This window comes from Prionailurus viverrinus, chromosome B1, assembly GCF_022837055.1.
Source record: "Prionailurus viverrinus isolate Anna chromosome B1, UM_Priviv_1.0, whole genome shotgun sequence".
NCBI classification, from domain to species: Eukaryota; Metazoa; Chordata; class Mammalia; order Carnivora; family Felidae; genus Prionailurus; species Prionailurus viverrinus.
In genome coordinates, this window is record NC_062564.1 from 129,678,351 (window position 1) to 129,822,529 (window position 144,179).

The following is a 144,179-nucleotide window of genomic DNA, read 5'->3' on the forward strand; positions in this document are numbered from 1 at the left end:
TTTCAATTTTTTTCTTGGCTATATACCTAGGAGTAGAGTTGTTAGATTCTATGGTAACTTGATATTTTACACTTTGAGTAATTGCCAAGCCATTTTTCAAACTGGCTGCATCATTTTACAATCCCACCAGCAATGTGTGAGAGTTCCAATTATTCCATATCCTCACCAATCCTTGTTATTGCCTTTTTAGTTTAGGCATCCATGTGGAAATGAAGAGATATCTTATTGTAATTTTGAATTGCTTTGCCCTTACAGCTAATGATGCTGAGCATATTTTCATGTGATTTTTGGCTATTGGTACATTTTCTTTGGAGATGTATAGATTCAAATCATTTCTCCGCATTTTAATTGGATTATATGTCTTTTCAATTTTGAGTTGTAAGTGTTCTTTATATATTCTGCATATATGGCCCTTATCCAATACGTGATTTGTATGAACATAACCATATTATGTTTATACATTCATCAGATGATAGACATTTGGGTTATTTAGACTTTGTGGCCATTATGAAAAATGCTGCTATGAATATTCACATACAAGTTTTTGTGTGGAATATATTTTAATTCATCTGGGTACCTGAGAGTAGAATTGCTGGATCAAATGGTCACTGTTTCACAATGAGTAACTTCCTGGCTGTTTTCCTGAGGCATTTTACATTATTCCCAGCACTGAGTGAAGGTTCTGATTTTTCCATATCCTTGTAAAAACTTACTATTTTTGTCTTTTGATTATAAATATCCTTTTGAGTGTGAAGTGATATCTTGTTGTGGTTTTGATTAGCATTTCTCTAATGGTAAATGATGTTGAACATCTTTTCATGTATTATTATATGTATCTTCTTTAGAGAAATCTCTATTCAAATAGCATTCATTTTTATAATAGTCATGCTACATCAAATAATGAAACCCCTCCTAACTGGTTTCATTTTAGACTTACCATCTTAGACCACAGGTGAGCATTCAATATTGATTCATGAATTCAGCCATATCATAATAAACATTGCTTTATGCTTTTGCCATAGAAATTGATAATTCTAAAATTAATGTGGAAATACAAAGGATCCAAATTAGCTGAACCGATTTTGAAAAAGGATAGCAAATGTGGTGAACTGAAATTACCTGATTTAAAACACACAATTATGCCACAGTTATTAAGAAACTATGATATTGGCCAAAATATATACAAATATATCAATGGAATAGAACAGAATGTGTAAACATAGTCCTACACATGTGGACAACTGATTTTTAACAAAAATACAAAGATTACTTAGTGAGGAAAAGGGTAGATTTTTCAACAAATAGTAGAGCAGTTGGGTATCCACTCCTCCCTGAAATCTTTATACTTTGTAATAAACACAAAGGGCGCCTGGGTGGCTCAGTCAGTTAAGCGGCTGACTTTGGCTCAGGTCATGATCTTGTGGTCCGTGAGTTCGAGCCCTGCGTCAGGCTCTGTGCTGACAGCTCAGAGCCTGGAGCCTGTTTCAGATTCTGTGTCTCCCTCTCCCTGACCCTCCCCCGTTCATGCTTTGTCTCTGTCTCAAAAATAAGTAAACGTTAAAAAAAATAAAAAAAAAACACAAAAATTTTCTCAAAATGTATCATTTAAATATAAAATTTCAAACTGTATAAAACATCTAGAATGAAACATAGGAGAAAATATTTGTGATTTGGGGTTAGGCAAAATTTTCTTAGACATGATACGAGAAGCTTGAATAAAGAGAAAAAAATTTTAAAAATTCTGCTTATTGAAAGACCCCATTAAAGAGAAGATAAGCTATAAATGGGGACAAAATATCTGTAAGTCATATCATACAGAAAATATTTGTATTATATATGAATTTTAAGGAAACATAAAAACTAAGGAACCTAATTTCTTAAAATGGTGAAATAATTTGAACAGACTATCCAAGAAGCACATATAGATACTCTATGTCATGAATCATTAGGGAAATGCAAATTCAAATCACACTGATATACTACTACAAACCTATATAGAATTGCTAAATTATAAAAGGCTGTGTCAGATATTGGTGAGAACATAGAACATTTAGAACTTTCATGAACTGTTTATGGAAATGTAAAATGGTACAATGACTTTGGAAAGCAGATGGCAGTTAACTTTTAAAAAGTTAAAAAGCAGTTGACTTTTTCTAAAGTTAAACCGATTCCTATCACATTAGTCAGCTATTGCACTTTTAAGTATTTACTTAAGTAAATTTCCTGTCAGAAAGCATATGATCATACAAAGATATGTGTCTGCATGTTTAGAGCAACTGGGAAAAAACCCACATGTGCATCAATAAGTGAATGTATACACATGTACACAAATTGTGATATATTTATGCAATTGATTTCCATTCAGTAATAAAGACAAACTGTTCATACACAAAAATGGGTGTATAATATCTCAAAATAATTATGTTTATGGATAGAAGACAAATCAGAAAATCATATATATGCATGATTCCATTTATACAAATTCTATTAAATGCAAACTAATCTTTAGAGAAAAAGGATGAGTGTGATATTTGCTCAAAAGTTGATAGCTATTTAATGCTTCCTTTCCCTCCAAAATTTTAAATCTATAACCACATGCACCTGAATAACTATGGATACAATTAAGACTTACAAATTTATTTAGCCAATATCATTAAACTCTAAAAGTCTAAGTCATCAGGCTAAATGTTTCTTTCTTTAATAACTTTTTTCCAACTCCATAGTTCTTGATGGTGTTATCCAAGAACTTTTCAAAACTTTTACAAGTCTTTGACACCTCTCCTGAAGTTTTTTGGCAAATTCTCAGTGATAGATTAACAAAAAGGACAATAAAGGAGACGGTATTGAAGCACTAAAATTATGAAGCAGGAGTTTGAGCTCTTTGAAGATTTAAAACAGGTGGGGAAAATAATGAAAATACACTCATAAATATATTCCCCAGTCAAAAGCAATCTGAAAAGTATTCTTGAAAGCCTGTGTGATTTCTAGTACTCTCAACATCTGCTGATACTACTGGTTGAAACAGACAAGCGTTGTTATTTCCATAATGATGATTATTGAATGTGGGCACGGCCATAAGGCAAGGTATTGGATCAATGAACAGATACACATGGGAGATATATTTTAAAGATTACTTCTCTGTAACATACAACCAAGTTATAGGCTCTAAATTGCAAAGGACTTGTTCAGCGTCCGGCAATACTCAGCATATAAAACATCAAAAACAACATATGGTTGTCAAAAGCATCCATTTAAAGCAACAGGGAGTGAATGAGTGATAGAGGTATTAGCTTTCCATGAGTATATTAATGCTTATATATTTGTCATATTTTTCACTCAACTTAATACTTACCTATTTTGACCTTAGTCTGTGTTTTGTGCCATGAATGTTAGAAGCACATTACCAGTATTGACTCCTGAGAGAAATATGAACATAGAAAGAATAAAAATTGAATAACTAGTGAAGAGAACATGATACATTAAAAGGTTCCTACAATAGGAAAAAACATACAAAAGCAGAAACATACCAATAATTAAGTAATAAACAACAAACATCAAAGAATTTTTAGAATTTTCTGTGATTCAGTCATTGGAATTTTCAATGACTCTTCTAGCTGAGAATTTTATGCAAAGGAAATAAAGAAAAATATCTTTACTGCATTAAAAGTGTTATCAAGAAATTATATGAGCAATTTTTAAGAGCAGAAAAGCTATTTTCATTTAAGCATTATCTGTTCTTGCCACAGATTCACATTGTACTTTTTATGAAGCTGATTATGTAGTAGGCACTCTATTATGTCTACTTCTTTCTCCATTCCCCTAACCCTTTCTCTTCATGATATAATAATGGGAAATTTCCTTCATAATCAAACTGGTTGACTTGCTCTCTATTTTTACTCCAGAGTCTCTGTCTTCTCCTGTTTTCCTCTGAGTTTCTATTTCATTTACCTGTATAAAACATTTTAAAACATATTTTATCATTTGATTCACTCCCCTCCCCCAACTTTACATACTAGTCTTCTCTAAACCCATGAATATCATGAAAACACAGGCTATGGATATAGTAATTCTTGTTTTTCCCAGGAGTAACTTGTTTAACAGTAGAAACTAAGGAGTCATTAGGGTGCAGATACAGGAGAATATATAGAGAAAAGGTATGTATTCTTGGAGGGTAACAAGGTGGAAGAGATATGCAGAGGTTCCAAATTCATCTTTTAACAAATATCTTAAGCATATTTCTAGAACATATCCTTGGGAATATAATCCTTTATTGGAAGAGGGCAAAAACTGGCACCTCAAGCTTGAGATAGCTATTTCCCTATGATTTAGAAATATTTATGGAAAATAATGAAGACAAAAATACAGCGATTTCAAAGCTATGTGCAGGTTTTCTGTGTAATTATCTGTAAAACTAGGATATGTAGTTGAGAGCACATGGTTTCTTTGGTCTAGCCCGACCTACCAAAAATATGAACACTGGGTATTATACCTATGAAGTTGAACCATAACTGACAACAAGTAATGGGGTTTTACATAAACTATCAATCTGTCAGGGCTTTTTGTGTGTGTGTGTCTTTCAAGTTTTTATTTAAATTCCAGCATATAGGGTAACACTAGTTTCAGGTGTAGAATCTTGTGATTCATCACTTGTATACAACACCCAGTGCTCATCACAAGTGCCTTCTTGAATACCCATCACCCATTTAATCCATCTCCCTACTCACCTCCCCTCCAGCAACCCTCAGTTTGTTCTCTATAGTTAAGAGTCTATTTTCTGGCTTGCCTCTTTTCCCTACTATGTTCATCTCTTTTGTTTCTTAAATTCCACATATGAATGGAATAATATTGAATTTGTCTTTCTCTGACAGACCTATCTCACTTGGTATGATACTTTCTAGTTCCATGCATGTAATTACAAATGGCAAGATTTTATTCTTTTTTGTGGTGAGTAGTATTACATTGTATGAGAGCTTTTTTTGTGAAAGAGTGTGAAATATGGCTTCTATTGTAAGTGAGAGTTTACACCTGCAGAATCTTTCTTTAGAATTCTAGGTTTCAATATTGTGTCTGTGTCTATAAACATATATAATATGCCATGTGTATATATACTTTTTACTGAAAACTACAGGAGGATACACATTACATCATGACTCAGGAAACTAACTTACATTTTCATGTGTACATGTCTTTATATGTACAAAACAAAGGCTTTACAAAATAATATTATCTTTAATCATGTGACTTTAACACTGATATTTTCATTCCTTTCTTGATCTCTGCTACTTTTAATGTGGTGACTAAATAATATCCATTTATACTACATGGAGTGGGGTAGAGATGAAGTATCATGCACGACATGTATTCTCTTAAAATAAATCACAAGTAAAAAAATACATTTAATCACTAGTATTTAAAACACCATATTCTTTATTAAAACTAAGAAAAGAGAAAAAAATTGAGAAGGCACATTCCCTCAATGAAAGAAATTGTGTGTTAGAAACCTAGGAATTATATCAATTTAAGAGTAGAAAACTGTGTTTTCAATATGAAATCTTCACAGCATAAATTTCTTAACTAATACACACAAATATATTTAAGATGTTGATAATATGAAATGTCATAACACAGCTTTTGCAAATGAAGCATAATGAAGTCTCTGCCTTTTATATGTTTGTCCACTTTAAATAAGATTTGCTTTTAAAAAAAATTAAAAGAATTTTCAAGTCTTCTTTATTTTGTATTTATAAGTAACAGCTATAAAAGGAGACTGGTATAGTCGTGTTGTATTGGCAACATGAATTCCATGAATTGTGTTGTCTTTGATTATGCAATTTTCTGAAGGAGTGAAAAAAGAAATTCTAAGCAAAATTCAGTGTTATCTTGATTTACTTGAGATTTGAAATCCTGAAAATTACAGTTTTTAAATCCATCAAAAATGTGTCAGAGTTAGTCTTAGATTCAGGCAATTATAAACTAATTTCCAACTAGGTTAATATCTTCTAGGATTTTAAGTTGTTATTCAAGCCAGTACATAATTCTTTGTGGTTAGGGACTGTCTCACACATTGCTTATGTGCTAGCATTTCTGGCCTCTATCAACTAAATGACAGTAGCCTCCCTCATAATTAGGAAATTATAGAAAAAAAATTGGAAATTTCCAACATGTCCCTTGTGACATAGTAATGCTCCAAAAAGAACCACAATTCTTGGCCAACATTCACTCTCTCTACCTCATCCTCCTTAGCTTCTGCTGGTAACGTTAAAAGTCACAAAGATTATAAGACAAGAATATTAATAAGAAGATGTATAGATTAAAAATTCTTCATGGAATTGAGATGTATTACTTGGGTTTAGAGAATACATGGGCCTTAAAGAGTCAAGAAAAATAATTGTAGATATGGCAAAAATAGGAGAAAAGGCACAAATGAATATAGATATGATGTGATCAAAGACAAAACAAATCCTAAAAATATTAAAGTTTAAGATAGGTTAAGATATGATTACCTATGGCCTTAAGTTAATATTAGACAAATGATTTCTTGTCACAAACAGAAGATCAAGTAAATGTGTTTGTTTACTCTTACTGCTAAACCTACAATAAAATGGCAATAAATAATTGTGTGTGTGTGTGTGTGTGTGTGTGTGTGTGTGTGTGCGCGCGCACACACACACACATTCATAAAAGAATAAAAGAGAGAATAATGGACAAAAGAGAATAATGAACAAGTGGTAAGGGATTTCAATGCAGTTTAAAAGGATATCAGGGGCGCCTGGGTGGCTCAGTCGGTTAAGCGGCTGACTTCGGCTCAGGTCATGATCTCGCGGTCCGCGAGTTCGAGCCCCGCGTCGGGCTCTGTGCTGACAGCTCAGAGCCTGGAGCCTGTTTCGGATTCTGTGTCTCTCTCTTTCTCTGACCCTCCCCTGTTCATGCTCTCTCTCTGTCTCAAAAATAAATAAATGTTGAAAAAAATTAAAAAAATTAAATGAAAGGATATCAAATTATTGGGAGTGCTACTACTGATATAATAAAGGCAAAGAAACTGCAATTTGGGTATGTACACAATGTGAAACCAAAAATAGGAACTCAAGTCATAAATGCTATGTTCTCTGTCAGTGAAATCCATTGAGAATAATAACAAAAAAAATCTAGACCCTTCCAAAATAGCTATAAAATTCCCTAAATAAATTTATTGCATAAATCATAGTTTAAGAAAGAAATAAAAATGGAAATTAAAAAGTGTTTTGAACCAAATGAAAATACAATATATCACAATATATCAATATTTGTGACATCCTGCTAAAGTGCCATTTAGAGAGAAATTTTAAAACTAGAAACTTTTACATATCTGAAAAGAAGATTGTGCTCAAAACAATACCTTAAGAAACTAAACCCAAACCTGAAAAAAGTCTCCCCAAAAATGAGAAATAAAAGGCAATTTCCTTAGTGTCATAAAGGGCACCAGTGAAAAAACAACAGCTAACATGAATTTAGTGGAGAAAAACTTTTTTTCCCTATAAGATCAATTCAGAATTTGAGGTTCTACCCAGTAAAATAAGACATGAAAAAAAAAAGTACGAGACATCCAGATTGAAAAAGAAATATATCTGTCGGTATTTGCCAGTGAAATAAATGTTTACATAGAATATTGAATGGAATGTATCCCCCCAAAATATCTACCACAACTATAAAGTGATCTTAGCAAGGTTGCAGGACACCAAATCAAAATAAAATAATCAAGGGTACTACTTTAAATAGCAAAAAAATATTAGAAAAAAAAACATGGAATACTTAGAGATAAATGTTAATTCAGAGACCCACGCAGGGCTCAGTTGCACGACACTGGGCTCATGACCTGAGCCTATATCAAGAGCTGAATACTCAATGACTGAGATACCCAGGCACCCCAAAATTGGAAGCTTCTTAAAAAGTTTACCAAATACCTACTTGATGATCCAGCCATTATATTCCATGATTTTATCCAAGAGAGATAAAAACATATGTCCACACAAAACTTGTACACACACATTCATACAGGGTTTTTGTTTGTTTGTTTTTTTGTTTTTTTGTTTTTTTTGCAATAGCTAAGTCTGAAATCAGGCATAATGATGATTAAGTAAATAGAGAGAAAAATTGTATTATATCCGTGAAGTGAACACTTTCTAGGAATAAAAAGGAAAAAACAGTCAATACACATATCAACAAAAATCTCAAAATAAGTATGCTGAGAAGAAAAATTCAGATTAAGAAAAGAATGCATACTCTATGATTCTGATTTATAAAGTTTCGTAAAATGCAAACAAATCTGTAGTAAAAGAAAGCAGATCAGTGGTTTCCTGGGGATAAGCGAGAGGGAGAGATGTAAATCGTTATGAGGAAATTTATTGAGGGTGTGCTGATGAATCCTATTTTTACCTTCAGTGTGTTTGTTGGGAAATCATTTTTTGAAAGACAATTTGCTGGATATAGAAATCTAGGATGGCAGTTTTCTATTTTTTTTTCTTTCAGAATTGCAAGCATTCTCCAGATGGTTTCTCTATTATTTTTGTTCAGCTATCTATCATCTACATATGTAAAGTTTAAAAGGACCTGAAGGTGTTCCTGTTTCTTAGGCATCAGGGTGGTGGTTTCCATTGAGGCAGGAGGATAATGGTTAGTGACTGCTTTGTGAGGTAGGGTAGAGAGGGGATTCTGTATTGTTAGAGATCCTCTATTTTTTCAGTTTTGTGATGGTTACATAGATGTGTTAAAATTGTGAGTATTGAACTGTATATTCGTGTACTTTTCTTTATGTATATTATACTTTAATTTAGAAATTTCTTCTTTAAAATGACAAAGTAGTTTGAAATAAGATTAATTACTAAAAAAGTTCTTGGAAATGAACATGTAACAGTAAGGAAAATCAATGGAACATTTTATTTTATTTTTTTTCCAGTATATGAAATTTATTGTCAAATTGGTTTCCATACAACACCCAGTGCTCATCCCAAAAGGTGCCCTCCTCAATACCCATCACCCACCCTTCCCTCCCTCCCACCCCCCATTAACCCTCAATTTATTCTCAGTTTTTTTAAGAGTCTCTTATGCTTTGGCTCTCTCCCACTCTAACCTCTTTTTTGTTTTTCCTTCCCCTCCCCCATGGGTTCCTGTTAAGTTTCTCAGGATCCACATAAGAGTGAAAACATATGATATCTGTCTTTCTCTGTATGGCTTATTTCACTTAGCATCACACTCTCCAGTTCCATCCACGTTGCTACAAAGGGCCATATTTCGTTCTTTCTCATTGCCATGTAGTACTCCATTGTGTATATAAACCACAATTTCTTTATCCATTCATCAGTTGATGGACATTTAGGCTCTTTCCATAATTTGGCTATTGTTGCGAGTGCTTCTATAAACATTGGGGTACACGTGCCCCTATGCATCAGTACTCCTATATCCCTTGGGTAAATTCCTAGCAGTGCTATTTCTGGGTCATAGGGTAGGTCTATTTTTAATTTTCTGAGGAACCTCCACACTGCTTTCCAGAGTGGCTGCACCAATTTGTCAATGGAACATTTTAATGATAAACTTTAGAAAATCTCACTGAAATATTACAAAATTAAATGTTATGGAAAATTGAAGATGCATGTTAAGAAAATCACAGTATTAGTGTGGGAACCAATATCTAATACTAAGGATACAAGAAATGAACAAATTGACAGGGAAATTGTCAAATAAATAATGCTAGAAAAAAAATTAGAATTGAGGAACATGTGTCTCTAGATTAAAAGGCCTCTGATTCTCTAGCACTGTTAATAAAGGCTAGCAAGTCACAATATTATAAGATTTCAGGACATCAAAATATAAAAAGAATAAAAGTCATATTCAAATATCAAGATTTAGAATGGCATTGTTAGCAATATTGTAATATAGAAAGCACAAAGCCTTTCAAATCTTATATAAAGATGTTTTTATATGTGTATATGTTCTATGATAATTCCTGTACTCCTTTTTAATTGCCTTGCTCCCTTCTGTTTGCTCACTGAGCTTCAACGGGCCTTGCTGTTTCTGGAATATAAATAAAATGCTCTGAATTCTATGCCAGTTATCCCTTACAGTCCCATCTAAAACATCAATTACTTCTAACATCTTCCTACTTAGTTTTGTTTTTCTTCACAATATTTATCACTTTCACTAAGTTACATTTTGGGGTTTTGTATTTTGTTTATCACTGTCTCTTTAGTCTCAATTCAAAACATAAGATCATTAAGGACAGAGATTTTAGCTTTCCATCGTGTCCCTAATGTTAACAACATAGTGTAGACATTCAGTAAACATTTGCTGAATAAATCATCTTATTTTCTCTCATGTTGATGGAATGTAAATATGACTTACTCCTTTGCTATCTGTGGTTAAAAACTAGTTAGAAGCAAATAGTCTCAAAGTTTTGCTCTATGAAATTGAAATACAATAACTGTAGAATTGTTTCAAAATGCCCATGCTATCATGTTTGGTTGGATTCTTTCATAGTTTCATATAAGAATAAAGAAAAGATTGTTTTATCAGTCACTTACAGAGGGAGATTATGTAGGATGTCACATAGGCAAACCAATAGTCACCTAAACTGCTAACACATTCAACACAAGTAGTTTTTGTTCTTGCTTTGGAGGATATAAAGGCTTTACGGGTTTTCCCTGTACACTCCACAACTCAGTCAAGGACACAAAATGGCCTAAGTATTAGGGAGAATCAGTGAGAACAAATGTTTAAGACAATAACAGAGACTTCCCAACAAATAATATTATTTCTAAAGTATTTAGGGATTGTATCACCACTGAAGCCTTTAGATAGATATTAAGGATGCAAATAACAAACATCAACTGATTTCTATTTAGTGACATACAGCAAATTCTTAGATAAGTTTCACATAGATATCACTTATTCTTAACCTAAGTTTTTAACATATGGAGAATCACTCATCATTTGGAAATATTGCAATATTAAAACAACTAATATGCCAAATATTAGAAAAAAATTTGTTCACATAATTATACTAAAAATATTGTTGGTGATTTTATCTATTGTGAATTAAAACAGAGGGGCAAAGAGAAATAAATATATCTTATTGTTATTTAGGAGTAGTAAGAATAAATTCAATTACACAAATGGACAAGTATCATTTGGTTTAATTGTCCCTCCCTTTGATGTATATGTAAGAGTTGGCAAAGAAAATTGTGCCATTTGCTTCATTGTTCCCGGGTGCTAAAATTGTTTCTTGATCTAATATTTTTGTTATATTATTTACAAATGCGTAGTAAGGTTCTTCAAATATTTTTAAGATGTTAACATGCAAATAGTTTTCTCCTGCAGAAGAAACAGATGTGCCTCATCTTAGTGAAATTCCTACACTTTTGCAAATGTCAAAACTCTGAAGAAACTCATATACGCTATTGCACTGTTAAAGAAACAAAAGTAAATATTTCCCTCCCAGTTTGGCTATTACAATAGAAGTTATTGTTCTGTTTCCTTTTTTAAATTTAAAATGACCACTACAAATTTATGATAGAAAGTTGATTGTTTTCTACAATTATATAAGTGAACAATTACTTTAAATTATGCCATGTTACTTAGAAACATTACACATACTCTTAGCATCTTAAGTATGATGTTGATGGGAATCAACTTGAAAAAGTTGATGAAACCAGACTGATTGATCTGTTAAATTATGATGAAATATATATGAGTGACAGGTATGGAGGATGGGATTTTTTAAAATTTTTATTTTTTCTCTCCTTTTGAGGCAAGAAGAGTAGTCATAATGTATATATTTATTCTTTATTCTACTCCAGTGCTTGGTTATATGAGGAGATACTTACCAAGAACATTTTAATGGACCCACTTACAGATCTCTAAGTTTGTTTTAAATACCGGGTCATGGATTATGGATGCTGTTATATAAGTCTCTCAATGTGGTCATTTTTACCTTCTGAGGTCTTCCCAATAGTGGCCTAGGTAAGTTAGTAAAAGGGACATAATTTAGAGGGCTGGATTTTTCTGGAGAGACAGAAAAAACTTACAGATATATGTGACATCTCAGAAGACAATTTAAAATACAATGAAAGCACACACACTTTTCTTTCTGGGACAGTCCAGTAAATTAGGGGATTGGATTCAATCATGTGGTGTGACTTGTGTCTTGGAACAATGTTGCCTGCCATTTTTGTGTTGTAATAATTTCTGATAATTGGAGGTGTGAAAGAAGCTGCTAATATCATGATTGACACATTATTTGTGTACCTAAATTACTTATTAAATCTATTGATGAATTCAGGTCCTTAACAAGCATATGTTAAGGAAAAAACAAAACAAAACAAAACAAACTTATCTCATCTTCTTCTTATAGAGGATTCAATTTCTTCCAACAACTGTGCAATGCAAAATTTTTACAATTGCTGTCTGGGAATTTTCATCAATTTCATCGAGGAATTTCTTAGTATAACAGAATACTCAAAAGACAAATTAAGATTCTAAATTCAGAGTAGTTATGTCAATAAAAATTATACAATTTAAATGTACTGGTTCATTTCTCCAAGTGAAAGATACAAAACAATGTTCTAAGATTGGGCCTAGGATGAAAGTTATACTGTTTCATGCACTGGAAGAAAGAATAAAAAATAATAGTTAAGGAACAATACCTCCCAACATGTATTTCACAGAGTTAATAACTGAAGTATATCATAAAAACACTCTATGGTCAAATAAATTTGCACAATGTTGAGTTAAATTGAATAGTTGGTTTTGCAATATGACCTCTCAAAGCTGTTAATATGTTAATACATATTTCAGTATAAAAGAGTGTTATAAATAGTAAGCAGAACTTTAGAAATATATCTGGTCAAGAAATTATTGTCTTAGATGCAAATCTATAATACTAGTGAATTAAATAAAAAGGGCCTTTAATTTCCTTCTTCTGAAACTTAAACCTTGATCACTAGTTAGATGTCATTATGCTGTCTAGTTGATGTAGGATAAGTCTCTGCGTCCATATCAGAGATTTAACATGACATTTCAGTCATTTCTGGGACTTTGCACTAGGATTTCCTGACTGTGAACACTATCCTGAGAGTGTCAATGTATAATTCCCTCCATTTATTCATGACTAAGCTGCTCTACAAGTCACACTTTGAAATTAAAAGGTTTTACTGTGCTCACACTAATTATATTAGGAATATATTTTTATTTTTAATTCACATCTGTAAGCTATTGAAAATATTCCATTCATCTTGATAATTTTAGAAAAATACATCTGAAAAATATTTACTGAAAATCTTAAATGGAAAAAAAAGAACTTGTCTCTAAAGAACTTTACCCTATGATATCCACTAGACTTGTGCTAAATAATTTATCTATTTTTGGAACATGTTCAATAGTTCCTATTAGATGGCTACCAATCAGAAGACAAATCATACTGTTTTTCTAGTTTCTTTATGAAGTTGTACCTATATGTGACAGGAGTTTGAAATCTTATTAAAGGCAGGTACATGTGAATCTCAAAAATTATCCTTGTCCAATAAAAAAAAATTCTTCTGACAAAATCCATTCCTATCCTCACTTTTTGATTTCCAGGGTCCTGTTAAGTTTCCATGTAGGAAAGCGAGACAATTAGGAAATGAATATATTTTTCCACTTTATAAAAGATACTATAGGACACCTCCAGTTTCTGGTTCAACATGTTAAAAACTTAGAAGTCATCTCTCCTGTTCTCACAACAAGCAACAACTGAACAAACTGAAAATCAACAACTCTTCCTAGATCCATCAGAAAATTGAAGACACAGGGAAGACCACAACCCTGAATAGTGAAGAGAAAGACAAACACAGAGAATCACAGCTTGTTGGGGGCAGAAGCCACTGCTAGAGCCTCATAGGAACAAATAAAGGGTAATTGACCAATTTCTGGATACTGAGGTGGGACCAGTGTGAGAGATTAAAATTACTGGAGTCCCCTCTCTTTCATGAGTTTCACTTTCGGAAGTCCCATCACATTCTCAGAGGAAAGATAGAAGAAAGATTCCCTCATGCTTCCAACAAAGGATAGGGAAAAATATCCATTTCAAATACATCAAAAGTATTTTGTTTACTTAGCAAATGCTTCCTCTGAAGTGAATCTTTTTTTTTATTGTGTGTGTGTGTGTGTGTGTGTGTGAGAGAGAGAGAGAGAGAGAGAGAGAGAGAGAGAGAGAGAGAGAGAGAATCCCACAGAGGCTCCACTCTGTCGGCACAGAGCCCAATGTGAGGCTTGATACCATGAACTGTGAGATCATGACCTGAGCTAAAATCAAGAGTTGGACACTAAATGGACTGAGTCACCCAGGTGCCCCAGATTAATCTATTTTAAAAGAGCCTACCAAACTGGGGAAAGGAAAATACCCAATTCCAGCCCCCAACTCCCTTGCCCCAGGCTTCCAGTCTCACCTAAAGAAGGGGGAAAAGGAAGCTGACAAGCACTTGTGAAGGCCACAGCACAGGGATAGGACACAGGCTTACAAAAATTTGAGATCATCATTATATAATGTTTCTCCTTTCTTCAAACCTTATCACCAAGATTAATAGAGCTCTTATAGATTAATAGGGGGCACTGGCTGAAAGAACTACAAACCTCAGACCTTATTTGAAAGGGCTCTAGAAAATCTCAAAGACACACAGAGGAGACAAAAACAGGTCACTAGAGGACATTTTAGCTTCTGAGACTACAGATAGAGCACAGAGTAAACAACCTAATACCAACCAGATAAACATAAAACCTCACACTAAAGGCTTATTCAGTTCCTTTTATCCAATACATCATGTCTGGCTTTCAACAAAAAGCAAAGTGTACCAAAAGGCCAAAACACAGTCTGAAAAGGCAAAGTAAGCATCAGAACCAGTCTTATATGATAGGCAATTTGAAAATTTCAGATCAGGTATTTAAAATAGCTATAACTAAAAAAATTAAAAAAAATAACTATTTTGCTGAGGGCCTTAATGGAAAACAGTGGACAGCATGCTAGAACAGATGGGTAATGTAAGCAGAATATGGAAACTCTAAAAAAAGCAAAAGGAAATGCTAGAATAAAAAAACACTGTAACAAACATAAAGAATGTTTTCAATGGGTTCTATAGTAGAGAGGCATGGCGAAGTTAAAAATCAGTGAACTTGAAGATAGGTCAGTAGAGACTTCACAATCTGAAAAGCAAATTGGAAAAATAATGGGGAAAAAAAAGCCCTCAAAAGAGTATTTGAGAACCATGAGTCACTTACAATAGGTATAACATAAGTGTGATAGGAATGCTGTTAAAATAGAGGAAGGAACAGAAGAAATCACTGAAGTATATTTCATTGTTTTCTTGTTCCTTTGTTTGTTTTCTTTGTTTCTGTTTTTGCTTATGTTGTTTTCTTTTTTCTTTCTTTTATTTCTCTTTCTCGGATACAGAAAGAGCAAATTTTATTTATTTTTCTTTTTAAGTTCTATTTTATTTTCTTTATTTTATCTAGTTTATTATTTAAAAATATTTTTTAATGTTTAAATTTTTTTAATTAAAATTTTTCTCCTTTTTTCCCTTTGTCTTTTTCTGTTTTTCTATCAAGCTTCTCTCAACAAGCAGATTGAAACACACGTAGGATCTAGCTTCCTTTATTTGATTTTGTTTTGTTTTAATTTTTATTTTATTACATTTTTTCTTTCTGCAAAATGACAAGATGGAGGAATTAACCCCAAAAGAAAGAATAGGAAGAAATGACAGCCAGGGATTTAATCCCCACAGATATAAGTAAGATGTTGGCTAAGACTTTTAATGATAGACATCAAACCAAAGGTATGGGAAGCAAGATAAATACCAAAAGATCAAAACCTAGGCATATCATATCCAAACTGCAGAAAAACAAAGACTAAGACAAAAATCTTAAAAAATGCTAGAAAATGGAGGAAACCTTACCTTAGGCAAAGATAAGAATTTTATCCAATTTCTCTTTAGAAACTATGCAAGCAAGAAGAGAATAGAATGAAATAATTAAAATGTTAAAAGGAAAAACCACCAGCCTAGAATTCTGTATAAAGTGAAATTATACATCCAAAGTGAGGAAGAAAAAAAATGACTTTCAGAAAATGGAGGGAATTTGTTGCCAGTAAGCATGCCTTCCAAAAAATGTTGAAAGAAGTTCTTCAAACAGAAAGAAAATGACATAGGTCAGAAACTCAAATTGAAGTGAAGAAAGAAAGAATATTAGAGAAGGAACAAATGAAAGTAAAAATGCTTTAAGATACTTCAAGTCTAAAATAGAATTCTACATACATTTATGTCTCCCATATTTCAAGTCCTTACTTAAAATGTAAGAGAAAGACAGAAAAGAAAGCTAGATATAGAGCAAAGGGGAACATGGGCCCTGTCAGAAAAAGATTTTAATAAATATTTGGAGAACAGAGAGCAGATGGAAGGTTTTCTGTTATTGTGTACATTCTGTAGTCAGATGAACAATTTCCTTTCCTGCAGCAAGTTAGAAGAGGCTAGAATCTGGGATGTTCAGGGAAGAAGCTATAGCTGAGAAGTTGCAATTTTCCCTCACTAGACTCTCAGAGAAGCCAGGCTCTAGGAAAATCCAAAGGAGGACAGGATGAGCTGATTGGTTTATTCGAGTCTATATGAGAAGAAATGATTTCTCAAACACTATTTTCACATCAGCATGAGCAGTACAGCTGGGAGATAGCATCTAAACCCCAGGCTAAAAAATGTCTCTAAAGAAATTGGATGAATACCTTGAGAAAATAGGCCACTTTGTGCACTTTTTAACCCCTTAATGCAAAGCCTCCACATTTACACATCAGAGATCTCCCTACAGAGTGATCACCTAGGCTTATCATCCATGACCCACCATAGTTGTGAGGACTACTAATTGATAAAACTCTTTTCAAGTTACAGCTCCTAGAGAGAGAAAAATATCACCTATATACAACATGAATGGGGTGCTGTGAAAATGGATCTTTTGGAGAGCAAGTGCTTTCGGAGAGTATACATACATATGGATATGCATATGAATGTGTGTGTACATATATATACATGAAATACACATACACATACTGTGTATATATGTGTTTGTGTGTGTATACACACAGGAAATAAAGTTAAGGGACTCTGAAAAAGTAAAATAAAAAACAAAAAAAATAAGAAATAGAATGAGAGGAAATCAGTCTAAAAGTGTAGATATCCTATTAATAGTAGTTTAATGAAAAAGTGGCAGAACAGGACTCCTGGATGACTCAGTGGGTTGAATGTCTGACTCTTGATTTTGGCTCAGGTCATGATCCCAGGGTTGTGGGATTGAGCACCACATCAGGCTCTGTGCTGAGTGTGGAGCCTGCCTGAGATTCTCTTTCTCCCTCCCTCAGCTCCTCCCTCTTCCCTGCTTGCATGTGCTCGCTCCTTCTTTCTCTAAAATAAAAAAAAAAACAAATAAATAAATAAAATAAAAAATAACAGAAAAATAATGGGGAGGACATTACAAAACATGTAATAAAAGATTATTTAACAGGAAAGAGTTGCACAAATATTAAAGACAAAATGATTATTGATATACAACTTAGCTAATAAAAATAATACATGTAAGATACAGAACTGTGACAACTTACAATACCAAAAATATAAAGATGACCCTAATCCTTCTCAAGATTTTCAACAAGATCACTTATGAAAGCCTGAGAAACTACCCAGCATCAGAATTTTCATCAGCAAACTAGAGGATAGACATCAGTGGACAAACAAATCCTTATGCAATTCTGAGGAATAATATTGACTTTTTGTCATGAGAAGCAAAAGTCTAAACCCTAGTTGTTTAAGGCTGTGCTCCACAAAAATAAATTACTTAATCAAGAAAGAAATGGTTACAACCAACAGTTATGGTTGGATAGTTGCTGGGACTGGGTTCATTTAAAGGTTTTTACACTCAGGTCAGAGACCTGAGCTGGGTTGTCTAGAACAGCAAGGAAATGGTCAGGAATTTCTATTTCTTCATCTTAACATGACTGGTTTGGGCTTCCTTGAAGTATGGAGTTCTCAGGATAGTACAACATTTTCAGAGGCCCATAGAAAAGCAGCTCAGACTTCTTATGGCTCAGACTTGGAGGTCTTATAAGTCACAGATGCCTGTTTTATTGGTCAAGGAAGTCAGTAAGACCTTCCCAGAAAGGGGGATAAGTCAGACTTTCCTACACAATGACAGAGTGCATGTCATAGCCATATTCAATATAACATAGCGTGCTACCCATATCATCTTTTTGTTCTCATCCTATTCCCTCTGCATAAATAATCCAAGATTAAAATTTTAGTAAGTAAAATTGTTCACCAAGGCCAATATTTAATTGGAATATAGGATTGTTGCTAAAATTTGAAATGTTTCATAGTGATTGGTAAAATAGATGACATCATGAGACCCAATCCTCCTATTGCCCTAGTCACCCAAATCTGACGTCACCCTGAATAGTCCCAGGATCAAGCAACTCAGGTATTAATGTTTGGCTCATTACAGAGTACCTGAACATGTCCAGTTATGGGCAACTTTTGTTATATTTCATGGCCCATACCAATAGTCTCGAAAGGCATATACCAAGGGCATTGTGGTTGTCTTTCTATAGAGACCTCAGAAGTTCGGACCATGCCCCACTTAGATTTTAGTCTGGCTGTAAGTCCCAGGTAAGCACCAAGAATTTGGCCTGGTGAAACTCAGGCCCCAGACTTTCCAACCAGTTCATGTCCATGACAGCTTCCATATCCAGGCCAATAAAACTCAGCCCTTAACAGGATAGTTTAAATCTACTTTTCTTGTCTCAAGTTTTTATTTAAATTAGTTAACATGGAGTGTAATATTGATTTTAGGAAGAGTTTAGTGATTCATCACTTAACAATAACACTCTGCTCATCATAACAAATGTTCTCCTTAAAACCCATCATTCATTTAGCCCATCCACTACCCACCTCTTCTCCATCAACCCACAGTTTGTTGGGTACAGTTAGGAGTCTCTTATGGTTTGTCTCCCTCTTTTTTTCTCCAAATTTCTGTATGCTCATCTGTTTTGTTTCTTAAATTCCACACATGAATGAAATCATATGGTATTTGTCCTTCTCTGACTTATTTTGCTTGGCATACTACACTCTAGCTCCATCTATATCATTGCAATTGGCAAGATTTCATCCTTTTTGAAAGGCTGAGTAATATTCCATTTGTGTGTGTGTGTGTGTGTGTGTGTGTGTGTGTGTACATGCCACATCTTCTTTATACATTAATTAGTCAATAGATATTTGGGCTTTTCCATAATTTAGCAATATTGATAATGCTGCCATAAACATTAAGGTGCATGCATGTATCTCTTCAAGTTATTATTGTTGTATACTTTGGTAAGACCTTGGGGTGCAATTTGCTGGATCATAGGGTATTTCTATTTTTGCTTTTTGAGGAACCTCATACTGTTTTCTAGAGTGCACCAGTTTGCATTCCCAGCAACAGTGTAAGCCGGTTCCCCTTTCTCTGCATCCTCACCAACATCTGTAGTTTTTCTGTGTTGTTAATTTTAGCCATTCTGAAAAGTATAAGGTGGTATCTCATTGTGTTTTTGATTTATATTTCCCTGATGATGAGTAATATTGGGCATCTTTCCATGTGTCTGTTACACATCTGTGTCTTTGGGGAAATGTATATTCCTGTATTCTGCCAATTTCTTAACTGGATTATGTGATTTTTGGGTGTTGAATTTGATAAGTTCTTTATATGGTTTGGATACTAACCCTTTATCCAACGTCATTTGCAAATATCTTCTCCCATTCCTTAGGTTGCTTTTTAGTATTGTTGATTGTTGCCTTCTCTGTGCAGAAGATTTTTACCTTGATGAAGTCACAGTAGTTTACTTTTGCTTTTGTTTCCCTTGTTCCAGAGACATGTCTAGTAAGAATTTTCTATGGCTGAGGTCGAAGAGGTCGCTGCCTGTGTTCTCCTCTAGGATTTTGGTGGTTTCCTGTCTCACATTTAGGCTTTTCATCCATTTTGAATTTACTTCTGTGTGTGGTGTAAGAAAGTGGGGCAGTTTCATTCTCTTGCATATTGCTGTAGTTTTCCCAATACCATTTGTTGAAGAGACTGTCTTTTTTCCACTGGATATCCTTTGCTGTATTGTCGAAGATTGGTTGGTTGATCATATAGTTGTGGGGCCATTTCTGGGTTTTCTATTCTGTTCCATTGATTCTGTGTCTGTTTTTGTGCCAGTATCATACTGTCTTGATGACTACAGCTTTGTAATATAGCTTGAAGCCTGGAAATGTGATGCTTCCAATTTCGCTTTTCTTTTTCAAGTTTGTTTTGGCTCTTTGGGATCTTTTGTGGTTCCATACAAATTTTAGGATGGTTTGTTCTAGCCCTGTGAAAAATGCTGTTGGTATTTTGATAAGGATTGTATTAAATGTGTAGATTGCTTTAGGTAGTATAGATAGTTTAAAAATATTTTTTCTTCCAATCAATGAACATGGAATGTTTTTTCACTTCTTTGTGTTATTTTCATTTATTCTTCATAAGTGTTCTATAGTTTTCAAAGTGCAGATATTTTACCTCTTTGGTTTGGTTTATTCCTAGGTATTTTATGGTTTTTGTTGCAATTGTAAATGTGATCTACTCTTTTATTTCTCTTTCTGATGTTTCATTATTGTGTCTAGACATGTAACAGATTTCTGTATGTTGATTTTACATCCTGTAACTTTGCTTAATTTATGTATCAGTTCCTGCAATATATATATATACATATATATATATTTTTTTTTTGGTGGAGTGTTTCAGGTTTTCTACATAGAGTATCACGTCATCTGCAAATAGTGTAAATTTGACTTCTTCATTGTCAGTTTGGATGCCTTTAATTTCTTTTTGTTTTCTGATTGTTGAGGCTAAGACTTTGGTGAGTGTGGATATCCTTTTCTTGTTTCTGACTGTATTGGAAAAGCTCTCAGTTTTTCCCCATTGAGGATGATACTTGCTGTGGGTCTTTTTTATATGGCCTTTATGATGTTGAGGTATGTTTCCTCTATCCCTACTTTGTTGAGGGTTTTTATCAAGAAAGGATTCTGTATTTTGTCAAAACCTTTTTCTTTTATTTATTGAAAGGATCATATGGTTCTAATCCTTTCTTTCATTAATGTGTTGTATCACATTGATTTGCAAATATTGAACCAACCATGCAATCCAGAAATAAATCCCACTTGATGATGGTGAATAATCCTTTAATGTACTGTTGGATTTGATTTGCTGTTATCTTGTTGAGTATATTTGCATCCATGTTCATCAGGAATATTGACTTATAAGTGGGGGTCTTTGTTGGTTTTAAAGTCAAGGTAATACTGGTCTCGCAGATTGAATTTAGGAGTTTTCCTTCCATTTCCATTTTTTGGAACAGTTTGAGAAGAATAGGTATTAACTCTTCTTTAAGTCTTTGGTAGAATTCCCCTGGGAGGTAATCTGGCACTGAACTTTTGTTTGTGGGAGACTTTTGATTACTGATTTAATTTATTTGGTGGTTATGGGTCTGTTCAAATTTCCTATTTCTTCCTGTTTCAGGTTTGCTAGGTTGTATGTTTCTAGGAGTTTATCTATTTCTTCCAGATTGCCCACTTTGTTGGCCTATAATATTTCATAATAATTTCTTATAATTGTTTGTATATCTGTGGTGTTCGTTTTAATCTCTCCTCTTTCATTTGTCATTTTATTTATTTGAGGCCTTTCTCTCTCTCTCTCTCTCTCTCTCTCTCTCTCTCTCTCTCTGGTAAATATGGCTAGGGGTTTATCAATTTTATTAATTCTTTAAAAGAACCAGCTCCTGGTTTCATTGATCTCTTCTACTCTTGTTTTTCTTTTTTTTTTTTTTTTTGCTTATTTATTTGTTTTGCTTCTGTATTATTTATTTCTGCTCTAATATTTATTATTTCACATTTTCTGCTGGCTTCAGGCTTTATTTGCTGTTCTTTTTCTAGCCCCTTTATGTGTAAGGTTAGTTTCTAGTTTTGATATTTGTCTTGCTTCTTGAGGTAGGTCTTTTTTGCCATATACTTCCCCTTTATGACTGCTTTTGCTGCATCCCAAAAGTTTTGGACTGTAGTGATTTCATTTACATTTGCTTCCATGGATTTTTATTTATTTATTTATTTTTAAATTTTTTTTTTTTTAACGTTTATTTATTTTTGAGACAGAGAGAGACAGAGCATGAACAGGGGAGGGGCAGAGAGAGAGGGAGACACAGAATCAGAAACAGGCTCCAGGCTCTGAGCCATCAGCCCAGAGCCTGACGCGGGGCTCGAACTCCTGGACCGCGAGATCGTGACCTGGCTGAAGTCGGACGCTTAACCAACTGCGCCACCCAGGCGCCCCAGCTTCCATGGATTTTTAAAAATGTCTTCTTTAATTTTCTGGTTAGCCCCCTTCATTCTTTAGTAGGATGTTCTTTAACCTCAATGTATTTGTGGTCTTTCCACAATTTTTACTTGTCTTTGGCTTCAAGTTTTCAGCATTATGGTGTGAAAATATGCATGGGATAATTTCAATCTTTTGTACTAGGTAAGGCCCAATTTGTGACCCAGTATGTGATCTGTTTTGGAGAATGTTTCATGTGCACTTGAAAAGAATGTGTATTCTGCTGCTTTCGGGTGAAGTGTTCTGAAAGTATCTGTTAAGTCTATCTGGCCCAGTGTATCATTAAAAGCCATTGTTTCCTCATTTGTTTTCAGCTTAGATGATTATCTGTCCATTGTTATAGGTTGAGTGTTAAATTACCCTACTATTATTGTATTTTTATCAATGAGTATTTTAATGTTTGTGATTAATCGATTTAATATATTTGGGTGTTTTCATGTTGGGGGCATAAATATTTACAATTGTTAGATATTGTTGGATAGAACCTTTTATTATGATATAGTGCCTTTCTTCATCTCTTGTTACAGTCTTTGGTTGGTTAATTAATTAATTAATTGCTTAATTAAAGTAGGCCCTATGCCCAGAGTGGAGTCCAATGTGAGGCTTGAACTCATCACACTGAGATCAAGACCTGAACTGAGATCAAGAGTTAGATGATTAACCGACTGAGCCACCCAGGTACCTTACAGTCTTTGGTTTAAAATGTAGTTTGTCTGGGTTTACCTGGGGACTCAGTTTGTCAATCATCCCACTATTTTTTAGCTTAGGTCATGATCTCATGGTTCATGGGTTCAAGCCCTGAGTCAGGCTCTGTGCTGGCAGTATAGAACCTGCTTGGGATTTTTTCTCTCTTCCTCTTTATGCCCCTCCCCTGCTCATGTTCTATCTCTCCAAATAAATAAATAATCTTAAAAAATTATAATCTATTTCGTCTGATATAAGAATTGCTAGCCCAGCTTTCTTTTGATGTCCATTAGCGTGATAAATGTTTCTCCATTCCCTCACTTTCAATATGCAGGTGTCTTTAGGTCTAAAGTGAGTCTCTTGTAGGCAGTGCATAGATGATTCTTGTTTTTTTAAATCCATTCTGATACCCTATGTGTTTGGATTGGAGCATATGGTCCATTTACATTCAGAATGATTATTGATAGATATGAGTTTAGTGCCATTCTATTTCTTGTAGAGTTGGTGTTTCTGGAGATTTTCTCTCTTCCTTTCTAGTCATTGTTGCTTTTGGTCTTTCTTTCCCCTCACAGTTCCTTTTATTTTTCTTGCAGTGCTGGTTTAGTGGTCATAAACTCCTTTAGTTTTTGTTTGTCTGGAAAACTCTATCTCTCCTATCTAAATGACAGCCTTGATGGATTAAGTATTCTGAGCTGTTTATTTTTCCCATTCAACACATTGATTATATCATTCCACTCCCTTCTGGCCTACCAAGTTTCTGTGGAGTGATCTGCTGTTATCCTTATTTGTCTTCCCTTGTTGGTTAGGGATTTCTTTTCCCTTGCTGCTTTCAGGATTCTTACTTATCTTTGTATTTTACAAATTTTACTATAATATATGTTGGTGTTGGCCTGTATTTATTGATTTTAATGTGAGTTCTCTCTGCCTCTTGTATTTTGATATCTGTTTCTCTCCCCAGATTATGGAAGTTTTCAGCTATAATTTACTCAAATAAACCTTCTGCCCCTTTTTCTTTCTCTTCATTTTCTCAGACACCTATGATACAAATGTTATTATGCTTTATGGAGTCGAGGAGTCCTCTCAGTCTACATTCGTGATCTAATATTTTCCTTTCCTTCTTCTTTTCAGATTCACTATATTCTATAATTTTATCTTCTATATAATTTATTCATTCATCTGCTTTTTCCATCCTTTTGGTCATTACATCCAGTTGGCTTTGCATCTCAGTTATAGTACTTTTTTTTTCAACCTGACTAGTTTCATGTCTTTTATCTCTGTGAAAAGGGACTCCCTGGTGTCATCTATGCTTTTCTCAAGCCCAGCTTTATCCTTATGGTTGTTGTTTTAAATTCTGGTTCAGACATATTACTTATATCTACTTTGATTAGTCCCTGACTATGACCTCTTCTTATTCCATGTTGTCTAGGTCTCTGTCTTCTGTATGTTAGGAAAGCCTGTTGTGCAAATAATGGCTATATTAAGAAGAGGTCATATATTGTCCAGGGTCTGGCACTTCAGGAAGTGTTTCTGGTGTATGCTGTGTGCACTCTGCTATTGCATTTTGGCTGCTCTTTTTCTTAGGTTTGTCCTCTGAAGAATTTCTCCTTCCTGTTGTGGGAATTGTTTGTAGCTTGTCCACTGTGAAGCAAAATTCAACAAGGTGTGTTTTGGTCTGCTTGTAAAAGAGGCTAGATCCTGTTTCCCCTAGAGGTGAAGCTTTTCAGCACTCTATGGTCAGTAGAATTTGGACCACTGCTGCTCTTCCTCTCAGACACAGTTGCCCTAGTGTGAAAAAGCACCTGCAGAATGCAGTGGGTAGGGCTTGGTGTAAGAACTTCAAGTCTCAACTATGGGGACTGTATTGTTAACTCTAGTCCATTGTGATGCTGGGCAGAGGACAATGGCATCAGCCAGCCCTCTCATCCCCAGACAGGAGAGTTTGTGCCTGCTGCTGTCCAGGAATCTCACAAAGAAGAGTGAACAATCTCTCCTTGTGTGTTTCAGTCATCCCTCAGATTCCTATCTTCACCCTGTCTGTCATTCTTACCTTCAATCTGTCTGCCCACCCACCAGTGCATTGCTCCTGTGTTTTATCTCAGATGCACAGGGTGGGGTCCAAACCTCCAAATTTTAGGGACCTGGTGTGGCACAGGCCCACACTGATCCACTGGGAGATGACTCACTGTTCTTTGGCTGGTACTAGTTTGTCCCGGAAGGGAAGTTGCACAAATGTGCAGGTGCTTGGAGTTTAAGGTAAAGCACAGCAAAAAGTTGGTGTTTACATTAGCTGACCTTAGGAGCTTCCTCTGCTGCTATGCTAATGAACTAATTAACGGGGGGGGGGGGCCCTGCGGGGAGCTCAATGGCTCCCACCATGTCTTTTGTCCCTGGACAGGCAGGGCCAAGTCTCCTAACTGCACTGCAAGAAGGGGACCTGTCTTTTCCCATGTGACCCATGGGATCCTGAGACAACACTGTTCACTTCCTGACTTCTGCCCTCCTTCTCTATAGGATCACCTCTTTGCCCACCAGGCTCCAACCTGGTGATGGTGCAGACTTCTAAAACTTTAGACTTTGACCTCTGCTGCTTATAAAAACTTGCAATTATCTGCCCCTTTGTTTTCCCTGTCAATGGTTGGGGAGGTGTTTTTCTTGTGGTATGCCCTGCACCCTGCCTTTTGTTTTCTCTCTCTCTCTCTCTCTCTCTCTCAGCTCTCCACCTAATCTGGGTTCTCTCCCCTCTGCAGCACTTTTGATTCTTTCTTTTCTCTCTCAAATCATCTTAACCCCACCTACCTTCCACAATGTGGGCTCTTTTCTCCCTCTAGTTGTTCAGTTTGTTTTCTCAGTCCTCAGATTAATTTCCTGGGTGTTCAGAATGATTTGACATTTATCTAGCTGTGTTCATGGGGTGAAACAAGCATAAGGTCCTCCTACTATGCCACTATCTTAACTCAGGAATGAGAATAGTTTACATCTTTATAGAAGTGCTGACATCTAGGAAACAGATGGTTCCTATGCCTCAAGCGCTCATACAGTATGACTGCCACTGGTAACTATTGCTCCCCTGGGGTTAGTCCTACATAACTCATTGACAAAATTAAGAGATCCTATGAGAGGTAGGGAGAAGAAGTGAAAAGGCAGCACCAAGGACCACTGCAGGCCCTTCTTCCTATGGATCCTCCAGTAGAGTGGCATTTCTGTTGCAAAAGAGAGGACTTAAGGGAAAATCCTGTTCCCAACTGTGCATCTGGGTTTCAGAAGAATCTCAGAATGTAGTTTCTCCTTTTCATCATTCCTATAGGATTTTGTTCCTCTTCAATATATTTGGCAAAACCATCAAAATTCCCATCCTTAATAGACATTGCCAAAGTTTAATTTTACCAGTAAAAGGAATAACTAATTTTTCCAAAGCATTTACTCTATGCAGGACACTGTTATAAATTTACATTAAATGATAAGAGTACTATAATTTTATCTTATCATTTACAGTTGAGGTAATTGAGGCACAAAGATATGACTTAAAAGATAAATGTCAGAGTTGGGATTCAATATAAGCAGCCTGATAACAAAGTCTAGCCTCTTAAATGCCATGCTATGCTGCTTTTGCAGGGTTATATTTTATTAAATTAAATATGGCACTGTAATAAACTACCTTCATGACTTTTTCAATAATAGAGATATTGAACACTGAAAAAAATCACAGACTGCGTTGAACATTTTGAATACAATTGCTGTGAAATTAAGTAGAGGGGAAAGATGATTCAGCACCATGAACACTATCATTGATGTTAAGAAAAATTCTGTACCTTTTGAGACCACAAGTAATCTAATAATTTTCAATTTAATGAGGAAGTTATTGGGAGAGCTTCATATGGTGCTTTATGTCAAATAATTGCACAAGGCACCATTATTAGCTACTCTTAGGTCTGTCTCATATATACGTACATAGAATTCAAATAAACTTACAATATCAACTTATAAAATATCAGTTTTCCTAAAAACTTGTTCTATATTTTTGTTATTTAGAAAATACCCACAATTTATTATGCAAGTAAATAAGTTAATTATATAAAATATATATTTATCACATATAATATAATATTTAAAATTCTTATTTGTAAATTTTGATGTATATTGGTTGGTATGCTTATTAATATTACCATAGTATTTATTAAATACTCTATTACCCTTTTTATTAAGAAAAATATTAATGGGTGGGAGTTGATATCTGATATTGAGCACTTTATTACTTCATCTGAAAATATGGAGACAGAACTAAAAGTGATGAAACATTTAAGAAAAAAAATAGAATCGCCAATCTGATAAAACAAGACAAATTTAAACTCCAAGAGATTCAGGAAATATAATAGAGTTATTACAGGAACCATTTGTGAATACATTAGATTCATAAAGAAAGAACATATTGTAATTTAGCAATGAAAAAGAAACAGTTATCTACAATTATAAATAAGACAGCTATAATAAACAAATGAATAAACAAAATTTTAGTATTGTTAAATAATAAATTACTGACCTAGAATATCAAAGATCCTCTTCCGATGCTGTGTGAGACAAGCAAAAAAGCTAAAAGTTAATGAGTAAAAAGTTAGGTGCATTGAATATAGAATGTGGTGACAATATTCCTGTTATAGAATTTCTAAAAACTAATAACAGATCACAGAAGGGAGGAAATAATAAAGGCAATGAGAGAAAAAAATATATTCAAGTTTTTAGATTGAAATACTGTTCAACAGAAGTAAATATGTAAAAACTATATCCAGAAACATCTGTTAAAATGTTAGAATTCCTGGAGCAAAAAAAAAATAAGAAAAGTTTCAGAGGAAAACAAAAAGACTACCAACAATGAAAAAAAGTGTTAGTTTCTTTTCAAATACTGGGTCAGGAATGTCCTAAAAGTTCCAAAAAAATGTTCTTTTGCACCTGTAATTTTATGTCTAAAAATGAACATCAAAGAGTGAAAAGACAAAATAAACATTATTTAAGAAATTCAAGAACTGAGGATGTTTAGCATGCAAGAACAAATTCTATATTTTAAAAGAATAATTTATAGATATAGTTATAATCACACACACACACACACACACACACACACGTGCATACACATACACACACACACACACACACACACACACACACACACACACCCAGTATGAGAAAAGACATCAGTAAAGCATATAATCAGTCCTGATTATTGAAGTAGTTGTGAAGATTAATATAATTAAGGATTTATTTCTGGGAAAAAGGTATAATAGCAAATAAAATTGATGAAAACTAGGAATTTAAACTCTAGGTAAAAGGAACAAGATATTCTGATGTGCTATAAGTCCTGTCTCATTTAAGGATGAAGATGATATTGATACTGTAATAAACAAGCAGTCTTAATATAGCTACTGCATATTTCAGGTTGTCTATTAAATAAAAGTAATAGGAATAGCTTTCAAAATGCTAAAATTAAAAAAAAAGTAAAGATGAGAGAAGAAAGATACAAGAAAAAGGTAATAAAGAATAAATAACAACAACAAAAACCCAACATGATAGTGTTATTAGAAAAAAATAGTATTTATTAAATTGAAATGGGATACATTTCCCTTTTAAGGTAGTTATTTTGGGTAAAAAAAGTTAAATGTAAAATATACCAAATGGGGAGTAATGTCAGTAAGGTGGCCAGGGAAGACATGTCTCACATGTATCCCTGTTCAGGAATAATCTGATATATATCCATGGACAAAGTGCCTTTGTAGCCACTTTGGGATCTAGGTAGGAGCTTATAAAACTCTAGTGGAGTCTAAGACCAAGGAGAGTCATTTTGAGAAAGCAGGTTCACACCCTGGCAGCTGACTCACCTACCCTGGTCTTGCTACATACCTTAAAATAGCTCTACACCCCTAAAAACATGTCTTTGGCATTGGGTGCTTCACCAGCATCATACATCAATGGACTTGGGAGGAGTCATTGACGAACAGGCATATAGAACTTGATCTTGGCTGTGGACCCTGAAGTTCCCTATGAATTGGCTCCAGCCCACTTTGCTGAGGAACCCCTGGAGGTAAGCCTACCAAACTTAGACTATAAATTTTGAAAGGCCTCTATAACTGAGTTCCAGCTCATGCTACCACTGTCAGTGAAGAGTCCTACTGGAACAGAGACCCAGCAGGAGACAGTTTTGTCTTTTCCTACCAGTGATCCTGAAAAGGCTCTATATTTGGCTCTGGTTCCTCCAGCCATAGTCAGGGAGCAGTCTAGCCCACCCAGGGACCTGGTGGGAGACACGCCCATTTGTATTTCCAGAGTCAGATCGGCAGACCTCAGTCTTGGCTATGGGGCCTGAAACAGCCCTGTAATTCAGTTCTACCATCTCTCAGCCACAATCTAGGATCAGTCTTGCCCACCTAGGAAATAAGCGACAAGGCAGGAGACTTCTCAGGGACCTAACGGGAGCTAAACCTGTCCATGAATGTGGTACTAGGCAGGCTGACTAAAAATCCAACTATGGACTGTGCTTCCCTACTGAACAAGGTACTAGAGCTATTCCTATACACCAGGGATCAGAGAGGATGCACATCTACCAGTGCCTATGGTTAGCAAGCATACCAGCTGTGGACCCACTGCAGACCCAGTGATAGCTTCAATGAATGTGTAAGAAAGATGTGCTATGTATGTACAACAGTATATTACTCAGGAATAAAAAAGAATGAAGTCTTGTCCTTTGTAACAACATGGGTGGAGCTAGAGAGTATTTTGATAAGTGAAATAAGGTAGTAAGTGAAAGACAAATACCATATGATTTCACTTATGTGTGGAATTTAAGAAACAAAACAAATGAGCAAAGGGGAAAAAAGAGAGGGATGAAAATCAAGAAACAGATTCTTGACTATATAGAATAAACTGATGGTGACCATAGAGGAGGTGAGTGTGGGTAGGAGTAAAATAGGTGCTGGGGATTGAGGAGTGCACTTGCTGTGACAAGCACTGGATGTTGTATGGAAATGCTGAATCACTACATTACATACATGACTCTTATATTGTACTTTATGTTAACTAACTGGAATTTAAATGAAAACTTCAAAAGAAATGGAAAGGTAAAAGACATTTCCAGAAAACAAAACTTACGGGAGTTTTATCACCAGTAGACGTGCCTTACAAAAATGCTAAAAGGAGATCTTTAATGTGAAGTGAAAAACAAACAACCAAAAAAATCTAACAATATGAAAACATATAAAAGTATAAAACTCAGTGCCAAAAGTGAATATATAGTTAAATTAAGAATATTCCGATACTGTAATTATGATGTATAAATGACTTTAATCTCAAGTATAAAAGTTAATATTAAAAGCAACTATAGCTACAATAACTTGTTAATTGATGCAGTTTAAAATTATAAAGAATGACATCGACCACAAAAAGTGTGAGAAGTAGAATTGTATAGTGATAAAGGAGTCAATTCATCAAGAGGCTATAATGATTGCAAATATACACACATCTAATATTGGAGCACCTAGATATTTAAAGCATATATTAACAGAACTGAAGAGAGACATAGTATATGATAATAAAAGGTGACTTCAATATCCCATTTTCAACATTACCTAAATTGCCCACATAGAAAATCAATAAGGAAACATTGGGCTTGAACTAGATTTCAGACTAAATGGACTTAACAGGCATATGCAGAATATTCCATCCAACAGTATCAGAAATACACATTCTTCTCAGGCATATGCAGACTATTTTCTAGGATAGATCATATGTGAACCACAAAGGCAGTCTTAATAAATATAAAGGGACTGAAATCATTCCAAATATCTTTCACAATCATTATAGTATGAAATTAGAAATAAATAGAAGAAGAAAATAGAAAAAATTCACAAATGCATGAAATTAAACAACACTTTAATGAACACAATAGGTTAAAGAAAAAATGAAAAGAGAAATCAGCCACAATCCTGAGACAAATGAGAACAAAACACAACATACTAAAACCTATGGGATGCAATAAAAGTATTTCTAAGAGGGAAATATGTAGAATTAAATGGCTACATTAAGAGAAGATCTCAAACAACTAACTTTACACTTGAAGGAATTAGAAAAGAACAATTAAAAAACCAAAGTTAGCAGAAGGAGAAGAATAATAAAGATTAGAAGAGAAATAAATAAAACTAGAAAAACAATAGAAAAAATAAATGAAGCAGAGTTGCTTTTTTGAAAAGATAACAAAATTGATAAACTTTTAGAAAGAGATTACACAATCAACATTATAAAGGAAAGGGGAAACACTGTAATTGACAACACAGAAAACAAAGGGTCCTAAGAGGCTACTCTGAACAATTATACACCAACAAACTGGACAACCTAGAAAAAATTGATAAATTTTAGAAATATATAATCATGGCAAGTGATAAAATCTGAATCAGCCAATGAGTATGGAGATGGAATCATTAATCAAAAACCTCCCAATGAAGAAATGCTTAGGCCCAGATGGTTTCATTGGTGAATTCTACCAAATAGTTAAAGAATGAACTATTAAGCCATTCATCTACAAAAATTTATTAAAATCCATAAAAATCCATAAAAATTTATTTATTATTTAATTTATTAAGCTTATTAAGTTCATCCACAAAAATATGTGGATGAACTATAAATGTACATTAAGTGAAAGAAGGCAGCTTAAAAGGCCCACACATTATAATTTCAATTGTTTGACAATATGCTAAAGACAAAATTATAAAGGTTATATAACTATCAGTGTTTAGAGAAAGTGGTGAAAGCACAAAGAAAATTATATGGTAAGGAAACTAATGTGTATGATATTGTAATGGTGAATACATGACATCATGTATTAGTCAAAATCCACAGAACTTGAGAGTTTGAAAACAAACCTAAGCGTACGTAAATTAAAAGAATATGCTTATGTCTAGAAGATTGAGGGATTCCAAAATAGAATGCAGTATATTACAAAATGACTTAACTGTGTTATAAATGTATTAAACAACCTCACTCAAAGGAGAATGGGGGAAAATGATGCTAACCTAAGTAATTTTGAAGATGAATGTAGTCTGTAAAGAGTAAAGGCAAAAAAACCTGTGCACAAGAATTGTAATCTTTTTGATAGCTCCCATGGGGAGTGGCTTACAATTCTGATAGTACTATATTTATATATTAGATCTAACAATTAAGTATATGGAATGACAGATAATGGAAACCAGATTTCCCACTGTTGAAGTAGAGGATAACAGATAAGCAAGCAGAACAGCCTAGAATGATTCATGTAGTAATAATGTATAGTAGTTATAGACATTAGTATGAATTCTACATCAGCTTAATAGAGCCACAATATATATACAAATATTTCTAGATGTGTGCATATATATGCCTGGCTTAGTATGCACACATATATTTCTTTCCTCTGTTAATCAAGAGGGCCTAGAAACAATGAAATCCTAGTAGTTACAAGCACACCTAGCACTCAGATCTTGCTTTTCTTGGGGTGAGGGTGGGGGAGGGGAAACTTCCTTAATTTATGGGACTGTAAATTACTCCAGGCATACCTTTATAATTCCTTTCTGAATACTAGAATTGTCTCTTTTGCCCAGGTTCTTTTTAATGGAGAAGGATTTTAGAAACCAAGAAAACCACAATGATGGTGGTATGACAAAGATATACATGAGCCAATTCAAAGATCCCTCAATTATCAAAACTGGAATATCTGAGCAACAATGTCAATAAAATATCACATTTTAACCCAAAATATAAATTAAGTATCTATCAGTTCATGCTAATAAAAATAAATAGGGAAGAAGAGACAGATCTTCCATTTCCAAATAATTTGTATTGAAAATTCTGTCCTCAAGTTGGTGGCAGGTAACTAAACACTCCTTAAGTGTGGACTGTACATACTGCCTTCCTCCAAAGGGGAAAAATTAGTACTTTTACATTGAAGAAAATTAAACACTACATCAGCATGATAATCAAGGTTTACATGAACAATAAGTCACATTGACACACATGATATGTAATGATGGAGATAGCACTTTCTGCAGTCATCCTCTTAATAATGTATAACCTCATTCTAATCATGAGAGAAACATCAGACAAATCTCAATTAAGAGACCTACAAAATATGTGATCAATATTTCTTAAAACTGTCAAGGTCGTTAAAATCTCACAAAGTCTAAAAAACTGGCAGAGTCAAGAGGAGCTTAAGAAAACATGACTACCATACGTCCAGTGGTATCCTAGATGGGATCCTGAAGAAAACAAACAAAAAGACGTTTGATAAACTAAGGACATTTGAATAAAGTTTGGACTTTAATAATAATTTATCAATATTTTCATTAATTGTAAGAAATATACTATTGAGGCTAATAATGGGGGAAGTTGGGTGTGGTACATAGGGAACACTGTGCTCTCTTCAGAATTTTTCTGTAAATCTAAAATTGTTTCTATAAATCTAAAATTTTCTGTAAATCTATAAATCTATAAAATAAAAAGAAAATAACTTAAAAAAATAAAAGCACTTCTTTTGATATACCTGTGGGAACAATCATCAAAAAAAAATCCTTAGATAAGTTGATGTGAAACAGAAAATATTGGATATATATAATCTAAACATTTAATTGGAGAAGCTAGTATAATAACAACTAGTATAATTTCTACTGTAGGAAGTAGAAATTAATAAAGATGAAAGCTTAAATTAATTTACAATTAAACCAAGAAAAATAGATTTTGTAAGTAGGTCTAAAAGTTTTTTTTTTGTTTTGTTTTGTTTTCTTTCAGGGCTGCCTTGGTGGCTTAGTTGTTAAGCATCTGACTTTTGATTTTGGCTCAGATCATGATCTCACAATTGTGAGATTGAGCCCAGTGTCAGGCTCTGCCCTGGGATTCTCTCCCTCCTTCTCTCTCTACCTATCCCCTACTCACACTCTCTTGATCTCTCTCAAAATAAATAAACATTAAAAAAATAGAAGTTGGTTTTTTTTTGAAATAAATAGTGAAAGAGTAAGAAAAAATGGCAATTCTTCATAAAGGAAAAATGAACATAAACATAATTAAAAGTATATGGAAATAAGAATGCAACAATATATGGAAAAAAATTCTACATGTTTTAAGAAAGCTTGAGATCATATAGAAAATTTGTATCAACCTATATAACAAAACCATAAAAACATAAAGATGGGCAAGATCACCCTCCCCCAAAATGCCAACTATAATTTTCCTGTATTAACTCCACATAATATTTAATAGCTCAATATAATATTATTCTGTTTAAAATATGAGTGATCAATTAATAAAATGAAATATTTTGTGATTCATCATAGCAAAAAAACCACAGCAGCCTAACATGTATAAGCTAACTTTATACATGAACATAGATACTATTTTAGTTTCCTGTGGCTACTGTAACCAATTAAACAAATTTGTTCTTGCAGCATTCAGCCCCTGGGGGCTACAGGCATGGTGCATGTCCCCCTTCCATCTTCAAAGCCAACCATGACCAGTCATGTCTCACATTGCATCACTCTGACTCTAACTCTTCTGTCTTCCTCTTGCACATTTCAAGGATTATAGCGCCCTTGCACCATAAAAGACAATCTCCTTGTATTAACTAACATCAACTGATAGCAACCTTAATTCCATCTGTAACCTTCATTCCCTCTTGCTATGCAACCTAACATTCTCATAGGGTCTGGGAATAGAATGTGGACACTTTGGTGGGGAGGGGGAATATATGCCTACCACGTATAGCAATAGCAATGGAGACATATTAAATTTGGTGACTGTTCTAAATCCTTTACACAGTGCATTGGATCAGAATGGGATTTCTGAAGTGAGAGTTTGTGGAAGCCCAGCCACCTACTGTGGCCATTAGCTCTGAAACCTCAGGTGAATTTGGGATTTGTGATTCAGTTTGTTTGTGAAACAAGAATAACGAGTGTCTAATGCGTACAAATGTTGAAGAGATTAAATGACTAATGTATGGAAATAAACAAAAGCCTGTCAAATTGTACTCCTAAAGCATTCCTCAGAAATGTCAGATCCTTAATTTTTCTCAGTGTTATTTTGTTCATAGATACCCAGATAGCTCACATATCATTAAGTTATATATCTTCTCCTGATCACCATATTAAAATTCCAAACCTCATGTTCCCAGCATTCTAGTCATATGCTGGAGCCAACTTATTACAGGCTTATGATAGTTGATCGTTAATATTTTTGAAAATTTCCGGGTTGGTTGATATCACACCAGTAGCTTAAAATTGGTGGGAACATTTACTCCATGGAAATTAGAAAGTACTACAAAGTAGGATTTTTTTTTCCAGTGGTGGTTTTTAAACATTTGCCAGCACACGACTACCAATTCCTTTTATTTCTCTATTTTTTCACGGTATTTATGAGCTTCTAAAATACATGTTGATATTCTTATTTTTGTGTTTATTATTTATTGTCTGTCTTCCCTATTATAATCTAAACACAAGGGTAGACATTTTTACTTTGTTCACTAGTGTTATCTCTCTTCTGCATCTGTACTTAGAAAACTGCTGATACCTAGAAGTCACTCAATAATACAGGTGGAATAAAGGAGTCGTAAACAATATAAACTGTTTCACTGCAGAAACAAACAAGTGTCCCCAAAACAAAGACTATGTTTCTCAGATTCCTTTGAAGTTAATCATGGTCCATCTTCTCATTTGATCGTCTTCTGGCCAATAGGAGGTAACCAGAAGGTGTTCAACTCATTCACTATGGCCTTGATAGGGAAGGGATGAACCTACAAACAATTTAGAATACAACAATAATCTTGTGGCATCAGACCATTCGTTTGGGGCAGCACTGTACAAATGTCAGTGGGAAACCTATAATGGGGACCAGATCCCTGATACAGAGATACTTCAATAAGAGTCCTGGACTGATCCTGAGTTGATTGTTTAAGATGTAAATAAAACTCCCTCTTGTTTAAGCCAGTGCTTCATACTATTTTTGACATATGGCAGAGTTAGAAAATACTATCTGTACAATTTTTCTGGTTAAATAGATGAAGTAGTAGGCCCGGTGGTTCCTACTACCAGTGGCATACAAGTGCCCCATGGCACAACTATTACAATGCTCCGCTTTCTGTCAGTGTTACTTGATCTTTGTTACAGTAGCTAGTCTGTATTTTAATTAATATAGAAAATCATCTACTTTGTTGGTTAGTTTATTTGATCAAATTAAATGAATTGCAACTACTCCCTTTGTTATTTTATAATAATATTGGATTATAAATTAGAGGATTTAGATGTCTGTCCATACTAGCTTCCTTCTATGTTAGGCTATTTGTACTTGCTGATTCTTCTTTCTGTAATATGATCATAGTACTCTCTTTCCCGGTAAATTTCTTCAAAGAGGTTTAAGTTCAAATATAATTTACTTAAGAAAGCCTTCCCCAAACTCTCAGGCGAGATAATTTTCTCCCAATTGTATACATGTCCGCTTGTGCTCTTGTGTGCTTGTGTGTGTGTGTGCGCGCGCGCACATACACACACACACACACACACACACACACACACACACACACTTTAGTGCTATTTTTTGCCAGCTTATTTAAAATAACTTTGTGTCATTGATTAGTGTGTTTCTATTTAAAGGCTAAAAATAAGCATGTCTGTTTTTCTATTTCCTGGTACCTGATAAGCATTCAAATAATATTATTTAAAAAATGAATCAGCAAAATATTATGTCTGAAACTATTTTTTAAATTACAAAATGGGACAATAAGATAATATCTGCCATGGTAAGTTTGAAGTGTTTTTATGAGCATGAACTCAGTTGAAAGATTTTATGGAACTTTGATAATAATATAGTACTAATAAATATGTATAATTAAATGAATTATGAACTTTGTTTCATGTGATACATTACTAGGTAACATAAGCCTTGTATGTTTTAATTTCATTAAATGATTTAATTTTGCTTACTCGTATGCCCATTGGAAATGTTTAACAATAAAGTAGATAATTTTGTTTTCCTTTATTTCTATTTTTTTAAATATGCGGTTATATTTTTCATTTATATATAATTTTGTTATTTGTAGTCAAAACAAGGTTTTGAGTTTGACACAATACTAAATGAAGATAAGGTGGAGCTATTGGCCTTTTATAAGTCTCCGATGACAACTTATAATTTTTGGTAAACAAGATAAACAATTTTAAGAATTAGTGAAAAGCTTTGGAATGTAATAATTCCCCATAAACCAGCATTTTGGAGCTAAGTATGTGTAGATCTCATTCCAGATGGTGACCTTTAATTTAAAACTTTCTGGGTTTATGCAATTTGAGCTCCTGAGAATTGCTGTCTACCAGCTGGTAGCAAGGCACCATTACAGAGTTAAAGGCAATCTAACTTCATTTATTACAGTTCCTAGAACTCATTTACACACACTTTTATTCATCTTGCCAGTTGCCAGGTATTTCATTAGTGTTTACTTTGTTCTAAATACTGGATACATAGCAGTGAATTACAGTGTCTGGGTTGTCAGAGTGCTTAAAATCTAGTGTGGAAGACTCACAATAAACACATGAAATGAATATATAACATAAACATAATAACTCAAGAAGTAGTTCTATGAACAAAATTAAATAGGAAAGAGAGGGATATTGGAGTAATATTTCTGCAAATATTCAAATGCAGCAGCTGCATGAAGTTCTAGGTAAATGCATTTTAGTATATATTAAATAGCCATTAAATAATTGCTAAAGGAGAGTATGCACATAAACTGCATAGAGCAATGATTGTGCAAAGATATGGATAGATAGGAAGGAGCAAGTTATGTTCATTAGGGGATATTGTGATTTTTGGAGTCCAATAGAAAGTGATTCAAATAACACTGTAATCTCAATTTCTTCTGTAAAATAAGAATAAGAGCAATATTCATACTATTATTGTGAGCCTTTAAGCGTTTTATGTATATAAACAGAATAACTTGCATATGCTAGGAACTGTTTATGAATATTATCTCTCTTTCCTTTTCTTTGGGGCTTACTGTAGTAAAATATCTCACATGGTACAAATATTGAATTTTTTCTCAAGGGAAAATATGAAACACATAAATTAATTTCTGATGCCTGATTTTTAATACCTTAAACATGATAAATTACAAGGAATTTTCTTCTCAAACTGTATAAAATATTTTTTGAGGTGGTGCTTGTTTTTTGGTTTTTCAATCTTCCTATGTTTTCCCTCTGGGTTCCAAATTTTTGAGTAGTACACTTAAACTTAAAATAAGGAAATCATACACTGCTTTATTCAATCCATGAGAACAGGGCTGTATGGTTTTAAATTGGTCCCACTGGAACTAATAATACAGTCATTGGGGAGTGTGCTACCAAAAACAAGAAAAGTTATTCTTTGGTCATAGCTATGATTCTAGGCAACCTGTTTATGTCTAGCATGCTTAGTAAGAATATTGCAGCTATATATGTATAGATAGATATAAATATAGATATAGTAAAATAATGGTTGTTAAATAATGATTAATAATGATTAATAATACCTATGGATAAACTTACAATATAATTAAATGTCTCCTAGTTTATATTTAGTAATTTAATTACATACATAGAAAGGAATACTGGAAGTGTGTGTGTGTGTGTGTGTGTGTGTGTGTGTGTGTACATAAAAATATGGAGATAGAGATATAGGGTAAAGATAAGTATATGTAAGACCATACATTTGCACACAAATGTAACATAAACACACCAATACTAGTAGTTTAGACATATGAATGCATTTGCTGTTTTAGCAGAACGTTAGTCAATATTCTGTTAGTTTTCAGTGTAGGTAAAATATGAGAATTTTAGCCTTGTACAATGATTCTCTGGATGATATAACCTACAAATAAACTGGTACATATGAAGACATTTTAGAAAAAGCTGGAAGAGCAAAACCAAATATAACTATTCTAATAGTGTAGGCATCTACATTCATGTTGAGATTTGTGGTCAATACTTTAAAAATTCACAATGTGTAATCATGCTTTTCTAATAATAATAGCTTTTTCTTTCCTCTTCAGAGAAAGTAATGATTTTTCAAAATTAGAATGGAAGGAAACCTAAAAAACAAAAACTTTCAGATTTAGTACTGCAACAATGGCTTACTTTGCCAGATGTTTCCTGGATAAGGGCTAAAGCAATCAAATACGCAGTTTAGAAGACTGATGCCTCCCTGTAGAAATGCCATTGTATCCCACATAGAAAAATGTCTTGTCTGTTTCTATGATCAAAGCTCCTGATCATGGTTGATATCTGATTATAGAGAGATATGTATCACACAAAATAAACTATAATGAGAATTAAGTATAGTAAAGAAACTGACATATTATTTATAAAGGAAAGTAATCTACGATGAAGGTGAAATCAGTACTTTTTCAACTGTGGTATGACATATGCTTATCACAGCTTAGGGGTAAAAAGGCACATTTTATTAGAAACTGACAGGCATGAAAGGATGCACTATTAGTACACCAGAGTCATGCAGAGTTGATGTCCTTGTTCTGAAGAAACTTTGTCCATCAGACATTTGATATCTGATATCTACAGTGAATTAAAGATAAATTTAATTTTTCAAAATTAGTGCTACTTAAATTTTTAAATAGAAAATTTGTAAATTGACACACAATTATTTTAGGCTTAATTTTTGCCACATGTGAATTCATGAAAGAGCATCAGTTTTAATGCCCACACACAAAGACATAGACACATATTTTTTTGCTTTTTTTAAGGAACAAAACTCAAATCCTCATTAGAAATGAAAGAGATTTTTTAATAAAATCCAAGAGAGGCGCTTCATCTACCATAGTATTGTATACTTGTGTTGAATTTAAATCAGCTGTTCAAATATAAATTGAATGATTTAATAAAAATCATTAAGAATATGAGATAAAAATGAATTATAAGAAAACTGGAAAAAATATTGTGTTAATGACAAAATTTCCGTATTCACATTATGTTGTTAATGTCAGTAGTGATTGCGTTCACTGTTCTTTTTACATCACTCTTTGCTATTCTCCTTCATATCATAGTTGCAACACCGTACATTATAACTTTTAACCAAAGTAACTAACTTGTCTTTCAAAAAATAACCTGTCAGCTAGTTATTTGAGAGCTAGCTGTCATACATAAACATTTTAGCAGAACTGCAAAGATCATAAGCCCACAAAATAAAGCCCTCTACAGCCACATACTTCCTTTTACAGTTTCTCAAATGGTAAAAATGAATAATTACAATACTAATCGTTTTTAACATAACCCAGATGTATAATTACAATTTTAAATAGAAGCAAACATATAGTATGACTATCTTGATGCCTGTTTCGCTGTGCTAAAGATTTGTGAACTACAACCCCCTCCTTCTAATACTCACACACACACACACACTCAAAAAATAATGAGGTATTAAAAATAATGAGGGACATCCACAAAAACAAACTTGTGGATATTCCTATGACTATTATTGTGCTTCACTCCATGTCCTAAAAGGCACATTCATAATCTTTTCTGAGCAGACTTCTCTTTACTTAGGTGTGTCAAGCTATCATTGAACAATTTGGTTGTAAGTCACAGGTCTTTTTGTCTAGTTGAGAATGTCTATGTTAGAGTGTCTTAGATCTTTCAGACATTTTAATAAAAGTTAAGTGTCTGAATTTCTGTTTCATTTATTTATTTCTGCACGACAAATCACCCAAAACTTAATGCTTTAACATAAAAATCATTTATCATTTCTCACAATTCTCTGCTTTGGTTGGGCTTGTGTGCTTGTTCTTCTGCATCATTTGGCTTATCTGGGGTCACTCATTGGGCTATAACTAGCTGGGGCCTGAATACTCAAAATGACTCTACTTGCATGTTTCATGTCTAAGCTGGGATGGCTGCAACAGTTGTGGCTTAGTATCTCTCTAACAGAATAATTTGACTCCTTAGATGTTGACCTACAGTATCAAGACAGCAAAAGTAGAAGTTGTCAAACACCACATGGTCTTGGCCTGGAACTGGTGCATTATTACTTTCCTACATTTTATTGCTGAAATTAAGTCATAAGGCCAGCCCAGATTCAAGAGGAAAAAGGATATACCTCTTAAAGGAGTGATATGAGGATATAGGAATGGGAGAATTGTTGGTGACCATCTCTGGATGTAATCTGTTACACTGATAAGCAGACCACACACACACACACACACACACACACACACACACACACACACACAATTAACAAAACAGGGGTGCCTGGGTGGCTCAGCCGGTTAAGTGTCTGACTTTGGCTCAGGTCATGATCTCATGGTTTGTGAGTTTGAGCCCGACATCGGGCTCTGTGCTGACAGCTTGGAGCCTGGAGCCTGCTTCGGATTCTGTGTCTCCTTCTCTGCCCCTCCCTAACTTGTGCTCTGTCTCTCTGTCTCTCAAAAAATAAATAAACGTAAAAAAAAATTAAAAAATTAAAAAAACAGACTTTCAGTAGTATATCGTGTGACAACAAATAGGTCCCTGAAACTCAGTAGAAATCACTAAATGTTCAGAATACACAATACAATTCCCAAAACGACTACCACCAATGGGGAAGCCATGTTAAAACTAGAATCCAAACTAAACTTGGCCAAAATAATAAAAAATAAATAAAAACAGAGAAACAGAAATAAAACAAAAACAAAACACAAAAACAAAAACAAACAAAACAGAATCAGAGAGGCAGCAGAGGTAAAATTCTTTTTCTATTTGTGATTTACTCTAGAAACCAAGCAAAGACATGCCTGGACTTAAGCAGTCCATGAGGTATACATGTTTGGGCTACACAGTTTAATTGGCTCTACAAGATGAGTCCACTTGGACGTCTTACTGCCAGAGCACATTTTTTTAAAAGTTAAAAACTCTTACACAAATAGAATGATCATGTGTCAAAGATTTATTTAATTCATAAATGAGGATAACAATAAAATGGAAAGACTTCTTTTGTTCTTATAGTTTTTTCTTTATATAAATGAAGACACTATCTTAGGAAAGTTATTTGCTGAAAATCACATGGGCAGTAAGTGTTAGACGAGGGAATAAGATCTAGGACAAAGTCTCATTTTACTACACAGTCCCCTAAGTGAGATAATTCCATTCTTTAAAAACTTATTAAATAGTCTGCATGGTATTTAGCTGAGATCATCAGGTCTATAACTTCTAATTTTTGATCCTGAATAGCTTGGTAATATTATTATGCCTTCCTTGTGTATCATGTTTTATTAACATATGTTATGTGTTCACTAAACTTTTTGTAAGATACATCATATTTTTTATTTGCATTAATTTTTGTATCAGCTATAATCATTAGATCTTATTATTTGTAAGGTACTATGTTAAAGTTACATTGACTTTTTATGGCAGCAAAGTTTATGTATATGAATAGTGTTATTATTTTTCAAATAATGTGTGTCAGTCAGAATTTTTGATTGCAAACAAAAATTGGCTCTGTATAATTCAAGAATAAAAGATAATTATTGAAGGATTATTTGATAATTCAATAATTCATGGAAAGCCATATGGGAGCAGGAGCAACACCTAAGACCCGGCCACAGAAATACCTTGGTCAGAATGGGAATTAGCTGTTGTTGTTAACAGTAAATATTCTGGTACTGTATACACTGATGCTAGGGAATATGTTAAAATTTTAAATGAATATCCATTTGTTCATATAGGATTGCATAACTTGCTCAAGATTCACAATACTGAGTTGAAGCAACTACTGTCAAGCTCTATCAGATGTTTACTCCCTAAGTGCCAAGAGATATATAACACATTCAACTTTTGTAATGGGAGGCAGAAGTCTCAATAGATTTTTTTCCCCTCTATAGAAAGGGAGAGTAAATGACTTTTAGACAAAAAAATGTCCACCTTTCTGGGGGGCTAACATTTATTCATATATATTCTCTTTCACAATTACATCTTAAACTAACAACAAAAATACAACAAAACACAAGTTTCCCGTAAAACACAATGCAAACATCCCTTCCAAAGAGAGCTAAAGAAGTGAATTCCCCTGTCCATCTACAAGTCTAGGTGTAGCTGGACATCTCCTCTAGTTAAAGTTGAAATCATTTCTACATGCTATATAATTTATGGACTAACTTGTAAAAGAAACTACCATTAAATATTATTTTTGTGTAATATTGACAGAAAAATTTGTAAAAATATAGACATAATTATGACACAGTAACATGGAAGACTGATGAAAGAGTTTTCTTGTTTTTGCTTCTAGTCACAAGGCAAAAGCTTTAATTTATAATTCCCTTCATCATTGCCCATTGTATGTACTCTTTACTGGTTAGTAGTATCTTGTTGGCCAACATTCTTTTTCTGGTAACACAAGCCCAACCTTGATTCTGAGGGATGAGAACCATAAAAGTTTATAGTAAACTATGTAAATTTATAGTGCACTTCAAATAAAACTTACCACTCTATATAGAAATAAAACATTGTCTCCTGGGTAGATCTAAATATATGTTCACCGGATAGGATATCACATAGTTTTCTATCCAAACCACTATTTTTACAAGTCAGAAGACATTTTTGATGATTATACTCAAACAACATCTGTAGACAGAGAGTCTCCTGAGCAATCTAGAATGCATTTGTATCCAATAAATAAGTCACTCCACTATTATATACTGCCTATCTGTAAGATACACGGTGTATTAGAAGACCTGAAACTCCTAAGGCATCAGACTCTGATCTACTGTTTTCTAGAAAATGAGAAATGTTTTGTCAGAGAACATGTGTTATCAGGCATTCAATATGCCCAAGGGTGGTGCTCCTAACTTGGGGATGAAAATCATGGGCAAAACTCATTTAAGAAATACAGTCTCATATTTCTTTCTAAACCTTGTCACTAAATGGCCAATCTTGTTCTTTCCATATCCCTGATTATCTGGGTCTTCTTGTCAAAATTTAGGCAGCAAGTATAAACCAGAATGTATCCTTACACTAAGCTATCCATCTTTCTGGTATAAGTGGATAAATTGGCCCAGTGGAAGATTGGCTCTCTCTACTGCTCTTAAGAGACATTCCTAAACAGGAAAGGCATATACCCTACATGATGATGGAGGCCTGTTTGGCAAGCTCAACCTTCTGGCAGACAAGGTGTATTAAATACTTCTTATTCAAGGGAAGAAGCACACATATGGCCATCTGTTGTGCCACTCTTTATTGGGACCCTGTAAGCCAGTCAAAAATTATTTCTCAAACACAGACTTCTAAACCTATCCTTTTCTTTATCTCACAAGCCAATCTAGTGAAAAAATATTTTGCTATAGGAATGACCATTTTTGCATCTTTCAATGCTTTTATAGTGATAGTAATCTTATGTTTTCCTACGATTGTGGTATTGCTTTTAGTTTACTATTTTTTAATATGAAATTTATTGTAAAATTGTTTACTTTTTTGGTACAGATAGGGAGTTCTAAATGCCCTCATGTGTCTTTTTCTCTCATAATTCATAGATTAATTAACTAAATATATATTGAGTTCCCACTAGATGACAGGCATTGATTTGATATTGGGTGAGAATTATAGAAAAAGACCAAAAAAAGAGCCCCTCTTCTCATAGAGCCTCCATTCTAGGGAGGGTAACATGTAATAAACTCACACACACGCATGCACACACACACACACACACACACACACACGTGCACACATATACACAGAAAATTTTCAAATAACCTTCAGTAAAATTATTAAAAATAAAATGGCTTGGTACAATAGGGGAGGTAGGAAGAGAAAGACACACATCAGGAAAGGCCTTTGGTGGTGTGGCCTTTATTTTCCAAACCTGCAAGTTTGCATTTTTGCTGAAGTCTTAGAAGAGTCTACATGTGGGAAAATTAACAAGTTGTGCTGGTTGTTTTTGCATTCTAGCTACTGAGAAGGCCCTGAAGTTTCCATAGGGGTAGGTAGGACTCTATGGAGGTCAGCAGATTGTAGGGTTCCAGAATATGAGCAGGGTGTAGACTCTTGCTTTGAAGAAAATAGCAAATATAGAAATTTAGCTTTCCTCATTTGTGATTTCTGGATAACAGTTTGAAATGAAAATTAAGTCAGATGACACAATTAAGATCTTGGCCTAATTCAGGGTAAGTGGTAGTATTAAATAAATGTAGGCTGTAAATAATATAAGAATAATGGCTGATTCTCTTGAGAAATCAAGTGCTCTATTACTAGTCACGAAAGATAAATTTCAATTGTTTTATTCATGTTTATTTTCATCTTGGTTGAACATTATCCATCCCAGATGGAACGCTATATTTTCTCTGGCATATAGTTTGTGCGCAATAAAAAATACAATACATAAATATAAATGTAAATGAATAGAATAAATGATAATTCATAAAATAGCAGAAAGATATGAGTGACCTAATTCTTTCTATGTCCTCATACACATTTTACCACTGACCCCAAATAAGCAGACTAACTAGTTCTTTATGCTTTTCCTTTTAATCGTTTCCTATTTTTCTGTATTTGTGTTTTGTTTTACCTTTAGTCTTCTGACATTATTAGATACTGTTTAATATTTTAAAATTTGCCCTTTCTTGTGCTTCCCTCCTCCTACACTTTGCCCAAGCCATTTTTATAACCAAGCTCTGCAAAGAACTTACTGTATTATCACGTCATTTCTTTAGATGACTCACTGTTTTGGCTCTCATAGGTATTTTGTGATAATACTATCAAAATTTTGTATGACGTTTCCCCTGAGTCAATTTCTAGCCTCATGTTTCTGCCCATTGAGTTATATTTATTTTTTCTATGGATTTAATGAAACTTACAAAATTCAAAGGGGATTTTCTTGACAAAGCTTAGTAATTCCTTTCTTTGCAGGAAGGACATCATTCTGGTACATGGGTTGGGGATTCTCACCATTGTAGCAAACTACGCATGTCACACATCTTTTTCAGAATAATTAATTTTTAGTGGGAGAGGAGACAAAACTACTCCTGTGAATCTAAAGTTTTACTTTCCTAAAACTGAATTTAAAATTCACTATTTCATTCCAGGGTCTTTCTGGTAGAGTTGGAAAGTACATTTACTGTCAATCAATAAATTTTGCATGAAAAGTATTTTGGATCTTTACATAAGTATAGCATACATACTGAATCACCTCAAATGTGAAGTACCATAGAGTTTAGCACTTGTACTTTCTGCTCAAGAGACCACAGGGGGATTGGTGATATAAAAAGAAAAAATAGAATTATTCAACAGGATACAGAGCTCAATATTACCTATTTTTAAGGCACATATTGTGTAGTAAAACTGCTGGTTTCCCTATTGTGTGAAATGACAAACAAAACCTGTTTACAATTTGCTTGCCTTGGCTAATGCTGTAGAGTGTAAAAGTGTCTATATTATTGAAAGGAGGAATTTGGAAATTTGGTAAGGTTTGTAGCATCTTTTCTGCTACAAAGAGGCTTCCCCATTGATGTTCAATGTGGTGAAATATTTTGAACCCCTTGGAGACTCATTGATGTTCCTGGAGTCTGAGGCATCAGCAGCAACCATGAATGTCTCTGTTCATTTGTAAAGTGCTCTAGCCAGAAAATTAAGCTGCAAGATGAAGATCTTGCTTCAGTGATCCATACTCTTGACATATTCAGCCTTTCAACCTGGTATATTTCAAACCTCTTTATTTGAATCTCTCCAGGGAAGCCAGTCAAAGAATAAAAATGGCCCATAAAATAGACTGCTTTTTGAATTGAACAAACAGCATTCTGCAGTGATTTTCTTTAGCCTTTGCTCATTGCCAGGACACTTCCAAGTATAAGAAAGTCTTTTCTTCTCATTTTCAAAGCATTACACAAGATGAACCCCAGCCTCTTCAAACAGCATCAAACTTCACACCACTCTATCTGAATCCAGAATAGCATTGAACCAAAATGATACAAAATTCCTAGAGTCCCAGGTATTGGGACTTTCTATTAAAAGGACATGGAAAAAAAAAGATAGCCTATAATTCCTCACACACTAAAACAAGTACCACAAAATATAGTTAGTTTAGACTACTGAGGTACTAAATATAAATTACATATTTTAGAAATAATTTTAAGGTTAGAAATTTCTATATTTATAAAATTTTAACTACAGTAAATATGTGCACATCACAAGTTTTATATCAGGGTACAAAGCATCACTCAATTTGAAGATACTGCTGCAAATTACACGGCGAATTATAAAATGTTTTATTACATTATATATATTTCATATGATAGGTTAAATTGTATCATATCTGTGCACATTTGGTTGCCTATTATCTGTGAAATGATGAAGAAATGGATGCTCTTCTTTTATCTCGGAATATCAGCAGCCAATATTGGAGCATTTCTGAAAATATTCTATATGTCAAAACTATGCTTGGCACAGTGAAGTTGTATTAATACAAAGGGTTGAGTTGTCAAGCTGATTTATGCAACTCATGCATTTTACTAAACATCAAACTTTACTAATGATTTCAAGTATCCAAGATAGAATCATGTACAGTTGTAGCATTTTCTTCTGGAAGAGTCCCATCAAGCACAGCTTCCAAAAATGTACATTTATCCCATATTAAAGACTGTTTTTGAATTCATATAGACAAGTTTTGAATAGTGTATATAGGAACATTGTTTGCAAAGTAAGTCATTTTGTCTTGGTTACTCCTAGGTCGCTAATTTATTAGTTACACATATTGAAGAATATATTGTATTTCCTATTTTCCAGTCGTCCATGTGACATAAATCCATAATATAGGTTTCTTTATAATATATCTTATAGACACACCAGATGTATTATGCTGAAAAGCATTTTTAGATAGGGGCTTCCATATCCTTCTGCTCACAAATGATATTGGCATGTTTACAAGGGAGTCTGGTCAACATCATCCAGATGTCTGTCATGTAGAAAAGGAGTGGGTAGTGGGTCACAAGGTGAAGTTAAGCCTTTTATTTCTGGAGGTAAAAAATCATATATGAGGTAACATAGATAAAGGTATTGAAAGTTACAATACTTGTGTTTTAAAATTATGTACATCTAAGTGTGTAGACATTAGATATCTATAAAAATTCCAATTAAATGGCTAATATAGGTTTTATGTATCATTTTTATCCTATAAGAATGAAGTGCTAAATGTTGTATATATGCAATTAGAGAACAAAATAGTAAATGCTAAAATGCTCCGTATAAGAAAGACAATTTTTTTTTTTAATTTTTTTTTCTTTTTTTTTTTTCAACGTTTATTTTTTATTTTTTGGGACAGAGAGAGACAGAGCATGAACGGGGGAGGGGCAGAGAGAGAGGGAGACACAGAATCGGAAACAGGCTCCAGGCTCCGAGCCATCAGCCCAGAGCCCGACGCGGGGCTCGAACTCACGGACCGCGAGATCGTGACCTGGCTGAAGTCGGACGCTTAACTGACTGCGCCACCCAGGCGCCCCAAGAAAGACAATTTTTAAAAATTGGAAGAGAGAAATTTAATTTCTCCACTAACAAATTCATTGTTGATTGAAAAACCAGTATGACCAAGCAATATCAGTTAATGGCTTATTCACAAACTGCGTGAAGGTTGAATATGATGTAGGCTTTGAAGGACACAAAGTGACTCAGGCAGAGCATAAACACACAGATGCAAAATAAATATCTACACTGTGAATGCATAGTGATAATGTATGGTAGAGAAAGTATAATGAGGATCTCCACTTATTGGGTTAAGGTAATTGTCATTAGAAGTAGAATATTATTATCTAAAATAACTTGGCATTAGATCATGAAAGACCTTGAAGAGGAACCTGAAGAATTTAGTGTTTATATAATCAAAGTTGGAGAGCAGTGTGTACATTCTTCAGCAGGACTTAACATGACAGCTTGGTGTTTTATCCATGTTAATAGGCAATATTTGTAATAGGAATTGATAAGATGGCCCTGTAGACAGAAAAAAAGCTGCTGATTGTAATAGGTGTTAGGTAAGAAGAGTAATTTAGGGAGTAAATGCAGAGATATTGAGAAGAAAAATAAATTTTAGGTTTTGGCTTAACACAGAGCAGCAGGAAAGCTAGAAACAATGATGGCTTCAAGTTTTTAGACTATAGTGCTGTGAATAAAAAGGTAGAGGTTAAGCAAGATCTCTGGATTCACTAGTGAAGCTAAGATGTATAAATTAAAGAATTGTCCATTTGTGACAATATATGGAAAATAGGGTACCAGATAAATTAGAAGAGATACTTTTCAAAGCTGTGCATGAGAATATTGAGGCAAAATTACATCATGAGGTACCAGAAAACATGTAGAGCTCTCCAATGAAAGGAAGACTTAAGGTTGCAACAAACAGTTAGGACAGTAAACAAAAAGCAGCCAAAAGGGTGGTATAAGTCATGAGATGTAAAAATATGGTGATTCAGGAAATTAGGTTTAAATAGAGAGGCCAAATTGGGGGCAACCTTTTAATGAAGGAGCCTAGACTGAGCCAGTGAAGTGGAGATGACTCCTGGGAATGTCATCATGAAATGAGTATTTAGGATTCTAGATGTGCTAGTTAATGACAAAGAAGTGGCAGCTGAAGTCATATTACAGGACATATTTTTCAAAGCAACAAGAATGAAGTTTAATGAGTGGAGAATAAAGCCCATATCTGAGAAGTTTCCATAGTTGCAGATTCTAAAAAAGGAGGAGCCATGAAAACATAAAAGAAACTGTTAAGTACAGTTGTCTACACAATGTGAATATATTTTTGTTAACGTTTATCATAAAACTGTATCTTATAAGAAATACTTGCTCATTCTCATTCCCTGTTAACATGTCTTGGGGAGGGATGGAAGGTACAAGAAAAACCATCATTGATGCTTTATGTTTATATTAACCTACTGAATGAGGATATACAGCATAGGAGTAACCAGAACAAGAACCATGGCTTTTAAATTTAGGCAACTATTCCGATGATATGTTTTGTTTTTGTAGATCCATTTTTTGTATGAGTCATTTTCCTTTTGCCCAAAGAAATTCATGTACTGTGTGTAGCAATGATTTTTTTCAGCTTTTGTATGTCTTTTAAAAATCTGTATTTTGACATTATTTCAAAAAACTATTGCTGGGCATAGAATTCTAGGCTGATAGCTTCTATTAATACATTAAAGATGTGGCATTACTTTCTTCTCATTTGTATTGTTTCCAACAAGTGTGCAGCCATCCTTAACTTCATCCGTTTGTTCATAATGGCTTTTTGTTCTATACACTCCTTATAAGATTTTTGTCTTTAGGATTGGTTTAGAGGAATTTGAATACTATGCACCTTTAGCACAGTTTCCCTCATGCTTTTTGTGCTTGGAGTACATTGAGTTTGTTGCATCTGGAGGCTTACAGGTTTCTTCATGTATATAACATGTTTGGTCATAATTGCTTCAAATCCTTTCCTGATTATTTTGTCTCTCCTTTGGGAATTCCAAATTCAAATATATTAGAATGCTTAAAGTTTTCCCACTGATTCACACTGAATGATTCACTGTTTATTATTTTTTATCTTTATTTTTACCCTCATTTTCTGATAGTTTCTATTACTACATCTTCCGGTCAACTAATTTTTTTAATATCTAATTTGCTATTAATCCCATCTAGTATATTTTTCATTTCAAACAAATAGATTTAATTTGTAACTTTTTGAAAGAATATGGTTATAATGACTATTTTAAAATACCATCTTTTTTCTTTTTTATTAATTTTTAAGTAATCTCCACACCCAACCTGGGGCTCAGATTTATTACCCTGAGATTAAGGTGCATGCTCTACTGACTGAGTCAGTCAAGCATCCTTCATTTTTGTTTTTCTAATTATGACACTTGTATGACTTCTGGCTTGGTTTCAATTGATTGATTTTTCTGCTAATTCTAAATCATATTTCTTGTACTTTTACATGGCTGGTATTTTTTGTTAGATGTCGGACATTCTATATTTTACTTTGTTGGGTGTTGGGTATATTTGTATTCCTGTAAATACTCTTGAGTTTTGTTTTGAGATGCAGTTAAGTTGCTTAGAAATAGTCTGATCGTTTCCAGTTTTGTTTCTCAGGTATATGAAGTGGGACAGGAGCAGTGTTCAATCTAGGACTAATTATCTCCATTGTAGAGATAGGAAACTTCTGTATCATCTCCCCAATTATGAAGCTTTTCAGCACTGTGTGAGCACCAGACACTACTCATTTTTGCTTGTTTGTTTTCATTCCTGGTTTTGATTACTTTCCTCAAATCCACATTCTGAGCACCACTCAGAAAAATATGTAACAGGGAGGCTCTGCAAATCTCGAGTTTGTAGTTCTCTCCTCTCTAGTTATCTCTTCTGAACTCTAGTTGCTTTGTTCGCTCCGGACCATCATCTCTCTCTCCAAAATTTATGGAGTCTCTTGTCAGTCTCCACCTGGTTTTCCTTTTCTGAAATGTGGTCTGGAAACTCTCATGGCAATAATCTGGGATGAAGATAGGGTTTATCACATTTATTTTACAACTTGAAATGCTATTCAAGGCACTTACTAGGGTCTGGTTGAAACTGCTGCTCCATTACTTCTTTTTCTTTTCTTTTTTTATTCTTTCTTTTTTTTTATTACTATCTCATATAATAGGATAAGCCTGGTTCCTATTACTTCGAGGAGGGGCATCCACTTGGAGAAAAGAAAATTTGTTTTAATGTTCACGTGTATTTTGATCTTATTTAAAATTCACAGCTTAGAATGAAAACACTTATAGGTCACATATCCAACAAATAACTGATATCCAAAACATATTTAAACAACTCTCTATATGCAACAGTAAGCAATTAAATTAAAAAGTGGACAAAAGGCTTAAACAGGTAATTCATTAGAGAAGATGTACTAATGGAAAATAAGCACAGGGAAAGATACTCAACATTATTAACAATTAGAAAAATGCTAGTTAACACAATAGATACTCCTACCCACCTGCAAGAATATCTAAAATTAAGAGTTTGAATATATCAAATATTGGAAAAGATATGGGAGGACTGAAATTCTTATACATTGCTAGTGGAAATACAAAATGGCACAGCTGCTTTGGAAAACAGTTTGACAGTTTCTTAAAAAGTTAAGCATATGCCTACACATGACTCTGACATTTCCCTCAAGTTAGTTATCCAAGGGAAAGAAAGCACGTGTCTACACCAACACTTGCATATGAATGTACATAGAAGCTGCATTTGTAATAAATAAGTCAGGAAACAGCCTAAATCCATCATGGGAGAATGGATAAACAATTGTGGCATATTTATAAATAGAATCATATTCTATTATTAAAAGGAATGGACTAGCTCAAAATAATTATGCTAAATATAGTAAAGTAGACATAAAGTGCCTATGCTATGTGATTGTCTTTATTAAAATTCTAGAAAACTCAAGTTAATCTGCATTGAAAGAACATTAGATCTGTGGCTGCTGGGAATTGAGATGGTCTGGGTGAGGCTGAGAAGGAAAGATTACAAAGAAAACTTTTCGATGATAGATATGTTCATTATCTTAATTGCAATGATTTCATGAGATTATACACACATCAAAATTTGTCAAATTTAAAATTTTAAATATACACAGCTTGGAGTGCCTGGGTGGCTCAGGTGGTTGAGTGTCTGACTCAACCCTTGATTTCAGCTTGGGTCATGATATCAGGGTTGTGAGATTGGGCCCCATATTGGGCTCCACATTGGTAATGGGGCCTCCTTAGGATTCTCTGTCTCCCCCTCTACCACTCATGTTCTCTGTCTCTTAAATATTTTTTTAAATTAAACAATAAATATATACAGCTTATTTTATGTCAATTATATCCCAACAAAACTTTAAATTTCACATTTAAGTCATTAAAAACAGGAACCACATCTTACCTTTACTTCTTCACATCTCATCCATTCTATGTTATACAGTAGCCACTCAACAAATACTTTGTGATTTAATTCGTTAGTGTTCCATGAATGAGAAAAGGTAGAATTCTGGTTCCCAGAAAAGTTCCTTAATGATATTGAAGACATATACAGATAAAAATTCCAATGGAATATGATAAATTATGACTTATGTGTATCTAAGATGAAGTGGGAAAGCATTTTGACTAATTTATATTTGTAGATCAGGAAATAATTGTTTTATTTAAATGTTTATGTATTTTTGAGAGAGGGAGAGAGAGGAAGGCAGAGAATCTCAAGCAGGTTCCACACTGTCAGCACAGAGCCTGATGGGGGACTTGAACTCATGAACAGTGAGATCATGACCTGAGCTGAAACCAAGAGTCAGATGCTTAGCCAACTGAGCCACCCAGGTGCCCCAGAAATGATTGTTGAAAGGGCATTGAGCTGAGCCTTAAATGACAGGCAACATTAGAGAAAAATGATAGGAAGAGAATTTTTATAAAGAGTGATTAATATGTTCAGAATCATATGGGTTAAAAATATAAGTGGCATTATAAAATCTGATATGGTTGGAGTTTGAACTTCATTTGGTAAAATGGCAAGTTAAGAAGGCCTAGAAGTAGCAATAGCAAGATAAAAAACTGTGTGCTAACTTATTGGTCTATACTTTATGCTAAAAGCTATAGAGAGACAGGAACAACTTGAATTAGGAGGGTACTATAATGAAATTTGTATTTCATAAAATTATTCTGGCATTGAAGAGACTTAAGACCCCCATTTGGGGACTGAGTAGACTTTTGCAATAATGTAGGCATGAGGTTCGAACCTATAGCAGAAGCATTGAAAGTAAAAAGAAGGAAATGGATTTCAGATGTATTAACAATTGAAATAGATAGAACTTGGTGACCAACTGAATTTGGGTACTACAACAGAGGAAGAAATGACTCAGGAAACTGAAGAGAGGAGGGTATCCTTCAAGGGAAACAGTCGATAAAGGAAAGGAGTAGGTGTGGTATAGAAGAAAGGTAATTCTGACCTGGTCAGTGGATTTGGAGATACTTGCATAGAACTCCTAAGTCCTTCTCACTTTCTTTCCTGGATAAATGCAGTAGCTTTCCAAATGTTTCCCTGTGTGCCCTGGCATTTCACTCCCCTCTAGCAAATGGGAGTTGCAGGGTTTCACAGGAAAAGAGATGAAGCTGACCCCAGCTTCTGCCTTTGCAACAAGCCCTGTCAACGTGCATCTTAGATCTTTAAGTTATGAGAGGTAAGCCTGACACGCTGAATGCTTTGAGATGGCAGAACGTAAAGAAGGAAGAGCTCAGGTTTCTGATAACATGTTTTAGGTACTTCGTCAACATCGACATTATTCTGGCTTTGAGCTTCTTTATCTGTGAGGTAATACTTATCTACTTTTATTTAAGTCACTTTTAATGTGGTATTTTGTTTCTTTGCAACACTCTAATACAGAGAAACCCTCTGAATGTAGAGGCAAAGATGAGGAGCTTGAGAAAACAAAGTAGATGAGAAAACACTTTTGAGACATATCAGAATCTAAGTGATAAAGTCATTATTATGTATAATTCATTTTTAGTAACACTGATTGTATGTCTTATGTTATCCACTCAGCTTCCATTCCACCCATTTCTAGTTCGCCTTTGTGTAATGCAGAGGCTGGAGAAATAAAAACTACATTTTCCAAACTTATTTGGATTCAGGTTTCTAGATGTGATTTAGATTTGGCCGATCACATGCATACATAAGACGTTGGAAGACAGAAGTGAAATGGAGGCCATATGGCAGCTTCTTCTGCTATTTCACCTGGCAAACATGTATATTAAGGCAATTTGCTGTTTTATACAACACATCAACAGTTGTACCATAGTTCAGTAACAGGCTATGTGAAAGCAGAAAGACAGGGACAAACACCAGTTTTGCTGGTGCAGGTTGCAGGAGGTATGGTTCTGGGAACAAGAGCAAAAACTATAGTACTATATATGGTAGGTGTATGAGTGTGTGATTTCCTAATCATGGTGGATTTTGATTTTGGTAGTTCCTGGTTGCAACAGTGTAAATGTGGTTCTGGGTTTATAAGTTTATGATCTTAAAAGAAATTTCCTTGGCATTGTGTTTCCTGGAGTGATTTGAATAGTTGTTCTTGAAATTCAACCTGCATTTCCTTCTTCAGCCCTCACACCGATTTCTTAAGCTTTTAGTATGTTATAATAATATCTAATTAATATCTTTTAATATCCTTCAATAAATTCCCTCTTTCTTAAACTACCTAGATTAGAATTTTGTTTTATTTAATCCTGAAAAATACCAAAACTATAATTAATTTATCATTATTACGTACATTTATGCATTAATTATATGTTTTATTGCGACAATCTTTTTTTCTCTAGTATCTAACAAAGTGCTAGCCATATGGCAATTCATAGTTTTATATAGATATGTAAATAAAGATAAAATTGTATGTAATCTAGTATCATATTTGTGTCAATAATTTTATTTCAAAATATTCCCTTCTGTTAGAGTATAAAAGTAGCGACAAAGAAGTATGTTAAACATTCATTGTGAAAGTTTTATCGGGAAATATGAAAGGTGAACTCCTGGCATTTAAAGTGCCAAATGTATTCAGACATTCCTTTGAAGAAGGTAAGCGCTACACAGGATATACATTGTTTAATGACAGGTTTACATGATGTCACAATACCCTTCTGGCGGTGAATAAATTGATGAATACAGGCATAAGTGCCTGAGCTGATCTCACTCTGTTTATCTACTGTTTCTAAATAAATTTTCTTATAAGCTTGCAAAGAATTTCTAGCCCTAAGCTTTTTTATTGACCATTTCTGGTTTAGTTTGAAAGATATTCTTCAACTTAATGTGGACAATTGTTGGAAGGAAAAGAAGAACCCATAAAGACAAAATTTGAAATGTTATCCACAGATAGTCATTATTAAACTTCTGCTTAACATCTATCAGTCCATTAGCCGTCAGGAAGCAGGACTGTCCTTATACTTAAGCAGAGTAAGTAGCATTCAGCCTAATTTTATTTGAGGAATTATGCATGGTGTTTAAGCCCTTTATCTTTGTGTTCTGACTACATTGGTTCAAATCCTAAATCTATTACTTACTAGCCAAATGACCCTGAGTAACTTAAGTAACTTCTTGGAGGCTGAATTTCTGTACCTATTAATTACCTATCCATTATTCTTCATCTATTTATATTTTTAAAATAGTTTTAGGATGATATGCCCCATAGGAGTTACATAAAGATTAATTTTGGGGCGCCTGGGTGGCGCAGTCGGTTAAGCGTCCGACTTCAGCCAGGTCACGATCTTGCGGTCTGTGAGTTCGAGCCCCGCGTCGGGCTCTGGGCTGATGGCTCAGAGCCTGGAGCCTGTTTCCGATTCTGTGTCTCCCTCTCTCTCTGCCCCTCCCCCGTTCATGCTCTGTCTCTCTCTGTCCCAAAAATACATAAACGTTGAAAAAAAAATAAATAAATAAAATTAAAAAAAAGATTAATTTTTGTTTCTCCTAAAGCACGTGGTTTAGTGCTTATCACATATTAAAGGCCAGCTTTTAAAATTACTGAGGCATCTCTTATTTCAAACATATTCCCACAGTCTTGTTAGTTGTTCTAATCAACAATTTTAACATTCATCTATAAAGGTTATCTCAAGGAGATGTGCACTTAAATTTCATTTAGGCATTAAGTTATAACAAATGCATCCATTAAACTTCTATAAGTGTCAAAGGATGTGATATCCACTTTATAGAAAACTACAACCATGCAGGCATGTATATTTTGAATGGAACAAAAAAGAGTGAGAACATATAATGAGAGAGAGGATTACAGAAAAGGCAGAAATGTTAGGTCACTGTAAAAGAATTCCACTTAATTCAAACTTTTTAACAACAACAGTGATATTAATAGAATTTTTGAGTGCCTAAACAAAGTTAACTGAGAAATATATCAAGGGATATGGTTTCAGGTACTCAGAAAACTAGATTAGGCATAACAACTAGCAGTGATGTCTTATTTGATATTTCAAATATAAACGTTAAGAATCATTGATCTGATAATTAATCAAATTTACAAGATGTTCTTCTTATCCAATAATATATATATTTACATAAAAAGGTTACAGTGATTTCTTTTAGTCCTCTAGTTGACTTTTTTGTGTTACTTTGAAAAGACTTAATTAATTTTCAATGAACTTCCCAGGAGCACTTGTTAAAGTATTATAGGTATTACAGAGGCACTGAATATATTAATTTCTTATGACTTGAGCTGTTAATATACTGTTCTAGCAAGGTTTTTAGACAGTTAATTAAAAATGCTTAATAAGGCAGCATAGTGCAAAGTACTTAAGGTAATCACTAAAGTAAGACACATTAACAAAAAACACAAAAGAAGAAAGAAAACATACCTTGATCATGGCAACAAAACAAATACCTTTGTTATGCCAAATAAATGTTCAGTAAAAAATCATTTCTGTTTCTAATATTGTTGGGCACTATCAGTCACAGTGTGGATTTCATCATAAACAGTGCAATGGTATTGCTGTAAATGTGTTATGTTCTGATAATACAGTTGGTAACTAATGTTGCCCCATGAACGGAATGTGTTAGAGATATGACTTAATTGCTTTGCGCCTCTATTTACACTTTCACAATATGTTTAATCATAATTTTCAAATATCAGTCTCAATATCATATTAATTTATTTCTTGGAACAAAATATTTGTAATCTTTCTGTCTTCTGAGAGTCCATATCATTAATATACTTGAAAGCTGGGACTATGTTCTGAAGAGAGAAATTGCTATAAATAAATGCTTACAGAAATTTATATTATTTTAGGTTGATTTAGAGCATATTTATTATGGCTAATATCAAAGAGTGTGATTTAGTTCTTTATAGAAAGTTATAATTTAGAGTTAGAAAGCATCTTGAAAATTTGTACTTATAAATATTTATTGTGTGGGCAAAAAGGCTTTCATTTTTACAGAGGGAATATACAGTGGCTTTTCGGTTTCTTGTGAGTGTGTGTGTGTGTGTGTGTGTGTGTGTGTGTGTGTGTGTGTTGAGTTTTTTGGTATACCAATTTACCCCAATAAAGATTAAAATAAATTTTGTTTCATGTTTATTTATTTTTGAGAGAGAGGGCAGGGGAGAGAGAGAGAGAGAGAGAGAGAGAGAGAGAAGGAGAGAGAGAGAGAGAAGGAGAGAGAGAGAGAGAGAGTGAGCAAGAGAGAGCATGACACAGAATCTGAATCAGGCTGCAGGTTCTGAGCTGTCAGCACAGAGCCCAACCCAGGGCTTGAATCCACGAACTGTGAGATCATGACCTGATGATCTCAAATCAGGTCAAATCAGATGAGCCAAAGTCAGATGCTTAACTGACTGAGCCATCCAAGCACCCCAAGATTTTTTTAAAGAGTTAGTCCAAGGTAAAAGAAAAAAAAACAGACTAATTTAGGGACATGGTAACATTAATACAAAGGTCTTCTCATTCATTCCACATATCTTTTTAGTAAAATTTGTAATGTTTTTAATTTTTTTTAAGTTTTTATTTAAATTCTGGTGAGTTACATACAATGGAATATTAGTTTCAGGTGTACAATGTAGTGATTCAACACTTCCATACAGTACCCAGTGCTCTTCAAAAGTGCACTCCTTAATCCCTATCACCTGTTTAACCCATCCCCACATCCATTTCCCCTGTGGTATCCATGAGTTCATTCTCAATAGTTAAGAGTCTCTTTCTTGGTTTGTCTCTCTCTCTTTTTTAACCCCCTTTGCTTGATTGTTTTGTTTCTTAAACTCCACATATGAGTTAAATCGTATGTATTTGTCTTTCTCTGACTTATTTCACTTAGAGTAATACTCTCTAACTCCAACCATGTAGTTGCAAATGACAATATTTCATTATTTTCTATGGCTGAGTAACAGTCCATAGTTTGTATATGTATACGTGTGTGTGTGTATGTGTGTGTGTGTGTGTGTGTGTGTGTGTGTGTGTGTGTGTGTGGTGTGTAGGACATCTTCCTTATCCGCTCACCAATCAATTGACACACTTGGGCTATTTCGACAATTTGGCTATTATAGATACTGCTGCTATAAACATCAGAGTGCATGTAACCCTTCAAATTAGTATTTTTTATTCTTTGGGTAAATACCCAGTAGTTCAATTGCTGGATCATAGAGTAGTTCTATTTTTAAAAAATTTTTAAATATGTTTTATTTTTGAGGGAGAGTGAGAGAGAGAGCACTGAGCAGGGAAGGGGCAGAGGAGTTCTGAAGAGGGCTCTGTACTGACAGCAGAGAGCCCAATGCAGGGCTCGAACTCATGCAAACCGTGAGATCATGACCTGGGCTGAAGCTGGAGGCTTAACCCACTGAGCCACCCAGGCTCCCTGAGTAGTTCTGTTTTTAACTTTTTGAGGAATGTCAATACTGTTTTCCAAAGTAGCTGCACCAGCAACAGTGCAAGAGAGTTTCTCTTTCTCCACATCCCCACCAACACGTGTTATTTCTTGTGTTGTTAATTTAAGCCATTCTGACAGGTGTGAAGTGATATCTCATTGTGGTTTTGATTTGCATTTCCCTGATGATGAGTGATGTTGAGCATCTTTTCATGTGTTTGTTGGCCATCTGTATGTCTTCTTTGGAAAAATGCCTGTTCATGTCTTTTGCCCATGTTTTAATTGGGTTATTCATTTTTTGGATGTAGAGTTTTATAAGCTATTTATGTATTTTGGATACTAACACTTTATCAGATATGTCATTTTCAAATATCTTTTCATATTCTGTAGGTTGCCTTTTAGTATTGTGTTTCCTTGCCTGTGCAGATTTTATTTTGATGAAGCCTCAACAGTTTATATTTGCCTAGTGTCCCTTGCCTCAGAAGACATATCTAGAAAGAAGATGCTATGACCATTGTCAAAGAGGTTACAGCCTGTGTTCTCCTCTAGGATTTTTATGCTTTCAGGTTTCACATTTAGATGTTTAATCCATTTGAATGTATTTTTTATGAAACATCAGGAAGAAAAATTAAGGAATTGATCCCATTTACAATTGCACCAAAAATGATAAGATACTTAGGAATAAATTTAACCAAAGAGGTAAAAGACCTGTACTCTGAAAACTATAAAACACTGATAAAAGAAATTGAAGTTGACACAAAGAAGTGGAAAGACAAACCATGCTTATGGATTGGATGAACTAATATAAAATGTCTATACTACCCAAAGCAATCTACACATTTAATGCAACCCCTATCAAAATACCAATGCCATTTTTCACAGAACTAGAACAAATAATCCTAAAATTTGTATGGAACCACAAAAGACCCTGAATGGCCAAAGCAACCTTGAAAAAGAAAAGCAAAGCTGGAGGTATCACAATTCTAGACTTCAAGTTATATTACAAAGCTGTAATGGTCAAAATAGTATGGTATTGGCACAAAAATAGACATATAGATCAATGGAACAGAATAGAAAACCCAGAAATGTATGTATGGGGTCAATTAGTCTTTCACGAATCATGGTAAAATATTCAATGGGGGAAAAGACAGTCTTTTCAACAAATAGTGTCTGGAAAACTGGACAGCACCATGCAAGAAATAAAACTGGACCACTTTCTTAAATCACACACACAAATTAAAAATGGATTAATTATAGTTTTAAATTAGATAGTTCACATTATTAGTAACAGAAGATGATAAAGCTTATATATGTTCATAATACAAGTTTGAATCCCTTTATAAGAGAAATTAAGGAGATAATATTACTATCTGTCCATTAAAAATAATTTGATAAGCTTCTAGATTCCTGGAATTATTCAATGATTCAAGGAGCAATTACAAAGATGTTTGTAGAAGCAAATTGGATTCTATCAAAAATTGCACTAATAATGGTATTCTCTCTACATATAGATATGTAGAATAACGTATGTGCAAAAATAATTAATTTGATCATTGTAATAGAAAAATTCATGTTGTATAAAAACTAAAAGCCTTTGATAAAGGAGATTTAAGTGAGTCATGGAGCATTGATACTATGGAAAGCTGTAATCCTCAAAACTAAATGAGGCAGTTCTATTTGCATTAATAGAAACTAATTTACCAGATATGTAAATAAGTGTGATGCAGAAAAATGTGTAATACAGAATAGAAAATAAATATGTATTTATTTTTTTATTTGAGTTTAGTTGACACACAATGTTACACTGATTTCAGATGTACAATATAGTGATTCAGCAAGTTTATACATTATGCAGTGCTCACCACAGGTGGAGCTGCCATCTGTCACCACCCAACCCTATTGCAACGTGATTGACTAAATTTCTTAGGCTGTGTATTTTATTCTCATGACTTACTCATTCCACAACTGTAAGCCTGTATCACCCACTCCCCTTCACCCATTTTCCCCATCCCCCATTCCCCTCCTCTCTGACTACCATCAGTTTGGTCTTTGTACTTGTAGATCTGATTCTGCTTTTGTTTGTTTATTCATTTGTTTTTTTCCACATGTAAGTGAAATCATATTGTGTTTTTCTTTCTATGTCTGATTTAGGTCACTTAGTATAATTCCCTGTAGGTCCATCCATGCTGTCACAAATGGCATGATTTCATCCTTTTTCATGGCTGCATATTATTCTAGGTGTGTGTGTGTGTGTGTGTGTGTGTGTGTGTGTGTGTGTGTACCACATGTTCCTTATCCATTTATCTATGGATGGACACTTGGGTTGCTTCCATATCTTGACTATTTATTATTACAGATAATGTTGCAATAAATATAGGATTGCATATATATTTTTGAATTAGTATTTTCATTTTCTTGGATCTAAAATATGGTCATTTAAATGTAGTTTTAAAATAGAGGTAATGATTTTTAAAAATGCCTATACACACAAAACCTATTCCAACTTAGAATATTTCTAGAAACATGTATAAGAAACCAGTTGCAGTGGCTGTAGGAGGGCAGGGGGTAGAGCTGTAAGCAAGGCACAGGGGATATTTATAGATCCATGGCCTGTCCTCAAGTTCCTGTAACCCTTTATTGGAGTATGACTATTATGGGCCATTGACCTGATTATTTTGTACTGGTGTCCACTTATCTACAAGTTATTTTAGAATAATAGTTATACCTGATACTGATATTCTAGGCCCTGATTAGCCTCTAGCATCTTTAGCCTCCGTTTTCTTTTCCCAAGCCTCTTCCATACCTATTCTTTCTATTGGAGAAGCATCTCCACCTCCCCACCAGACATTGCTAATATATTTCCCAACATCATATTGGACAGGGCACCATGCATACAGTTTCTTCTCCTATGACCTAGAAAGCAGATTTCCCCAAATACAATAGGATAATTCTACAACTCTTGTTTCCTGGAGTTTGAATCAGCTGTGGGGGAATACATGCTATCAGGATCTCATCTTTTTGGAAGACTGAAAAGCAGGTGATTCCTGTTAGATATTGAAACTTGGATATGGCAGAGACATTTATTTTGTGATCCTTATAAGCAGAACTGTCTAGGAACTGATAGCCCAGAGCCAAGCTTCAGTCTTCTCTGAAAAGTAAACAATGAATCTTTTTGAAGCATTTTGACAGGAAAACAATTGGTTCCAGCTGAAAGGACATAAGTATAAGATGTGTACATTATAGTGTACATGTCAAAATTCAGAAACTATAGAGGCTTTCTCTCTAACCTAGGTGGTCCTGCACTGATAGTCGAGGGCATTTTAACTGACATTGACATCAGAGTACACTGTCTCCTTTACTTTTGAGGGAAGACTTGTTGCCATTACAAGTCTTTTGGCTCAGCCTCTTCTGAAGGAAGAAGCACTCTGAAAGATTTACTGAGATACAACTCATTATGTAATATTTAGACTTTCAACTTCACATTTCCCACTAAATGTAAATTATTTTTCCAATAAGCAGTTGACTTTCAAAAACATCATAGAATGTTTGTATAATCAGAACCTGATGTAGTGCTTTACCCACAGTAGGTCCTTTATAAATCCTCACTGAACTGAACTGATTTACCTGTTTTATTAACAGTAAATTAGATTATCCTGTTTATAAATTTCAAAAGGGATATTAAATTTATGTGATCAAATATAAGCTAGGAACAAAGATTAGAGATGTGATATTTTGCATGGTCTTTATTCATGCTAGTATGTAAAACTGGGAAAGGAAATGTAAAGAGGTTCTAAATGTTTTTCCTAGGACAGGAATAAATCACAAAGTAAAGGGAAGCACTACTGTATAGATTTGGGGAAGTAATTACCAATTAAGGGTCATCACCAACTACATAAATAAAAACAAATAGTAAACAACAAAAAAACCTGGGACACAAAATTTTCTTGGCCCAACTATGTCTCATTTTTTTTTTGTTATTTTTTAGCATTGAAGATGTCCTTTCCATTAATAGTACCTTAAATCTTTTGGCTTAGTGCATATAAACTGAGTAATTCTATAGACATCCATTGACCATTTTTTTTCATTAAATTGCATATTACTTGGCACAAATAAAGCGTCATCCAAATTATTCACAAAGATTCAGGAACGTAGCATAGCAAGAATGTGTTTATTTTGGATGGCTAACGCATTAATTTTCATAAAAAATAACTTACCAATAAGGTACATGAACTCACGTGTACCTGAAATGTGGCCTTATATGTTTTCAGATTTGATAGCTTGTCCATAAGCACACATCTGTGAATTTTAATTAATGCTTATAAACTCAGGTCAATGACTATTTAATGAAAATTCACTAATGATTTATGAGAATTTCACTTGGGTTAGTATCAACTTTTGAGAACTTTATGTTGGAAATATTTTAGAATCAATGTAGTGATATTACAGTTATTTAGATGAAGTCTCCATTCTAATTGCATTTTATTAGCCTGTCTAAATATTATTTTCTTTCATCAACTGTTTTTATAATTTTAGTTAACAGAGTCAAACACTATGAAAGCCTGCTTATCTTACTGTATGGACCATGCAGTTGATAGATTCATAAAATCCAAAACTTTAGATTTTCTCCCCCTACATATTATATGGTGATATCCTGGTGCTATTACATAATTCTGTCTTTGGATTGTCTTTCTATTTCTTTTATTGTCATCTACTTCTTTGTTTTTTAATCTCTTTCTGGTCTTTCTTATTAGATTCCTACCTTACTCCTTGAACAGAGTAGTTTAAATGGAGACTCTCAGGTAGAGATGGGAAATGTGTTATGGAATTAAGATGGAAATATAGTGGAATATTTCTTTAAAAAATGCGAATGTTGACAAGGGGATGTTAGTTCACTGAGCAGTCATTTTTAAAGCATCAACTGATTATGAGTTCCTGAGCCAGATACTAGGGATAAGAAGATAAACCAGAAACAAGTATGACCTTCAAAAGGTCACAGTCAGAGAAAAGGTAAATATTAAATTATTGCATTATTATGCCAAAGTATATAATAGATATAATTACCAGACACTGTGAGAGTTTAAAAGGAGGAATTAATCACAAGAAATTTTAAGACAAGTAATAGAATATTGGATTACATGGATTATGACATTTCTAAATATTAATTTTCCATACACGTTATATACTTTGCTCATATATATTTGTATCTGTACCATCAGTGACAAACTTAAATGTTAGATCTATTTCATTTCTTATCTCAACACTTTTGTAAACGATACGCATTTCTGACTTTAAGTGAAATATCCTAACAATTTAAAACCAGTCTTAAGTTTATTATAAATTATTGGATAATTGATTATTACATGAATTTGTTGAAAAATATTTGCCTTCCAAAGGCTCACATAATTGTTTTGTAGGTATATATACATGATATAAAAAGACTTGGTTTCTAAATTCATTATTTTTCCCCTAGAACCACTTTCCAAGTCGTCACAGTGGGGTAATCGGGAAAATTTTCAATTAGCAATAATCACGCTTCAGATAAACCTCATTGTCTATGATACTGCCATTGCATAAAGCTAGAGCCACTTTCAGACCGTATAGAGTGATTGTGTTAAGAACAGAATCTCAGGGTGCCTGGGTGGCTCAGTTAAGCACCCAACTTTGGCTCAGGTCATGATCTCATGGATGGTGGGTTTGAGTCCGGCATTGGGCTCTGTGCTGACAATGCGGAGCCTGGAGGCTGCTTTGGATTCTGTGTCTCCCCCTCTCTCTCTGCCCCTACCCTACTCACACTCTGTCTCTGTCTCTCTCTCAAAAATGAATAAACTTAAAAAATTTTTTAAAAAGAACATAATCTCAAAAATATGAAGGAAGAGTTGGGAAAATGTGCACGTTTGTCTATAGAGTTTTTTCTTTAAAAAAAAATAAACAGCTTTGTTGAGATACACTTGATTCACAAAAACTGCACATATTTAATGTACACATTTTGATGAGTTTGGACTTATATAAACAGGATTTCTCCTTGAAATCCTCCTGATTTCAATTATTTTGGACATTTATCCAGAGGTGGTATTCATTTGTGGGTCATATGGTAGCTGTATTTTTAATTTTTTGAGAAACTTCCATGCTGTTTTCCATAGTGGCTGTACCATTTTACCTTCCCACCAGCAGTATAGACATGCTCCAATTTCTCCATATCCTTGGCAACACTTTTTTCTTTTCCTTTCCTTTCTTTTCTTTTCTTTTCTGTTCTTTTCTTTTCTTTTCTTTTCTTTTTTGTATCAAACTGTAGGATTTTCTTATATATTTTGGATATTAACCCCTTATCAAATATATAATTTGCAAATACTTTCATTCTGAGAGTTGTCTTTTTAAAATATATGGAAAGTGGAGAAAAATGGAGATGGCAATTTGATGGTGGTCAAAATACCCTGATTATAGTTTCAACTTTAATATAATTCACAGATTAAAATTGTTTTAGCCAAGTCAGTTTATCACTTTTTTTTGGTCTTCTGGCATAAGTTCCTATGTTTATTGCCTACTTGGCTACAAAGTGAACGACAAGTTGAAGTTTACATGAACACATCATAATAATTATATAAAAAACTTTACCCTTGTGAGGTCTTACAACGAGGGCTTAATAACTTTATGTGTATATTTGATACATGTTCTTAGGATGTATGCTTGGCCGAAAAGCCTATTTACATTACAACTTTCATCCCTTCCATTAGCGTATTTGACTTATTAAATCTTCCAATAGACTTTTTATTTTTTAAATTCGGAAAATTTCCTATTAATATATAATAACATTGTTTGTGTTTACCAGTAGTGTTTTATATTTATAAACTATCTTATATCATGACATAATACCTATACTTGTCATAAAATATCATTGAAATCTACAAATGTTCAGTAAAATCTTCAAATGTAATTACGTACTCATCATTAAGTATAGCTTGGTCTTTTTCTTGCTATTAGAAAATAAACTGATAAATTTATCACAAAAAGTAAATAAAACTATAAAGCAAATTCCAACCAATACACCACATGGAACTTTTCTGGTGAATATCTTTCCCCTCTCCCCTCAGACCCAGGGAAATTTGTAATGGAAAACTGTAATGGAAAATTTACTAATAGCTACCTATGATCCACCTAATAAAGGAAAATATGCTGTTTCTTTTTTTACCGAATGTAACTTTTAGTAGCATTGTATATTAAATGAAATGGTCAGATGTAGAAGTGGAAGAAAGATTTTAAATCGCTGAAAAATTTCAGCAAAACTAAAAATTACTTAATATCTAAAGAAATACAAAAATGCATCTAAACAAACACATATGATGTGAATATAAGCATCATTAGTGTATTGCAAGTATTTAACGATACTGGCCATTGATATCCATTAAAAGCAAGATTTCAGAATGATCTCCTGGCTACCATAATTCTGAGCAAAAGACTCTACATAGAGTTCCAATGTATTTCCTTGTAAAAAGAAAAAAAAAAGCCTGGATGTCACTATTTAAAACATTTTTTAATGAATATTTGCTTTGGGACTTTGGAAACAGGCCCAATGAGTGAAACTTTTTCATGACTGACCATACAAACTATATTGTAACAATTAACTTTAGCTGCAAAATCAATCACTCCAAAATCTAGTTTCTTAAACAACCATCATTATATTATTTCCTATGAATCTCTGTGTTGATTGGACAGGCTTCTGCCTCAACATTCATGTCAGCTGGCAGATCATCTAGAACTGGTTGATCTAGGATAGCCTCAAACTTATCCATTAGCCAAAGTAATTTGCATGGCAATGCTCAGAATCATTATGAGAGGCAACTATCTGAGGGCAGAGATATTGGGACACCTGAATAAATGTAACAATCTATGAGAAATTTTACACCTTTCAGTAGTTTTGATTTTTCCCACAAAGAGACATTACGTGAAAGTTTATTTTGCCAAAGACTGGGCTGGTATGGAAAGGGAGTCCGTATGAGGATTTGGCTTCAACAACGGAGAGAGTGAAACTAATAATAAAAAATGAAGCCAACATTACTGGGTATTGTCCATGGCTGGTATACAAACTGATGTTTTCCTTCAAAAATTGTTTGCTTCTCTATTTTGGTCCCAGTATAAACATTTATAAGCTATTAAGTGCCTGAGTGGTTTGAAATATAAACTGATCCAAATTATCAGTGCCAACAGGCTAGAAAATAATAGCCAGCTGACCAAATAGGGTATGCAGATAGAAATAAATTATGATTTCTGAAACTCCCGCAAACTTTCTGGAAATTAATTTCAGAATGAAATGCATCTGTCCAGATGGCATTTAGACAATTAATAATGTCATAAATCATTACCTTTTTTTTTTTTTTGTGAGGAAAGTTTTACTCTACTCCACCATCATTACCCAGGAAACAGTGAAACTTTAGAAGGGTAAACCATCCACCACACACTACAGTCATTCATTTTTGTTTTATTATTCATACTTTTTTCCATTTATTTATATGATTTAATTTACATGATTCAATGCATCATTTGCATAATGGAAATATTAATGCTGACTTAATGGGATAATTGCAGGAACTACTTAATGAATAATTTTGACATTTTAAAACTGAAAATCACTATATACCTTCTGTTCCATTGCAATCAGGTGCATTCTTAAGAAACCATCCGTTATCAAATCAATATTACAACATAAATTGTTTTAGTAGAAAAAAGGTATTTAAGCATTATAGAATTTTTAACCCATTCCTTTGTTAAAGAATATGGCAAGCCACTCCAACTTAGTATGTTTATGTTTATGTGCACAGCGTTTTCTCCAAAACAGAGCAGGATATCCAAAAGATTCTAGCCTCAAATTGAATAACAACAATGGTGTTTAGTATAATCAAGTCATATCCCATAATTAATTGATCACTTTATGGTTAAATTTGCATTATAAAAACTATATATTCAAATATACAAATTAATAAGCAACCACTTGAAAATTTTTTTTAATGACATGCCACTAAGTAAAATTTCTGAAATACTACTTTAGAGAATATACTGTTTCCGTACATATAGCAGAGAACATTATGAGAGTATCTTCACCTTGTACTTTCAGCCAAGAATACATATTGATAAAGTTTTGTGGGTTAACCTCAAATGTCATTTGAGAGAATCACTTTTTGAATATAATCAGTTTAAATAAACTAGTGTCTTCTGGAAAACGTGTGTGTCTGTGTAAATTGTACTTCTTATTTCAGATCTGTAACAAAATCTTAGTGTTTAATGTGTATTGGACAGTCTTTCAAGAGCACAGTAAATGTTAATATAGCCTCACAATACACTTAAAAGGTAGTACAGTAAAACCTAGGTTTGTGAACATAATTTGTTCCGGAAACATGCTTGTAATCCAAAGCACTTGTATGTCAAAGCGAATTTCCCAGTAAGAAATAATGGAAGCTCAGATGATTTGCTCCACAACCCAAAAATATTCATATAAAAATGATTACAATACTGTAATATAATACAAAATAACAATATTATATATATATATATAAATATAAAGAAAAATAAATTAACTTGCACTTACCTTTGAAAACCTTTGTGGCTGGTGTGAGGGAGATAAGAGAGAGGAGGGTTATTGTGTAGAGTGCCTTTTACTATGACTAATGAAATCACTGCTATCTATTGGCTCAATGGAATTTTTTTCTGCTTGGGGGCCACTGTATATTCTCACATAGATGCTGACTACAGTATAGTATTAATAAACTCTTTGTCATATACTGTATTTAATGTAACTGGCAATAAGGCAGCAGAGGAAAGGGTCTATATCTGCAGGTAGCCTGACCTAGAAGGAATCAAAGCATTCCTAAGCTTACTCTTTTATGGAAAAGCAAAGGTGTTCATAGGTGCTTTGAAGTGACAAAATATACACTAGTGCCAGTTTAGGAACCTTTCAATGTTCTGAAAAATTACTGACTGCTGCCAAACACCACGGTCTGAGGCCGAGCATCTGCACGTGGGAGAAAATCACCCACAATCCCACAGTGAGAGAGAAGAACCATTGGCTCAGTTGTGATCATGTGGTGTTCTGGGTCACGTACTACTCATATTGCAAGACACTGCTTGCTTATCAAATTAAAATTTCTTAGAAATGTGGAACACTTCCAGAGCAAAGTTACTTGCAATCCAAGGTTTTACTGTATTACAACTATTTTAAAGTGAGGAAAATGTGACAGGTTAAGTAGCTTGCCCAAATTCACACAAAATTATTACACATTGAAATACAAAATCTCATCTTTGATCTCTTGATAATAAGCAGTATTTATCTAGAAATTGAATAGCTTTTTTGTGGGATTATATCCCCACCTTTGGTCCATTTTTTCCTTTCTCAAATGCTTCTATTGTAAAATTACTCAGAATGTTGGGCTTATCTCATTTTTCATTTCTCTCTAGATCTGGTCTTAAAGTTGTTGATATTTTGCTAGTTTTCTGATTTCTTCAAATATTTTTTTCTTTAAATTTTGTCTAATTTTTCTAGATGTTCCCTGTACTTGGGTTAGCCTGCAAAATGTTTCTTTACCATTCCTAGAAGCAGAAATCCTTATCAAGAACTCTAATTACATAACAAGAAAAATATTGAATGTTTCAGCCAGACAATTTCTCAATTACCACAGGTCCTACCAATGTTAGCTTATATCTACTATCCATGAAGATTTAGCCATTGTATCCTCTGAGGTTCTCCATGTAGCAGACATCAGCACAGGATTGCATTTGCAAAGGAATTACTTGGGGCAGTTCCTGTGTAGGATGGAGTGGAGGAAGAGCAGGGAGTAGGGAGTGGGCAGGAAGAGCCTGAAGACTACAATGCAAGTTTTACAGTTGTTAAAGAAGAAAATAAAGGAACAATGAGTGGAAAGAGCCTCAGACAGCGGTGCAGTTCTGAGAAAGTCTCAGCCAGGCCAACAGGGAGTCCCAGGACAAAGATTACCTTGAGAATAGTCCCATATTGGGTAGGGATGGCTTAGCTCTAGGAATCCTACTGCGCTCCATCACTGGCTGGGAACATTCAGAGAGAGAATGGCTTTGGCCTAGCCAAGAAGATAGAGTGAATCCAGGAGGTAGAGCAGGCAGAGGCTATGAGCTCACTTATGCTTCTTGCAGGAGGTCTCTCCTGAAATGAGATCTGAGCAGTGCACTTTTGTGGCTGCCATGATTGAAATGTTACCAATGTTCTTCTGTTTTACTTTGCCTTTCTATTATGTCAGTTTTCTTCTCTAAATAATGAGATAACAAGTCCAGATTTTTAAGGTTAATGAAAATATCAAGTGAGAAAATATAAATGTAACTGTTCTGAAACAGAGGTGCTAAACAAATTTTAATTATTATGTCACTCTTCAGAGATAGTTCCTTACAACAAATATTTCTTTCATAAGCTTAACAAACTTTAAAAAAGTAGATAATAAATATGAGTTTTAGAAATTTACTAATCATCTTGTTGCATTAGTGACATATAGTTTAAGACATTTATAATACGAAAAGAAAAAGATATTTCTAACAGAAGTAGGCTACTAAAAGGCATATTGTACCTGAGTCTATGTTTAGAATTTAGCATGGATTTCTGTATGATTGGTTCTTTTTTTTAAATTATTTTTATTAAAAAAATTTTATTTTTTATTTTTATTTTTTAATGTTTATTTATTTTTGAGACAAAGAGAGACAGAGCATGAACGGGGGAGGGTCAGAGAGAGGGAGACACAGAATCTGAAGCAGGCTCCAGGCTCTGAGCTGTCAGCACAGAGCCCGACGCGGGGCTCAAACTCACGGACCGTGAGATCATGACCTGAGCCCAAGTCAGACGCTTAACCGACTGAGCCACCCAGGCTCCCCAAAAAATGTTTATTTTTGAGAGAGAGAAAGAGATAGCACGAGCAGGGGAGAAGAGGGAGACACAGAATCTGAAGAAGGCTCCAGGCTCTGAGATGTCAGCACAGAGCCTGACATGGGGCTCGAACTCACCAATGGTGAGATTATGACCTGAAATGAAATTGGAGGCTCAACCTAATGAGCCACCCAGGCACCCCACATATGTGATTGGTTCTAAATAACATGTGATTTTTGATGTCCTGCACTTAATATAGCAACTTTAAAGGATTTTAAAATGGTAATTAGCTTTGGATTTCCAAGAGGAAATTCAAATAAATTCAACATAAATTCAAATTCATATAAAAAGCATATAAAAAGTTACTAATACCAATAATATTTCCTGTGAAAGTAAACATGATCATCAACAGAATGTGTAAAATACCAAATTTCATGAGATAAATTATTTACAATAAAAACAGACAAAATATGTAGGCAAAAGCTCTTCTTTTCAAAGTCATATGTAATTTTTGTGGCTGGCTAAAGTGTTTAATTTTGAAGTCACTTAGGTTTTAAGAAACTTAAGAAATGATCTATACTATTTATAAATGATAGAAATAATCTACAGTTTTTCCATTATTATATATCCCAGTAAAAAACTAATATCACAATTAATTTCTCCCTGCCTCAGTGGTTCGTGTCAGCATATTCTTTATTAATACATGTGTATAAGTATCTGAAATGTTAAGATAGACTTATATGCAGTTGGACAAAAATTACTTCTTTATTAAAATAATTTTAAAGTTTATTTGTTGAGAAATAGAGAAAGAGTGAGAGAGAGAGAGAGAGAGAGAGAGAATGAGTGGGAAGGGGTAGAGAGAAAGGGGACAGACGATCCCAACTGGGCTCTGTGCTGACATCGGAGAGTCCGTTGTGGGGCTTGAACTCACAAATCATGAGATAATGACCTGAGCTGAAGTTGGACACTTAACCAACTGAGCCACCCAAGCGCCCTTTATTAAAATCACCTTAATTATAACTGCCAGGGGGTGAATTTGGAGAATAGGTTAGAAGAGTGAAAATTACAAAAGTATGACTAATCTGTAAAATAATGTAAAGGTACATTGTTTCAAAGTATTGATGGCTTTTCTCAATTTTTAAAAAGTATATTGTGAGGGAGAAAGAGAAAGAGAGAGGGATAGGAGTAGAGAGAGAGGACAGAGTGAATCCCAAGAAGGCTCCACACTGTCATTGTGGAGCATGATGTGGGGCTTGACCCCATGAACCACAAGATCGTAACCTGAGCTGAAATAAAGAGCCGGACACTTAACCGACTGAGCCATCCCAGTGCCCCAAAGTACTGATTTTTATTAAAAATTCAAATAACAAGAACAAACCTGGTACATGTATTTGAAATATTTTTTCTGATTTTATAGCATAGGAATAAGCAAGTAAAATTAACAACTCCAAAACTGCTTTTTTTTTAGGTTTTTTTTTAAATTAATTTTGAGGGGCGCCTGGGTGGCGCAGTCGGTTAAGCGTCCGACTTCAGCCAGGTCATGATCTCGCGGTCCATGAGTTTGAGCCCCGCCTCAGGCTCTGGGCTGATGGCTCAGAGCCTGGAGCCTGTTTCCGATTCTGTGTCTCCCTCTCTCTCTGCCCCTTCCCCGTTCATGCTGTCTCTCTCTGTCCCAAAAATAAATAAACGTTGAAAAAAAATTTTTTTTAAATTAATTTTGAGAGAGATAGAGACAGTGTGAGCAGGGGATGGGAAAAGAGAGAAGGAGAGAGAATCCCAAGCAGGCTCTGTGCTGTCAGCAAAGAGCCCGATGCAGGGCTAGAACTATGAGATCATGACCTGAGCCGAAACAAAGAGTTGGAAGCTGAACCGATCGAGCCACCCCGGTGCCCTTCCAATCCCACTTTTTAGTGTTCTTACACTAAATTATTACTATCACACAACCTTCAAATTACACTTAGAGATATACATTTATTATTATTTCTAACGCTTTATAGAAGTCAATAAATACATGTGAAATATCCTCACTTGTAGCTTTAGGATAACAGTTTTCAACCTTTTGTATGTTTCTGCTACACTTCTGATTACCAAAATTTTGATAATATACTTGACAAATATTTTAAACCCACTAAATGAAAGAAGAATAATGAAAATCTAACAATAATACAATGATCTAATGTTGTGCATTACTTATAAAAGCCATTGTATTAATTGCCTTCTTCTTTTTGTCTACCTAAGCATTCCCTTACCATTTGAATAGAACTCTTGCCCTGGATGCTTATGTGTGCCGGCAATCACAAGATCATTTTTTGAGTGCCAACTTGATACTGAACCAATTTTCTCACTGTGAGCCACAAGTAGTATACTACCTACCTTATGTTCTAGTGGATAGATACCATTATAACTATGCATATTCACTGTAGAAAAAAATTTGTTTTTAATTTAACTAGATGTCATACTGATTGAGAACTAATGTCTAGATATGGACTCTCAGCTGTGCTTTTCTCATTTGCAATATTGTATCTGGCATCATGGAGTCTTTATAGAAAGAGTTGAGTAAAATGCCCAAAATTATACAATAAAAGAGTCTCCATTTATTCATTATCCTTCTTTTAAGGGGTTGTCCTATGGGTTCATTTACAAATAGATGAAAGCTTTCAAGAAATGAAGAATAAATTTAGAATTTTAGAGCTATTGTACTCTTGATAGATTATTTTCAGAAAATTGGCCAACCACAAAACCCCAGGTAGCCTTATTAGCAAATTGATTAGCAAGAAAAATGTACTTCTTTTGAAGGTTTTCTACAGGATGAAATATTTTGTAAGTAAGCTAGAATTCAGATATTCTGTTTCTACAACTTAGTGATATGTGGGGAAGTATAAAATTTATGTTAAATGAATAACCTGTTAGTAATTTATGAACTAAGTTATCAATCTACATTAATGAAATAAATGTAAATCTTTTAAGTATATATGTATAAAAATGATGTGCCTTTTTTTTTTCCATTTTGCAAGAGCTGTTACTAACAGTGATGAAAAAGAAATGATGCAGACTACATAACATGGAGACATGCCAACGAAGGAATGGGCATGTCCAGTGTTAAGAAACAGAGGCTTTTGCATAACAATGACATCAGAACAAGAGTAGATTAAAAGTACTAGAGAGGACAAAATTGAATTTGCCATATGTTACCTGGTAACTGTCTTTAGAATTTGTAACATAAAATCTATTTAAAACTCTCAAATACTTGCTTATAATGAGCTACAAACCTGTAAAATGGTTTCTCCTACTGGTAAAATAACCTAGCGAGGCTCTTAGTCTCTGCAGTGAGTTTAACAGTAGGAAAGAAGTCTTCCAAGTTTTCAGCACTTTGAATAGCAGATGCTGTGTGTGTAACCATGTGACCACAGACAATGTTGAAGTTGGTGTTAGAACTGGGAACATATAGGGTTCCTGTTCAAGATCATGAGCTAACCTCCTTCTATAGACATAAAAAATCGAAAGCTGTATGTAGGACAATTTCCTCTGACAAAATGTGGAAATTGGTGAACGAACCGTTTCATATCCTACAAATGAGAGTGAAACGGTCTGAAAGTGGGTAGGAAAGGCTAAGACACAGTCCTGTCATAAATCCTACCCCCAGCACAGGAACCCACATTCTGAAGGGAGCTCAAAACCTGGAGCTTCTGCCTGAGGAGTAAAAGGTCTATAACTTACATTAGGCACCCAACTTTTTTTTTTAACGTTCATTTATTTTTTCAGAGAGAGAGAGACAGAGCATGAAAAGGGGAGGGTCAGAGAGAGAGGGAGACACAGAATCCAAAACAGGCTCCAGGCTCTGAGCTGTCAGCACAGAGCCTGACGCGGGGCTTGAACCCAGGAACCGCAAGATCATGACCTGAGCCGAAGTCAGACACTCAACCGACTGAGCCACCCAGGCGCTCCTAGGCACCTGACTTTTAAGACTGGCACTTGAGAGAACTAGGAACAAATATAATACCAAACTAGTCAAAATAAAATAATAAAAAAAAGAAATCCTACCATTAGTTCCAAGAAAATGTGTTAAAATTTCATAGCACTGAAGTATAGTCAGTCTGAATTGCTTTATTCCCAAATATAATTTGTCTAAAGCTTTATGGTCTTGTTTGATCTAAGCAAAATAATTTTATAACCTACTATTGATAGTGCTTTCCTTTATCTAGATTTTATAAAGCCGAAGCTATAAATGTTCTTAAGAGTTTGAGTAGGTTAAACCAAAAAAAAAAAAAAATTGACATTGAACTACATATTTTTTTTTGGTGTACAACTCAGTTTATTCACAGTTAAAAATATAAGCGATGACAATAGCCTTTCAGAGTAATAGGAATTAAGCTTTTATCACCATAGCTTTTAGTACTTGACCCAGAACCTTGAAGAGAGTGTTACAACTGACATAGAAAAGTGTTATTTAGGTGCTTACACCAAAGATATATATTGCTGAGGAACAATTTTTGAGTGAGAAGTTTATATAGTATCCCTTTATAACCCATACTAAAATTCATGATTGTGGCTGTCATACTTCTGGGGAGCTAAAATATTGTGGCCTAGAATCTAATCAATAGTATACTTCAGGTAGAATAAAGTGTGGTATATCAATATTTTCGCAACCATTATTTCCTCAGAACACATTACCTAGTATGTGTGGTAGTCATAGAAGAAAAATATAACAATATAGAGATTGCAAAATGGTATATAAATGTCTATAAAATGTAATATAATGATGCTAAGGTTTTTCAAATCAAGTTTTTGCTCTTCTCTAGATTTTGTTCTTATGATATTAACCACAAAATTACAAACTAGAAGTAAAGCACACAACATAAATAATCCAAGTTATCTCTCATTTTCTTCAGATACCTTCTTTCAATCTGATTTCCACTAGCCTAAAGTCAAAATAAAGAGAGCAATTATAGGGGGGCCTGCCTGGGTGGCTCAGTCAGTTAAGCATCTGAAATTTAGGCTCAAGTCATGATCTCACAGCTGGTGAGCTCGCTCGCTCTCTCTCTCTCTCTCTCTCTCTCTCTCTCTCTCTTTCTTCCCCTCCCCTGCTTGCATTCACACTGTCTCTCAAAATAAATAAATAAACTTAAAAAAAGTGCAATTATAAGGATTGGGAGATTCACTTAGAATTACTTTTAATGTGTAAACATCTAGGGGGTTTTTATTTACTATGAGGATCCCTTACTAGCAGGGGCAGAAGTACAAATTTCAGAAAGGACTCGTCCCCTTTGTTAGTTATAAGTAGTTTCTGCTAGAAGGAGTTTCTTTTTGTGGATTACTGCTGAATAGGAGAAACACTTTGTAACTTTGTCATGTAACTCATGTAACTTTTCTTAGAAAGTTGCTGGGAAAGATCAGGTTAGCTCACAAGGGATTAGTCAAAAGTCAAAGATCTAAGTATATGATTTCTGCATTATAAAAAGACTAACATGAATAATGATGATGAGGTTGAAAATAACATTTTACATTAGATGTTACATATATCTATATATAACTCATCTATGATGTATTATAAGCATATTATATAATTAACATGGTTTAATGCATCCGATGTGGCAGGATCTATACTAATAATTAATAAGCATTTTCATTTACAATCTCAAAAACTCTTTATGAGTTTTTTTATTGATACCTCAATTTTAAAATAGAGATGATAAAACTTAGAAGCATTAAATAATGTAGCCAAAGTTACATAAAATGGCAGAATCAAGATTTCTTCTATATAATCAAATTTAGAAGCAGCTGTATATCTATGTAGCTACACCATCAAAAAAATATGTTCTTTTGGGAAGGAAAATGTGTGGTGTTAAAAGTGCTATAATAATGAATGATATCATAAAGCCATTGTTAACAATGGACAGGAAATAGCAGCAGAAGCTACAGCAACAGTTACATTTTTAGGATAGCAGTCAACACTTGAACAAAATAATCACAACGAAAGTTTCCCTTAATAACCACAAAACAGGGATTTCCCCAAATGTGCTCCAGGACAAACTGATTTGGTGACTAAAGTTTTAGAGGAAGTACTTATTCTTTGCTATCACGTTGTAGTTTGTAGTCTTTCAAGTGGATTGAGAATGATTGAAAATACTGCTGCAAAGAATAATATAAATAATAAAACTATTGTGGTCCACTGCTTTTTTTCTCCTTTCCCACAATCTCAAAGTTTTTCTTTGGAATATAGTAGAAATGTATTCAGCTAAAAACAAGAAGAAACAAAGTGTCCAGGACATAAAGTAGTAGAGGTTTGAAATATGGAGATATATTACTTTCCATATCAATAAGATTATATATTTATGCATTTATGTGAAGTGTAGAAAGTAGTAGAGATAATAACAAGGACTCCTACAAAGTCTCAAAACTGGAACAATTAACAAAAAACTCAATATACCTATTGGTGAAGTTAAAAGAGCTAAGTCTTTTGAAATTATAAACACCGAAAATCATTAGGGATTTTCTTTTTTAAGGCATATAATTGTACTCACCCATTAAATACAATGTAATGAACTTTAATTTCCTGTGTTTATATAAATTTCAGTATAAAATTAGCACATAAAATGTTAATTTATGAGAGTTTTAAAATTTGTGGAAAAATATGTTCCAAGTCAAATTAAACTCACTAAAACGTCCCTTACATTTCAATTTTTCTTCAAGCTATTATTTTTTTTTCATTTTCAGAAATTACTTTCAGCTAATTCCTTAGTCCTTATGGGTCTCAAATTATTCAAAGATCACACAAGATTTTAAACACAATTAAGCACACACTAAATAAAATGATTTAATAACCATAATTCTCAACTATTATTACTCATATTGACCATTTCCTCAGGAAGTACCACTTTCCACAATAAGTGTTACATCTTCTATATTAGTTCAAATACTTTATTTGTAAAGAAGCAACTACAGTAGGATTAGAAATAATGGTCAAGATATAAAAAGTTAATGTAATGTTTGTAGAACAATCTCTTTGTGAATCCTGCATGTTCATACATAATATGTGGTGTTTAATACAAAAATCAACAGCTGCTATTGAAGAATTTCTTTCTCAGAAGACATTGATTATGAAAAAAGGAAGAACCACCACAAAGTGCTCTTTTAGTTATTGGAAAATAATACAATTAGTTATATAGAGTTAGTAAAACTTTCAATATGATACTGAATTAAAATATAATCTTACTAAAAAATTGAAATGACAGGAAACATTCTTTCTATATCTATCTATCTATCTATCTATCTATCTATCTATCTATCTATATTGTTCAGAAACTTTGAGGCTGGAGAAATCTTCCATAGACTTTTGTAGCCAATCAATGAAACACACCCCCCCCACACCCCCCCCACACATTAGTGTGGGTTATGAATGCATAAGGATATAAATAGTGTTGAGATATATGAAATCATCTATAAATAAAACAATGTTAGATGTAAAGAATATAATATTAGAGATAAGAGGAGGAAGAGAAACAATATTGAGACATACTTTGTTTCATATTTTCAGATAATCATTTTAGATTTATAATCCCAATCTTCATAACTAGTCAATGAGTTTGACACTAGATTATATTTTATAGAAAAGCAATGTGAGTATGATTTATAAGACGACAGATAAGTAACATTATTTGGTCCCACATTTCTCTGCCATCACTACCAACATTTTTATTTTACAATGTTGTTTCTTTCCATGTTCCAGAAGAAAAAGCTAACAGCAGACACTTAGGAGATATTGTTTATATAGAAGATAATATATCTTAGTGTATATTATATATATATATATAATAGATTTATATATAAAAATATATAATATATATAAAATATAACATATATATATAATAGATTTCAGACTATAATATCCCTATACCTATCCATAAGCATGTATAGGTATATGACACATTTACATGCATATAGATTTCTATACTGGCAGTAAATATAAATTAACAAATATATATTGAACTTATGGAAAAGAGTAACACTAATAGAACTTTCAACAACTAACATTTATATATCAGGAAGTCATCTAATTGCTTTTATATTGGTTACTTAATCCTAAAGGGAACTTTATACTATTAGTATCCCTGTTATAAAGATAATAATATTAAGGTTAGACATGCGTGACCACATAGCTAGAAAATAAAGAACTTAGTTGTAGAACAAATCATTCTTATTCTAGACCCTGGACCTAGCTATTCTCTTGTGTTGCCTGTTCCTTGCCTTCAGTTGCTGGTGTCAGAGTGGTCATTAACAGAGCCCATTCCTTTAGGGAACAAGGCTTTAGTCAAGCTCAGAACATCTTAAAATTATATTGATAGTTTCCTGTTAAAATTAGACACAAACCTTTGAGATAATATAAACATTCTAAACCTGTGTGGTGACTTAGTTGCTGAAGGGGTCATTGAGAAGACATGGCCTACAGCTGACCTGAAAGCTGGAGCCTGGCAATCAGAGACTCATCACCCCTATCTCTTCCTTGGAAGGCACTCTCCACCCAACCTTCCCATAGTGGGATCCATTTTGAAGATCACAACCTGGAGAAAGCAGTGTGTTGCTGAGACCATCTGGATGGTATACTGATACTGAATCCAGTTAAAGCCTCTGTATAAACTTTTAGGTTCTGTCAGGCAGGTGTGGAGATTTACTTGTCTTGTGCCTTCCCAAGACAAGCCTCATATGTAAGTTCCCTTGCTTGCTAAACCTGCCATCTGGAGTGTCTTGCCTCATTCTTCAGTCTCTCCTTGCCCTCCAAGTATGGGGGCCAGTTTTGGATTTCCCTGGGAATCTCCCAAGGTTTTGAATCAACATTGGTGCAGTGCAGGATTTCCAATTTCCTGTCTTTCTTCCCCAAATAGGAAATTTCAACCTCTCTGTGAAGAATTAACATGTAATTTATTCCTTCCACATCGTATTTGCTCCTCCCTTTTCAGAATAAGATACAGCAGTAGCACAGACATATGCATCTCTGTGACTGAGTGCACATGTTCAACACAGGCAGAAGTAGAAGAAAGTCCAAATTCTGTGTAAGTCCTAAGCTGTGTTTCAAATACTATTTTACCAATTGATCCTGATGGTTAAGCATTTTGATTAAGTAAAATTCAATAACTAAAGTAAGCATTGTTATTTGTAATTATCACATCATAGCATGAACCATTCAATTATTTCACTTTTTAAAAAAATTTTTCCTTTTTTTCCTACTTAATAGAATTATGCTTGTATTGAATACTCAAGAAAGATTAAAAGGATAAACGTGCAGGCTTTTAAGAATGACTTTAATGCACCTATACAAATATATAAATATAAATATATCATTGCACCTATACAAATATATAAAATATAATAATATAAATATAATTAATATATAATTATAATTAATATAATTAATATAAATATATAATTGCACCTATACAAATATATAAAACATTTTAATTTGAAGAACTGATCACATATAGATCAGTTGATGCTTAGAATGCAGCTATGGCAATCCTATCATCTATCTCTCTATCTATCTATCTATCTATCCATCCATCCATCCATTTATCATCTATCTATCTACCCCCAGAAAAGATAATACATTTATTTGACTCCAAGAAAAAGCTTTTTGGTAGCATTGGTATTTAGCTTAAGAAAAACATGCCAGCCCTGGTGGAGGAATGAATTATTAGGTAATACCTATAACCTTACTACAAATACTTTTTACTCAAATGATGAAATTAAAATATATTCCCATTTTATTCTTTTCCACTTACTATCCTTTCTCTATGTTCTAGTATAAATATAATACATACTGTATAAGTCTTTTTTTATGTTTGGGACAGTTGAATAAATAGGACAATGAAGATAATTTGAAGAAATTATAAACCTCAGAAAGTCTGGACTGGGCAATTTATTGTGTTTTATTTTCTAACTTGGTATAGTTTAAACCTATATTTGCACAAGAAAACCAAATTCAGGCTTCATAGCTAAAAATTGGTTATCAGAGTGGGCTTTCTAAAAATCACTTTTTAAATATCTAATAATTATTAAGTATATTCAAAAACTCCAAAGTAAGTTTATACTGATGAAATGAATGCTGGCAATGTAAACTTCCTGAACAAATATGTTTCCTGATCAAAGCTGTGTGAGACTTTCAAAGGAGTAAAACTACATAGATTTGTAATTCATTCATAATTTCACTTAGTTGTCTAATTATGGTCCACATAACATTTAAAATTAGATAATATTAATAAGGGATTAGATTTTAGATTTCATGAAGCAATTTACTCATTTTTAGGCAAGCCATTTATTTTTAAGTGATATCTTTCTAAGGTCAAGGTAGGGCTCATTTCTGTTCTTCATTCGATTGATGGGGAATGAAAGACAGAAATGTTGTGTGTCATATTCCTTATTTATTTCTGAAAGTAAGTTGACTGAAACTCATTTTTATATAGTTCGAATGTTAGAATTGTATTGTTCCTAAATTTCAATAAAAAGAAATTTAAAAAGTGATCTTAGTTTTTTCTCTACTAAAGGAATTTGCATTATCACTGTATTCATTAAGCCAAAACCCAAATGTTCTAAAAATTGATTTTTTTTACTTAACTATTTTGGGATTTGAACTCGCACTGGGGTGACTTGAACTCAGGTAATGGTAAAACCAAACCAAACAGGAGTAAATCCATTTATAGTTTTTATAGAGCTCAATAGTGTGGATGTGCTTTTATTTTGCTGGAGTATTTTGAATGTGTTTCACTACGAGATACTGCTGAACTAAGCTGAAAGTGTTACTCTATACAAGATGTATATTTTTAAAAACCTGAAAACATTTGAAATTTAGAGTACATCTGCCCCCATGGGTTTCTGATAAGGGATAGTAGGTCTGTAATAGCGCCTTCCACTCCTAGCTTTTGAAGACGACACAGTGAAGACCGTAAGACAAATATTTCAGTCCTGCTTAAAAAGTATGCCTTCCAAATTTGTGTGGTCTCTGTCATCATCTACATGCCCTCTACCTGGATTTCTTCTTTTCACTCTACTTTCTATTTTCATCACATTTTTTATTCCTGCCTCACTAACAACCTTTGCTAATGATGCAGCTCTCTCATAGTGCATATTATATTCCACCAGTTAATCTTCTTATTTCTCCCTAACTGAGCTTTCAGACTAGATTGTCTTCATGGCTTAGTCATACTTCTATAATCATCTGAAATCTTACTCCTATGTGACACTAAAAAATTCAGAAAGTTTGAGCTAATAAATCGAGTGTGCTGCGAGTTAAAGAGAGTAAAATTTCTATGGAAGTTGAAATAAAATAAGTTTAAAGAGAGAAAAATTCACAGTTCTTCTGTGGTATTAGACCACAGTTATTCTGTGGTCTTCTAATTGACCAACATCTGTCCTCCATTCTGTCTTCTTTTGGAAAACAGAACCCTGATATATTTTCACCCTTTTGCAAGAGTCCATGTACTTTTGTGCTAACTTCTGTAAAAGTCGAATAGGTCATAGTGACCACATTCCTTGTTATTATGTTTGTTTTATGGAAACTATAGGACACATGAGGAGAGATTTTCAGTGGACTTCTATAAAGGATTTACATACTATTAAAAAAGAGATGTTAGACAAGGCCCAGATGCCTTCTGAGGGGCCATTCTCCCAGGTCTATAATGTCAGAAGTCTACAACATTACCTAAAGTATTCTGCAGTATAGAGAAAGGACAACTTCTAAATCATTTGTATGAAGTGAATATACCATTGTTCTACCTCTTCCCTTATCAAAAAGATAAGAATTCAAACAAATAAACCCTACATGCAGATAAACATTTTATTAATGTTAATGCAAAGATCTTAAATAAAAAAAGCTGGGAAATATTAGAATATTAAAAAATATACTATGTCCCCAACTTGGGTTAATTTCAGGAATGCAAAGATCATTCAGATTTAGAAGAGCTATTATGAAGTTTATCATATTGATAGTTTTAAGAAATAAAGGTTATGATAATCTCTACAGATTCTGATAGGACATTTGTCAAAATTTATCCATTCCTATCTATTGATATTTGGACTTTTTCTTTTTTTAGTAGGTTCTAGCAAATAATTCAGAAAAGCTAAACAAAACATTTTTTAGGTTTCTTGTGATAGCTTCATTAATTTCTCTAATGTTTGTTACCTCTGATTTTTCTATGTTTTGAATCATAACACCTTTTTCCATATTCCTTTTTATTCTTGATCAGTCTTTCAAATGGATTGTTTGGTTAACACTTCAAAAAAAACCAAATTTTTGACTTTGTTCATTTTATTTGTCCTTGTTTTATTGATTTGCACGTTGATTTTTATTGTCCCAACTTTCTAATATCTGTTATTTCAACTGACTTCTTACATTGACCACTATTTTTATTAATATTTCAGCTTCTCTCTTTCTCTTTTGGTTTATATCAGTGTTTTTATTTTTTAAGACTTCATTTTTATTAACGATAATTAATAAACAGTGTTATATTAGTTTCTCGTGTACAATATAATGATTCAACAATTATATACATTACTTGGTGCTTATCACAGTAAGTGTACTCTTAATCCCTTTTATCTATTTTACCACCCCCACCACCTCTGGCAAACACCAGTTTGTTCTTTGTACTTAAGAGTCTATGTTGTTTGTCTCTTGTTTGTTTGGTTGGTTGATTTCTTAAATTCCACAAATGAGTGAAATTTTATGGTATTTGTCTTTCTTTATCTGACTTATTTCACTTAGCATTATAAACTAAGGTCCACGCATCCAGTAATTCCACTACAGGTATTTACCCAAAGAAAAAAATCTACTAATTTGAAAACATATATGCACTCCTATGTTTATTACAACATTATTTACAATTATTTACAATAGACAGAGCCCATCCATAGATGAAGGGCAAAGAAAATGTAGTATGTGTACACACACACACACACACACACACACACAGACATACACACATAATGAAATATTACTCAGCCATTCAAAAGAATGGGATTTTGCTATTTGCAATCACTTTGTTTTTAGAGCAGTTTTAGGTTTACAACAAATAGAGATTAAAGTATAGACATTTCCCATATATTCCCTGTCCCCATACATGCATAGTCTCCTTTATTTTCAAAATTACTCACCAGAATGTCACATTTTTTTTTAAATCAAAGATAAACCTACATCACAATTACCTAGCATCCATAGTTTGGGGTTCAGTCTTACAAGGGCTTGTATATTCTATGAGTTTAGACAATAGTAAGGATGTGTATCCATCATTATAGTGCCTAGTATTTTCACTGCCCTAAAAATCCTCTAACTTCCTCCATCCCTGACAACCATTGATCTTTTTATTCTTACCATAGTTTTGCCTTTTACAGAATGCCAAATAGTTGGAATAATACAATATATACCCTTTTTTGATTGTCTTCTTTCACTTAGAGGTATGCATTTAAATTTCTTTCATGTTTTTCCTGGCTTAATAGATTATTACTTTTATTGCTGAATAATATTCTATTGTCTGGACGTACCAGTTTATTTATCCATCCACCTGCTGAAGGACATTTTGGTTGTTTCCAAGTTTTGGAAATCATTAATAAAGATGCTATAAACATCTGTGTTCAGATTTTGTGTGGATATCTGTTTTAAGTTCTCTTAGGTAAATACCAAGGAGGATGGTTACTGGATCATGTGGTAAGAGCGTGTTTAGAACTGCAAAACTGTCTTTCAAATTGGCTGTACCATTTTACATTACCAGCAGCAGTGTTTGAGATTTCCTGCTGTTCCATATCCTCACCAGCATTTGGTGATGTCAGTGTTCCAGATTTTGACCATTCTGATAGCAGTGTAGTGTTATCTCATCATTTTGGTTTATATTTCCCGATGATATATGGTATGGAGCATCTTTTAATATACTTATTTTCTATCTACATGCCTTCTTTGGTGAGGTGCCTAATAAGTCTTTCAGCCATTTTTTAATTTGGCTATTTATTATTTTTGCTGTTGAGTTTTAAGAGTTCTTTGTATATTTCACACACCAGTACCTTATCAAATGTGTCTTTTGCAAATATCTTTTTCTGATCTATGGCTTGGCCTCTAATTCCCTTGGTATTGTCTTTCAAAGAGAAGTTTTTAATTTTAATGAAGTCAAGATTATCAATTTCTTTCACAGACCATGTCTTTGGTGTTTTATCTAAAAAGGCATCACTATACCCCACATCATCTAGGTTTTCTCCTTCACTATCTTCTAGGGAGTTTATGGTGTTATTTTTTACAGTTAAGTCTGTGATCCATCAACGTAATTTTCCTGACAGGTATGAAGTCTGTGGATGTCCCCGACCTTTTCTTTTACATGTGGATATCCTATTGTTCCAGCACCATTTGTTTAAATGAGTGTCTTTGCTCCATTGCATTGTCTTTGCTCCTTAGTCAAAGATCAGTTGACTATATTTATGTAAATCTGTTTCTGGGCTGTTTCATTGATCTATTTGCCATGCAGTCATTATATAGACCTTGCTTATGATATTTAAATATTGCCACAAGGCCTCTGCTATTTTGGAATCCCATCATCCACAATTGTCACTGGAGAGCCCAATATGATAGCAGCAACTCAATGTCAACCTTGGCTTTTAAAGGACAGTCATCACTGAATATATCAATGATGCTAGAACCCCACACTAGAATATTTCTTATCATTTTAGTGAAGGGAATGTTTCTTTGATCCTCCTAGAGATGATTATCAGCTGGTAAATTCTTTGATCTTATATAATAAATCCATTTTGATGTCCTACCTTCAGAACTATTTGACCTCTTCTTCAATATGCTGCCTAGTTACATTAATTTAATGTAAATCACTGTTCCCAGTTTTCATGGATTATTCTTACAGTATACTAGGACAGTTCCAGGAACCTTCACTGGAATGTTACACACTAGGTCACAAGAGTAACTCCACATCATTAAACCTTCGCATATCCAATCATATGTCCTGCCACTGCATTCCAGTCCCTTCAATATCTGTTCTCCTGTGGTTACATATCAGTTAGGTTTTGGTTCTTCGTGGGGAATAGCCTGTTTCTTCCCTTCATAAGACTATGTTGATAATTGACCCTAACTATTGGTCTAGAAGCAGTGAGTGGAGGAGGTAGCAGATCTTAAGAAGAACAAGCATTATTATATGAGGAAATCACCTCTGATGAAAACTATTCCAATTTTAAGCAATGACAATGAGCTGCTCAATTGCATGGGTTAGGAGACCTCCTTCTCTAGCCCAAATTCCCTATAACAGAATCTAGATGCTTAAGATGATCATTTGTGCCCTATTGTCCATTCCTGGTCTCAGGATACTATTCCTTTTTTACTGGGGGTCTGAACTTTAGCATAGTAGACTTTCCGGGGCTGTGAATTTAGTTTCTTTTTACTATACCGCTATTACAGCAAGATCCTGGGTCTGATTTTCATCACACTCTGCCCTTGCACTGCAGGAAAAAAGATTATTTTAAAATGTTGTAATGGAGGCCTTTTGACTTTAACACTATGCTTTGAGTACATGAACCTATTATTTTCTTCCTACAGAGGAACAATAGTCAGCCCATACTTGATCCTTCTAAATACTACTGCCTCCAGGGCACCTGGGTGGCTCAGTCAGTTAAGCCTCTGTCTCTTGATTTTGGCTCAGATCATGATCTCACAGTTTGTGAGTTCAAGCCCCGGGCCTGCTCTGCACTAACAGTATGGAGCTTCCTTGGGATACTCTCTTTCCCTCTCTCTCTGCCCCTCCCCTGTTAATGTTCTCTCTTTCTCAAATAAATAAACAAATTTAAATAGATAAATAGTATTGCCTCCATATTTTCTCAAGTGCTACAGGTTTTTTTTTTGCATATTTTTTTGCATAATTTAGGAAATTCCCTTCCACCACTATCCTTAGTCCCAACACACTTGAAAGTCTTAATAATGGTGAAGATACAGCACATTGGAGGTTATTATCACTGCAGTCATCCCCAGTAAAAGTATGCTTGTTGAATATGGCTAAGAAATGATACAATTCTATAATTCTATCCTAGGGGTCTACTTCCTGGAACCCTATTTCCAGTACCAACTCTGTTAGTTGTATGCTCTTCCTGCAGCTAGGAAAAGCCATCATGCAGAGAGTAACCTGGTGCTTCGGAGAAAGGTCATTAATAAGAACTGGAATGGTAATTGTTAAGAGCATATGGGTGAGGTGTCCACACATTGCTGCACATGGATTCTGGATGAAATTATGTAATTAATGAAGGGTTATGCAATCTAATCCTATAAGATTGAAGTCCAAAGGAACAATAATCTGGAAAATAGCATTCAGATAATTTGTGACAACAGTTTTGATGTCCCTTAAAATACGACTAGGGACCGGGGCCACGTAAAGGATAAGCTTTCTTCTAATCATTTGGAAAAGATACCAATATTAATTTTAAAAAGCTGCTCCTTCTGCAATGCAAATGCCAGGGTCTATTCAAATTGAATTAATATCCACCCTGAAATTTCTGTTTTTTGGAGTTTTATGTATTCTATTTAGGCATTTAAAAAGATTCATAGCAACATCAAATAGCTTTATAAGATATCTCTCTCTTCGTGTATTAAGACAGCTTAAATGAATCAAGGCTTCTCTTTAAAAAATAACTCAAATCCAAGTAAATTTTACTTTCCCAGATTGTTGCATACTCAATGCTGCAATTCTTTCAGCATCTTCGGACTTCTGGTGCTTCCAGACTCTCTGCCATGGCCTGGCCAATAAGAATCTATTTAGTCACAGCAAACAGGAAAACGTTTCTCTGTCATCTTCGATGACAGAAAAGTCATCGAAGAATCCATAATGACTTTTCAACAAGGCAAATATGCTGTTAACAGCAATTTCACATTGTAATCAAAGCAACATTGTTTCCAAATTGTAAGGAGGATCAGGTGGAAATTTAAATACTCATTTTCCAAGTGCTTTTGGGAAGGGAAAGGAGGAAAAGAAAGGTCAGTATGGCTCATGTATTTAGAAATCCTTCTGATCACTGATTCTATGTGTTGGTCCCCTTTTTCTGGCCTCAGTTTTCATGTTTGGTTCCTACTTTTCCAGTTATCTCAGTTACCATCATGGTATTACATAGTGTTAGTTTTTCCCCCAAAAGTAATCTATCATATTTTCTTGGTGATTTCACTATTATTATGGCTACCAACATTTTTATTTAGGCCAGATCATAGTAGTAGCAGTAGCCCTGAGCTTTCACTGCTGTTAGCTTTTACCCATTTCTTTCATTACCTAGAGCACATTGTTTACCAAAAGTATAATCACAGAATAAAATATTAAATGTTCAAATTTTTAGATGTTTTTGGCAGTAAATTTTCAATGAACAGAAATGTAAATTAATTTTAGAGTTAAATAATATCTAGTTGGTAGACTTACTAGGTGCTAGTTCTTTCTAAAATAAATTTCAAGGAAAAGAGTTGAAATTATTTTAGAAGAAATAATTATTAAAAAGAAACTTAGGCCCTTAGACATGTATAAGAAGATGAAAGACAACATTGTTTTGGATCACTCTAATAATCAACAAAGACTAGTAAAAATAGATTTAAAATTACAGTAAAACCTTGGTTTGTGAGCAAAATTCATTCTGGAAACATACTTGTAATCCAAAGCACTTGTGTATCAAAGTGCATTTCAAGAACCATTGTGATCATGTGACATTTGGCATCACATACTACTCGTATTGCAAAACATCCCTCATTTATCAAGTTAAAATTTATTAGAAATGTGTGCTCATCTTGTGGAACACTCGCAGAACAAGTTACTCGGGATCCAAGGTTTTACTGTATTTATTGAATCTAATTATCACTCCCTTGAGGAACTGCAATTTAGGAATTCAGTTGTAACTCTTCTAGGAACAGAATATTGTATTTATATTTTATTTTATTTAAATTGTAGTGAGTTCATCTAGCAAATTTTACCAGTTTTTTTTGTTATGAGTAGGAAATCACTTCCTTTGTACTCTGTTAGCCTGCATAACAATAAAGTAAAATTTTTGACCTTGCCTAGTTTCAAAATGAATTTTACTTTCCTTTATAACTATGTTGGTAAGGAATTTGAAGGCTCCTGTACTGACAAACAAATATATAAAACATTAAACTCTACTGATGCATCATTTTGCCTACAATTAATACACTTGCATATTTTCAATGAACTAGAAATGCTAGAACATATTTTGGTACAGTAGATCAAATAGAGAGCTGGGTTAGCATATATTTCCTGAAGAAATTAAACTCCCTTTAAACTATAATATTAAACTATAGTAGAGAATTAGAATTCCAATATCACTATGAGTCTGGATTATAAGACTAAATATGAGGCAATATCTTTCATCTATTAAAAGAATTATTTCTAGACTGCACTATTAGTTACTGACTATGCGGTATAAAACTAGACATGATCTATTGCCTTAGGCCATGTCCTTCATATAAGATGTTAAGTGTCTCTTAAAGATCTGTCCAGAAATTAGAAAATAGTTAAAGATATCATTAGTTATTTTTCTTTTCTCTTTTCTCTAAGGTCATAGAGAAAAAATGTCCACAAACTCAAGTTTTCTGCATGGTAAAATAATTATTTACCAAATTTTCAGTGAAAAAAAAAAGATCATATTTTTCATGACCAGGCAGCTAGCACTGAAAATAAATTGTGCCAAATATATGTGTGTATATGTAGATGAGTGCACAAACATGTATATCACCCACGTCAACTGTGCTAGCATAACCACTATTTATAGAAGCAAATCGTGGAGATGCTGTCTTCCCTCCCTCCCCAAAGCATAAGGCCCTTGATAACTTCTTTTTAGGTAGATTCTCTTTATATCTATCCAAGAATACAAAATAGTGTTATTTGGTAGGAATTGGAACTTTTATGAGGAGGTTCTAGGTTATATGACCTCTTAGGCATGATCTTAGGTAGCATTCTGGGATTTTGGTTACATTCTTAAATGTTAGAACCAGGTGGCAAATTTAACTGAGTAGTTTCAGCAGGAATCTCTTAAGTAGATTAGATGGAGAATAATATAATTTGCAAGATCTTAAAATGAATTGGTTATTTAAAAACAAACAGTGTAATTGTCTATAGACAATACAATAGGAAAACATTAAAAAATACTGCTCTTAACTTGCTTTCTTTCAGATAATCACAATGTGATTCCTCTTGTTAAAGTAATGATGCTTTTGGTTTTATCTGTAAGTTACTTAGACGGGGTTTCCACACATCTGGTAATAGTAACATGAAGTGCTGAATAAAAATGTGGTTTCCTGAGATTTTTCTAACACACTGAATTGAAATTCCAGGAGACAATTTAACAACCTCTGTTTTTAAAAGGGGCACTTGATATACCTCCTCATAAGGTATCCTAGCAGGATACTACATTAGACTCTAAGATTCAAGTGGCCTGGAACCATTGACTACCTAGAGTAAGTGCTTAATATATACGTTAGAATGAATGACATTAAGACACATAATTCGTTTTCCAGGCTAGTACTGCTTCTAATAAAGATTACCAGCTTAAGCAGTGATTGACATCTACAAGCTGTAGTAAATAAAAGCCTGAGTTTTAGGGTATGTTTTAAGAATTCCATTCTGTTTATTGGATGGTACTTAATTTTTTTTTAACATTTTACTCATTTTTGAGAGCGAGAGAGACAGAGCATGAGTGGGGGAGGGCCAGAGAGAGAGAGAGGGAGACACAGAATCAGAAGCAGGCTCCAGGCTCCAATCTGTCAGCACAGGGCCCAACGTGGGGCTCTAACTCCCGGACTGCCAGATCATGACCTGAGCTGAAGTCGGACGCTCAACCAACTGAGCCACCCAGGCGCCCCTATTGGATGGTACTTATACTCCCTTCATCTACATATAATTCAGGTTGTTTCCAAACCTCTTGCAAGGTATTTTTCCTGTGTGATCCTCTAATTCTGAATTCACAATGACAAGTAAGTCATACCAAAAACACATTTATATGACGTTTCATTCCTAGTTGTTTTTCTTTTCTCGGTCCAGTGAAAGATAGAAAAAAAGAGGGATCACTTTCTGAATTTTAAAATCTTTTATTTATGTATGTGTGTATGTATGTATTTTTATTTTAGATAGAGAAAAGGCATGAGAGGGACTGAAAGGGAGAGAAAATCCCAAGCAGGCTCCGTGCTGAGTGTGGTACCTGACATAGGGCTTGATCTCACAACACTAGGATCATGACCTGAGCTGAAATCAAGAGTCAGATGCTCAACCAACTGAAACATCCAGGAGCCCCTGAACTTTGAAGTCTTTTAAATGGGAGCATTTACGTGTACACCAATCTCTAGTCTTTATCCTTATTCTTCTGTTGTCTTATTCTTCTTATTCTTCTTATTCTTCTGTTGTCTATTTAGTGTACAGAATTCCCCCAATGATTTTTTAAAATCATTTTTTCCTATCTTCGCTTTCCTCAGTTCAAGTGGGAAATATCTGCACCTAACTTGAACATTGAGGGTAAGGTTAAATAAGAGCACACACAGCATTGAGAAAAGCAGTTGTGCAGTCTTTTGACCCCCATTTGACTGTGTATGAATATGTCTTGGGCCTGAGTCACTTCCTTACCAAGAGATAAAGAGCTCTTACAGTCATTGCCAGGCTTCTTACCTTGTGTGCAAAGATCTTTCCCTGTTGCAAGCTCATAAAATATTCCTTTATTCTGCATGTAAATCACTGGCTCACAGGAACACCCTTAGATTCCAGACTCCATATGGGGGCTAATCATGAGAGATTGACTCACACCCTTGGAGATGATCTTACTCTTTTTCTTTCTTATGTGAGTGAAACTTTGTTCCATCCAGTTCTTGACTGCATTGTGTTTTCCTTGGCCACTCCGATACCTGTGCAGTGGGCAGAAGGGTTTGTAATTTCCCTGGGACTGGTAACCAGTGCACAGTGCTCTGGTTGACAAATAGTGGCTGAGTTTCAAAGAGTATTCATTCACAAACTTCTTTATCAATGGAAATTGTTTATCAATTCTGTAATTGATTAAGTGGCATAACCCTCAACAAATTGGGTCTGAGCCATTATTTTGCACTATTCTTCACGAAATAACACTTTTTAAAACACAAAAAGCATAACAAAATGATTGGGAACAGTTAAACAGTGTAATTTTATCTAGAGGATGTTAACTTGAAAAAATTACAACCCATTCTAAAATAATTTTCATGACAGAACGATACTGGTTTGGTCTCAAAAAGTTGCATAGCCTGCCTCTTAAATCTTCTATATAAACATAGATTACTACAATAAACCTAGTCTTAGTACAGCAGAGCATTTGCTTAGCCATCTGTTATATTTACATAACCAGAGTCCAGGCTGCTCCCTGGGGCTCTACAACTTAATCAAGTACTCTATTTACACAGTCGCATATTCCCCGAGAGTTGCCTCTAGCAATGAAATTTACACTGCTAAATCTATCAATTAGTTCTAGCTCCTAGCCAATCAGTTCATAAAAGTGGAAAGCTATGTGAAATAGGAAAATCTTAGTTGAAATTCCTTTGACTTTCTTAAGAGATTATTTATAAGTGCTGAAATTGATGTTTTCCTTCATTTATTTATTTACTTTTTTGGTCAGTCTAAGAACAATTTGCAGCTATTAGAGAGATTCAACTACAGTAGTGGAAAACAAAGGGAAGGGGTTGTAGTATTGTCTGTAGAGAATTTGAAAACAATAAAAACCCAATTAAAAGTATGTCTGCTTTTTATTACCACCAGCCATTCTAAACATTTTCAGTAATAAAATACTCATTCACAAAAAAACCAAAATCATTTGTGTTCTAAGGTCTAATTAAAACAAATGCTGTACTTATCTCTGAGTTTTATGTATGCATATATATATATATATATATATCTTTTATACATATATAAATATTATATATATACATGTCTATTATATATATATATTGGTTTGTGCATGTATATTTCAAACAAACACAGCTGTATTACTTATCTTTTGATAAACATTGTATTCTACGTAAAGAATTACTCTGAGGAATCAGTTATGTAATCCTCCCTGACCCCTATTCCCAGACCTAGATTTGTGTGTGTGTGTGTGTGTGTGTGTGTATGTGTGTGTGTGTATGTGTAAGTGGGAAATTCAAAATAAAGTGATTATAAAAACAAGGGATAGAAACTGAGTCACTATAATTCTGTCATTCTATGTAAGCACTTAGAGATTTTTTAAAATTAATAAATATTTTACATTTTAGTTTAGTTTAGTTTTTATTTTAATTCCAGTTAGATATCATAAAGTATTATATTACTTTCAGTTGTACAACATAGTGATTCAGTACTTCGATATATCACCCTGTTCTCATCAGGACAAATGTACTGTTTAATTGCCATTATGTATTTAGCCCCTCCCCTTATCCCCCTCCTCTCTGGTGACTATCAGATTGTTCTCTATAATTAATCTATTTCTTGATTTGTCTCTCTCCTTCTTATTTTTCCATTTGTTAATTTGTTTTGTTTCTTAAATTCCATATATGAGTGAAACTGTATGCCATTTGTCTTTCTCAGACTGACTTATTTTGCTTAGCATAATACTCTCTAGCTCCATCCATGTCATTGTAAATGACAGGATTTCATTCTTTTTTATGGCTGAATAATATTCCTTTGTAGATACACACACACACACACACACACACACACACATCTTTATCCATTCATCAGTTGATGGACACTTGGGCTGCTCCATATCTTGGCTATTGTAAATAATGCTGCTATAAAACATAGCAGTCCGTGTATCTCTTTGATTAGTGTTTTTGTATTCATTGGGTAAATACCCAGTAGTAGGATTGCTGGGTCATAAGGTACTTACATTTACAACTTTTTTTTTGAGGAACCTCCATAATGTTTTCCAGAGTGGCTACATCTGCCACTACATCATAGTGGCTACTATTCCCACAAACAGTACAAGAGGATTCCTTTTTCTCCACATCCTTGCCAAGACGTGTTGTTTCTTGTGTTTTTTATTTTAACCATTCTGATAGTTGTGAGGTGATATCTCATTGTAGTTTTGATTTGTATTTCCCTGATGATAAGTGATAGTGACTACATTTTCATGTGTCTGTTGGCCATCTGCATGTCTTTGGAAAAAATGTCTTTTTCTGTCCTCTGCCCATTTTTTAATTGGATTATTTGTTTTAGGGTGTTGAGTTTGATAAGTTCTTTATATAGGTTGGACACTAACCCTTTATTAGACATGTCATTTGCAAATATCTTCTCCCATTCTGTAGGTTGCCTTTTAGTTTTGTGGATTGTTTCCTTCACTCTACACATTTTATTTTGATGGAATCCCAATAGCTAATGTTTGCTTCCATTTCCCTTGTCTCAGGAGACATATCTAGAAACAAGTGGCTACAGCTGATATCAGAGACACTATTGCCTGTTCTCTCTTCTAGAATTTTTATGGTACAGGTCTCACATTTAGGTCTTTCATCCATTCTCACTTTATTTTTATGTATGGTGTAAATGTGGTCCAGTTTCATTTTTGCATGTTGTTGTCTAGTTTTCCCAACATCATTTGTCAAAAAAACTGTCTCTCTCCCATTGGATCTTTTTTCCTGCTTTGTTGAAGATTAATTGACTGTATAGTTGTGGGCTTATTTCTGGGTTTTCCATCCTATTTCACTGATCTATGTCTATTTTTTTTTCAGTATTATACTTTTTTGATTACTATCGCTTTGTAATGTAACTGTCTCCGACTTTTATTTTTCAAAATTGATTTGGGTACTTGGGGTCTCTTGTGGTTCCATACAATTTTTAGGATTATTTGTTCTAGTTCTGTAAAAAATTCTGGTGATACTTTGATAGGGACTGCAATAAAAGTATAGATTGCTTTGGGTAATATAGACATTTTAACAATATTTCTTCTTCCAACCCATGAGCATGGAATGTCTTTCCATTTCTTTGTGTAGTCTTCAATTTCTTTCATTAGTGCTTTATGGTTTCCAGAGTATAGTTCTTTCACCTCTTTGGTTGGGCTTAATCCTAGGTATCTTACTCTTTTGTGTGCAGTTGTGCAGGGGATTGATTATTTTTTTCTACTTATTTATTATTGGTGTATAGAAATGCAGTAGATTTCTGTAGATTGATTTTGTATCCTGTGACTTTACTGAAGTTATCAGTTCTGGCTGTTTTGGTGGAGTCTTTCAGGTTTTCTATATATAGTTCCATGTCACCTGCAAATAGTGAAAGTTATACTTCTTCCTTATTGATTTGGATTCCTTCTGTTTCTTTTTGCCGTCATGCTATGGCTAGGACTTCAAGGGCCATGTTGAAAAAAAGGGTTCAGAGTGGACATCCTTGTCTTATTCCTGACCTTAGGGGAAATACTCTGTTTTTCCCCATTATGAATGTTAGCTGTGTTTTATTTATTTACTTTTCATATACTGCCTTTATTACGTTCAGGTATATTCCCTCTAAAACTACTTTGCTTTGCGTTTGCATCATGAATGGATGTTGTAGTTTTTCAAATACTTTTTCTGTGTCTGTTGAAATGATCATATGGTTCTTATTCTTTCTTTTTAGTATGATGTATCATGTTGATTGATTTGTGAGTGTTGACCTTCCTTGCTACATAGGAATAAATCCCACTTGATCATGGTGAATGATTTTTTAAATGTATTGTTGGATTTGGTTTGCTAGTAGTTTGTTGAGAATTTTTGCATCCATATCCTTCAGGGATCTTGGCCTTTTGTTCTCTCCTTATCTGGTTTTGGTATCAGGGTAATGCTGTCCTCAGAATGAATTTGGAAGTTTTCCTTACATTTCTATTTTTGTAACAGTTTGAGAAGAATAGGTACTAACTCTTCTTTACATCTTTGGTAGAGTTTCCCTGTCAAACCATCTGCTCCTGGACTTTTTGATTACTGATTTAATTTCTGTGCTGGCTATCAGTGTGTTCAAATTTTCTATTTCTTCCTGTTTCAGTTTTGTTAATTTATATGTTTCTAGGAATTTATCCATTTCTTCCAAGTTGTAAAATTTATTGGCATACAGTTTTTCATAATATTCTTTTATGATTATTTGTATTTCTGTGAGGTTGGTTGTTATTTCTGCTCTCTCACTGTGATTTTATTTGAGTTCTTTCTCTTTTTTTCTTGAGGCTTATCAGTTTAATTGATATTTGTCAGAGAAGCCGTTCCTGGTTTCATTGATCTGTTTTATTCTTTTTTAAAATTTTCTATATCTTTTATTTTTGCTCCAATCTTTATTATTTCCTTCTTTATACTAGTTTTTAAGGTTTTGTTTGTTGTTCTTATTCTAGCTCCTGTAGGTGTAAGGTTAGGTGGTTTATTTGAGATTTTTCTTGCTTTTTGAGGTAGACTTGTATTGACATAAACCTACCTCTTAGAACCACTTTTGCTGCATCCCAGAGGTTTTGACCATTGTGTTTTCATTTGTTTCCATGTATGCTTTTGTTTCTTCTTTTATTTCTTGGATGACTGATCCACTGTTTTTTAACATGTTATTTAGCCCCTATGTATGTGTGGTATTTCCAGGTGTGTGTGTGTGTGTGTGTGTGTGTGTGTGTGTGTGTGTGTGACTTCTAGTTTCAAGATTTGTTGTTGTTGCTGTTGTTGTTGATGACTTCTAGTTTCTTAGCATTGTGGTAAAAAATACGCATGGTATGATTTTGACCATCTTGAATTTGTTGAGACCTATTTTGTGGCCTAATACATGATCTATTCTGGAGAATGTTCCATGTGCACTTGAAATAAATGTGCATTCTGCTCTTTTAGGGTGGAATATTCTGCATATACCTGTTAAATCAATCTGTTCCAGTGTGTCATTCAAAGCCATTGTTTCCTTGTTTATTTTCTGTTTAGATAATGTATCCATTGATGTGAGTGAGCATTAAGTCCCCTACTATTATTGTATTACTTTCAGTTAGTTCATTTATGTTTGTTATGAACAATTTTATTAGTTTGAGTGCTTCTATCTTGGGTGCATAAATATTACAATTATTATTGTTATTATTTTAATTTTATTTTTCATTTTAAAAAATTTACATGCAAATGAATTAGCATATAGTGAAACAATGATTTCAGGAGTAGATTCCTTAATGCTCCTTACCAATTTAGCCCATCCCCCCTCCCACAACCCCTCCTGTAACCCTCAGTTTGTTCTCCATATTTATGAGTCTCTTCTGTTTTGTCCCCCTCCCTGTTTTTATATTATTTTTGTTTCCCTTCCCTTATGTTCATCTGTTTTGTCTCTTAAAGTACTCATATGAGTGAAGTCATGTGATTTTTGTCTTTCTCTGACTAATTTCACTTAGCATAATATCTTCCAGTTCCATGCACGTAGTTGCAAATGGCAAGATTTCATTCTTTTTGATTGCCAAGTAATACTCCATTGTATATATGTATACCACATCTTCTTTATCCATTCATCCATCGATGGACATTTGGGCTCTTTCCATACTTTGGCTATTGTTGATAGTTCTGCTATAAACATGGGGGTGCATTTGTCCTTTTGAAACAGCACACCTGTGTCCCATGGGTAAATGCCTAGTAGTGCAACTGCTGGGTCATAGGGTGGTTCTATTTTTACTTTTTTGACGAACCTCCATACTGTTTTCCAGAGTGGCTGCACCAGCTTGCATTGCCACCAACAATGCAAACGAGATCCTCTTTCTCCACATCCTAGCCAACATCTGTTGTTGCCTGAGTTGTTAATGTTAGCCATTCTGACAGGTGTAAGGTGATATCTCATTGTGGTTTTGATTTGTATTTCCCCGATGATGAGTGATGTTGAGCATTTTTTCATGTGTCAGTTGGCCATCTGAATATCTTCCTTGGAGAAGTGTCTATTCGTGTCTTTTGCCCATTTCTTCACTGGATTATTTGTTTTTTGGATGTTGAGTTTGATAAGTTCTTTATAGATTTCAGATACTAACCCTTTATCTAATATGTTATTTGCAAATATCTTCTCCCATTCTGTCGGTTGCCTTTTAGTTTTGCTGATTGTTTCCTTTGCTGTGCAGAAGCTTTTTATTTTGATAAGTTCCCAGTACATTTTTGCTTTGGTTTCCCTTGTCTCTGGAAACATGTTGAGTAAGAAGTTGCTGCGGGCAAGATCAAAGAGGTTTTTGCCTGCTTTCTCCTTGAGGATTTTGATGGCTTTCTGTCTTATATTTAGGTCTTTCATCCATTTTGAGTTTATTTTTGTGTATGGTGTTAGAAAGTGGTCCAGGTTCATTTTTCTGCATGTCACTGTCCAGTTTTCCCAGCACCACTTGCTGAAGAGACTGTCTTTATTCCATTGGATATTCTTTCCTGCTTTGTCAAAGATGAGTTGGCCATACATTTGTGGGTCCACTTCTGGGTTCTCTACTCTGTTCCATTGATCTGAGTGTCTGTTCTTGTGCCAATAAATATTTACAATTATTATATCTTCCTGTTGGATTATCTCCTTATTACTATATAGTGTCTTTCTTTGTCTCTTGTTACAGTTTTTGTTTTAAAGTGTATTTTTCCAATATAAGTATTGCTCCTCTGGTTTTCTTTTACGTCCATTTACCTGAAAGATGTTTCTCCATCCTCTCATTTTCAATCTGCAGGTGTTTCTAGGTCTAAAAAGAGGATCTTGTAGGCAGCATATAGATTTTTTTGAATCTATTCTGTCACCTATGTCTATTGATCAGAGCATTTAGTCCATTTACATCCAAAGTAATTATTAATAGATAGGTTTTTATTGCCATTGTATTACTTGTTTTGTGGTTGTTACTAAAGATTTCCTCTGATATCATTCTTTTCTTTCTCCCTTTTATGGTTTTTTTTTGCTTTTTTAGTGATATATTTGGATTTATTTGTTTTTATTCTTTGCCTATTTACAGTGGTTTCTGATATATGGTTACCATCATGTTGGTATATAACCTCTTCTGCAAATAGGAGTCTATATATATTGATTGTCTTTTAAGTGTGAACCCATTGTTTTCTCCTCTTCTCCCCATGTTTTAGGTATATGTTAATCATATTTTATATCCTTTTTTTGTAATTTCCTTAGCTGATTTTTTTACAGGAATACTCATTTGACTACTTTTGTTTTTCCTACTTCTAAACTGTCACCTTTGGTCTCTCCTTTCCACTCAAAGAGTCCTCTTTAGTATATCACACTAGGCTGATTCAGTGGTCATGAACTCCTAGTTTTTGTTTGTCTGGAAACTCTTTATCTTTCTTATTCTGAATGATAGCCTTGGTGTATAGGGTATTCTTTGCTGCAGAATTTTCGCATTCAGCACCTAGAGTATATCATGCCACTCCCTTCCGGCTTGCAAAGTGTTTGTTGAAAAATCTGCTAGCCTTATAGATTTTCCCTTGTAAGTTACTGACTTTTGTCTTGCTGCTTTTAAGACTTTTTTGTTTATCACTATATTTTTCCAGTATTATAATATATCCTGGTGTGGATCTGCTTTTGTTGATTTTGATGGGAGTTCTCTGTGCCTCCTGTATTTGAAATCTGTGTCTTTCCCCACATTAGGGAAGTTTTCAGCTGTTATTTCTTCAGATAAATTTTCTGCCCTCTTTTCTCTCTCTCCTTCTTCTGGGATTCCTGTAATAGAAATGTTATTATGTTTGATGGAGTCACTGAGTTCCCTAAGTCTATTCTCATTTTGTATAACTCTTCTCTCTCTCTCTCTCTCTCTCTCTCTCTGTCTTGTTCAGCTTGACTACTCTCCATTACTCTGTCTTCTATGTCACTAATGTATCCCTGTACTTCTTCCACCCTGCTTTTCATTTTATCAAGCATGTTTCATTTATTGAGCCCTTTATCTCTCCTGTTATTCCTTATATCTGTGTTGTGTCTCATTCATGTCTTCTATTCTTTTCTCAAGTGCAATGAGTATCCTTAGGATCATTGCTTTAAATTCTCAACCAGGCATGTTACTTATAACATTTTGCTTAGATCTCTGGCTGTGGTCCTATCCTGTTCTTTCATTTGGGACAGATTTGTCTGACTCCTCATTTTCTCTGCCTCTCTGTGTCTGTTTCTGTGACAGCTGTGTTTGTTACTCTTGAATGTAGTGGCTTTATGACAAAGAGGTCCTGGAGTGCACTGCAGTGCGGTGTCCCCTGTTCACCAGAACCTGACACTTCTACTCTATATTTAGTGGTAGAGTTTGTTCTATCACTCATTGAATCATTCTCCAGTTTATTGACTTAGATATGCATGATATATAAGTGAGCTCAGGGTCCTCCTACTCCACCATCTTCCCAAGCTCCAACCCTAAAGTAATCAATATTTTAGATGAATTTTAGATTTATAGAAAAATTGAGTGTATAGTTCCCATAGGCTCTCCCCTCTCTCCTGCAATTTCCCCGACTATTAACATGTGGCATTATTCGTTATAATTAATGGACCAGTATTAATTCATTAGTGTTAACTAAAATTCATAATTTTTGTTAAGGTTCATTCTTTGTGTTATAAAGTTCTGAGCTCTAACATATGTGTAATGTTATGTATTCATATTATAGTATCAAACAGTATTTTCCCTGCTCTAAAACCTCCAGTACTCCATCTATTTACCCCATCTCCTGTCCCCTGATATCCCTGGAAAATACTGGTTTTTATACTTTCTACATAGCATTTGCCTTTTCTAATGTAGTTTGAATCATTTAGAAATAGTCTTTTCAGACTGACTTCTTTCATTTAATGTTTGCATGTAACTTTTCTCCATGTGTTTTGTGCCTTGAGACTCACTTATTTTTAGTGCTGAGAAGTATTCTATTGTTGAGATGTACCCAAATTTTTGTCTCCCATTAATCTATGGAAGGAAAACTTGGCTGCTTTCAGTTTGTGGCAACTATGAAATAATGTCTGGTGTGTGTGTGTGTGTGTGTGTGTGTGTGTGTGTGTGTGTGTGCATTTTCATTAATTTAAGGAAATGCCTTTGAGCACAGTTGCTGAATCATATATAAGGATATGCTTAGCTTTGTAAGAAACTACTGAACTGCCCTTTAACGTAGCTAACCAATTTAGCATTCTCAACAGCTATTAATGAAAGTTCCCTGTTGCTTTACATCCCCACCAACATTTAGTAGAGTTTGTACATTTAAAAAAAACTTTTAGCCATTCTAACGTGTGTATTGATACCTCATTGTTTGATTTGCAATTGCCAAATAACATATGTTGAGGTGTTTCAGATATTTATTTGCCACCTGCATATATTCTTCACTTAGGTGTCAGGATCTCTTACTTATTTATTAATTGACGTATTTATTTTCTTAATATTGAGTTTAAAAGTCCTCTGTATATTTTGGACACAAGTTCTTTATCAGATATGTGTTTAGCAAGTGCAGTATTTTTCTCCAAGTATGTGACTTGTCGATATTTTTAACAGTGTACTTTTACAGAGCAGAAGTTGTTCATTTTAATAAAGTCTAATTTATAATTTTTTTTCTTTCAATGGACTATACCCATGCTCTACTCTATGTCATCTCTCCCTTCTAACTCTTCCTTTAAGATTCATGATTTACAAGGAGACTATCTCTAAAACTTACTATATGGACCATGTATTAACTTCCTAGGGCTGTTGTAACAAATTACCACAAAAGGGGAATGGTAATTTACTCTTTCAATTTTGGATGCTATAAATCCAAAATCATGACGTTGTTGGGGGTTGCTATTTCCTTCTGGAAGCCCTAAGGAGCCTCAAAGACAAACCAGGTGGCACTTTTCACACTTTACTTGGAAATCTCCTAAGGTAAGTGTTCAATTTTATTGAACAGTAGAGCACAATTCTGCCAGCTCCTGCAACTTTATCAAAAGGATCCCTATTCCTTCAGTGCCCATTACCTGTCCTTTGTTTTCATCTGAGACTCACAAGAAACATCTTCAATATTCCTAGCACCATTCTGTTCTTTATTTTATATATAATATAAATATACACACATACATACATATATATTCTTTAAGATAAAAGCTTCTCTATAGCTCTCCTCACTTTCTGATTCTTCACCAGAATCTACTTTAATGTCCATATTTTTACCAGCAATCCTTTTAAGGCAAGCTATACTTTTTCTGTAATGTGCCTCAAAACTCTACCAGCTTCTACCAATTACCCAATTCCAAATCCAATTACACATTTTGAAGTATCTGTTCGAGTAGTATTCCACTTCCCAGTGACAAAATGTGTATTAAGGTTCTCCAGAGAAACAGAACCAATAGGAGATTATATCTGTATCAATATATCTGTATCTCTATATCTATCTATATTTGTCCCTGTGTCTATAGCTATATCTTTATTTATGTCTATATATAGTTCTGTATCATTTATCTCCATCCATCCATCCATCCATCCATCCATCCATTCATTTGTCCATCCATCCATGAAGAGACTTTAAGCAACAGGCCTTTGTGATTGTAGCAATTGGTAAGTGCTAGATCTTTAGGGCATGTTGACAGACCAGAAACTCATGTAGGAGTTCATACGTCAGTCTTGAGGCAGAATATCTTCTCATGCGGATACCAGTTATTAGATGAGAGCCCATTCTGTTGCAGTGTAATTTTATCTTAACTAGATTATATCTACAAAGTTCCTATTTATAAGTGAGGTTACATTCACAGGTACCAATGATTAGGATTTAGACATATCTTTGGTGGGGACATAACTCAACCTACAACAGGACACAAAATTGTATCACCAACATCAAAAAACTATTACCAGTGAAAGTGTGTAATCTTCTGTTCAAACTGTCATAAAGTATTTTACATTGTTTCAATATCTAAAAATCAGAGTGATTACTAGATGAATGTGTGGTATGTAAATGTCACCTGTCAACACTTTACATGGCCATGAGAAAAACCTGGTAAAGGGGGCACCTGGGTGGCTCAGTTGGTTAAGCCACTGACTTTGGCTCAGGTCATGAATTTGTGGTCCATGGGTTTGAGCCCCGTGTCAGGCTCTGTGCTGAAAGCTCAGAGCCTGGAGCCTGCTTCAGATGCTGTGTCTCCCCGCTCTCTCTCTGCCCATCTCCTGCTCACATTCTGTCTCTCTCTCAAAAAAATAAATAAATGTTAAAATTTTTTTAAATAATAAAAAAAGAAAAACCTGGTAATCAAGCAAAACTAAGTGTAGTGGACTTACTGTATTAATGACAAATATTGTTTCGATGATTTTAAAAGAGTCTCAGAAAGAAGAGATCAGAGGGGCATCTGGGTGGCTCAGTCGGCTTAGCATCCAACTTTGGCTCAAGCCATGATCCCGAATTTGGTGAGTTCCAGCCCTGCATTGGCTGTCTGCTGTTAGCATGGAGCCCACCTGGGATCCTGTCTCCCTCTCTCTCAGCCCTTTTACCACTGTGCTTTCTCTCTCTCCCACAAATATATTTTAAATGTCATGATTTATAAAAACTAACTAAATAAATATGTAACAAGAAATTAGAGAAAAGTGTTTATAGAATGAGGACCTGTGCTGGGAGATTTGAAAGTGGGTCTTACAAGGCAGGGAACAGATCAAAATTGTGTAGAATTTCTGACACTATAGTTTGGATTGCTTCATACCATGTGGAAAGAAACTTGAAGTGAAACTTGATGAGCAAGATAGTTTAGATAAAGTCTACTCTGCCAGGGACAAATAATGTATGCTAGGAAATATATGTATGTTGGTTTCAGCACACATAGTATATTTTTAAGCTTTCATATTTGGGAAATTTTCAAAAGAGTTTACAGTCCACTGAAACTTTTTAAAAAAAGGTTTTTATCTAAATTCAAGCCAGTTAGCAAGCAGGATAATATTAGCTTCAGGTGTACAAGATAGTGATTCAACCCTTCCATACAACACCCGGTGCTCATTACAAGTGCACTCCTTAATCCCCATCACCGATTTAACCCATCCTCTGACCTACTTACCCTGTGGTAAACATTAGTTTGTTCTCAGTAGTTAAGATACATTTCTTGATTTGCCTCTCTCTCTCTCTCTCTCTCTCTCTCTCTCTTTTTTTTCCCTTTGCTCCTTTATTTTGTTTCTTAAATTCTACTTCCCAAGCCAAAATATTTTCCAGTGGGTCATTATTTTAAATCATATGGACTTGAATTTACTAAGATCTACAAAAAACAAAACAAAACAAAACAAAAGGAATCCTTTGAAAAATCAAAAATAAGATCTATAGAGAAGTTGCCACAAAATGATAATATTTAGTTATTTACAGTAAAATTCATTCTAACATCCCTCAACCTCTCTTCTTTTTTTAATCATCATTTAGAAAGAAACGGTACTACCTATGGGCATAGTTCAAAGGAAAAATAGATATCATAAAAGCCATAATTAAAAATTGTTTAATTAAAAATTAAAAATTATCTGTTTGGTAAATGAAGAGTAGCTTCAGGGATCTATGCATATAAAATTTAGTGACCTTGCCTCAAGTCAGCACACCAGGGATATTTTTTTCCTTCACCAGTGCTCTCTGCATGCCCTAGAGTACTGCTATCACTAGAATAGAGTTGTCTCAATTTTCACAAACTGTCATCCAATGAGATATGGCTTTTTCTTTTTATTATATTTATGGGTAGCTAAAATTCCCGAGGGGATGAATTACTCAAGATAGTTAAAGATGGTAAGACAAGAAGTAATGGTCCGAAACATGAAGAGAGAATACTTAAACTAGATAAGATGAAGAAATTCTTAGTCATGAGGTCAATGAAGCAGTCTAATAGGGTACCCAGGGAGGTAGTCAAGATAGCATCACTAAACACTATTCGGACTCAAGGGAAAATTAATGAGACAGCTCTGGTTGGGAGAATGAGAAATCTTATGTTTTTAGACAAGGAAGAAATAATCTATTATAGGTAACTCAAGATGCATCTTTTAAATAGTTCACCTATGTAAAAATGTTACTTCTAATTGGTATTAAAGTATTCCATTTTAAGAATTAATACATTTGAAGGTGATTTTTAAAGGCTTCAAGCAGTACTTCTGCAACAAATATTTACTGAGTGTCTACATTGTGCCAGGCACTTTTCTAGGCTTATTAATATATACTCAGAATATCACACAGGTGCATGAAATATTGATTTTTAATAAAGGCCATTGGTGACCTCATTGGTGACCTCCAACACCATATGTAGTTAAAATACACTAATGCTTCATTCATGTATCAGCACACAGTAATATATATTAATGCTTGATATGCGTGTTTCTCTGCAAATGACATGCTATTTCAAGTGCTTTAACTCCTATCTATCACTATTGTCTTAATTTTTTCCTACTGGTTCATTATGCTATTAAAGAGAGATAATTAATGGTTTATTCTGTATTTGTACAGATTAATTTCTTTATTCTATAATAATATAAAACCTATATATTTTAAATAACTATAGTATATAAGTAATATAGGTAACATTTAATTCATGGATTGTATTACGCAAAGTTAAAGCAAAATTTGAAGTATAATTGCTATAAAATCACTGTAAATGTTTAAATTACACAATTTGATTAGTTCTTATATACATATGTGCCTTGAAGCCATCACCACGATTAAGATCATGAACATAACTATTACATCCAAAAGTCCTCTTTTCTAATCTCTTCCTCTCATCCTTCTATAACCCATACCCTTCACCAGACAACCATTGACCTGCTTTCTCTTAATATTGATTAGTTTGAATATTATTGAATATTTGACTACTGAATATTAGTTTGAATAAAATATATAACATTTTATATAAATGGAACAAAATACCTACTCCTTATTGTCTGGCTACTTTTACTCAGCATAATTATTTGGAGAATCATTTATGCTGCTGAATATATTAATAGGCCACTCCATTTTATTGCTGAGCAGTATTCCATTGTACGAATATACCATCACTTGCTTGTCTATTCGCCTGTTCATGGATATTTTGGCTGTTGTTAGCAATTTGAAATTATTAAAAATAAAGCTGTTTCATGTAAAAAATCTTCCTATGGACATATGCTTTCACTTATTTTGTAAAAAGCCTTGAAGTAAAATGATTAGTACCTATAAAGTTTGGGGAACTCCCAAACTGTTTGCAAAACATTGTGCCATTTTACATTCTTCCTAGCAGTGGAGTGGTTCTATTATAGAATCATTCCACTAGGTACGTAGTGGTATTTCATTGTCATTTTAAATGGTATTTTTCTTTTTATTTTAAGTTTATTTATTTATTTTGAAAGACAGACAGCATGAGTGGGGGAGGGGAAGAGAGAGAGGGAGAGAGAGAATCACAAGCAGGCTCCACACTGTCAGAGCAGGTGCTCAGACCCATGAACCCGTGAAGTCATGAGATCCTGACCTGAACTAAAACCAAGAGTTGGACATTTAACTGACTGAGCCACCCAGGAACCCCTTAAATGGTATTTTTCTAATGACTAATGGTGTTGAACATATTTTATTTGCTTGTTTGTAATCCATGTATCTTCTTTCATTATGTGTGCCTTCAGATCTTTTGTACATATTTAAATGGCTTATAGCTTGTCCAGTGTGTGACGTGAACTTGTTTTCATTTTCTTAGTGTTTTTCCTGCAGCTTAATTTTGATGAAATCTAATTATTTATTTATTTATTTATTTATTTATTTATTTATTTCATGGATCATACTTTTGGTGTCTAAAAAATATTGTCCAACTCAAGAGATTTTTCTCCCATGTATTTTTCTCAAATTTTTATGTTTTTAGTTTTACACATAGATCTATGATCCAATTTGAGTTAAGATTTCTATACAGGGAGAAGTATGATCAAAATTTGTTTGTATATATTTGCTGAAATTGTTACTTTTCTGCAAAGAATTGCCTTTGAGCTTTGTCAAAAATAATGTATGGGTCTGTTGGTTGATTTAATGTTGTGTTCCACTGCTCTATTTGTCCATTTTTAACACAGTATTCACTCTCTTGATGACTACCTTTGTAATAAGTCAGCTTGTCAGTATCTACAAAGCCTACTGGGATTCTGACTGGGATTACACTAAACCTATAAGTCAATTTAGGCAGAACTGACCTTTTATCTATGTTGTTGCATTAAAGCTGCCTATCTCTCAATGTGTTTAGGTCCCTGTCTTCAATTTCTTTAGATTTGATTTATAGATTTTACTGTATACATTTTTTACAACTTTGGTCATTTTTTACCTTTAATTATTCCAAAATGTTAATGCTCTTTTAAAATGTATTATTTTTCATTTTTGACTTTTTTGTTAGTACATAGAAATGCAATTGTTACTGTATATTACATTGTATGTGAAATTAGTAACAGTATTTCTAATAGTTTTTAACATGTTCCATAGAATTCTTTCCATAGATGATCATTCCATTTTCAAACAAGTAGAATTTACTTCTTCGTTTCCAAAATTGATGTGCTTAATGTTTTCTTATTTACCGCACTGCCAAGAAGTATAAATACAATGTTAGTAAAGTGTTGAGAGGAGTTATTCCTTCTTTGTTCCTGAATTTAGGAGGGAAACCATTCACTTTTTCACAATGAAGGATATTAAAGAAAGAACCCTGTAGCTTTTCCCTAGCTTCCCTTTATGTGATGAGGATGTGCCCATGTATCGGAGAGTTTTCATTAGAATGAATGTTGTATTTTGTTAAATGCAATGCCAATTAATATTGCAGCAAGGTATTTTCTCCAAATATCCAACATGCTTTTTAATGTCACAGTCATGTTCTCAGTAGGGGAATCTACTGAATCACGTGGGCTATATTTATAGGACATTGAATGAGGTAATGAGTTGAACTTTTTATGCAGCTCAGTCGTTACTAGAGTTTTATACAAGGGAAAGAAATAGTGACAATATAAATGATAAAGAAAACTCTGGAAATAAGATGTATTCCTTTTTGGGTACACCTATCAAAACATGCATGTTAAAAATGTAATAAAAATAATAACTATTATTTTCTTGCCAAGGTTGTAAATATTTTTATTGGTAATGCACAGTGTTAATGTTGATAAAGTAAATGAAGTATTTTCAGAAACAGCTCGTAGGAGTTCAAATTAATTAAAGTTCGAGGAGATGATCACAATATGTTAAATAAAAATGCAAGTTACAAAACAAAATATATAGTACCATCATATTTTTGTGGTATAGGTAACTATAAAACACCTCAGAAAAATTATTAAAGGTACATGTAATGTATACTTAATAACTGAATGGTCAATTATATGGATTATTTTTACTTTCTTCTCTACAACTTTATGTTTTTGAAAATTTTATACAACAGACAAATATTTGCAGGTTGTGTTTCTCAGGAACAGACTTTGAGCAGAGATTGGTCTGCAAGATATTTATTAGAAGATGCTCTGATGATTAATGCTTTCAAAGGAAGGGAAGGACACAGAATTGGGCAGAAGAAGAAATCAGCCTGTACTTCAGATTCAAAGAAAGTTTCAACCATGTGCAAATGTTGAAAGGAAGTATCTTAACTACTGAAGAAAATTGCTGTGAGATATTTTCTGGATGTAACATGATTCTTAATGTCACAAATCAGGCTTTCCATATAAGCAGCTGGAGATGTTATGGAATCGCATGTAATATTGATAGGTGTACCTAGATCAGGTGAAGGAAAATCACTTCAAAACAACCACCTTAACCATGTGTTAGAAACTAAAGAAGCTATGCTGAAAGAATCAAATACAGGATATCAATAAAGAGATGGGGATTATTTAAAAAAAGGTGCCAAATGGAAATTCTAGAGGTTAATACAAAATTATTGATATGAAACATATACTAGAGGAGCTGAATGGTAGATTTGAAGTGGCAGAAGAAAAAATCAAAATTGAAGAGAAGTAATTAGAGATTATGTAGTCAAAAGAACAGAAAAAAAAAGAATAAGGAAAACTGAACAGAGCCTCAGAGAATTATAAGACACCATTAAACACACCATTATAAGCATAAGTGGAATACTCATAATGAGAAGGGAGAGAAAATGGAGCAGAAAAATATTTGAAGAAATAATGGCTAAAAACTTCCCAAATAGGATGAATAATACTAATCTATACATTCAAAAAGCTCAATTAACTCCAAGTAGACTAAATTAAACAGATTCACAACTATAGACATCACGGTGAAAATATTGAAAGTCAAAAACAAAATCTTAAAAGTATAAAGGGAATAAAGACTTTATGAGAACTATTAAAGGATCCCAGCAATGCTGAAGAATACAAGATTAATAGCCAAAAATCATTTATATTTCTCTAGAGATGTAATGAAAAATCTGATAATTAAATTTAAAAAATCCCATTTATAACAGATCTAAAGGAACAAAATACCAGAATATAATTTGCAAAAATAATTGCAAGTGTATATTGAAATCTACAAAGCATTGTTAAAAAGGTAAATAATAAATAAGTGGGGAGAACATCCATGTTCTTGGATTGGGAGTTTTAATATTGTTAAGATGGTAATACCCCCCAAATCTGTTTTTCAATTCTATAAAAAATTAAAACTACCCTTTCTCAGAAATTGACATGCTGATTCTAAAGTTCAGAGGGAAATGCAGAGAAATCATCCTAAAATAATCTTGATAAAGAAGAACAAAGTTGGAAGAGCCACACTTCCCAATAAATAATAAAAATAGCCATATAGATCAATGGGATGGAATTGAGAGTCCAGAAATAAGCTTATATATTATGGTCAATTGATTACTGACAAGGGTTGGAAGTCATTTGATAAGGGAAATGGTGTTGGGAGGATTGGATAGCAACATCAACAAAAATCAATTTGGATACCTACCTCCTACCACATAAAAACAAAACAAAACAAAACAAAACAAAACAAAACAAAACAAAAAAACTTTAAATGGTTAAATGTCCTAAATGTAAGTGCTAAAACTTTAAAATTCTTTGAAGGAACATAGTGTACCTATGTCCCAAAATGTATGACAAATAATAGCATAAATACCATGGGGAGAAAAATTTAAGTATATTCTTGGAAAGTTCATGTAGTATACATGAAGTGATATAAAAAAAACAATTGTGATAAGTATGGATTTTATAAACTATAAACCACGAAAAGGAAAAAAAAAAACAATTATAGCTTGAGTGAACAGCACTGATAAAATGGGAAACAAAAAAAGAAGACAAAAGACGAAAGAGGAAAAAGAAAAGAAAAAAAACATAAGAAACAAATTGGAAACACATGGGAAATTGATGCATTTTAGTCCAGATGTATCAATAACCACTTAAATGTACAATTTTTAACACCAGCTATTAAAAGGTAGAGATTGTCAGATTGGATTTGAAAGCAAAACCCTGTTACATTCTATGTAAACATAGATTCAAGGAATAAATGCATTGTAAGGAGGGGAGACGGTAAAAAACTTAGAAGTATGCCATAGTAACAGCAGTAAAAGAAACGCTAAAGTAACCATATATGTCCTGCCTCTAGCAGCTGGTATTAGTCCAGAAATGGTCATGTGACTGAACTTGGTCTCATAAACTTGAAAGGAAGAATTTAGAGTTTACTTTAGAGAACATGTTTTCTCTTATTTCTCTTCATCATTCCCATTAGACACAAAAAGAAAAAACAACACAGCAAAACAAAACCACTTTCACAGGTAGTCATCTCTCTACCATGTGGGTTACCAGCCTTGGGATAACAGGGAAAATAGAACAGCACAGATGAAAGAAACAGGTGTTCGATAGCTCTGTTGGTTGATTGCCTAGGTTTCCAGTTGCTTCAGATAAGAAACATTTTTATTAAGTCATTTTTTCTGCTACATAATTCACCTATTATCTATCTCAGTATTAATTTTCTATTAGCAATAATTTATTTTTTCTCTCCGAAAAGAAAATTGAAAAATATTTGATGAAAGTGATACCTAGTTGTTGTACTGTGTTATCTCAAAACACAGCTAAATTACACATAAGAATGCTTCTAATTATAGTTTCAACCAGTGGTTAATAAATGACTGATTTAATACTTAAGATTGTTTACTCCTATACAATTTAGTTTGCAATTTTAAATCTATATGTTTAACAAATTAAATATTAAATATTTTAAAGACCTATATATTTATCATTTTAATAATTATGATACCATTGTTTATATTTGAATATATAGATTTATACATAATATTTTATACATCAGATTTATTTTTCTACCATCTGGAAAATATAAGTTATTTCTGTTAACGTAAATATCTCACCAAAACAAATCCATATTTTTTTGTTCTTCTTTCAGTGCTTAGTAAATAAACACTGTATTTAAATTTATTAAAATATATCACTTCCTTAATGAAAATTTAACTTAAGGAAAATCTCAGTTATAAATAAATCATTAAGTATTATCTCAGGGCCCAATGCTCTACCAAACACACAATGATACTCACTTAATGAAATTTATTCATGGTAGGTTGACAAAAATACTTTGGAGATATCAATTCCTGTTAGATTATAATTCATACTTTCAATATTGCTTATGCATAATAAAACAAAATTGTGTACTCCACTCTCCTAAGTATTAATTTATAAAGACATATTTTGTTATATAAAGAGTATCAGTGAATTTGGAGTTAATTGTTTAAATTCTAAGGTCCTTCTTAACAAGAATTCTAACAATTCTTGTTAGAACAATCTAACATTGGATACGTTAAAATGTTTTTTTAACGTTCATTTATTTTTGAGAGAGAGAGAGAAAAAAGGATCTGAAGCAGTCTCCAGGCTTTACACTGTCAACACAGAGGCCTACTCAGGGCTCAGACTCATGAACTGTGAGATCATGACCTGAGCTGAAGTCCGACACTTAATGACTGAGCCACCCAAGCACCCTATAACGTTAGATATATTTTAATTCCACTCTTTTGAGATTGCTTATTGAATATTTATGTGCTTTTTAATAAAAAGGTAAAGGCATTTGAGTATTTAAATATCCCCAGAAACATTTCTAGATTTTTCCTCTATTTTTATGTGCCATAGAATTCAGGAAAGCCCAGATTGGTATTTTAAAGACTTGATTATACTGGAACAGAGATTGTACCAGCTTTGATAAGAAAAGAGTTCTTGAAACCAGGAAAAAACATATTTACTTGAAAATGAAAATATCACCAATTGATTTAGATGTATCCATTAAAACTATACATCTATCCTTAAAAAAACACTTTGGCATCTAAAGAAAAAAATAATTTATTAGCAAAAAAACTATAGGTTTAAAATTCGGATGTTTAGGGATGCCTGGGTGGCTCAGTAGGTACAGCATGTGCCTCTTGATCTTGGGGTTGTGAATTTGAGCACCACACTGAGTACAGAGATAACTTAAAAAAATAAAAGCTTTAAGAATAAATAAAAATAGAGTAATCAGAGCTTCTTCCAGAACGGCGTCTGCCCGGGTTTTGTGGACTTCCCTCATGGCATGTACCCAAACGCCAGTCTTCGCTTCCACCTCAAACGAAGAAGCCGAGACCGCCTGCTGCCCCCAAGCCAGAAGAGACGTCCACCTCTCAGCACTTGACAAAAGGAGAAAAAGAACAGAAGGAAGCAATTGAACATATTGATGAAGTACAAAATGAAATAGACAGACTTAATGAACAAGCCAGTGGGGAGATTTTGAAGGTAGAACAGAAATATAACCAACTCTGCCAACCATTTTTTCAGAAGAGGTCGGAATTGATCGCCCAAATCCAAAATTTTGGGGTAACAACATTTGTGAACCATCCACAAGTGCTTTTACTGCTTGGGAGGAGGATGAAGAGGCGCTGCATTATTTGACAAGAGTTGAAGTGACAGAATTTGAAGATGTTAAATCAGGTTACAGAATAGATTTTTATTTTGATGAAAACCCTCACTTCGAAAATAAAGTTCTTTCCAAAGAATATCGTAGGAATGAGAGTGATGATCTATCTTCAAAGTCCACTGAAATCAAAAGGAAATCTGGAAAGGATCTGACAAACGTTCAAGTCAGACATAGAATAAGGCCAGCAGGAAGAGACAGCGTGAGGAACCAGAGAGCTTCTTCACCCGGTTTACTGACCATTCTGATGTGGGTGCAGATGAGTTAGGAGAGGTCATCAAAGGTGATATTTGGCCAAATCTGTTACAGTACTACCTGGTTCCCTATATGGATGATGAAGGGGAACGAGAAGAAGAAGAAGATGATGATGATGAAGGGTTGGAAGATATCGATGAAGAAGGAGATGAGGATGAAGCTGAAGCTGAAGATGATGATGAGGGGGAGGAAGGAGAGGAGGATGAAGGAGAAGATGACTAATGGAACACTGATGGATTCCAAGCTTCCTTTTTTAATTTTCTCCAGTTCCTGGGAGCAACTTTCAGTCTTTTTTTTTTTCCCCTCCTCCTCTTGTGCTCATTCACCCTGTTTTTGAAGTCTCTTTTCTCTCCCTTTATACCATGGTTCTCAACTTATTTGGGGGGGAAATAATCTTGAGCAGGATACAGTGGGAAAAGAATCTCCACCCCTTTCTGTTCCAAATTCATTTTAATCCCTTCCTGTCTCAACAAAAACTTTATGGAATCAACACCACCGTGCTCTGTGGGAAAAAAAGAAAAACCTTCTGCTCCCCTAGCTCTGCTGGAAGCTGGAGGGTGCTAGGCTCCTGTGTAGTAGGGCATAGAATTCTAGCTTTTTCCTCCCCTTCTTTGTATATTGGGCTCAGAAATTACACTGTGTCTCTATGTGAATACGGACAGTTAACATTTACCAACATGTATCTATCTGTCTGATTTCTCTTGTTGAAAAAAAAAAAAAAACGAAAAAAAATGGGTTTATAAAAGGTCAGCAAAGGGTGGGTTTGAGATGTTTGGGTGGGTTAAGTGGGCATTTTGACAACATGGCTTCTCCTTTGGCATGTTTAATTGTGATGTTTAATGGACATCCTTGCAGCTGAACATGGCACTTTTAAAATAACATTCTCTCCTAACGATGACTTGAGCCCTGCCACTCGATGGGAGGATCAGCAGAACCTGTAGGATCTTATTTGCAATTGACATTCTCTTGTAATTTTGTTCCTGTTTATTTTTAAATTTAGTTTCACTGGAAAGGAAGGAGGCTCAGTTTTAAACATTAAAAGTGTACACATTGCTTTGTTACAATAAAACTAAATGTGCACACACTAAATAAATAAATAATACATAAGTAAATAAATAAATAGAATTAGGATGTTTATAATCAACTTTAATCAGGATTTCCTTAATAAATGATGAACAAAACACTAAATTTTAGACTTGCTTATTTAAGGAATAAGGAGCTATCTTACTAACATAGTCATTCTTTCATTAAGTTAATATTTATTGAGCTGATTATGGGCTAGTGATACTCCAAATACCAGGGATGTAGTAGTAAACAGGATAGGCTTAACCTGTTCTAGTAACTCCTGGAGTTTATATTTCAGTAATGCACCCTAATCTCAATATCACTAAGGGTAAAATATTAACAACTATATAGAGGTACTTGTTAATGTGAGATTAGGAATGAGGTAGGAATTTCTTCAATAACATGGTGGGCATATAATAGCAGCTCATTTAAAAACTCTTGTAATATATGCAAACACTTTCTATCTCAGTGTTTGCTACTGGCAATGCCAAAATCTGGACATGAATATTTGTGTACCTCAGAAATATAAGCAGATTTTTAGAAAGACAGTGAATATACATAGTTTCAAATGTTATTTTCTAAACATATGAGACTATAAGTCAGAGACTATATCCCTCGTAAGTGAAAACAGTACAAGTTGGCTTATAAATACATTAAATGTTTTCAGAAAACAAATAACTTATTGAATTATATTATTCATCTCAAAGGAAACTAATAGTTCATTTTATGAATCAACTATTTTATACTTAAATTATGCTTATAACTTCCTTTAAATTCTATCTGTGTACTAGGTTGAGTAGTACCTACCCCCCCCCAAAAAAAAAGTTCATGTTTAAAGGAACTTTGGAATGTGACCTTGTTTGGAGATAGAGTCTTATACATGTAAATAGTTAAAATGAGGTCATACTGGATTAGGATGGGCCCTAAATCAAATGACTGGTGTCCTTAAAAGGAGGCCACATGAATAATTAGAGAACACACAGGGAGAACACCATATGATAATGGTGGCGGATTAGAGTGAAGCACTGACAAGCCACGGAGTGCTTAGAATTCCCGGCAACAATCAGAAAAGAGGAAAGAGGTATGGAACAGATTCTCCTTCATAACCTCCAGAATGTACCAATCCTGCCAACCCTTGATTTCAGACTTCCCACCTCACAACTGGGAGAGAATAAATTTCTCTTGTTTATGCTGCCCATTATGCTTATTTGTTATGGCAACCTTAGAAAACTAATATAAATCTAATATTAAAAATCCCAAGCATTTTTCCTATTAATCTCACATTAGGAAATACTTAAAAAAAATTAAGACAAGGATAATGCTGTTCCATATAGAAGATTTTGTTTAAGTGACATATTTTAAACAACATAATATTCTCATTTCATTGTTATTGAGACATTGTTCTCAATGACATATACTTATTATTCTTTTAAGTACATATTTAACTAATATTAAACTTAGTCATCATGTGGTACATTACATCCCTGGTACTTATTTATCTTATAAGTAGAAATTTGTGCCTTTTGATTGTCTTCCCCTAATGCCCCTCCTTCCTGCCCTCCACTGCTAGTAACCACAAGTGTGATCTATTTTTCTATAAGGTTTTGTTTTTGTTTTTATTTTTTTTTTAATTTTTTTTCAACGTTTTATTTTATTTTTGGGACAGAGAGAGACAGAGCATGAACGGGGGAGGGGCAGAGAGAGAGGGAGACACAGAATCGGAAACAGGCTCCAGGCTCCGAGCCATCAGCCCAGAGCCCTACGCGGGGCTCGAACTCACGGACCGTGAAATCGTGACCTGGCTGAAGTCGGACGCTTAACCGACTGCGCCACCCAGGCGCCCCTTGTTTTTGTTTTTAGATTCCATGTGCAAGTGGGATTATACTGTATTTGTCTTTCTCTGTCCTATTTCACTTAGTTAACTGCCTTCAATATCCATCCATGTTGTAGCAAAGAGTAGGAGTTCCTTATTTTTGCCCATATATGCATATATATATGTCTGTGTGTGTGTGTGTGTGTGTGTGTGTGTGTGTATATATATATATATATATATATATATATATATATATCTCACAACTTTTTTATTCATTCATCTGTTGATGGACACTTATGTTGTGTCTGTCTTGGCTACTGTAAATAATGCTACTATAAACATGAGGGTGCAGATATCTTTTTGAGTTAGTGTTTTCATTTCTTTTGGATTTATTCCCAGAAGTAGAATTGCTGGATCATATGGTAGTTCTATTTTTAATTTTTTGAGAATCCTCTTTACTGTTCTCCATGGTGGCTGTATCAATTTGCAATCTCACCAGCGATGCTCAAGGGTTCCCATTTCTCCACATCCACACCAGGATTTGTTATCTTTTGTCTTTCGGATAATGGCCATTGTAACAGGTATGTGATTATATCTCGTGGTTTTGATTTGCATTTCCCTAATGACTCGTGAGGTTGCACATCTTTTCATATACCTGTTTGTCTTTTGTATATCTTCTTTGGAGGTCTATTCAGGTCCTTTGTCCATTTTTAAAATTGTTTTTTTGTTTCTGTTTTTTTTTTTTTTTTTTTTTTGTGTTTTTTTACCATTGAGTTATAGGAGTTCTTTAAAATTTTGGATATTAACCCCTTATCAGATATATGGTTTGTAAATATTTTTCCTATTCTGCAAGCTATCTTTTTTCCTTGTTGATGTTTTCTGTGTTGTGCAGAAGGCTTTTAGTTTGGTATAGTCCCACTTATTTGTTTTTTATTTTGTTATTTGTGTGTTAGGTGTTATATCCAAAAAACCATTATCAAGACCCATGTCAAGAAGCTTTATTCCCATGTTTTCTTCTATGTTTTCAGGTCATACATTAATCCATGACAAGTTAATTTTTGTGAGTGATACACATAGGGATCCAATTTCATTCTTTTTTCATGTGAATATCGTAACATCCTAGCACCATTTATTGAAGAGATTTTCTTTTCTCCATTGAGTATTTTTGGCTTCCTTGTCAAATATTTGTTATGGCAGTTGATGATATAGGCCTGGGTTTTTTCTTGGTTCTCAGTTTTGTTCCATTGATCTATTGGCCTGTTTTTATGCCAGTATCATACTGTTTTGATTACTATCGTTTTATAGTATAGCTTGAAATTAGGAAGTGTGATGCCTCTTGCTTTGTTCTTCTTTGTCAGGGTTCTTTGGCTCTTTGTGGTCCTTGTGGTTCCATGTAAATTCTGGAACCCATGTAAATGCGTGTTTTCTCTAGTTCTAGAATAAATGCCATTGGACTCTTGAAAATGATTGGATTGAATCCATAGAAGGCTTTTGGTAGTAGTATTGAAGTTGTAACAATATTAATTCTTCCAAACCGTAAATGGGATAACTTTCCATTAATTTGTGTCTTCCTTGATCTCTTTCATCAATGTCTTGTAGCTTTCTGAGTAGAGATCTTTATTTATTCCTAAGTATTTTATTTTTTGATGCTATAGTAAATGACACTGATTTCTTTATATTATATTTCATTAAATATTTTTATATTAAATTCATTGTTAGTATAAAGAAATGCTGTTGATTTTTATGTTAGTATTGTATCCTGCAACTTACTCTTAAAGTCATTGATTAGATCTAACAGTTTTTTGGCTGCCTTTTAAGGATTTTCTATATATGAAATCATATCATCTACAAATATAGACAATTTTACTTCTTTCTTTCTAATTCTGATACTTTTATTTTTCTTGCTTTGTTGAACTAGCCCAGACTTCCAGTACTATGTTGAAATAGAAGTGTTGAGAGTGGGAACCCTTGTTCCTAGTCTTAGAAAAAAAGCTTTCAATCTTTCACCATATGATTTTAGCTGTGGACTTGTCATAAATGACTTTTATTACTTTGAGATATGTTCCTTCTATGCCTAATTTTTAAAGAGTTTTTCTCATGAATGGATGTTGTATATTTCCAAATGTTTTTCCTGTGTCTGTTGAAATGATTACATGATTCTTTTTCTTTCATTTTATCAATGTGATTTTGAACATTAATTTGCATATGTTGAACCATCCTTGCATTCCAGGGACAACTTACACGTGATCAGGGCGAATGATCCCTTTAATGTGCCAGTGAAATTGGCTGGAATTTTATTGAGAGTATTTACATACATATTTATCCAAATAATTGGTTTATAGTTTCTTTTTCTAATAGTGTCCTTTACTAGTTTTGGTATCAGGATAGTGCTGGCCTCGTGAAGTGAGTTAGGGAGTGTTCAGGTCTCTTCGATTTTGTGGAAGAATTTTAATAAGATTGGTGTTAATTCTTCTTGACTGTTTTTTGTAATTCACTAGTGACAAAAAAAATCACCAGTGATACCATCTAGTCCTGGGCTTTCCTTTGTTGGGAGACTTTGTTGTTATTGTTGGGAATTTTTTTTATTACTGATTCAACTTGTTAGTAGTAATTGACCTATTCAGATTTTCTATTTCTTACTGATTTAGTCTTGGTAAGTTGTATGTTTCTAAGAATTTTTCCATTTAATCTAGGTTGTCCAGTTTCTTGGTGTACAGTTGTTTAGAGTAGCCTCTTATGATCCTTTGAATTTCTGTGGTATCAGTTATGTCTCCTTCTTTGTTTATAATTTTGTTAATTTGGGTACTTTCTATTTTTAATCTTAGTCAAGGTTGTGTTAATTTTTAAAAATCTTTTCAAAGAACTGACTCAGTTTAGCTATTTGTTTTTCGGTTCTTTATTTCTATTGTTTTCTGTTATTTATTTTATTTTTGCTCTAATATTTATCCTTTCCTTTCTTCTACTAACTCTAGGCTCAATTTGTTCTATTTCTAGTTCCATAAGGTGTAGAGTTATGCAGCTTATTTGGGATCTTTCTTGCTTTGTAACCTATGAGTTTATTGTGAACTTCCCTCTTAGAATTGTGTTTAGTGCATCCCATAAGTTCTGGTATGTTATGAAGAGACATTTTTATTTTCCCTTAATTTATTTATTGATCTATTGATTTTCAGGAGAATGTTATTTAATTTCCATGTGTTCATAAATTTTCCATTCTTCCTCTCATTGTTGATTTCTAGTTTCATGTTATTATTGTCAGAGAAGATAGTTGGTGTAATTTTAATCTTCTTTAATTTGGTAAAGACGTGTTTTGTGGCCTATTATATGGTTTATCCTAGAAAATGCTCCATATGCACTTAAGAAGAATGTGTATTCTGCTGTTGTTGGATAGAATGTTCTCTATATCTCTGTTAGGCCCATTTTGGTCTATAGTATTGTTCAAATCCACTGTTTCCTTATCGATTCTATGTCCAGATGATCTATCTACTGTTGAGAGTGGGATATTAAAGTCTTCAACTATTATTGTATTATTGGTTTCTTTTCTCCTTTTAGCTCTGTTAGTATTTGCTTTATATTTAGGTGATCTGACACATAATGCTGATGTCTATCTATTATGAATTATTTGTTTGACAGCTCAAAGATCTTCATTTATTTGGGGTCAGTTATTGGAGGTTTATTAGTTTCCTCTGGCACGTAATATTTACCTGATTTTTCATGATCCTTTATTCCTAATGTTGGTATCTGTGCATTCGAATAATCAGGCTCCTCTTCTAGACTTTACAGATTGCTTTGGCCTAGCTCATTCTTCATTAGAGCTCAGTTTAGGTTTGTAGGTGTGTCTGCTCATAATGTCCTTGGGCAGGTATGACCTGCTATTAGGGTCTATTTGGGGGTAAAACAACTGTTTGAGTTCTAAGGATGAGGTTCAAGGGCTGTTTCTCTGGCTGAGAACCGTTGGATAGAGCTTCTCTCTTAGTTCCCTACCCAAGTAGGGCTATAGGATGAGTGCTGAGGTTGTCTGGATTCTCTGGCAAGGTTTATCAGATAGTTAGGCCTGAGTACTATATTTAATAATAAATGGGCCTATGAATTAGTTTCCATGCCCTGGCAGGGAAGCAGGAAGGGACATAGGGCCCCCACATTTCATTGTTTTGGAACCCAAATCATGTCAGAGTGTGCACTGAATTGCCTGGTCCAGTGAGGTCACTAGTTTTTATCTGCATATGGGAAGGCCATAGGCTGTGCTCTCTGTTCAAGTGCCACTGTATGCAGTGCTCTTGAATGGGCTATGTGCCTTTCCATGTGCTCTTGTTAGGTTTACTGGTCAGACATACTAAAGGCTACATTCAGAGATGAGCAGTGCTACAAATTAGATTACCTGCCTGGGTGTAGAGGGAGACACCGCTGTAAAACAAGTAAAGCTCTTTGTTTATATTCTTAAGTCAAGCCTTTTTGGTTGGATGGGACCTGAGGACACTTTTTACAGCAGGTGGGACCGTGTCTTATCTCCCTTGACTGGGTGGGAGCAGAAGGGTCCACTCCAGGCTACTCTCAATTTCTCAAACAGGTTGTCTTGTTGAGACGGGCCAGGAATTACCCTCAGCCTTAGCTATTAATTAATCCCTCTGGTTGTATACAGTACAGGAACTTTCCAGTCTCAGAACTGACTTTGCTCAGGGGATGATCAGCTCTTCCCAATGCCTCTCAGCTGGGACAGTAACTCTGTTCCTTGCCTCAGCATGGGCACACTAAACTCCAGGGCCAGTGAATCTTCTTATTTAAGGATCTGAATTAGGCACGTCTCTCCCCCATTAAGTTCCCTGGTCAGAGTGCATCTTGACTTAGTTCTGCAAATGAGCAAAACTGCTGGTTGGGTTACTACTTGTGCACTACAGGTATGAACTGGGGCTACTAAGATCTATGTGCTGGTTGTTGCAAATACCTCTCTCTTCTCTTCACATTCAGACTTCCTCATGGTTGAGTCCCACAAATTCCAATGCAATTCCCATGGTACGGGATTAGATCAGGGGATCTGACGAAGTGACCCAATGCTAGGGGTTGGCTCACTTGTCCCCCTGGGTTCTCCTCTTCCACTGGAGGATCCAAAGGCTCAGGAGAGACCTTTCATCATGCTGCACTGGCCTGGAGAGGGGCAATGCAGTCAGTGTGAAGGCACTTCTCTTACCCTTCTACTACAGTCTGTCTTGGTCTCTGAAGTGCAGAGGTATGTGCTTCAGCCTCATCTCGTGTTCTAGGATTCACTTGGTGGTAGAGAGAGAGATATTCTTGAATAGTTATTAAGTGTTCTTGTGAAGGGAGTGAAGTCAGAAACAACCTATGTCACCATCTTGGTGATATCACTCCCCTTATACTATTTTTTAAAGCATGATAATGATTATCATCACACATGCCATAATAGTAGCAATATTTCTACCAAAAAAAGGAGACTTTAAATTCAGAAAATGTCTGTAGAATAGATTAGGTTAAAAACAACTTAGTAATACAAACTTCTTTTTTAAATTTATGGTGAAATTTGATAACAAAAATTATTAGTCTAACATTGACATGACAAAACATGGATAATATTAAGTCTTACATTAAATATTTCACATTAATTTATCCTGCTTTATTCCAAAAGTTGAATTAAACTCTGAAGTGCTTTGAACTTGTTAAATATTATGAAGTCTTACAATGTTTTGACTGGATTACTTAGCTCAAATCCTTTCATTTTATAAATGAGGAAAGATTTCAGAATAATCAAAGATTTTCCTATTGTCATCAGACTAGGAGCTTATATTTGGCACTCTACATTTTATTAGTAAAGATTAACCAAGGATATTGGCAACAAGAATATTTTCATTATACCAAATATATGTGTTAATGCAGTTAGATTCAATACATGGAATACATAAGAATATTGATGGCATGAAGGAGCTGGCAAAACTTTCTGATTACAATGGTCCAAATTGAGTTTTCTTATTTACATTATTTCCATTATTGTTGTGTGCCTTATGATATTTAACATTTTTAAAATATAGGGACACTTGGGTCTCAGGTAGTTGAGCGTCCAACTCTTGACTGCAGCTAATGTAATTATTCCAGGGTCATGGGATCAAGCCCCACATCCAGCTCTGTGCTGAGCCTGGAGCCTATTTAACATTCTCTCTCTCTCTCTCTCTCTCTCTCTCTCTCTCTCCCTCTGTCCCCTTCCCTGCTTGTGACCTCTCTCCCTAAAATTATATATATATATATGTATGCATATATATATATATAATTTTATAATCAATATAACAACTGTAAATGAAGTTGGCATTTCCATGTTACAAATGATGAAAATGAAGTTCAGATCATTTAATTTTACCAATATCTCAAGTCAGAAAATACTACAGTTACAACCAAACCTTGTATGAGGGCTCCACAGTGCACCAGTTTCTTTCTGCATTTTTTATTTTCCTCCATGACCCATGCAGCCAGTTGAAGACTATTTTTATGTTATAATCTCCATCAGTTTAATACATTATGTTCTGAATGCGTAATCATTCATGTTTTCTCTGCTTCACTTCAAAAAAAAATATTTGCCCTTTCTTTGAGGCTATTTTATTGACTCATCTACCCTTAGTCACTTAGTGTATCCACAGTTTTCTGTCTGGATCAAAAATATCTGGAGAAGGAGGAGGACGATCTCTGCTGGCGAAGTTAGATATCTTGAATTTCCAACACTATGCTTACTCCTTAGCTCCAGTGACAGATAGATGATAAAAACTTTTTTCCTTCCCAAAGCACCTCTGTTTATAACTCCAATGTTTTGTATATAATTTTTCATAAAAAGCCAGATTGTTTTTACTCATGGAATGGTTCTCTCCCCATAGATTTCCATTCCTTCTATCTACTACAGGCAGCCATGTAACCAAATATGGGCACACTAACTCCACTCACAAATAAACACAAATCATACACACACATACACATCTCTTTTGAAATTTAATTTCTGCCTTCAGTTAGTGGAGCACTGAGAATACTGACAGTATGCAGATATAGTCACTCAAAATCCAAATAAACTTGGAATTGATGTAGTCCCACTTGTCTGTTTTTGCTTTTATAGCATGTACATTTGGTATCATATCCAAAAAAAATTATTGCCTACATTGACTGCATCAAAATAGAAAGCTTCTGCACAGTAAAGGAAACAATTAATAGAGTGGAAGACAACCTAGGAGATGAGGAAAATAGTTGCAAAATATTCTTCAAATGAGAAGTTAATAGCCAAAACATATAAGAAACTTGTACAATGGTATAAAAATGGGATAAGAATCTGAATAAGCATTTCTCCAAAGAAGATATTACAAATAGCCAACAGGTATATGAAAAGATGCTCAACATCAGTGATCATCAAAGAAATGTAAGTCATGGTGAAATATAACCTCCTATCTGTTAGAATGGCCATCAAATAAATAAATAAATAAATAAATAAATAAACAAATAACATCTCCAAAAAGTAGGAAATAAGTGCTCATGAATATAGGAAGAAATTGGAACCCCTGTGATACTTTGACAGGAAGGTAAAACAGTGCTATTAACTATGGAAAACCATATGGAAGTCCATCAAAAAATAATACAAATAGAGCTACTATACAATACACCAATCCCACTTGTGAATATTTATCCAAAATAATTGAAATCAGAACCTGGAAGAGATACTCACACTATCATGTGCATTTCTGCATTACTCAATAGCTAATAGGTGGAAACAACCCAAATTTCTATCAACTGATGACTGGATAAAAGAAATGTGTTATATACATACAATACAATGTTATTCAACCTTTAAAAAAAGGGAATTTTACATGTGTGACAGCACTGATGAATCTTGAGGTTGTTTTGCTAAGTGAAACAGGACATTCACAGAAGGACAAATATTGCAAGATACAGTTTATATGAGCTATCTAAAATAACCAAACTCCTAGAAACAGAAAATAAAACGGTTGTTTCCAGAGTCTGTGAGAGAGGGAAATGAAGAGTTACTGTTCAATAGGTATAGAACTTCAGTCGTGTGAGGGAAGGATGTCTAGGGATCTGTTCTACAACACTGTGCATATGGTTAACATATGCACAGTTAACAGTACTGTACTACATACTTCAAATTTTATTAAGAGGTAGATTTCACATTACTTTTTTTTCTACAATAAAAAAGAAATCGGGGTGCCTGGGTGGTTCAGTCAGTTAAATGTCCGACTTGGGCTCAGGTCATGATCTCACGTTTCACAGGTTTGAGCCTTGTGTCGGGCTCTGTGCTGACAGTTCAGAGCCTGAAGCCTGTTTCAGATTCCGTGCCTCCCTCTCTCTCTGCCCCTCCCCTGACTGTGGTCTGTCTGTCTGTCACTTTCAAAAATAAATAAACATTAAAAAAAATCAGACACAATAATACCTAAAACAGAGTATAAGAAATATATCAGCCACAAAATAATACATAATGTATAATTCACTGATTTGAAGTTAAAATAGTGAAATCTAATCTGAGGAGATAAAAGTCAAAACAGTGTTTATCTTTAGGAGGATATGCCTGGGAGTACAAATAATGGAGATTTGTGGAGTGAGGATAATGTCCATTATCTTGAGCTAAGTGCTGGTTAGATAGATGTGTTCACTTTGTAAGTGAAATATACGCACTATGATTTATGTACTTTTCTATATTAATATTACACTCTATAATAAATAAAAATAAAACCAATGTAGAGATGAAAGGTTAGACTATATTATGAACAACAGCCAAAAAATCAGATTAGAGGGCTGCTGGCTGGCTCAGTTGACGGAGCATGCAACTCTTGATCTCAGGGTTGTGAGTTCAAGTCCCACACTGAGTGTAAAGATTACTAAAATAAATAAATAAATAAATAAATAAATAAATAAATAAATAAATCTTAAAGAAAAATAAGTAGTGTGCTAAGATACAAACAAAATAGGGTGCTACGTTAGAAAAGTGGCAAGGACTTGAGTCAAATATCCTGGTGGTAATTACTCCACAGAGAATGGAAATTGCCACAGCTCTAAGGTAGGTTTTTGGATGAATGACAATACCATCACTGTGTCTGGAATGTAATAAGGAGAGGGAGAATGTACCAAGATGAGTTGGAGAAAAAAATAAGTGCAATATTTAGGTAGGACCAATTCGGTGAATGTAGGTAGGTCTTTGTATTTTTATGTTAAGCCTGATGGAGAAGTATTCAAAGAGTGTAAAGCATAGGAGTGACAAGATGTGAGTTATGTTTGAAAAATATTTCTGTCTGAACAATGAAATGTGAGTGGGGGAAAAGGGTAAAATTGGATGAGAGATATTATTTAGACCTGAAGAGAGATGATAGAGGCTTGGATTTCGGTGTTACCAGTGTAGGTATTAATTAAACCGAGTCTATGTAATCAGGTGGTCACTTTGTATTTAGTAAGAAAGCACATATTTTAAATTATTTCTGTATATATGTATATATAATATATGCATACATATACACATAAACATAAATATAAGCATATTTGCCACAAAATAAACTAATTTCTAATTATTTGGTCAAATAATTGCTTGAAGCATTTAGAACATATAAAATAAACAGGGTTTATTCATTTTGAAACATTCAAAATGAATACATGCAATATTTATTCATCCAAACTTCAAATGTTTTAAAGAAAAATAGAAGCATAACATTTACATTTATACAATCACCAAACAAAATATTTATATTTTGTAAGTAGCAAAAATTTGCTGACAATTGACACTTCTGGGGAGTCATGCAGAATATCTGCAACTGAGTAATTCAAATTATTCTTGACTTGTTGAGCCTAACTCATTAAAACCTCATGTGTAGAAATAGGTGACACATACACTAACACAATTTCACTCGCCAACTAGTGTATTCATTATTAAACATGTTCATGAAATGTCTAATGAGAAATAATTCCCTCTCACTGCATATAGAATTAAAGCGCCCCTTAAAATGTTACCCTTGTCTTTTTTGGAGTAGAGTGGGTGAGATCAGATAGCCAGACCCTGAGAAATGAGTCAGAGTCTAAGACTGAAGGCATTTACTATTGGCTCCTCTTTCAAGTTATTCCATGAAGAAGAGAATATAATCTTCAAACTCCCAGAAATCAACATAAACTTTAACAACATATGTAACATTTGCATGAAATATATACAATAATACTTCTATTTAGTGAGATAACTATATGGTTAATTTTAGTTATGGCAACAACATAGATTGTTCTTCAGGCTACAATGGGGCTTTGGTGTCCGGCAACCTGGACTTGAAGGAAGAGTCAAGTAGCTGGAAATATGGGGAACAGTAACTACTTCTCAGGATTTTTTAATACTTGAGAAAATAGAGGGTCTAAAAAAAGACCATAAAATAGGATCATGCCCTCTGGATACTTGTTGCAGACATATTCAACTGACATAGTGCTAACAAAAATATAGGAGAATAATATGCTAACATTGAGAAATTAGGAAATCTTATATAAAAATTCTGACGGTGGATGTATTCTTAAAAATCACAAAATCTTCATTCCTGCAGAGATCTAAAAAAGTAGCTATCCATTGGAAGAGGAATTAATTTTTAAATCACCATAGCCTATTCCTGGATCACTACTTTATTAATACTTTTACCATCAAGGAAATATTAAGAATTGTAGATAACTAGTTAGCAGAAACTTTTTTAGCTACTGGCCATAGTACATAGGTTTATCTATATCCCACCCCCACCCCCAACAAAATCCATGTACTTGACAGTAAAAAATAGTAAGAAATAATTATGAAAAAGAAATGAAACCACACAAACATGAAATGAATGAGAAAATTGAGCAAGCAACAGAATAAAACATCTTTCTAGAAATTTCTGGAAAACTGAACAAGATTAGGTAAATAGTGACTGTTCATGAAAAACAGAACACAAGGAATTTAAGAGTATACATGAAGGGGCTACAGCTGGGGAAGACCTGGCATGCCTTGTAGAATCTTTGAAGATTGGGTTTTTAAAATTACATGCCAGGGGCCACCTGGGTGGTTCAGTTGGTTAAGCATCTGACTCCTGATTTTGGCTCAGGTCATGATCTCACAGTTTATTAGATTGAGCCCTGTGTTGGGCTCTGTGCAGAAGCATGCAGCCTGCTTGAGATTCTCTCTCTCTCTCTCTCTCTCTCTCTCTCTCTCTCTATATATATATATATATATATATATATATATATATTTATATTTATATATTTATATTTATATTTATATATATAAACATTAAAAAAATAAAATGATAAAAGCCATGTAAGATGAAACCTGATCATGACAACAGAACATTATGTGCAGATGTTTATTTGCAACTGTAAGTAATCTGCTTTTATTCCATGTATGGAACACTCAGAGGCCAGTTTTTTTACATCCCAGTCACAAGTGGGAAGGTCTTTCTCAATATTGACTAAACAAAATGTCTGGAAGACACCTAAGGTAGACACTCTGGGTGTTAAAGCCAGAATAAAGACTTTCTCATTCTGTGCGTGCTTTACCTTAGGTACCACCCATTTAGCCAGAGCTCTAATTAGCTTTTATATTTTATTTTTCTTCATGGTTTTCTTTTTTCTCTTTTTCCTGTTATTTTTTTTCAGGGGGGAGAGGGGTATTTCTTAAATGAGCAGACATCATATTAATAAACTGCCACTGAAGTTAAAAGGACATTCAGGCGTTTGCCAAATTCTGTGACATAGATTATTGCTTTCGCTTCCATGTGAGGAAAAGAAGATAAGTTCTTGGGGCACACAAATTGTATAGTTGGAACTTTGATGCCTGGCAGCAAGCTGTGACTGTCAAAGTTTAGGGTGAACAAAGACAAATCAACCTGCCAGCAGGCAGAGATGACAAAAATGCTTACGTGTCTCAGGTTCCATTCCATAATTTACCTAGTCTTTTTTCTTTTAGAGAGATAAAGAGACTTCCCTAAAAAATTATAAACGTATGTCTTAGTACACATTGGTATGAGGTTCAAATTTTTGCTAACAGCATGATCCAGGACACCTCAAATTTAGAAACTAAAATAGATTATTCCTTGATTGGGACAAGTGTTCTGACAAGCAAATAAGCAAAACCAAATGAGTAAAAATGCCAATTCATGGAAGAAGAAATACAGATAAATAATACATACAAAGAGACTCAACTTTTCTAACATTCAGGGAATGTAAATTAAAGCCACATTGTATTTCAGATCTCTTAGATTAGCAAATAATTGAAAGTGTGAAAATAAGTATGCAGAGAAAGGGAATTTTTACATGCTGCTGGAGGTGAAGGGGAAATGCAGCCACTCTGGAGAATAATGTCTAAATTGAGAATATGCATGATCCATAATTCCTCATTTCTACCTCTTAATACTTAGAACCTTGAGATTTTCTTCCTCATCATCACATGGGGACATATGCCAGAATGTCCATGTTAATAGAAGCATTATTTTTGTTTAAAGTGTCATAGCCTATTAAAACAAAAATGGATAATTGAATGTTCTCTTGTTCTAGCTAATTAGTGCCATTCACAATGAAAGAACAATTTAAGAATAGATAACCAAGCAAATGAAAAAGGCAACTGCAGAAATTACTAAGCAAGAAATAAAAATATTAGAATATTAGAAATAGTGCAGAACAAAAAAAACAGAGATGAAAAATAACATAGAAAAAGAAGAATCAGGGGCACCTGGGTGGCGCAGTCGGTTAAGCGTCCGACTTCAGCCAGGTCACGATCTCGCGGTCCGTGAGTTCGAGCCCCGCGTCAGGCTCTGGGCTGATGGCTCAGAGCCTGGAGCCTGTTTCCGATTCTGTGTCTCCCTCTCTCTCTGCCCCTCCCCCGTTCATGCTCTGTTTCTCTGTCCCAAAAATAAATAAATGTTGAAAAAAAAAAAAAAAAGAAAAAGAAGAATCATAGAGGTTCTTTTCAGCGGTCTCACCATCCATCTACTGAAATTTCAAAAAGAAATAATGGAGGGGTGCCTAGGTGACTCAGTTGAGTGTCAGACTCTTGGTTTTGGCTCAAATCGTGATTTCACAGTTCATGAGTTCGAGCCCTGTCGTCAGGCTCTGGGCTGATATCGTGGAGCCTGCTTGGGATTCTCTCTCCCTCTCTCTCTGCCCCTGCCATGCTCATGCTCTCTCTCATCCCCCCCCCCACTCTCTCTCTCTCTCTCAAAATAAAAAATAAACATTAAAAAATAATGAGAAAATAGAAAAAAAATAATTAAAATGATACAAGGGAATTTCTCAGAGCTGAATGATTTGGAGATCCTATCAAGATCTCATAAACACAAATGGACACAACATACAGGTTAAAATTTCAGAACAATGAGGATAATGAAAATTCCCCACAAGCTTGAAGAATGGGGCAGCGAAGAGAGAATAAGGTCATCCACAAAAGGACTACACTTAGACTAGAAGGATATTTGTCATCAGCAATAGGGTATGTGGAAGACAATGGAATATTAATCAGCCTTTAAAAAAAGGAAATCCTGTCATCTGAGACAACATGGATGAATCTGGAGGGCATTATCCTAAGTGAAATAAGCCAAACAGAAAAAGACAAACACCGAAATATTGTGTTATATGACTTATATGTGAAATCTTAAAAAAAAAAAGTTGAACTCATAGAAACAGAATGTAGAATAATTGTTGCCAAGGCCTCGTGTTGGGGGTGGTTGTGGCAGAAATGGGGAATGTTGGTAAAACAGTACAAACTTTCAGTTATGATGAGTAAGTTCTGAGGATCTAATGTACAGGATGGTGTCTATACGTAATAGTACTATAGTGTATACTTTACATTTGCTAAGAGAGTATATCTTAAGCATTTTTAGTGCACATGTACACAAAAATATAACTGGAAGGTGATGGATGTATTACTTAGCATGATTGTCATAAATATTTCACTATATATGTATATCGAACTGTCATATTTTACAATTTGAATTTACACAATTTTGTCACTTATATTTCAATACAGCTGGAAAAAAGAAAAAGGAACAATATCTTTAGTATGGTAAAGGAAAACTCAAATGAGAATTTGATTCCAAAACTATCAGTCAGGCATGAAAGCCCAAAAAAGATATGTTCAGACTAGCAAAGACTTGGAAAATTAAGAAGTTCTTTGAAGATCTATCCAATAAAAAATATGAGGGTAAATAATATATAAGAAAAATGTAAGATGCAGGAAAGACTCCACTGAACCTGGGAGACATGTATTGTTTCATTTGAGAATGATAACTGTACAGCAAGCCTAAATTCCAAGCAATCCAGATAGCAGGAACAAAGAACTCCACAAATCAGGTAGAAAACGTATCAGTCTAAATAGAACAAGTAAGTACTTACAAAATCTTGAGAAGGTGATAAAGGGATTTGCTTTAAAAAATAGGCCAGTATAGTGATTAAGATATTAGGCTTTCAGTGCAGTTTATCAAGTTGAGAGACTGTATTTTTTTTGTTTTAAAAATAATAACATAAATCAAAACAATACAATCAAAACCCTGTGTAACTATAAGAGATCCCTCCCACAAATACTTTATTAAGGCTTGAGAAGATGCTTGAATTATAGATACTCAGTGTTATTGATTATATCTCAGGCTCTGTCTCTCTCTCTCTCTGTCTCTCTGTCTCTGTCTCTGTCTCTGTCTCTCTCTCTCTCTCTCTCTATATATATATATATATACACACACACATACCGTTTTCCCCTTACTGTTCTACTTGAATTCTAAATACTCTAGTTTTGCAAGCTTTTACAATATGGTTTCCATTTACATTTTTCTTTCCTTTGTTTTAATTCCTCTTACAATTTATTTCTCTCTTGCCTTTCATTACCTTTAAAATTTTCCTATTATTATTGGCTTTCATTTCACACTATTATTTAAATTTATTTCCAAATATATGTATCATGTTCTTTCATTTTTATTAATACCAGATGAAGAGTAACTGTTCATTCCCACTGATTTCCCAAAGATACATATTCTTTAAGATAACGCTAAAAATGAATATTTATAGGAAAAGAGGAAACTCCCTCTTGTTTTTTAGGAAGGACAATAAAGATATGGAAATAACTAATTGAAATATGACTATAGAGTCACTGTAAGTTTCCTTGTTCTTATATTGGCATATTTCTTTGCACTGCTGATGGCAATTCCTTATACGAAAGAATTTCATTTATGCACAGAATTCTTTCTTGGAAGACTTCTTTTTTTAATTTATTTTTTAACGTTTATTTATTTTTTGAGACAGAGACAGACAGAGCATGAATGGGGGAGGTTCAGAGAGAGAGAGGGAGAAACAGGCTCCAGGCTCTGAGCTGTCAGCACAGAGCCCGACGCAGGGCTCGAATTCACGGACCGCGAGACCATGACATGAGCCGAAGTCGGAGGCTTAACCGACTGAGCCACCCAGGAGCCCCTTGGAGGACTTCTTAAAGTGAGGTCAGAGATGTTTATGAATCGTTCTCAAAGTGTTTAGTTAGTTACAAGTACAATCACTTTCTACAGGATGAAAAATTAGATCATATATGTGCTTGAACTCTGTTATTGGGCAATTACATTTTAAAAAGCTGATTTATTGAGCAAATGGTTGGGTTAGTAATATTTATATAGTTATATGCAGTAGATTGTATTTCACCTTGCTGTTATGTTCTCTTTAATGGTTTCACTTCTACTTGAAATAAGTTTAAGGTGATGAAACTTTTAATAGGGGACCAAGAAACACTTAAAGATGTAGACGCCCCCCTTTAGATTAGCTGGACCTGTATTAAGCTTCCTTAGATTTCAAGTTATTTAGATTAGAAAAGGGGAGTTGGTTGAAAAAAACAAGGAAATAGACAAGGAAATGAATAAGGAAATAAAGAGAGAGTAAAATTCCTTGCTTTAGCCAGGTTTCACAGGAATCCAAAAATAGTAGATAGACCAGGCCATGCAAATAGAATTCAGTACTGTAATACCATCAGGCTTCTTTTAACTAGATGACAGGAACCAGGAGGTAATTCAGGATCCAGAGTTGCTCTAGGAACCAGAATACCCTGTGGTAATAGTATCTTGCTTTGGAATCGGCAGTAAGAATTCCTTCCTCATTTTAGTACTATATCATTTATATGTTTTTTTTTTGTGGGTAAATATTCTATTTTTATTTAAAAACTCAAAAGCTGTAATATTTATTCAAATCTGAAATATGTGTTTAATATATCTAAAATATCTTCCATCATTCCAATAATGTCACTATCATAAATTGTAATAGATTGCAAAATCCTTCCCTACTATATATATATATATATATATATATATATATATATATATTTGATTTATACATTCCGTCAACCTTTCTATTGCTGCTCTCCAGTTATCTCTATACAGTAGGAGTAGTAACGGCAGTAGTAGTAATTTTTTTTTCTCTCTTTCTCCATGTATCTCTGATAACCTTTTCTCCTGTGTCTTTCATGTTCAGCAGCTGCTAGTAAAGACTTGCTTTGCATACCATAACACTTTCAAGTTCCTCATCAAAAGAATCTTATAGATTTAATTTGGTCACCTCTCCTGCTAACTACAACATTCCTGACTAAGAAATTTTATAAAGTCTGCTGCCCAATATGTGGCTGATCTTCCTTTGGCCGAATTGGCTGTGGTCCCAGGAGCAAAGTCATGTGTTAGGCAGCATGGCCATCAATGTATTAAGAAATGACTAGAGCCATAGGAAACTATGGAACAATGTCCTTGAAAGGGTTTTAGAAATGGGGGACATTCCTCCAATCCAGATTTTATAATATAGACACCATGGTATATATCTTTTTGCTTGTCATTTAATAGTTCTGAAAATACTAATGAAAATCCTCAAATATTAAATTACGCTTGTAGAGAATTCTGATATATTGCAACCAAAACTGAAAAAATTTTACACATGATGGAAATTCAAAAATACATTTTTGACAGATAAAGTATAGTTAAAATATAGTTAAAATTTTATGCTTATTTTTTAAAGCCAGTCTTTAAAGGATAAATTTGGAGTAGACTTTTAAAATTATTCTTAATATTGTTATCTAGATGTTATATATTCCTATTTGGGTTTCTACCATACTGAAACTCAATAATCCAATATGATTTTATTAAAATTGTATGTTAAGCTATTAAGTGGTGGGTACAATTTATATATTGAAGTGATAACATGATTACAAAAATGTCAGCCAACAAACCTGCATGTTTATTAATATCTGAAAAGATATAAATAGCATGTAATATTACTTTCTGTTGAAGTTTTTGGACCAGTATCAGAAAAACTCTTTGATTAACTTAAAATGCAGTGTATAAAGTAACCTGGAAATTTCAAAGAAAATACATGTGCAAAAAAGATTATGTTTCAGTGTCTTTAATAGTTGGAGAAGAAATACTAAGGATGAGAAATAGTATAAAAATACGTTCAAGTTAAATTTTGTAAAGATTGGGTATTTGCTGCAAAAATATATTAGGAGATGTAGGTTTATATTAAAGAAGTATATTTTGACAATAAAAATGTTTTTTATAGATTTTGTATACTCAAAACCACAATGAAATACCACCTCACAATGGTCAGCATGGCTAAAATTAACAACTCAGGAAACAACAGATGTTGGCAAGAATGTGGAGAGAGGGGAACAATTTTGCACTGTTGGTGGGAATGCACACTGGTACAGCCACTCTGGAAAACAGTGTGGAGGTTCCTCAAAAAGTTAAAAATAGGACTACCTATGACCCAGCAATTGCACTACTAGGCATTTATCCAAGGGATACAGGTATGCTGTTTTGAAGGGGCACATGTACCCCAATGTTTATAGCAGCACTATCAACAATAGCCAAAGTATGGAAAGAGCCCAAATGTCCATCAACTGATGAATGGATTAAGAAGGTGTGTGTGTACACACACACACACACACACACACACACACGAATACTATGTGGTGATGAAAAGAATGAAATCTTGCCATTTCTAACAACATGGATAGAACTGGAGGGTATTATGCTAAGCTAAATAAGTTAGTCAGAGAATACAGGTATCTATGATTTCACTCATATGTGGAATTTGAGAAAATCAACAGGTGAACATAGGGGAAAAGAAGGAAGAAAAAATAAGATAAAAACAGGAGGCGAACCATAAAAGATTCTTAAATAAAGAGAACAAACTGAGGGTTTCTGGATGGATAGGTTGGTGGGGGTGGGGTGTTAAATTGCTCATGGGCACTAAGGAGGGCACTTTTTCAGATGAGCACTGGGTGTCATATGTAAGAGATTAATCATTGTGTCTACTCCTGAAGCCAAGACTATACTGTAGTTAACTAACTTAAAAAAATACAATACAATACAATACAATACAATACAATACAATACAATACAATAAAAATGTTTTTAAATCTCCTAAAAAATAAATAAAAACGAATTCTGGAGCATAAGAAACGCTTCTTAAAAATCATTTTTCAGGGTGCCTGGGTGGCTCAGTCAGTTGAGCGTCTGACTTCAGCTCAGGTCATGATCTCACGGTTTGTGGGTTCGAGCCCCGCATCGGGCTCAGAGCCTGGAACCCGCTTTGGATTCTGTGTCTCCCTCTCTCTCTGCCCCTCCCCTGCTCACGCTCTGTCTCTCTCTGTCTCAAAAATAAATAGAAACATTTAAAAAAATCATTTTTCAATGCTAATCTACTAACATTTTTTTCCAAATACAGATGGGACTATAGATAATGTAGGAGTTATAAATCCTTTTCCTCTTGAAGAAACTTCAGAATTACAACAGTTATGATCATCATTTTCACTCCAGAAAAATAGTGTAGCCTGTTGTCAAACCAGAGAGAAAAAGGAAGACAAAAGCACAGAGAGAAAAATAATAGCAAATGTTCTTTGCAGAGCTCAACAATATATTGCAGCTGGTATGGAGATTTCATACTATTCTTCATAAATAATCTGTAAACAAAATCTAGGATTGTTGATTCGAAAAGTATACAAAATTGTCAAAATAACAGTAATTTTAATCAGTTAAAGTAAAAATAGTGTTAGGAATTTTTTCACACCTGTTAGAAGTAACAAAACAAATAGATTTACCAATAATGTATAAAACGTTTTGTTAACCTGCGTATGATATGGGAAAGATGACAAAACTGATTTGAAGGCTGTGAGTAGTTGAAATGCAGTAGATAATCTGGAGATAAAAGCATCATTTATAATAAAAACAAAAGAGAAAATATTGGAGGATGGGATTTGGACATATATATGATGGTTAAAATTTTAAGTATTTTGGGGGCACCTGTGTAGCTCAGTCGGTTGAACATCAAACATTGGCTCAGGTCATGATCTCAGGGTTCACGGGTTTGAGCCCCATGTCAGGCTCTGTGCTGACAACTCAAAGCCTGGAGCCTGCTTTGGATTCTGTGTCTTCCTCTCTCTCTCTGCCCGTCCCCCACTGGCACTCTGTCTCTCTCTCTCACTCAAAAGTAAATAAACCTTAAATTTTTTTTTAATTTTAAATATTTTTATGGTCAAGGAGAAATACATGCCGGAGCTAGTCTTTTCTATATATTCAAGTGTACATATACAACCCTTGATTAACCAGTAACGTATTAACTATCTAAATTTAAAACACTTCCTTAGTACTGTTAAATATTGTTACCGATATATTATAAAAATAAAACTATCAAAAATATCACTAGTAAACTGAGCACTTTAATACATCATGTTTGTCTTTTCTATTCCTCATTCTTGTTTTTGGCCACATGCATACTTTTTAAATATTATCAATCATTGAAAATATAGAGTATTAAGTTTTTAGATGTTCTTTATTAAATGTATTTTTAAGATTATGCAGAGAGTTTTATAACTATTAATTTTAGTGGCTATATAATAGTTCATTAAGTTGATGTAGCATAATATAATTACTCTTTCCCTACTGCTTCATATTTAGTTTATTTCTATTATATCTCATATATAACAGTGCAATGAAATTCATGTGCGCCTGTTTTTATACTTCTCTTGTATTATCTCCTCAGGATACAAAACATTCTGAAAATATAATTTTGACTTTGGTACTGGAAATATAGAAGAAGAATAAATGAAGCAATGGATTAAAAAAATATGATCCTCCATTTTGAATCAAACCCATATGTCACTCCATGCTTTAATTAGTATTGATGGGTTTTTATCTGAACCATAACTTGATGGTAGACAACACTTAAATTAAACATCAAACAAATGCGCAAAAGACAGGTGTCTTAATTTGATTCTAAAAGTTATTTACCAAATACTCAATCTATACCTAACTCTCCTTAAATTATTGTGGAGGGGCACCTGGCTAACTCAACAGGTAGAGCAGGTGACATTTGATTTCTAGATCATGAGTTCGAGTCCCACACTCAGCACAGAGATTACCATAAATAAATAAATAAATAAATAAATAAGGAATTGGAATTGGTGATAAAATAGGAAAGTCAAACTAAGTGAGACATGGACTTTACCATCAACAAGGCCTTAGAGGAGAGAAAAAAAATCAATACCCAGAAATGTAAGGAAAGGAGGTGATGGACAATAAGATAATTCACTGATTGTTAAGCACAAGCCTGATGTATCATTAACATATTGCTGATTAACACCAGATAGAGATGCCCTGTCCATCTCCGACCTCATTTATCTAAATAAGTCCAATTCATTTGTCCATCTCACATCATTTGTCAGCTTCTTGCTTCCTTGGTTATCTCAAATTCTTTGATTATATGTTTTTATTTTATTATTGTCATTTTTCCTTATGAGCCCTTAGTTTGTAATCACAAATTCATTAGTGATTAGTGACTCCTCAAATTTTGGTACAGTGCCAGAAACCTAGCTGGCACTCAGTAAATATATGTTGCTCAACTAATTTGTTGATGGGAGAAGATAAGATCTATGCTGGCTGGAAGTTTGAGAGGAATCTTCATGAAGCAGGTAAAACATGTAATAGGCCTTGAGGAAATGAGAGGTCAAATATAATGGAAAGGATTTGAAGCACGGAAATGACATTAATAAATTGACAAGGATCCAGTACTAAGAGTGTGTTTGTTAGAGATGACTCTGAAATTTATATTAAGATATAATTTCTTGCTGCTGGGGAATATCAACAATCTTGGTGAAATTAGGTAACATATATCAAGGTCTGTTCTGATAAGTTAATCCAAAAGTTGTAATGATTTTGGAAGATGAGATATGAACTTTTAAGGGGAAAAGTTTGGAACAAATTCACTCTCTCAGAGGTGGGATATGTTTTGTGTTTCCAGGATTTACGATGTGGGCAGGGTGCAAAGTGATTTAAATATCAATGGAGTAAAATGAGTAAGGGACCTTTGATGTTCAGCTATTTAATAGATGATAGAAATGGATGTTGTAGTTACTGATACTGACAACAGGAAAGGCAGTAAAAGAAAAATATAACCTAAGACTTACCTAGAAAGTAGAAAAAGTGAACTTTATAATAAATAGATTATGACATTGATGATGTGGACATCAAATGGGAATAAATGAAATAGAAGCTTTGGTCCTTTTTCATCTTTCCGATCTCACCCCATCCTCAGTATTTTCTGTTCTCACCAAAGTAAACAAAGTAAATATCCAAAATGTAATACAGATCTTAACACTGTTCTGCTGAAAACCCTCCAATACCTCTCTTTTCATCTTTGTAGGAACAACATGGGATATGGCCTCATGGCCTTGTCCACTATATAAGATCTGACCCCTGTTTATGTTCCTGAATTCCCTTCCAACTAACTACTCTACCTTCTACTCACTCTATTCTCTCTTCGAGATACAATTCCCTCTTCGATTCTCATAAACACCTAGCTTTAAATTAGCTCTCTCCTTTACATGAAACACCCTTCCTCTGAATATCCATGAGGCTAAATTAAAGCCTTTATCTTCTCCACCTCCCTTTGTTCAATAAGCCTTGCTCTGACCATTCCATTTCAAATTGAAATTCACCCTCTTGTCTTTGTTAAGGCTGCTATACCAAAGTATCATAGAGAATGGCTTATACAGAACAGCCTTATTTTTCTCATAGTTCAGGAGGCTGGAAGTCTGAGATGAAGGTGCCAGCATGGTTGGTTTCTGGCAAGAGCCCTATTCCAAACTACAGACTTCTTACTGCATCCTCACATGGTGGAAAGAGGATGAGAATTCCCAGGGGTACCTTTTAGAAGGAGGGCACTAATCCCATTCATGAGGGTTCCTCTCTCATGACCTTCTTACCTCCTAAAACCCCCACATAATTTTGGGGGTTAGATTTCAGCATAAGAATATGAAGGGGACACAACCAGTCAATTCATTGTGTTCTGCCCCTACCCTCCCACCCCAATTCATATCCTCCTCACATGCAGAATATATCCTATCAGTCCCAAAAGTCTGAACTCATTCCAGCATCAACCTTGAAGTCGAAAGTCCAAAGTCTCATCTAAATATCATCGAAATCAGAAATGAGTGAGACTCAACATGCAATCTATCCCCAGGTAAAATTCCTCTCCAGCCATGAACCTACTTGCTCATGCATATCCCCTTTATTCTGTTCTTTTTAAATTTATTATAAATCATAAAATTTTAACTTTTATTTGATTTATAATAATTTATAATAACATTATAATTTTATTATTTTTATATTTATTGTTTGTGGTCTATATCGTCCCCCAACTAGAATGAAAGCTACCCCTGTGCGAAGATTTTTCTCTATTATGTTTACTGATGTATATCTCAAGGGCCTAGAATACTACGTGGTACACAGAAAGCACTTAATAAATTATATTCATAAATCAAATAAATGAATTCACTTTGAGGCGTTTAGAGGAAAGTAGTTAAATTAGTGATTAAGCTGACTTTGCAAAGTATAGAATAACATAAATAGAAGGAAAAGGCAACGTTGACTGTGATATAATTGGGGAAGAGCCAAATTTGGTCATGGCAAAAAATTGAAGATAAGATAAAAATTGAGCAAGATTGAAAAGAAATTGCTGGTAATAAAGCATAGTGCACATGGGGGAGCATTAAGAAGCAAAGAGAAAATGAGATTAGTTTGAATTGATGAGCTAGGGTGGATTGTGGAGATATGAAAGTTCAGGTAAAGAAATAGGACAATGTATGTGTGCCCAATGTTTCAGCAGCCAACTCAAAAACGTACTAAAGATAAGATGAGAAAATCTTGGATTATATATTTTCTTCACAGATATGATTATATGTGTTAAAATGGCATACATTTATTGAATAATATTTGGTGTATGGTAATATTTTTCTTACTAAGCCCCTACTATGTGCCAGCTACACTATCAAGCACTTTTTATACTTTATCTCATTTAATCTTCACAATACCAGGCATAAATTTAAGAGATAATTCACTTTATTTCAGCATTTGATTAACTTGATATGTACTTTGACAAACTGAAATCCCTGCTGTGCTCATTGAGTGTACAAAATGCAGTCTGGATTTGGTCTCAAGTGATCAGTATTTGAAAGGTCTTGCTTGTATTATTAAACAATTTCAAAATCCAATTAAAAGGGAAAGTAAGCAATTAAGGGAAAAAAAAGTTTTTGGCACATGCCAGTCTCATTATTTGGACAACACATTTATCTCTAATTAAAATGGTATCTAGAGTACTCCATAAATTGCCATTTATTATTTATTTCCTGAACTCATATTTCTTGTTCTCTTTTAAAGAATTCTACATCTTAAAATATCTCTTTGTTCACATCCTATTTTCCACCTATTTGCATATCTACAGGACCACTGGAAAAAATTATCTGAAATGCACACGAGACACTATATGTTTTCACTTTGTTTATAAAAAATAAGATTCATTTATAGAAAATATGTGTAAAATATTCCCTAAGTAAAACTTCATTCTCGAATGAACTAAAGATCATACAGTAAATGTTAACTATTTTTAACCTTTTAGAAATCTCCCATCAGAAAAAATTTAAAAATGAAAATAGAACTACCATATGGTCCAGTAATCACACTTGTAGATATTTATCTAAAAGAACTGATATCAGTATCTCAAAGAGGTATTAACACTTCCATAATTATTTCAGCACTATTCACAACAGCCAAGATATGGAAGCAAACTAAATGTCCACTGGTAGATAAATGGATAAAGACAATTTGGCATATATATGATGGAATATTATTTAGTATTAAAAAGAAAGAAAGAAACTCTGTAATATGTGGCAATCTGGATGAATCTGAAAGACATACTAAGTGAAATAAGCCACTCACAGAAGGACGACTACTATATGATTCCATTTTCTGATGTACCTAAAATAGTAAAATTCTCAGACTCAGGAGTAGAATGATGGTGGCCAGAAGCTGGAGTTGGAGTGAAATGGAATTTGCTAATCAATAGGCATAAGGTTTCCGTTAAAGCAAGACAAAGAAGTTCTAGAGACCTATTGTGGATCATTGTGGTTCTTTATAGTTAACAATACTGTATTTTTCACATAAAACCCTGTTAAGAGGATGTCTCATGCTAAGTGTTCTTACCACAATAAATACAAATCTTTAAACATAATAAAATAATAAAATAACATAAAAATAAAAAATAAAGATCACACAGTACAGAATATCAAGATACTGTATTTTTTAATAAGGTAATTTAGTATTCATCAATGATAATGACTGAAGGCTGAAGTATTTCATATTGCAGCAAAGGATGCCTTATAACACTCAAGCTGATCAGATACCATTGTAAATATATGCTTTATAGCCAATAAATACATTTCAATATTTTGAGCTATGAAAACATATAAATTGATAAAAACATTATTGAAGTTATTTTTACATTTTATAAAGGAAAATATGGATATTTCTAAAAATAAGTTTTGACAACCTAAAAATAATATTTTTTTAAATTTCATTTTTATTTAATGTTTATTTTTGAGAGAGAGAAACAGAACACGGGTGGCATAGGGGCAGGGTAGCTGTCAGCACAGAGCCCGATGTGGGGCTTGAACTCAGGAATCTCGCGATCATGACCTGAGATGAAGTCCGACGCTTAACCAACTGACCCACCCATGTGCATATTTTGTTTCATTTTTATTGAACTATAGGTGACACATAATGTCACATTAATTTTAGGTGTACAACATAGTGATTCAACAACTCTATATGTTATGCATTACTCATCACAGTTGTAGCTACCATCTGTCACCATACAGTGCTACTATAATACCATTGACTATATTCCCTATGCTATACATTTCATCCCCGTGACTCATTCATTCCATAATTGGAAGCCTGTATCTCCCAATCCTCTTTGCCCATTTTGCCCAACCCCTCCCTCCCCTCTGGAAACTACCAGTTTGTCTCTGTTTTTATGAGTTTGTTCCTATTTTCTTGTTTGTTTGTAAATATGTTTTGTTTTGTGAAATAATATACTATTTGTCTTTCTTTATCTGACTAATTTTGCTTAGCATTATACCCTCTAGGTCCATATATATATATATATATATATATAATCAGTGAACACTAAGGTTGTTTCCATACCTTGGTGATTGTAAATGTGCAGTAGTGGAATGACTAGTTTGTATGGTATTTCTATTTTTAATTTCTTCAGGAAACTCCATACCATTTTCTACAGTGGTTGCACCAAATTAGATTCAAACTGAAAGACTAAAAGGGTTACCTTTTCTCCATATCATTGCAAACACTTGTTCCTTTTATTATTGATACTAGCCACTCAGACATGTATAAAGTGATACCTCATTATGGTTTTGATTTGCATTTCCCTGATGATTAATGTTGTTAAACATCATGTCATGTGCATGTTGGCTACTTGTGTGTTTTCTTTAGAAAGTGTATGGTCAGGTCATCTGCACATTTTTAGTTGGATTATTGTGTGTTTTTTGTTTTTGGTTTTTTTTGATGTTGAGTTGTATAAGTTCTCTGTATGTTTTTATGTTAACCACTTATTGGGCATAAAAATTTCAAATATCTTCTCCAATTCAGTAGATTGCCTTTTTATTTTGGTGATTATTTCTTTCACTGTGCAAAAGTTTTTTTATTTTGTCATGGTCCCAAAATACTTTATTTTGTTTTGGTTTCCCTTGCCTGAGGAAATATATCCATAAACACATCACTAAAAGTTGATATCCAAGAAATTACTGCTTATGTTTTATTTTAGGAGGTTTATGGTTTCAGATTTCACATTAAGGTCTTTAATCCATCTTGAATTTGTGTGTGTGTGTGTGTGTGTGTGTGTATGTGTGTGTGTGTGCGTGAGTGTGCTGTAAGAGGGTGGCTTGGGCTGCCCAGTTTTCCCAGCAGCATTTTTTGAAGACTGTCCTTCCCTATTGTATATTCTTGCATTCTTTGTAGTAGGTTAATTGATCATATAAGCATGGGTTTATTTCTAGCCTTTCTATCCTATTCAATTCATCTATATCTGCACTTTTGTGGGGTACCATACTGTTTTGATTACTGTATCTGTGTAGTGTATCTGGAAATCTGGGATTGTGATACCTCCAACTTTTTTTCCTTGTCAAGATTGCTTTGGCTACATAAGGTCTTTGTGTTTCCATAAAAATTGTAAGATTATTTGTTGTAGTTCTGTGAAAAATATTATTGACATTTTGATAGGGATTACATTGAATCTGTAGATTCCTTTGGGTAGTAAATAAATTTAAAAATATTAATTATTGTAATCCATTAACATAGTATATCTTTCCATTGTTTGTGTCATCTTCAATTTTTTTATCAATGTTATATAGTTTTCAGAGTATAGGTCTTTCACTCCTATATTTATTCTTTTTAGTGAAGTTGTAAATGAGATTATTTTCTTAATTTCTCTTTCCACTACTTTGCTATTTGTGTATGGAAGTTGCAACAGATTACTAGACATTCATTTTGTATCCTACAAATTTAACAAATTAATTTATGATTTGTAGCACTTTTTTGGTGGAATCTTTAGGGCTTTCTATATATTTCATCATGTCAGCTAAAAATAGAAACAGTTTTACATATTCCTTACCATTTTTGATGCCTTTTATTTCTTTTTCTTGTCTGATTGCCATGTCTAGTACATGCTGTGCCATGTTGAATAAAAGTGGTGAAAGTGGACATCCTTATCTAGTTCATGAAGGCTCCCAGTTTTTCATCATTGAGTATGATGTTAGCTGGGGAATTTTTACATGTAGCCTTTATTGTGTTGAGATTTGTTCCCTCTATACCCAGTTTGTTTAGGGTTATCATGAACAGATGTTAAACTTTGCGAAATGCTTTTTCTTTATTTTTATTGCAATATAAAAATAATAATAGTTTATTTCATTTCTTCTAAAACCATTTAAAGCCTTCATATAACAGTATGATATAAAACTTTATTTGATACAACCAAACTATTTACAAAATTCAGATCTATATATATTTGATTTTTTTTAATTCACTGTCAAGTTAGCTAACATACAGTGTAGTCTTGTCTTCAGGAGTAGATTCTAGTGATTCCTCACTTACATACAACACCCAGTGCTCATTCCAAGTGCCTTCCTTAATGCACATCACCCACTTTCCCCACCTTCCCTAACTCCCAACCCCCATCAAACCTCATTGTGTTCTCTGTATTTAAGAGTCTCTTATGGTTTGACTCTCTCTCTGTTTGCAACATATATTTCCTTCCCTTCCCCTATGGTCTTCTGTTAAGTTTCTCAAATTCATCATATAAGTGAAAACATATGATATCTGTATTTCTCTGACTTATTTCACTTAGCATAATACCCTCAAATTCCTTCCACATTGTTGCAAATGGCAAGATCTCATTCTTTTTCATTGCCAAGTAGTATTCCATTATATGTGTGTGTATACATACAGACATATATATATATATATATATATATACACACACACACACACATATATATATACACACATATATATATATATATATCTGTATGTATACACA

At 34.0% G+C, this 144,179-nt stretch overlaps 1 non-coding gene and 1 pseudogene across 1 annotated transcript; one reads left to right on the plus strand and one right to left on the minus strand.

The window, feature by feature from the left end:
* Nucleotides 1-55,666: 55,666 nt before the first annotated feature.
* Nucleotides 55,667-113,939, plus strand: LOC125164835 (protein SET-like; annotated as a pseudogene).
* On the minus strand, nt 64,943-65,082 carry LOC125165124 (U4 spliceosomal RNA). Its single transcript, XR_007151989.1, has one exon. It is a non-coding gene; the product is annotated as a U4 spliceosomal RNA (small nuclear RNA).
* Nucleotides 113,940-144,179: the final 30,240 nt, after the last annotated feature.